This window comes from Maylandia zebra, linkage group LG8 (assembly GCF_041146795.1).
Source record: "Maylandia zebra isolate NMK-2024a linkage group LG8, Mzebra_GT3a, whole genome shotgun sequence".
NCBI classification, from domain to species: domain Eukaryota; kingdom Metazoa; phylum Chordata; class Actinopteri; order Cichliformes; family Cichlidae; genus Maylandia; species Maylandia zebra.
The window spans coordinates 30,259,866-30,395,877 of record NC_135174.1 but is presented as its reverse complement, the minus strand read 5'-3'; the positions used below and the strand labels follow the sequence as shown (position 1 = coordinate 30,395,877).

The window sequence follows — 136,012 nt, the reverse complement described above, 5'->3', positions numbered from 1 at the left end:
AACGGGTCCTGACTGTCATCTGTGCTTATGTGCCGAGTGGCAGTTCAGAGTACCTAGCCTTCTTAGAGTTCGGAAAGGCCATGGAAAAAGACTTTCAGACTGCCTCGAAGAGATTCTGGCAAACCGTCAGGCGTCTCAGGAGGGGAAAGCGGTGCTCTACCTGCACTGTGTATAGTGCTGGCGGAGCGCTGCTGACATCCTTAATCCCACTGACACGTCTTCCGAGGAGGAAGCAGAGTCTGGGGATGAGGGGAATGACCCGCCAATTTCCGGGGGCGAGGTCACTGAGGCAGTTAAACAACTCCTTGGTGGCAGAGCCCCTGGTGTTGATGAGGTCCGCCCTGAGTTCCTGAAGGCTCTGGACGTTGTAGGGCTGTCCTGGTTGACACACCTCTGCAATGTTGCGTGGAGTCTATGCCAGGGTGCTGGAAAGGAGAGTTCGTCCGTTAGTCGAACCTCGGATACAGGAGGAACAATGCGGTTTTCGTCCTGGCCGTGGAACACTGGACCAGCTCTTTATCCTCTCCAGGATACTTGAGGGTGCATGGGAGTTTGCCCAACCAGTCTACATGTGTTTTGTGGACTTGGAGAAGGCATTAGACCGTGTCCCTCAGGGTGTCCTGTGGGAGGTGTTGCGGGAGTATGAGGTGTCTGGCCCATTGCTACGGGCCATTCGATCCCTATATAACCGTTGCAAGAGCTTGGTTCGCATTGCCGGCAATAAGTCGGACTCGTTCCCGGTGGGTGATGGGCTCCGCCAGGGCTGCCCTTTGTCTCCGGTTCTGTTCATAATTTTTATGGACAGGATTTCTAGGCGCAGCCAAGTGGCGGAGGGCTTTCGCTTTGGTGGCCTCAGAATCTCATCTCTGATTTTTGCAGATGATGTGGTTCTGTTGGCTTCATCGGGTGAGGGCCTCCAGCTCGCACTGGAACGGTTCGCAGCCGAGTGTGAAGCAGCGGGAATGAGGATCAGCACCTCCAAATCTGAGGCCATGGTTCTCAGCCGGAAAAGGGTGGAGTGCCCACTCCGGGTCGGGGATGAGTTACTGCCCCAAGTGGAGGAGTTCAAGTATCTCGGGGTCTTGTTCGCGAGTGATGGGAGAAGGGAGCCGGAGATCGACAGACGGATTGGGGCTGCAGCTGCAGTAATGCGGACGCTGCACCGGTCCGTCGTGGTGAAGAGGGAGCTGAGTGTAAAAGCGAAGCTCTCAATTTACCGGTCGATCTACGTCCCTACCCTCACCTATGGCCACGAGCTGTGGGTAGTGACCGAAAGAACGAGATCGCGGATACAAGCGGCAGAAATGAGCTTCCTCCGAAGGGTGGCTGGCCTCTCCCTTAGAGATAGGGTGAGAAGTTCAGCCATCCGGGAGGGGCTCAGAGTAGAGCAGCTGCTGCTCCACATCGAAAGGAGCCAGCTGAGGTGGTTCGGACATCTGGCAAGGATGCCTCCTGGGTGAGGTGTTCCGGGCATGTCCCACCGGGACGAGGCCCCGGGGAAGACCCAGGACATGCTGGAGAGATTATATCTCTCGGCTGGCCTGGGAACGCCTTGGTGTTCCCCCGGATAAGCTGGAGGAGGTGGCTGGGGAGAGGGAGGTCTGGGCTTCTTTGCTTAGGCTGCTGCCCCCGCGACCCGGCCCCGGACAAAGCGGATGAAGATGGATGGATGGATGGATGGATAGTTTGTAGTATTCTCCTGAATTAGAAGAAGGTGATAACTATTACAGTTATTAAACTGATTTGTATTAAATTGCTGATTCAGTGTGAATGAATGATATTGTTTATGATGCATTATACTGCTGAGTTATAAGAAATACTGTTTGCAGAGAGTCAGGACTTTGCTTTTTCTGATAGTAGAGGAGACAGAGAGCACATCACCCCCACCATTGTTGAAGGCAGACAAAATAGGGAGCCAAGGCCATAAGTCAGGAGTTAGAAAGAATGTGAATGTTTAGGTTTTTACGACTAGGTGGGGGCCAATAGAGGCTATAAGAGTTTGAGTAACCCTCCACCAGTTTGAGATTTGCTGTGACCCTCTTCGTGCATGTCTCCCCACCCGGATGGTTTATGCTCATAAAGTGTTGTATTGTATGGAATAAAAGATTGTTGATTGAGCATTTATACACCGAGTATTGTCCTTCCTCCAGTCCAAAGATCGAAAGAATTGGGAGGATTTAACAATACCCAATCGATTTACTTTGCCAAATGGATCATCACAGCCTTGTCGTATTGTTCCATTTGATCGACCTTTGTTGTTATTATTTATTTTATTTTATTTTCAGTTGTTACAGACGGGACAGACATGACTGAGGGATAGGAAAGGGAGAAAGAAAGATGAAGGAAAAGAAAAACTGAAGGGGAGAGGGACAGTGAGAAAGGGCACTTAAAAAGAGAAAGAAGAGAAAAAAATCTCCTGGATCACCTGTTGAGAGAAAAAGAAGAGAAAACAAGCAAAAAACCAGAGCAACACACTAAACACAACACCATCACATTAATCTAGCTAAGTGTAAACAGCAGTAAATACTGAATATTGAATGTTGTTGTGTAGCACGCAGGACAGACAGCGCACAATGTGCTTGGAAATAGCACCAATAGAGGTGTAGTTTATGTCTATGAACAGTGAACACCCGTGTGCACACCTGTGTGGATCAGTGCACTTGTATTCAAAAGGTTTCCCCATGTAACGGTCTGCTAGAAGATGTAGAGAGCCATAGCCCCGTCCCCCAGGGCATGAAGCAGGCATAAAGGAGATCCAGGCTCCAGACATCCAGAGGCCCCAGAGGGTGAGAGCCCAAAGAGGAGCACTGGAGGGGCACCCGTGCCACCCTCCTGGGAAGAGCTGAGGAGAGCCCCAGATGAGGGACCCAGTAACCATCTGTGACGGAGGGCTCATCTCTCCTGCTGCAGGCAAACAATCAGATTTTTAGATAACCAACTTATTTCCTTCCTTAAACACATTTTTCAGCATTTACTATAGAACACACTCCAATTTAGACTCAGGCTCCCTCCCCACTGGAGAGGTGACTTTCAATGTCCCACTTGTCAGTGTGGATAGCCCTGACCACCACCCCACACACAATAATGTCATGAAAGCATACTTTTAAAAAGGGCTATGCAAACATGGACAATAACTTTCGCTCTGACGATCTGCAGAATAATGTGGGCACAAAACAAATTTCACTGACTTGCAGACTTCACTATATGCAGTGCAGACAGTGTGGACCCTCTAAGTCTGTGGGATGTGATTTTTGAATAAATGCAGACCAAACTGTCGTTGTTTGTATTTACTTACACAGCATGTCTTGTAGACTTAACTGGGGTCATCAGCAACAGCAGAAAGCAGTCACATCTCAGGTCTGATAACAGAAGACAGGAAAAGATCAGGAAAGAAACGACGGCTCAGGTGAGCTGCTCTGTGTTGGTATAGGGCACTGAAGATGATAACAGTGGGTGGTACAGAGTACAGCATGTCCAGAGAGACAGACTGACTCTTTTGGTGGTCTCTGTGTCCCACAGTGTCCCACAGTGTCCTACAGTCTCTGTAGGATGACGGGAGGAGGTGAGCTGCACGGAGGTGTGTGGGACTGCACTCTGATCTGCTCGTGCATGTGCACGGATCAGGATCATTACTGAGATATTTCCATGCAGCACTTTCTGGAAGTTTTCTGAAGAAATCAGATCTCTCAGCAATGATAACCACACAAGTCGACACACATTACAACACTCCTTCCTTAAACTGACTCTTTAGTTGCTCTGCCATGTTTGCTTTATGGTTTCATTCCTTCAAAGGTGAACAGACACAGAGGGAGTGATGTAATCAGAGCTGCAGGGCACTGTGGGAACGCCTGGGACCAAAACATCAAGTGCAAAGTTCCTGAGAAGTGATTACCGCTGATTTGCTTTCTGTGGCACAGCAGCCGTTATTCCAGGGAACACTGTAGGTGTTCTTACACTCACAACATAACCTGAAACGTTCAAGCTTGTTTACGCAGATGTTGTTTTTTTTTTTTGTTTGTTTGTTTTTGCCTGTCCCGTTTGGTTCTTTAGCCGTCAGAATTTATGTTTGAAGGTCAACAAAGATGACCAACGGATTTACTTTACCAAGTGGATCATCACGGCCTTGCCATATTGTTCCATTTGATCGACCTTTGTTGTTATTATTTATTTTATTTTATTTTCAGTCGTTACAGACGGGACAGACATGACTGGGGGATAAGAAAGGGAGGAAGAAAGATGAAGGAACAGAAAAACAGAGAGGAAGTGGGACAGTGAGAAAGGGCACTTAAAAAGAAAAAACATCTCCTGGATCACCTGTTGAGAGAGAAAAAAAGAGAAAAAAGAGAAAAAATAGAGAGCAGCATAATAAACATAGTACCATTGCATTAATCCAGCTAAGTGTAAATAACAGTAAATACTAAATAATGAATGTTATTGTGCAGCACGCAGGACCAACAGCGCACAGTGTGCTTTGAGGTCGCAGCCAGGAAAGGTGTAGTTTATGTCTATGAACAGTGTGTGGATGAGCTGAGGAGAGATCCAGATGACGAGTCACCCAGCAGCCAGAGGCAGTTGCAGTGGCGTGCCTGCGAGCTCTGCCAGCAGCCAGCAGCACCAGAGTGAACCGAGCCCCAGGCCCAGAGGCCGAGGGCCCCCCACCCCCCTGGAAGAGGTCCGAACAAGCCACGGGTGCCAGACCCCGCCAAGCAGCCACCGGGAGTGAACCGGTACATATATGAGCGGGCGGAGGGAGGTTTGGGGTCTTCACTCACCCCCATTCTGTTAACCGTCGGAGCTGGGGGGCTGGGAGGAGGTGCTGGCCGTCAGATTGGGGTCCGGGATGCGGGGCCTCCCTGCTACTGCAGATAAGGAGGTGGTCCGCTTGCCTCCACCCCAGAGAGAAGGGTTACATCTCCTGGGTCTAGGTGCGGCTTGCCCCTCTGAGGGCGGGGTTACCTGGACCTGGGATATAGAGTATGTTTGGGGAGTGCGACTGTCTGTGCAGTGTCTATTTGTGTCTGTCTACACGTTGGGTGAGTGCCGAGTATTTGGTTGTGTATATGGGGTGGGAATGCACGTCTGTGTCCGCGTGCGCCTGTTCGTCTGTGTCTATATGTCAGCTTGGGTCTTAGACTCCACCTCTCAAATTCAAATTTTATTCAAATTTTATTTGTCACGTACACAGTCATACACAGTACGATATGTAGTGAAATGCTTGGACAACTGCTCGTGACCTAAAGAAAACAAAAAAGGAAAAGGCTCTCTGGGAACATCTCAGGCCATCCAAAGTACGGAGGCCTATCTCCCCTCACCACACTCCCTGCCGGAGAACCACCAACACACCAACGACTGAGGGCACTCAGTCGTTGGTGTGTTGGTGGTTCTTGGTGTCTGGGGCTGGGTGCTCATGTATGTACCAACTCACTCCTGGTGGCCGATTGGCGGGGTCTGGCGCCTGGCGCCTGGGCCCCTTCCGGGGGGTGGGGAAGGGGCCCAGCCGGGGCTCGGTCCTCTCTGACACAGCTGGCTGCCGGCAGAGCCCGCGGGCACACCACTGCAACCCCCTCTGGCCTCTGCTCCGTGGCTGCGGGGTGACCTCTCATTTGGGGCTCTCCTCAGCTCTTCCCAGGAGGGTGGCGCGGTTCCCCCCTGGTGGTCCTTCTTGGGTCCTCGTACTCTGGGGCCTCTTGATGTCTGGGGCCTGGACCTCCTCCATACCTGCTTCATACCCTGGAGGACGGGGCTGTGGCTCCCCACACTCCCTAGCAGATCGTTACATGGAGAAACCTTTGGAATGCAAGCATGCTGATCCACACAGGTGTGCACACAGGTGTACACACGGGTATTCACAGACGCAGACTACAGCTTTCTTGGCTGCTGCCTCAAAGCACATTGTGCGCTGTCTATCTTGTGTGTTGCACAATATCGTTTATTATTTAGTATCTACTGATATCTACTGCTAGCTAGTTTATTGTGATGGTGCTGTTTTTTTTATTATGTTGCTCTTTGTTGTTTGCTTTCTCTTCTGTTTTTTTTCTCCATACAGGTGACCCAGGTGTTTGTTTGTTTTTTTGTTGTTTTTCTTTCTTCCCCTCCTTCTCACCGTCTCTTCTCCCCTTTGGTTTTCTTTCTCTCCCTCTCTTTCTTTCATTCTTTCTCCCTATCCCCCAGTCATGTCTGTCCCGTCTGTAAGAACCGAAAATCAAATCAAATAAATTCATAATTATAATAAAGGTCAATCAAATGGACCAATATGGCAAGGCCATGATGATCCACTTGGTAAAGTAAAGCCGCTTGGCATCTTTCTTGGCCTTAAGACAACAATTCTGATGCTAAAGATCCAAACGGGACACGAAAAAAAAGAAAAAGAAAAAAAAGGAAACACTTGTTATTACACCACTTATCATTATTGCATCACTAACAGACTCCAAACTGTGCGAAAATCACAAAGAAAAGGAGGCTTTCTCCAGAATACCACACCCTGCACAGGAACCTGTTGAATAAGAAACTGAAGATAAAAAAAGGTGGACGTGTTCAGGTAGGTCTGAGGAGGGAGGCGTTCGTTATCAGCTATAAAATAACCTGCAGGTGTGACGGGACTCTGCAGCTGCGAGCCAAGAAGACTGAGGACTGCACACCTACAGCAGGTAATCAGGGATGCTCTCCTCTCACTCGCTCTGTCTTCTGTACAATGAGACGATTTCATTTGACTCTGACATGCTCTTCACGTTCTAAATAGTTTCATCGTGTTTTAGTAAATCAGGTTGTGAAAATTGTTTCATCCCACTTTCTGCAAATTCTGACTCACTAACAAGTTTTTACTGCGATTCACTCGTGACACATGAATCAGAAACACAACTACAGGTGTAAGTCTTGAAACTCGGCGATGGCGTGATGATGGAAGTGATCCGAGAGGCAGAGAGGAAGAAAAAGGAATCTGCTAAAAATAACGAATAAAAAACTGAGAACAATTAAATTAAGCCTGAATATTGAGTTTTGTATTTCTTTCTCTCAACTCTAAACACAAAATTCAGTATTAAAAATAAATGTTCAAATCATAGTTTCCCATCAAAATAATAATAAGACAAAAGCAGGTGGAATGGATCAAGGAAACATTACTTTGTGTGTGCAGAAAGAGGAAGAGGACACTTTTCACATGAATAAATCATATTTTGAGACATGTAAGCATCTTATTGTCCATGTGATCTTCCTCCTCCTCCTTTATCTACCTGAGGAATCATCCTTGGAATTATATCAGGTTCATCATCAGTCTCGAGTGAGCAGTTTTGATGCACTGTGTTTAAGAACGACCTGGAGGACGTGCCGGAGATATGAATCAGTTTGGAAAATGTGTTTTGTAGTCACAAGAGATTCACTGAGATCTGCAAATTTTGTCTAATGAGATCAAAACCATTTAAAGATTTAAACACTGACTGATGCAGGAACCTGTTTCAGGACCATGGCTGCAACCATCGTGCTGTGATGTCACCAAGATCAGAACTTCGCCATTGTTTTTCAAAACATGAATGTGGATCAATGTGTGCTGCTCTAGATGGTTTTTAATTTGAAAAGAATGCGATGAACTGTGCTGCACGACCAGTTTGGAAATAAATAAAGAAATATTTGGTTTTGATGCATTTTGCTGGATTGTTTCTCTCAGGTTGGAGACATGGCCTCAGATCAGGTGACGGTCGCTGCTTTGAGTCGTCCCTTTGCTTTGGGGATGCTCTACGATGCAAGGAGAGATAAACTGAACACAGGTAAGTGTGAATATGAATGAATTACTCACTGGAATCACTTCTGCAGGAGCGTCTTTATACCTTGACTCTGAATAGTGGCACAGATGGCTTCCTTTAGCCTGTTGAATGAATAAATGAAGCAGTTGTTTTAATAGCTGCTGTGTCACAGAGTCTTTATCAAATGCAGCAGAGTGCAGGTCTGGGCAGGATCCAGACACACGGTCATAAATATAGCAGGATGGAAAATCAGCTCAAGGTTCTGGAAATCACGTCTTCTGTGGTACATTTCTTCATCAGTGTTGTCATACTGGAGCTGTTACTGGTATTAGTTGTGACAGCACCAGAGAAGGGCAGTACGGTAAATAAACGGTAATCCAATTATGTTTTTCAAATAACAAGTAAAGTAAGGGATTACTATTGCAAAAAAGTAATTAGATTACAGTTACTTGAGTCTTTGATTTTATTTATTTCCTGCTGTGTTTGACTTGCATCTATTTGAAAGAGTGCAAACTCAAAAGATCGTTCTCTTATTTTCTCTCCGAATATGCAGACAACAGGTTTAAATGTTAAAGAATTTCTTCAAGTCAAAGACAGTTGCATATAATTACATTTTTGCTTGATGCATAAAGTTAAAAGATTAAAACTAATGAAACAAGTTTTAAAAAGAGACTTTTTCATTTGATTACATTTTATATGATGGATTATGCACAAAAACCAGAATTGGGCTGAAAGGTCTGTAACTTGTGGGGATAGGTTAATTGGATAATACAAATTGCCACTAGGTATGAATGTGAGTGTGAATGGTTGTCTGTCCCTGTGTGTTGGCCCTGCGACAGACTGGCGACCTGTCCAGGGTGTACCCCGCCTTTCGCCCTATGACAGCTGGGATAGGCTCCAGCGCCCCTGAAAAGGATAAGCGGAAGTGAATGGATGGATGGATGGTCTGTAACTTTATTATGTATTCAGGTTGCATATAATGTTTTTAAAAAGTAACTAAGTCCCTAACTCCCAAGCTTGCAGATCTAACTAAATTAAACCATATCCCACTTTTAAAGAAGGTAGAAGATGATCTGGCTAGATGGAAATGTCTACCCATATCACTCATGGGAAGGGTTGCCGCTATAAAAATGATGGTCTTACCAAAAATAAATTATTTATTCTCAATGATCCCAACTAAACCGCCACAAGATTGGTTCAGATCTCTAGATTCATGTATGTCCAAATTCCTTTGGAAAAATAAACCCCCACGTATAAGCTTAAAAACACTACAAAAGACCAAGGATAAAGGAGGACTAGAACTGCCTAACTTTCAGCACTACTTCTTAGCCAACAGGCTTCAGTTTATCTCAGGATGGCTAAAACATACCCTCTTAGATGAACCTTGGCTAGATGTAGAACAAGCACTTTGCAATAATCCAGAGATCTCAGACCTACCATTTATCAGCTCAAACATCCAACGACATGAATGCTTCAAATGTGCCAACATCAGCTCTTCTCTGACAGCATGGTGGGAGTTTCTAAAATTGACGGAGTCTTCATTAATCCCATGCAAACGTACATCTATCTGGAACAACCCTGACATATTACAAAACAATAATATGATAAACTTTTCAGATTGGAGTGGTAAAGGAATCAAATATTTAGAACATATACTAGAAGGAACATAATTTATTTCATTTGACGGACTAGTTACACAATATGGGATCAACAAGAAAAGATTTTTAGAATATCAACAAATTAAATCCATAGTAAAAAAGAAATTTAAACCGGGTCAAGTTGAACTACAAACACCACCAAGTGTGGTTCAATTTCTTACTCTTAAACCCCCCAAATTACTATCCAAAATATACAGAATGCTTTCTAAAACAGATGAATCAATATCACTTCCTATTGCAAAATGGGAAGCGGATTTATCAGTTAACTTAGACCTAAACTTCTGGTCTCAGATTTGCTTAAAAACCTTTCATCTAATTAGAAATCCCAGTCTTCAATTAATTCAATACAAAATATTACATAGAGTGCACTATACAGGTCATCGGATGTTCAAGATGGGCTTTACGTCTACCAACAACTGCTCACACTGCCAAACCAATTCACCGGACAATTATATCCACGCTCTTTGGTTCTGTCCACCAGTTCAGAAGTTTTGGCGCGAGATATGTGAAGACTTATCGAAGTGTCTGAAATGTAACATTCCAACTTCCCCCTTAGTGTGTTTGTTGGGCAGCTTAGATAATGTCACTACAGAAAAGAATATCGCCCATATGGTTTTCACTGCACTATGCATAGCCAAGAAAACAGTCCTCATGAACTGGAAAAATAAAAATAATCTTAATTCTAACCAATATAGAAATTATCTATTAGATTACATTAGTCTTGATACAGCCTCTGCCACCACATCAGATCAATTGCTCTGGGCTCCTTTGATCAGCTCCATCACCTAGTGGGGGTGGGGGGTCATAGTTTGGTCCCGCCTTCACTGTTGTGATTGGTGTGGGGGTAGGGACAGGCTTGGGGCGTCAGGGGGTTCCCCATGAGCATCTTCCTTGGGGGGCTCAACCCGGGGTAGCGGTCATGGCCTATTAAGGGCTCTGTTGGCTCTCAGGTGACTGTTTCCTCGCGGCTGCGTGCAGCGGGGCTAGGGGAGGGTCTGTGCTGACGGACATGGGTTACTGACCTGGTAGCCTGGCTGCCCCTGGGTGGGTCCGGGATGGGCGTGAGGTTCTGGGGGCGCTCCGTCTCTGGGCTGGGGCCCTGGCCCTGGCGCAGGGTGCCGCCAGTGCATCGAGCCACCTGGGGGGTTCTTGGACCGGTGGGGGAGATTGTCACATCTTGCAGGAGCTTTCCTCTCCTCAGGAGCTCCCTCTGCAGGAGGGGGAGATACAGGAGAGGTGGAGGAAGATCTCAGCCTGGGTGTTTATTGTCTTATGTAGTCTGGAAGATGAGTGGATGGTGGGGTGGGTGCAGTTTTCTCTGTGGTGGGGTTGGGTGGACTGTCCCGGGCTCTGTGGGGCCGGGAGGCGCTGCTGCACTGGGCCCCGGTCTGGATGGGCCTGGGCCCCCTTTCCCTGGCGGGTCGCGGAGTGTGGGAGTGCCTACTGGGGTCAGCGGGGGAGCTGGCCCCAGGGAGGGGTCACTTGCCCCTCCCTTCCTTCCCTCCCCATCTCCAGCTGCCTCCCTCTTCCCGCTCCACCACAACCACCCACACATGCAGGGCCTTGGAGTAGGGGTATGTCACCAGGGTGCAGAGGAGGCTACCCCCCCTCTGTCCCCTTCTGGCTGCCTCTGCCTCAATTTTATCCCACAACTTAGACATTCACATTACTCACACTCTCATAACACATACATATAGGATCTTGGGGGTGGGCACGCTAAACGGACTCCAAAAGACCATCAGGGTGTACACCTCACCCCTGACGTCGTTGCCCACCTCTCAATGTTAAATACACGTAGACATTGAGGGCTAGCAGGAGGGACCATGCGCTTACCTGCTGCTCTCTGGCAGGTAGCTCCATGCCCTCCTGGGTTTTAATTGCACCTTAGAACACACATGCATCAACACTACAATGAGCGGGTGGAGGGAGGTTTGGAGTCTTCTCCCACCCCCGTTCTCTGCGACCTGCTGGAGCGGGGGGGCTAGTAGGAGGAGTTGGCCGTCCGACTGCGGTCTGGAGTGTGGGGCCTCCCTGCTGCTGCGGAGTCGGGGCGGTCTGCCTCTCCCCACCGCAGGGAAAAGGGTAACACCACCTGGGTCTGGGTGCAGTTCCCCCCTCCAGGGGCAAGGGTACCTAGACCCGGTTTGTAGAGTACGCTTGGGGAGTGTGATTGTGTGTACAGCGTCTCTTTATGTCTGTCTCCACGTTGGTTGAGTGTGGAGTGAGTGCATATGAGAGCATGAGGGTGGGAATGGATGTTTGTGTCTGTGTGTGCCTGTATGTCTGTGTCTATATGTCAGGTTGGGTATCAGACGCCACCTCTCTGGGGACATCTCAGGCCCTCCAAGTTTTGGAGGCCTATATCCCCCCACCACCACTCCCCCTGCCGGTGGCAGATGCCCTCAGACATCGGTGCGTTGGTGGTTCTTTGTGTCCGGGGATGGGCGTCCAGGTACACGCCGGCTCACTCCTTGGTGGCTGCTTATCGGGGCCTGGAGCCTGGGGCTCGCTCGGGCCCCTTTGGAGGTGGGGTGCCCCCGGCCTCTCGGCCTGGGGCTCAGTCACTCAGGCACGGCTGGCTGCCTGCGGAGCTCACGGGCGCGTCACTGCAACCCCCCTGGCTTCTGCTCCGCGGCTGCTGAGTGAGCCCTCATCTGGGACTCTCCTCAGCTCTTTCCGGGACAGTGGCGCGGCTGCCCCTCTGTTGGTCTTCCTTGGTCTCTTGTGTTCTGGGGGCCTCTGGATGTCTGGAGTTTTGATCTCCTCCACACCTGCTTCACGCCCTGGAGGACGGGGCTGTGGCCCCCCCACACCCTCTAGCAGATCATTACATGAAGGAACCTTTTAAAAAAACAAAAAACAAGCGCGTCCATGCTCACAGGTGTACACACGGGTGATCACACCCACAAACTACACCCTTTTTGGCTCCTACCTCAAAGCACACTGTGTTCTGTCGATCTCACGTGCTGCACAATAATGTTTAATATTTAGTATTTACTGTCATATTCCCATATATCATTGTGATGTTGTTTATTCTATTGCTGTAGTCTTCTTCTGCTAGTTTTCTTTTTTCGTTCTCAACAGGTGATCCAGGTGATCGATAGATGCATTTTTTGTCTGCTTATTTAGTTGGTTTTTGTTTTTTTGCCCTTTATCCCCGTCCCTCTTCCCCGCTGTTTTTCCCCGTCTTCCTTTCTCCCTTTTCTTTTCCTCATTCAAGTCTGTCCCGTATCTAGCAAGTGAAAATAAAAAAAGAAATAAAATAAACAATAAAAGGTGAATCAAATAGACCATTAAGGCAAGGCTGGGATGGTCCATTTGGTAAAGTAAATCCGTCGGGCATCTTTCTTTGCCTTTAGACAACAATTCTGATGCAAAAGAACCAAACGGGACAGGCAAAACAAAAAACAAAAAGTAACTAAGTAACTAATTACTTTTGAAAAAGGTAATCAGTAAAGTAATGGGATTACTCTCTTGGAGAAGTAATCGGTAATTAGTAACTAATTACTTTTTTCAAGTAACTTGACCAACACCGGACAGTACACACATTCAATTCAATTCAATTCAATTTCAACTCAGCTTTAATCATACAGTCCAAATCACACCAACAGTCGCCTGAAGGCGCTTTATGTGTAAGGGAGACCCTACAATAATACATACATGAATTTAGAATTTAGTGCTACATAAATCAAATTAAATTGAACAAAATATGACATGGCCAGAAAAATGCCCAGAACACCTCACCCAGGAGGCATCCTGGGCAGATGCCCGAAGTACCTCGACTGTCTCCTTTCAATGTGGAGGAGCAGCGGCTCTACTCGAATGACCAGCCACCCTTGGCAGAAAGCATATCTTCTAAACTTGTAATCACGATCTTGTTCTTTCAGTCACTACCCAAAAGTCCTGATTGTAGGTGAGGGGAAGGATGTGAATCACCTGGTAAATCGTCAGTTTCGCTTTAACGCTCAGCTCTCTCGGACCACTGACAGTGTAGCATCCTTATCACTCCAGCCGCAGCACCAATCCGTCTGTCCATTTCCCGCTCACCTTTCCCCTGACTTGAGAGCAAGACCCTGAGATATGTTCAAACTTAAAGATGTCCACAAGTACACCTGGCACCAGCTGTCCCGACTAGCAGGGCAAGCTGTGAGGAATTTAATGAAGGACCCAAGATGCAGGCAGCTTTCAGATGCAAGTGAGTTTTATTAGGGAGGTGAAATAAATAGAAACGCAGTAGGCATGAAACAGAACCCGAGGATAACCTAAACTGAAGTAAACTAACAGCAACAGCCCTGAAAAGGAGATGCAGGGAGACTCAGGGAAATACACAAACAAACCTGCAGAGCACACGAGAAAACACAGGGTTGAAATACACACAGGGCAATCAGGGAAGACAGGAGGGAGGCACGACTGGGATTAATTGGACATAACGAGACAAGGGGAAGCAAAACTACAAACACTGACAAGAGAAACGGACCTTCAAAATAAAACAGGAAACACACCAACAAAACTCTAAACACGCAAACTTAACACAGACTGGGGAGACAGAACATAGGAACACGAAACATGGAACAGGAGAGCACAGAGGACACAAAACACTAAGAATAATTACAAACAGCCCAAAATAAACAAAACCACAGAATATTAATAAATGTAAACAGGAACACGGAGTCCACAGACTCCAGACCATCACACCAGGACAGTTTGAATGTGGATATCCTGGAATGAAAGCTGCAGTACTGTGCTGTAAAACTGAGTGTCTGCACATTATGCCCATGTCCATTTTAAAGCTATAATTGGAATATGCTTCAGTAAACAGTTAAAAAACAAAACTTTTGTCAGTGTCGAGGGCCGGTGTCCTGCAGGGTTTAGATGTGTCTTTCATCCAACACAGCTGATTTAAACGGCTAAACGACTTCCTCAACATGTCTTTAAGTTCTCCAGAGGCCTGGTAATGAACGAATCATGTGATTCATGTGTGTTGACCCAGGGTGAGATCTAAAACCTGCAGGACACCGGCCCTCGAGGCCTGGAGTTCCCCACCCCTGGATTATAACATCACATCTAAACCTGTTTTTAAACCAGGCTTTTAAAAACTCCATACAAGCTTCCATTGGTACTGCAGTTCCTTTCTTGGCACCCTATCACAGGGCTGGCTATCGATTTCGATTTCTATAACTGATTCGAGTCAGATTCACAGAGTCGTGAGTTGATTTGGTTTTGACTCAGACAGAAATATCACATAGATATAAAAATGTGGATACGTATAAACCAAAGCTGACACTGTGAGACTTCATCAGAGGTGTGAGCATCACAGCAGAGGCCTCTGTGTCAAAGTAACTGAGGATAAAACACAGAAAAACATGAAGGAGATTCTCTTGTCCTCACTTTTTATAGCAGATAACCTTGAAAATATTCTGCAGTAGAACAAAAACTAAGAAAACCATGAATCAGCAGGTGAGCATTACCTGATGCTGCTGAGGTGACAGAGGTTTGATTAGAGACACAGCTAAGAGTTTTGCAGTTTGGCATCATTTTAAAAAGTTTACATTTCTTCAGTATTGAACAGCAGAAAGGAGAATTTCTTGTCAGAAGCTGTCAGCACTAAACACAAGAACTGTGAGATGACCCAAAAGCTTGATTCTGTTCATCTGGATATTTTCAGTGGGAGAAACGTATCATCATCATCAGGTGACGTCTTCAGTCTCAGCTGACTGCAGGTTTCAACCTTATAAACAGGACATTTGTATAATGACTGAAACCACTGAAGGAACAATGGGCTGGAAGGTCAGCTCCTTCATCATTAATATGCAAATTGTCAGGATCATTGATCAACAACCTCTAATCAAAGATCACTGATCAAAGACCATTGATCAAGGATAATGGTCGTTCTGTGGTGCATTATGGGTAATCTCGGCTTCTTACTGAGCATGCTCCTGTGATTGCCCAGCATGTCATGGTGTGGGTGGGAGGTATTGTCCAGTATTGTCTTTATCTTGGACAACATTCACCTCTCAGACCCTAATGGGGGTGATGAGGACTCTGACTCATCACCCTCACTGATGCATCCAACCACCGCAGAGTCATCAGAAACCCTACTGATGATGGAGGTCTGTGTGCAGTGGCTGAAGTCTGTGGTGTAGAGGGTGGAGGGGGAGAGGACGGTCCCCTGTGGTGCCGATCACCTTGTCAAACACGCTATGTGGAAGACGCACATATTGTGATCTTCCTGTAACAACAGGTAACAACAATCCAGGACACCAGAGCAGCATCCACCTGCATCACTGTTAGCTGATCACCCAGGAGGGTCGGCCTGATACTGTTGAAAGCACTGGAAACGTCAAACACGACCATCACAGTGCTCCAGATGGGTGTAGGCACGATTGAGCAGGTAGATGATGGTGGCCTCAGCGCAGAGTCGGGGCTGGTATGCAAACTGAAGGTGATCCTGATGTGGTCTGATGGGTCAGAGCTGGTGCAGGAGGAGTCTTTCCGGGGTACTGGTGCATGACTTGGGAAGTCAATGCCACAGGCCATCTGTAGCTCTTTTTCAGCATGAAGTCACAACGCTGCTCACTGAGCATCACTTCACTCCTTACCCTACCTCCAAAAACTCTTTCCCATATCTGCATGGTGTGGCTCATCGGCTTTATTCCTACTGAATCAACAGAAATGTTAATAATTTTTTCACAAAAACATTTCCTTTTTGTGTTTTCTGTAGATTTCACTCTGTGGGACAGAGAAACAATTAAAAGGTACAGCACTAGGCAGAATCAGGCCAGCACCACCTACGAAATTACTACATCAGACTCCATTGAGACCAAGTCTTCTCTGCTGGATGTAGATACATATTCTAAAACTAGTTGGTTGTGTGGACTGACTGAAAAGAGTGGGTCCTGCAGCTTTCTGAATGACAACAAGAAGTTCAAGAACCAGAGCAGAGTGACGCTTCAGTTCAAAGCTACGACTGCATTTGAACGGCTGGCAATGACTCACCTTGAAGCAAAAACCACACAAATACAAGACGTCATTAAGAAAAGCAACGCAACACATGTAGTCACAGGCATCCAATATGGGGCACATGCTTTCTTTGTGTTTGACAGCGAGAAGCTGGAGAGCAGCAGTGTTCAGGAGACGAAGGTCCACATGCAGGCAGCAGTTAAGATGATCATTGTATATAGTTCTGAGGCAAAGGTTGACGTCAAGCGGAGTAAAGAAGAAAAAGCTGTGACTGATAAATTCTCCTGCAAATTCTACGGAGACTTCATTCTCGACAGCAACCCTTCAACATTTGAAGATGCAGTGAAGACCTACTCACAGCTTCCAAAGCTCCTTGGAGGAAATGGAGAGAAAACAGTTCCTGTCAAAGTGTGGCTGACACCGCTGAAGAAACTGGACCCAACCGCTGAAGAGATGAAGGGAGAGATTTGTGTCGGGTTACTGAGGAAAGCTGAGAATGCGCTAGAAATCATCAAAGAAATGGAAATGAGATGCAATGACTCTCTGGATGAAGACGTGGTTCAGAGTTTTCCACAGATTCACATAAAGTTGAAGCGTTTCCAAAACCTCTGTGAAGATAGTGGAAAAAAGCTGAGACAGGCTATGATGGAGACATTCCCTTCCATTCTTGAGGGTAAAGAAGACAGTTCACTGGAGAAACTCTTAGACGACCAGGAGAAGTCACCATTCAGTCTGGAGAACTTAGACAAGTGGTTAGATAATACAGAGAGAGAAATCAACGTCATCAGGTCCTGTGTGGAAGCAATGAAGGGGATAAAAATCACTAAAGATGAGTCCGAGTTCGACAGAGCGGTTCTTGCTCAGGATGTAGACGATGTCCTGAGCTTTGTTTTCACCTCTGTGGAAACCGACGACCCCTACCTGGACCAGATGTACAAATACTTGCGTTGTCATGACAGTTTCACTCCACCAACAAAAGACCACTGGTTCTTCTCAGCTGAAGTGGTAGCCAACCTGAGACAGAAAGCTGAAGAGTTCTGCAGCATCGCCAAAGGCCTGAAGAGCAGCAGCAGGTTTAGCTTCATTGTGGCATCAGAAACAAATAAGAAATACAAAGGAGCAACCATCTACCACTACAGGAAGGGCCGTCGGGTCACTGAAGAGTTTTCAAAGCCTGCTGTCCCTGATGTGGAAAACATTAAAGACAGACAAAATCTAATCTGGTGTAAGTCCACTTTAATCCACTTGTGTCATCTTTCAGCAATAATATAATTTTTACTCCTAATTAGCATGCTGATTAGAATTATTAAAGGCTTAATGTGCATGCTGACATTATTGTATGTGAGTCTGGTGTTCTAAAGTGGATAATAATGATTAGTAAGTGACTCTTTTTCTGTCATTCAGACGCCTGTGATCTCACCTTGGACCCAAACACTGCAAACAACTACCTGATTCTGTCTGAGGGCAACAAGAAGGCAACGTGTGGAGCATGGCATACGTATTCTGATTGTCCTGAGAGGTTTGATACAAAGACTCAGGTTTTGTGCAGGGAGGGGCTGACTGGGTGCCATTACTGGGAAGTGGAGTGGAGTACTGGTTCTAGTAATAACGTTGGTGTAGCTGTTACGTACCAAAGCATTGTAAGGAAGGGGAAGAGTGACGATGCAGGGCTCGGTTGTAATACCAAATCCTGGTATTTTGGTGTGTCCGAGCAAGAGCTCAGTGCTTGGCATAATGGTAAAGTGTGGAGCGAAAGTCTTCCCAGTACCGGCTGCAGCAAAGTCGGAGTGTTTCTTGACTGGCCTGCTGGCACTCTGTCTTTCTACAAAGTCTCCCATAACACACTGAGTCACTTCTACACCTTCCGCACCACCTTCACAGAGGCTGTGTACCCAGGCCTCTATGTCTATTACAAAACCAACTCTGCTGCCCTACGCCCAGTTTAATTAGAGCAGCAGAGTCAGTCACACAGAGTTAGAAACATTTAGTATCATGCTTTCGAAAAATACCTTTAGCTTCATTCTATCAAGCAAACATTTACATCTTTGGTGCTGGGATATTATTTCACGCACCAGCGAGATAAACCCTGCCTACCATGCTGCCGGTCTGCCCAGTAACAGCAGCTTCCTCCCGTCCCTGAACTCTACCAGACCTCAGAAGGTCCTCTGTGGTACCCGGTGGCCTAACCTCAGCAGCTCCTTTCAGCCTGCTGATTGTCTTGTTCTCACAGGGCATCACTTACAGAAGAAAACCCCAAACATGTACCCTGCTGGCCACGTAATGAAAAAGAAATGTGGACTGTCATTAGTCTGAGTTTATCTCGCTGCTGCATATGTTATTTTTTCTAGAATGATAGTGAACTGTTATACTGTTCTTGGTCTTTATCACAGCTTTATGACTCACATAGCATGAAATCATTATTAAGGGCTTTTATGGATAATTCAGTGTAATCGCATTATAACAGGTGTTACTGAGGGAATCTTATATTTACTCTAATACGTCATAATTAAATACTTGTTTTCTCTTATTAAAACTGCTGTTATCGTTACGGGGACGCTGGGTATGAGTAACACACTTAGCACGAGCAGTCTTTTAAAAAAATGTTGCTGGGGGTGGATTCCTGATGTGATGGTTTCAGTTTCTCTTACTTTGTTCAGTGTTTGCTGGGTTCTTATTAACAGTAACATGTGTAATGTACATTTAGATGCTAACACTGGCAGATCGAGGTCGATGATGAGGCAATAGGAGTCTGAGTCCTTTCTGTGAGCCAAGAAAATATCTCGAATCAAGATGCTCCCTGAGTGCAGATGCCTTATTCAACCGTTGAACCAAATCACTGTCATAATCATTTAAGTGCATTATATTTTTCTGATTTCTTTGTCCTAAAATAATCAATATGTGCCGCTCGGGAAAGCTCTGGGTAGTGTGTCAGAACATCTTCCCACCATGACCCAGAATCCATCCCAGAGTCCCAACATGCTGTTAACGATTTCGATCCGCTCCTCACGTGTTAACCTCTTCGACATGTCAATGGTTGTGAACAAAGAGAAACTTGTAAATAACTCATGAAAGAATAAAGTTACGTTGAAACCAAGCACACCATTGTTTTTCTTGTGACATTACCAATAAGTGTGATGTGTCACATGGTCCTCTTCCTATTGAAAAACAAAAGTTGTATCCAAGATGGCCGACTTCTAAATGGCCACCATGGTCACCGCCCATCTTGAGGAGTTTGCCCCCTCACATATACTAATGTGCCACAAACAGGACTTTAATATCACCAACCATTCCCCTGTTATTACGCTGTATCCATAGAAATGGCCCACCCTGTAGATACACAAAAGACCCATGAATCTCAAATCTTTATAAATCTGTGTTAGTGAGAACTTTTCCTTTACCAAGATCATCCATCCCTCCTCACAGGTGTGTCAAGGTGCTGATTAGACAGCATGAATATTGCACAGGTGTGCCTTAGACTGCCCACAATAAAAGGCCACTCTGAAATATGCACAGTTTTGCTTTAAGGTGGGGGCAGAAAAGCATAACGCAGGAAATAAAAAGGCACTGCAGCAGTTTGAAGCTTGCACACACAAAATCAAGCAAAATGTCAGGGACACAGTAAGGCTGGACAATCAGGACAACAAACTGAAGACAAAAGCACAGAAACTTCAAGAAGCAGAACTGCAGACTGAGTCAGCACAGGGAGAACTGGCAGATTCATGTTTATCATAAAGCACCAAATGACAACAACAGTCACCTGGAGGGGCGTTATACTGCAAGATAAACTCTACAGGAGAAAACCCAACAATCACACGACCCCCAGAGCTGATCAGGGTGGGGCAGCCATCTGTGAAGGCGAGGGGAGGAGGGCAGGAGGCAGGTCAAAGGAATACATACGCCCCTTCCATTAGTACCTACTCGAATCGATTCGGCACGGTTTGCCACAGTTTTCAGTTTCCCATTAGGTCACAGTATCTGCTACTATTTTAGTACCTGCTCGGCCGGGTTCCAAGTGATCCGAGCAGGTACCAAAATGTGATGTCGTCAGACTGCATGCCACCGATTGGCTGGTCAGTGGCGTCACTCGATGAGTTGTGAGAGCTTCTCATTCACGAAAATGAAAACTGCCATATTTGGAACCCGACAACGAGGGAAATGTCTCTAAAGACAAAACTGTGGTCCCCGAGTGAGACGAAAAGCCACAGACTGAGCAGCAGGTACATCATCGCCTCAACGTCCACCTTTGTTGTTGTCGTGTTGCATACTAATGATGTCACTGGATTCTCTGAGTCGAGCAGAGTAGGTACTAATGGACACGGGGCTATAATGATGCACGGCTGTGGATCCATCCACAGAAGAGGGGCCTGAAAACTGAAGGCTCTGCCTCCCATTCTACTTTTAAATACTCTAGGAACAACAAGTAGGCCTGCAGAGCGAGAGCGAAGTGCTCTAATAGGGGGATATGGTACTACACGGTCATTAAGATAAGATGGGGCCTGATTATTTAAGACCTTGTATGTGAGGAGCAGGATTTTACAGCTGAGCTCTTCCTTCATGTGTCTGAGAAGCTGAAGTCGGTTGTAATGGCAGCGACCGGCCAGCAGAGGGCGCCGTGCGACAGACCTGTGGTGGACCAGCTGCTCCCTCAGCTCTTTATTGAAGAGTCAGGATGAATAATAAGAACTTGGATATAAAGCACAGAGATTTTACGACATTTTTCTCTTGACTGTTTTCACGGCTTTGGCCTGTAATTCGTCGTGCAGTTCTACCGGCAGGGCGTTTGGTGGGTGGAGTCATGCACCAGGTTTTACAATATCAGGCTACTGACAGCTGCACAGTCTCAATAATACAAACTTTAATCTTCAATACAATTTTAGTTGAGAACGTTGGACACTGATGATTGTCTCTGACCCCAGTTGCTCTGTTTATTATTATACAACACAAAGTAAAGTGAAATTTTATTTACTTTATTGTTCAGTTTATTATGTGATTCTGATCAAACGTGTCAACTTGTTCGTATTCTCAGTTTAAAAACACAGCAGCACTCGTTTTTCTTTCACTCAATAAAAAAGCAAAGACAGGGAAGCAGAAAAAAGCTGCGAGACGTCCTGGTTTGTTGGATCAGGTCCTCGGTGAGGAGATCAGAAGTATGGTGTGGGGTCGCTCCTGTCGCACATCTGGACGTGGACGTGTGAGGTGATTCCCGGATAAACGCTCTGCATGGGCTGCATGGTGCCGATCCTCTGCCCCTTCCTCACCGTTCCTGAGGTTCGGTCCGGCCTCACGTAGAACAGCTTGAAACAAAGACCTGCAGGACGCAAACGCAACGCCTCGATCAGTGAATCAGTACCAGGATCAGTAACTCTGTTAGTGCTGGCTGCGCGTGATGACCCACCCTGTCCTGACAGGTTGATGCCCTCGTTGATGGCTGCCTTACTGGGGTCGGTGTAGACGGTCAGTTTCCCGTTAAGAGTCACGTCAAACGGAGCGTAGACAGCGGCGCCGTCGCTGCACTTGATGTCCAGCCCTTGGTGGAGTCTGGTCCCCCTGTAACCAGCAGACATCCAGCTGTGAGCAGCTGTGCCACATCGTCCACACCAGCCTTACAACAAAAACGTGATCTCTGAGTACCGTCCGGCTCCGTACTGTCCCTGTCCCCATCTGTCCGACGTCCTCCGGCTGTTGCTCGGGTTACTGCTGCACAGCTGACCGAACTTAACGCCGTCACACACCCACAAAACAGCTGGACACACACAGATTTAGACTTCCAGCTTAAGTTTAACGTTAATTAAGATTTTTAAGTTAAATAATTTGTAACGGTTCATATCATTACGTTACTAAATTTAATCATTTTATTCCCTTATTATTCAAATGCAAAGTTAAAAAACTCAGATCTTCAAACAATTACAGATAAAAGTTTATGACATTTCTGAATAATCCCAAAACCTCGAGGAAAGTTTGATGTTTGCATTGTGGGGACCTGACGAGTCTCCCTGTCCTCAGTGAGTCCTTATGAGCCGGTCCCCGTAACACCACAAAGGTAAGTTTATGTTTGTAACGATGAAAATAGTTTTTAAACACCGTCATCATTATCAGGCATGCATGTGGAAAATCTAAAGATTGTTTTTAACAGGTTTATCATCAGTGCAGAGCAGAAAACTCACCCAGTAAAACTACGACGTGTCTCATCTTCAGGTCTTCAGATTTGATTCAGATCCTGAGTTTCTGCTGCTTTTCTCTGTTTTTATAGTCTGAATTGTGGAAACACCAGAAAACAAACACGATCAAATTATTTCACAGGAAAAACATCTTCTTCCTTCTGTGAAGCTGTAAAATCATAATCTGTATTGTCTGAACAAAGTTCAAAGGTCAGAGCTGCCAGTAAGACATTAAAGTCGTGTAAAGTGTGCGGGTGGATGTGCTGCAGGAGCCGATGTCCAACATGGAGGACAGTTTGGTGCTCGTTACTCAGACTAGACTGAGAACAGTTAACCCTCGAGATAAAACCTTGGCCGTGTAAAGCTACTGTGAGCAGGTACATGCTAGCTGGCTCACTCTCCTGTCACGCATCATTAGTTACTTACCTTTGCTTGTTACAGTCACCTGGATAACGTGAACTTTAAGGTAAACCAGCCAATTAACCCCTCCATCCATCCAGGTGTGATTTTATTAGCAACAGCATTCATGGCCGCTGCAGGGTAGCATCGCCGCGCTGGGTGAACCTGCCACAGACACGAATCATCACATTGTGATGAATCAGCTGATCTCAGACCAGCGGACTTTTGTTCATCCTTCTCAGGAGTCCCTTCATTTTATCAGTGGAGTCACAAAAGAAACCGGATCAGGACAAAACCACGGTCATGTCTGGTCATTCACCGGAGACACCGGGAACGTTTGCAGTGGTGGGACGAACCTGTCCTTAAACCCTTTGACCTTTAACCTCACTCAAACAGGATGCAGCAGCTTTTGGACACACACATTTATACACAACTAACAGTCAAAGGGCTCAAACTGCTCCAATAATATGTCTGCATACACGACACTGCACAACCCCGCAGCCCACGCGTTGTTAATCAGTCACTGAAATGTGGTTGTGCACGGTCCAAACAGCATGACAAAGTAAAAGGATAGCGATGATGGCTCTGGCTCTTTCACAGCAGGAGGCCTGACACTGTTAACATTAACTGAGGAGGAGCCACACGACCAGCAGTAAGGCGTCCAAAGGGCCGAGTCGCTGCAGTCGTAATCAGACACAGCCGGCACGTGTCTGTGGAAATGTCACGTTTTGAACTTGGCCCAGTTTTTCTAACTCGTGTTTATCCTTCAGCCTTATCGTGAGCTGACTGAATCACTGATCTAAGCCTGGAAAGCCGGATCACAACACCCTCGCTCGCATCCTCCAGCGAAGGTGGAGGCCGGTCCTCTTTATTTCTTTACAGCTCTGACTGAGAAACAGAAAGAGCAGCAGACACTGACGTTATCCAGGAAAACACGTTCCTATTGTGCGTACACAGTTTGCAGTAAAGTGCAGTCACACGTGTACAAATGCACACGGATCCAGATGTGAGCTGTCTTTGCAGTTTGCACACATCCAATCCAACTTTATTTATAAAATTGAAGCACAAAGTTCTTTCCAGTAAAACACAGTAACATACACCTCTGTGGAGTGCGCAGGTGCAGAAGGCCTGCCAGGTACGTAGGAGCTCGGCCATTCGAATCTTTAAAAGCAAACATAACATTTTTAGATGAACTCTAAGATAAACAAGCAACAAGTGTTTGTCCCTGTCAGCAGGCGAGCAGCAGCATCCTGGGCCATCTGTAAGCGTCACAGTGAGGCCTGATCACACCGACATAACCTGCATCATTACCTGCATCAGCTGTGTCAACTTTCACTCCAAGCTTGGTGACGCTGGTCTGATGGTGCACACATGGCTCATGCACCAGGTGTTTCACAGGTGATCACACTCAGCGTGCTAATTGGTGGAGGGCTCCACCTGCTGGCCATCTGTCTCGGAGTGATAACACTAAACGCACCAGAACATTTGCTGTTGTCTGAAATGTTATTTGTGTGGAAACCAGTGAATTAATGAACTTTGTACATTTGATTATCACGACACATTCAGTTTCTCATCAAACACATTTCGGTCCTTCTGTCTCAGATCTGCCGGTTTTTGAAGAGTTATATTATTTATAATAAATATTTATATTAAATTTATATTAAATATAAAAGCCTTTAAATTTGTTTGATCTTATTTATCATGAAAAAAGAAAGAATCTGAAATTTGAGACAGACAGAAATATCGGAGGACTTTAAAAAACCACACAGAGTCCAGCAGGCCATTGTTTTCATTTCAATGTGTTTAGTCACAAAAATGGTGAAAATACTGGTTTTATTCAACCTTCATGCTCTATTAAAGAACACCGCAGACGGTCGTGTCTGTCTCAGATCTCTACATATTCCTTTAAAGTTTGGACGTGGTCCCAGTCTTTGTTCTGGTCCTGATCCCAGTCTTTGTTCTGGTCCCAGTCTTTGTTCTGGTCCTGGTCCCAGTCTTTGTTCTGGTCCCAGTCTTTGTTCTGGTCCTGGTGTATAGCACACCCCTCGGGTGTGACACACACTGGTTGCTGTGGAACACACTGTGGTCTCTCTGGTCTGTCTGACTGGAAATGCTTGTTTGCGTCACCCGACACCTGAGACATCCTCCCTTCAGTCAGCCCCACCCACCCCTGGCCCTGGGGGGAGGTAGGGTGTGGAGAACTAAGCGCTCCCTTCGCAGCAGTACTCTTTGCTGACTCTGCCCTCATCAGGTCCGGGCTGGGGGCCTCAGCGTTCACACAGTGTGGTTAATGATTGAGGGGGGGTGGGGGTGGGGGGGTGTCACTCATTGACCGCAGGAACTTTTAGACCCACAGACAGAATTAGGGTGGCGGGACTTCACTGTCACTCCACTGTCACTCCACTGGGACTCTACTGGGTTCGACTCAGAGGAAGTTGAAGGAGACTTTTAATCTGCTGGAGACAATCTGAGCGTCTTCCTTTCCTTCTTCTGTCCTTCTGCCACCCAGCTTCACCTGGCCGATCTCCACCCCTCATTGGGGGAGGGCTGAGTGCCCCTGGATACCTGATCACCTGCGGTCCAAGCCACACTTTTACCTTTGTTTTGCTGTTGTGAAGCAGCTGACCAGCTTCAGGTTTGCACCAGAAGCTCCAGGGTCAGCCACCGTGGTGAAGCTGCAGCGATGGCTGCTGGAAAGCAGCGGGACAGCCGGGGGACGCCGCCGGATGGCGGGTGGGGGTGGGTGATTGTTGGATGCTGCTTCATGGTGACGGTGTGCACACGTGCAGTGACCAGGTAACGCACACACGCACATCCATATACTGGTCTTTATAGCTGTGTGAGGACCCTTACAGTCTTGGTGCACAGAGTGAGGGATCGTGGACGTCCACACCAACACTGCACACAGCCGTGTTAGTGTAGCTACAGATGATGGTGTCTGTTAGACTGGCTGTTATATCAGAGTTTACTGATTTGTGCAAACATAAAAGAGACGGGCAAGAATCGCTTCTGTTGTTTTGCATTTTGAGGTCACTTTGGGTTCATTATGGCCCTGATACACCTTTAAAGAGGCACCTGAGCGTGTATGTGGACATGTTTAAAGAGATCAAAACATTTTCAGAGACAAAATCTTCAGTGAAAGAAGAATCAAAGACATGCAGACAACATTCCTGTGACATGACTCAGTAACGAGGACTTCAGGCCAATTAGAGCGATTGCCAAACAGCCTTTAACCATTCAACAGAAGACGGTCCAGAGATCTGCCCTAAAATTAAAACCAGTCTTCTCACTGTGACACAGCAGCATGTTTCTCTTTGTTACACATGCAACAAAAAAGGAACATTGTGTACTACTTTTAAAAAAACCTGCTGGAGAAACATCTGCCAATTACTGAGGTTAATTATAGGGATGGGTCCCGGTATCATGGCACCGGTTCTGACATAAACGGTAGTAACCAGACCGAAAAGCAGCGCACATTTCTTTTTTTTCCGCCTGAGCTGTGATACACTTTGGATTCTAGCCAATCATTTTACGTTTCTGAGGATAGTAGGCGGGTCCAGGCACGTACGTTCTTTTAGAGCAGAGCTACAGATTAAAAATGCCCAAGGCAAAGTCTGGCTGTACTTCACAGCAAAATATGCAAACTCAGCAGCAACAAGTGCTTTAAGCTGATACTGTGATACTGTCAAAGGAGGTAACACCTCGAATCTGATGAAACACCTGGCGACGCATAGCGTTTTTTTTAAAAGCCGACAAATGCGCCGTATTTGATAGCTTGCTGCGAGACCTCACACCGAGCACATCTACTGCGGGTGGGTTGCCTGTTATCAGACCCGGAGTTAGCAACATCCCCAAAAACACGAAGAATAGAGTCCTGGCCCCTAGCCCTGCCAGTGTAGCAGAAATGATGAGGATGATGATGCAGCAGCAGCCGTTCTTCTCTGCGTGAGTAGCTTAATGTTGTTCGTGTGTAATTTACGTTGAGTAGGCTAACCACGTTATTACATTAATGCATGTAAGGTGAACTAGCAAACACCATCATAGCTACATGCGGCTGTCTTCTTGTTTGATGGCAGATACTCCCTTCACCCTGGCCAAAAAGGCTAAAATGACCAAAGAAAAAGTGGAAAACAGTTAAACATGAGAGGTTTTTGGACAAAGTTTGTGTTTTTCCATTGATTAAGCACTGCTTCCAGCCAAGAGTGATACCATATATGCCCCATAGCTGCAGAAAAGGCTAACATTGTTATCTTTTTTCAAAAAACAGCTGAACATGGGAGGTTTTTGGACAAAGTTTGTGTTCTCCATTCTTTAAGCACCGGTTTGAGCACCGTTTGAGCACCGGCAGCGTTTCAAAAGTACCGGTTTGATACTGGTATCGGATAAAACCTAAACGATACCCATCCCTAATTAATTAGTGACGTGGCTGCGTGTGAAAAAGCGTCTGAGGCCTGAAGCTGGGTGGCGTGAAGTAGGGGTTGGCGATATAAACAATATATGATAGAAACGATATAAATTTGGCCAACGACAGAGATTTTGACTATATCGTGATAGCGCATGTTGATGATGTCATCAAGCTGCGCCTGTTTTAGTCGAAAGCGTCGCAGCGGCTAAAACCATTATCATCTGCAAATTATGGCGGGTGACAGTCACAGCAAAGAGGCGAAGCACTTTTGAAATATGGGGAAAGCCAAAAACTGCGCTTCCGTAACATCGATTCATTAATGTTGAATTCTCTCGCAGCTGCTTTGTTCCCATGTTGTTGCCGTATATTAATAACTAACCTCGTATTGTGGATGAATGATCTCAGTTGTTCTCCTGACTGAACTTTGGCCCGTGAAGTTTGGCCCACTGCTGTTTAGTTTTCTGTCTTCATTTATGTTGGAAGTGACAGCAGAGCTGTACGTTTTAATTAGCTTCAGAAATCTCTCAGTCAGAACATGCTATGTCATGTTTAGGTGGAAACTAGTGAGCTAACTTCCTGCTAACTTCTAACTCCATTAAATTTAATAAATTCTGTTTTCATGGATGCCTGGATGTTAAACTTAATTGTTACACCTGGTAAAGCAGCAACGCTGATGATTTAATTAAAGATGAAAGAATTTAGACCGTTTTTAACTCTCAGTGTTCGTTTGACTTTGGGACGTGAAGCTGACGGAGTTTTGGACCCAGATTACTCCGTGAAGCTCCTCCCTACGGCAGCCGTAATGCTCTGACCATCCATCAAAACATTTTTAACAGATTTCTGCAGCCAAAATCGGTTCGAGATCAGTAAGCACAACCAGAAGTCATACATAAGGCACACTCTCGATTTTTGAGAACATTAAAGGATTTTAAGTGTGGAAAACACGTTATACAGAAGAAAAGAATATATCGCGATATATATCGTTACCACACGTGCTTCAAATTATACCGCGATATGGATTTTAGGTCATATCGCCCAGCCCTAGCGTGAAGCTGGGTGGAGTTCAGCACTTAGCCAGAGGATGTGTGGGCCAGAGTTCAACCGCCTCTCAGAATCACTGATTCACAATTCTGCACAGAAGTGAGAGCGCACAGAGAGCTGCTGCAGGTTTGTGGATGGTGTTTGTTGCTGGTACTTAGCATCCAAAGTTTTAAAGAGTATGAGCCTCAAACATGCCTGACGAGGTCTACAGAATTCATCCTTCTGCACAAAAAGATGCGACTTCTGCTCCGCCTCATTCACCATCACATCCATACCATCAGTCTGAACGCCCTGCATTAGGAGCATGCTCAGTAGAAGTAACTTATAATTATATTGGGCACCTGTGGCTTGTTTGTTAGAGTGGGTCATCGGTGGGACATCTCGTTTGAATGAAGTGTGTGAAAACAGACTGAGTAAAAAAGCACTATAAGTACCATCACACCAGCTAGTGCTACGTGTTTATGATGAAGTATTACACTCTGCAGGTCGGGGAATAATAACAGGAAAAACACCTCACAGGTATTTTCAGCACATACAGGGGTGTGTCTACAGGGGGGCATGGGGTGTGCACTATTTTACACTGTAGTTCCTCGTTATTCTGCAGATTAAGATTATTAATAAAATATTTAAGAATATGTTATGTAAGCATGCATGTAAGCATGTTTACCGCAGGCCTGCAGAGCACCAGTCAGACCAGGCAGAAACCAGAACACACAGATTCAAAAACACACCGTTTCTCAGCACGTGACACTGATCTGAGAGCAGTCAACATCTAATTATGTGTGTGCGTGTAGCTGGTCTCACTGGGAGATGGGGGGCTGTGTGTCGGGGTGAACTGGTTTTAATGGGTGGGGGAGGCTGAGCTGGCATTGGCTCCACAGTGCATGCAGGCTGCTTGTTTCAGGTTCAGTTAATCTTAGTACTCAGATTACTTTTTCCTCGTAAGGAGTAAGCTGCGTGACCGGTTTTCCCTCTGAGATCGTCTCCGAACAGCCTCGCCGGTGTTTGCTCACCTTCTACCCTCAGAACGTCGTTCCAAGCTAAAAGCAGAGCTCTCCAGCAGGAGAGCGTCTTTGTATGTGAAGGACACGTGCAGCTCAAAGACTCTGGAGCTCTGCTGCTCGCTCTGCGCTCGGGGGATTTACAGCCCCACACCCCCTACACCAAACACCTGCACCGTTGCACCACCAGCCGCATCTGTGATGTTGTCGTTAAAGACTCCGCCCCCTGAGGACGGCAGAGCGGTTGACATTTCAGAAACGCCCTGACACTGCTGTCAGCCAAAGGAAACCTGCTTCCATCCAGTAATTAGTGACACTCAGCTGTGCTTCCCGGGTGGACGCGTCTGACGGAGGAGTCCTCGGTGCCCGCAGTGACCGGATCGTCTATGCTATTCCTTTCTTCCAAACAGGAAGTTTACCGGAGGCGCCGGGTCCGCCCTGCTGCGGCCTGGCCCCCGGGGCTGAATGGGTTAAACACAGAGACACGCGGCCTCCTCCTGTGACCTTTGACCCACATTTCCTGCTCCGACCGGAGACCGGCGCGACTGCTGCTGCAGCTGGAAAACTTCTCAGAAACATAAGATAAGATAAGATAAGATAAGATAAGATAACCTTTATTAGTCCCACACGTGGGAAATTTGTTTTGTCACAGCAGGAAGTGGACAGTGCAAAAGTTATGAGGCAAAAATTAGAATACAATAAGAATAAATACAGTACACAGCTGTACAGAATAGAATAAAATAATATACTATATACAGTAGAATAAAATAGAATAAAAATATACAATAAGATAAAAATAGAATACGAATGCTATATACAACTGAGTAAAAATACAACGATGCCAGAAAAGATTATTGCACTTAGTGTTATTGCACATGTGTGGATGTGTGTGTTTGTTCAGTTAAAGTCTTTGTTGTGGAACATGAACATGTGTTCAAAGCTCCGCCTCCCCTCCATCAGCTCGCTGTGAAAGAGTGTGTTTGTGCGTCTGTGCGTGTGTTATGTCCTCACAGTGAGGCGAGAGAGCAGGCCCGTCCCCCATGTTTCTCACTGCAGTTATACAACGACACATTAATCCTGAAGTTATGTGTGACTGGCACACGTTACATAACACACACACACGCCTGCCCTGACTATGCTTTGTTTACAGGAAGTGCCGCCTTAAACCCTCCCTACTTCCTGTTCTGACTCTAATCAGCATTAGGGAGAATGCACGTTGAAGACTTAACTTTACGTCCATCTTTATGTACAGTCTGTTTTGGGGGGAGAACTACAATTCCCAAGATGCATTTAGGCAAGAAACATCCAATCAGTGAGCTACAAATCTTTGTGTGCAGCGCTTTGACTGCCTGTCTGTGAAAAGCGCTTAATAAATAAACTTACTTACTTACAAAGTCAGCTGACTGCAAAAGATGAAGAAATTCTATTTAAATCTGAGCAGCAGCAAAGAATGATGGGTACTGTAGTGCACTGAAACTTTTTTCAGGGACAGTCATGGTGTGTCTTTGCAGCCGAGCGTCAAAGGTGGGGGCAGTGTTAACCCTCTCTTGTGTCTGCAGGTGTGTCTCCATCTTCTTCGTGGAGTTCCAGGCTCACTTCGGGGCCGACTACGCCGCCACCGCCTGGATCCACAGCCTGCTGGACTGCAGCACCATGCTGTGTGGTGAGTACCGCCAATCAGACATCACAGAGTGGTTCTTGTGGTCACGTGAGGCTGAGCGTGTCTGTATGTGCAGCTCCCGTCGGCAGCCTGGTGGGGAGCCGCTACTCCGGCCGGGCGGCGGTGGTGGCGGGGGGCCTTCTGGCCTCCTGCGGCCTCCTACTCAGCTCCTTCGCCACCAGCCTGGAGATGCTTTACTTCAGCGCCGGGATCCTGACAGGTCAGACTCAGACATGTCCTCCCCATCTTACAGCGGCGTGCTCTTTATCATGCTGACACGTAAAATCTGTCCGCAGGTCTGGGCTTCGCCCTGTGCTACACCCCCGCCATCGCCCTGGTGGGCTGTTACTTCCAGCGGAGGAAGGCGCTGGCGTACGGTGTCGCCATGTCGGGCAGCGGGATCGGGACCTTCGTGCTGGCTCCGGTGGTGCAGATGCTCATCGAGTTGTACTCGTGGAGGGGGGCACTGCTCGTCCTCAGCGCCTTCGTTGCAAACCTGTGCGTCTGTGGAGCGCTGCTCCGACCAATAGCACTGCAGGAGGAGCAGTGTGGTAGGTGTTCTCATCAATCACATGTTCCCTCAGCGGGCCAATCAGAATCAGACTCACCTGTGCGTTCTGGTGCAGGTGACATCTCACAGCAGGACGTGGAGAAACCTCCCAAAGACTCTGTGGACCTCCTAGCTCCGCTTCCTCCACCTGAAAGCTCCGCCCCCAGGCTGAGGAGGATGTGGCGCCTCCTGTCCTGTGGGGAGTACCGCTTCCTGCTGCTGCCTGACTTTCTGGGTCTGGCCGTGTCCTTCCTGTTTCTGGCCAGCGGCTGCAGCCTCCCCTTCGTTTACCTGGTGCCCTACGCCCTGAGTGCCGGCATCAGCCACCAGCACGCCGCCTTCCTCATGTCCATCCTGGGGGTCATCGACATCGTGGGGAACATCACCTTCGGTTGGCTGACGGACAGAAGGTAAGGCGAGTGTGCGCGAGGACGAACACTGACACTGGCCTGTTCCACACGTTACAGCCTCGTTCCAGAGGGGAACATTCGACACCCACAGCGAGCGCGAGCACGTTTATTAGCCTTCCTGTGACTCTCGGGGCTCAGCGCAGGTGCTTCCTGCTTCCACTGCTGTGGACCTCAGACTAGGGTGAAGGTTCATCCTCCACCAGGTCATTGTCCTGGTGGAGGATGAACTCCGTCCACACGTGACGCTTAAAGACCTGAGGCTGTACCTGCTGCCAAAGGTGCTTCAACTAGGTGCTTTGGGGTTCCTGTAGCTCAGGAGGTAGAGCAGGTCACCGATCAGAAGGTCGGTGGTTCGATCCCTGGCATGCCAAGTATTCTTGGGCAAGATACTGACCCCAGGTTGCTCTCGGAGTGTGGATGTAGTTGGAAAGTGCTTGTGTGAATGGCAGTGATTGGGTGACTGAGCGCTCCGAGTACTCCGCGTGAGTAGAAAAGTGTTAAATGAGAATCAGTCCATTTACCTGACCCAAGCTGCGAGTCGTCTCCTCCATGTTCGATTTTACTTCATCTTTGATACGTTTGCGAGAATTCAAAGCACACGTCCGGCGTGTCGCTCTGTGTTTAGGATTTTGACCTTTATTGGTGCTGCTCGGCGCCTTCGAGCTCGTGCAGGCGTGACTTCAGCATCACAGCGAGCGTCACGATGTTTGCAGGTGATAGCGATGGAGACGCCCACTCGACTTTGCAGCAGAACGCTTTCTTTTTAAAGGGACAGTTCACACAAACATGGCTGACATTTGAGTGCTGATGCCGTCGGGCGTCCTGTTTGTCTCTCAGGTGTTTGAAGCCGCACCGCCTGGCCTGTTACGTCTTCTCGGTGGGGATGGAGGGTCTCTGCTGCCTCTTCACGCCATTACTTTGTTCGTTCCCGCTCCTCGTGCCCTTTGCCATGCTCTACGGCTACTTCGACGGCGCCTACGTGGCTCTGATCCCAGTGGTGACGTCTGATGTGGTCGGAACTACGTATCTGTCCTCAGCTCTGGGCGTTGTCTACTTCCTCCACGCCATACCTTACCTGGTCAGCCCGCCCATTGGAGGTGAGGGAAACAGCTCCACCCTCCTGCTTCATCCATCTTTAAAAGAGAAAAAACTTTAAATCCACCTAAATTTTAAATATGTGTTTAAAGACCGTGCGTCTAATTGTCCTCACAAACGTCATTGGATATTTGAAATCGGATGACATCACTCTGACATCGCCTGCTGATGATGTCACACCTGAAACTCTTCTTCTCTTTCTGCAGGCTGGCTGGTTGATGTTACAGGAAGTTACACAGCCACTTTCCTCCTCAGCGGCGCCGCTCTGCTGGCCAGCGCGGTCATTCTTTCCGCCGTCACTGGAATTCGCCATTGCCGCCATCGATCAGATTCGGTGCTGCTGCAATCTTCTGAAAACTGTCATCAGGGAACCCGAGCCCCTCCACCTCAGCCTGTCTGACCAATCAGGTGGTTTCGTCACCTTCAACAGGAAGGTGTTACCTCACAGCCCTCAGGCTGCGTTCGCTCTGCAGGTCTTGATGCTCAGTTCAGATTTTTTGATCAAATCTGATTGTTTTGTCTGCTCGTTCACACTACAAATAAAATGCGACAGCAAACGCGCTCTAGTGTGAACGCTCAGAGCGGCCGCGTGCGCAAAAGAAGACGCCACACACAACGCGCTCTGTTTACACCCAGACCAAACAGTATGTGTGACTGATGGCCTTAATGTAAAGACTTGTTTCCGACCTTACGTTTCCCAATTTTCCTTTAAGTTGTAAAGTTGTTTTGTTATTTACATTTGGCCAAACAATGATCCTTATTGCTGTTGTTTCTCCAACATTGTCTTCCCAGCAGTTTCACTGGATGGTCAGGAAGCGTTCGCCATGTCTTCTCCGGCGCTGATAATTGGCGTCTGTCTCGTGTCAGTGACGTAAAAGACGGATTTAATGCGACGTGACCATCAAACAGCAGCTTTCTAAAACATCAGATATGTATCGGACTCAGGACCACATACGAGAGTGACCCAGATCGGATGTGAAGATATCGGATTTGTGCCGTTCACACTGTCACACCATGATCGGATAGATGGTCGCACAGGGTCACAAAAGTCAGATTTGATGCTTTCGCCTGCAGCGTGAACGCAGCCTACCAATCAGATTCCTCGACACCAAAACCAAGCAGACGGCTAAACAGGCTGACAGGTGTCAATCAAACGATGACTTCACAGGAAGTGAAATCTTTTTAGTCTGCTGAAAATGAAAACGAATGATTTTGTTTTAATGTTGAAGAAACTCACAGCTTCCTGTCTGAGCTGCCTCATTATGTGTGAGAGAGTGTGTGAATGGACCAGAATCATCTTCAGGTGTAACTCAGGTTACCTGTACCTGAGACAGGTACTGGTAGATGTCAGCGTGTGAGCAGCGGGGCTGAAAACGCTGCTGATTGGTGGAGAGCGTGATGTCACAGTCTGAGTGATGCTGATGTTTGTAACGTGTTACAGGAAAATAAAAGCTTTGCCTCAGTTTGTGCCTCCTGCGTTTTCTTCATGGATCAGCTGGAGCTCTGCGGTCGTCCAGCTCACGTTAGCTTTACCCTGAAATAAACAGCGAGGACAACTTTGCTCCGCCCTCCTGCACCCAGCAGGTCAGCCAGCGCAAGGAGAAGCTGCTGGTGTCAGAGCTTGAGCTGAGGAATCAGCAGCTTCATCCTGATTCTGCGGCTCACCTCGAGTCCTCGCTGCCAGCAGAGGTTATGTCATTGAAGGAGCCCCAGGTGGCTCAGGTAAGACCTCTGAAGCCACTTTATCTGACACGCCCACCCCGACACGTCAGCGTGAACACGTCAGCAGCGACTCAGAGGTCAGCGTGTTGCCCAGGGACAGAGTGGAGCAACCTTCGGCTCCGTCTCCTGAGCTACAGCCGCCTCAGGTACTCCCTCAAACACTGGAGTCTGAACCTTCATGTGACATCTCCACATTTCAGCACCAGACAGGAAGTGAAGTCACACACTGAGGAAGCTACAGTAAAACTTTATTTACAGCATGAATCCCTTTGAGGCACTGCAGACAGACTCGGAGCTCGAGCACAAACGTACCGAGGAGGCGCCCCGGCCTCCGCCCGCTGCAGGGACTGACCGAACACCGCTCACCGAGACATTTACTTTGTCTTTATGTCGACGACCTCACGTGAGTGCGGCTGAAAGAAGCTTCACCTGGACATGATTCAGCTCACCTTTATTTACATCACAGCAGTCACAGAGATCCACCTTAAACAATTCCACCTTAAATTTAAAGCCTCACAAAGGTGAACTGGTGGGTTTCTGTTTTTTTTTAAAGGTCCAAACATTAAAAACAAACAAACCAACAAACTGATGACAGACGAAGAACGCCGCACATTAAAGATCGATCATGATGTCACTTCCTGCAGGTTTGAGAGCGTAGCTTCCTCTTCATGATGCTGTGGTCGCTCTCCCGATCCTCCGCCGCTGCTCCGGGCGTCTGACGGGACAAACAAAGACGCATTCATATTTAGAAACAAACAGCCGACTCCGCTTCGTGCCTCAGAGTCAGACTCCGTCTCACCGTGTGTGGCGAGTCCACCATCGGCGCCCACGGGTCCATATTGTAAAGCTTCCTGCGGCCTCGCCGGGGTTTGGTTGCCACGGTTACCGCCTCCTTCTCCACCGAGCTTATGTTTTTATCTGCAGAGAGGACGGGACGGTGAGTTCGCTCTGGAGCCGCAGGGCCTGACGAGCCTGTTAGAAACACTTCAGCTAAACTTTCTGTTGTAACATAAAATCAGACACGGTGGCAGCTCAGCGCTGCCCCCTGCTGGCGCTGGGTGGTCGAGGTGTGGCTGACCTTTGCTGCCCAGGACGCACGGTGAGGTGTGGATCGCCTCTTCAATCTTCTGCAGAGCGCATCCTCTCTCCTGCACCACAGAAGAAGAAGGAGGTTTAAGGTGAGGGCTCTGAGGACGCGTGAGTTCATCTACCTGTCGGCTGGGACGGCTCACCTGAACGCAACGGGCGTTTCCCCTCGGTTTGTTCCTCTTGTTTTCACTGTGCACCAAAACCTGAAACACAACAGCACACACATGTCAGAGCGCCTGAGACACACACAAACAAACACACTCTGGGAGGCGGCTCCACCCTCTGGTGATTTATACGAAAGGAAAGAAGAAGAACGGAGCGTCAGCTTGTCGAGGTGATGCTGGTGGCGGCACCTGTCGTTCAGGAGAATACTGTGGCGGCTTCCTGCTGTATAACGGATAGACTGAGTATACCGGCGCCCTTAGACTCCTCCGTGCTGAGAAGGCTGCTGGCGGCGAGAACCTGCCAGTCTGGCACAGTGAGGCGAGATGAGGCCGCGCTTCAGAAGACGATAAAAGTCTAACACGTGGTGATTTTAACCCGGGATGCAGTGACGGGTTAAAATCTTAATTATTCACACAACCACAGCGATAGGCTTAAATAGGCTCCGCCCTACCTCCAGCTCGCAGCTCTTCCTCTTCCTCCCCGTGGTTCTGGGAGTTTTCTTCCTGGCGGCCATGTTGGACCTAAGAGGAGAGTCTCGAAGGTCCTGAAAGAAAAGTAAAAACATAAAGCAGAACGCTCCTTCGTGAAAACCCGTCGGCATTTCTTCTTCTCTTGTACTTTTTGAGGCTGACTTACCTGAGTGTCTCTCTGCTTCATCACTGCCTCACACTCCCCACTCTTCATCCTCTTGCCCCCCCCATCCTCCTCCTCCTGTCTCCTCTCCTGCAGTTTCTGGATCTCCTTCTTCAGCTCTTCCACCAGAGGCAGCGTCTCCTCCTCCTCCCTCCTCTGCAGCTCTGACAGGAAAAACAGGTCGGAATCAAACCAAAGACTCACACACACACACAGACAGACACACACACACACACACACAGACACACACACACACACACACACACACACACACACACACACACACAGACACACACACACAGACACAGACACACACACACGCACACAGACACAGACACAGACACACACACACACACACACACACACACACACACACACACACACACACACACGCACACACACACACGCGCACAGTGTGCCCTGACGTGAGCGTTAACAGGAAACAGTTTTCAGGTAACCAATCAGAGCGCGTTACCTCGACTGAGCGTCTCCACCTGTTGGCGGCTTTCTTCCAGACCTTTCTCCTTCTCATCCAAGACTCGCTGCAGCTCTGACACACAAACAACATCATCAGCCAATCAGCTGAGAGCAGCAGCCAGCTGACCGTCCCCTTCGGCTCATCTGATTGGTTACTTACCTCCCACCTCCATCTCCCGCTGCCTCCTCCTCTCCTCGCTGTCCTGAAATGCTGCTTGTAGGGCGTCGCCTTCTGAATCGAGCTCCGCCCTCAGGCTCTCCAGCTGGTGGGAGAATTCTGCTCTCTGATTGGCCAGCTCCTCTCTGAGCTCAGCGCACCTGTTCTCACTGCAGGAGGAGAAGAAGAGTTTCAACCTCTGTTTATGGATCGATAAAACCTGATTGGTGGCAATATCGATCACCTGAGCGTAAGCTCCGCCTCCAGCCGCCGCTTGTCTGTCTGCAGCTCTTCGATCTGTTGGGATTTCTGAGCAGAGCGCTGGAGCGCCGCCTCGCTCTCCTTCTTCAGCTCCTCCATGGCGGCGTGGAAAACGCTGCTGCTCTGCCCCTCCTCCTCCTGAACACATCAGCCAGTGAGTCATCATGAACACGATCCAGGATCAACCAACCGGCTTTCACAAAAAAAGAGAACCTTCACTTCCTGTCGAAGGCGCTCCAGTTCCTGTGTCAGACTGCTGATGGAGTTGTTCTTCTCCTCTGACTGGTGCTCCAGGTCGTGGAGGCGGGTCTTTGTGGCTTTGAACTGCTCTGATAGGCTGTCGGATCTGTCAGTCTGCTGTTTGAGCTGCACCTGCAGGCTGGTCACCTGGAGGGATGCAAAGACCGTCAGCAGAAGAAGAAGCAGCAGAAAAAGAAGGAGGAGGAAAAGGAGAAGAAGAAGACCTCCGTCTGCAGCTGGAAGATCCCGTTCACCAGAGCTTTGTTCTCCTTCTGCAGTCTGGACGCCTCCCTCTGCTCCGCCTCCAGAGACACCAACACAGTGTCACAGTTTGGACACTCGTCCAGGTCTACAGCAGGACAGAAAGGGGAGGAGTCAGGAGAGGCGACAAAGTGAGATAAGTTCAGTGTTTCTCTGTGATGAACAAAAGTACGTGGACGTGTGTGCTGCATATGCTGATGTTCCCGTCTACATACTTTTGAGCGCCAGCAGCTGCTCCTCCAGCAGCACCTGCTCCTTTTTCAGCCCCTCCACCTCCGCCACCCGGCTCCTCAGCTCCTCCTCCAGCCTCGCCTTCTCTTGCTGCAGCTCCTCCTCCCTCCCTCTGAGCTCCACGATGGCCTCGTTCTTTCTGTCATTTTCCTCCTGCAGCCTCCAGATCTCCTCCTCCAGGACCACTGAGGAGGAACATGATGATAGGAGCATGAAGGTTCAGCACAAGCTCTCCATGTTCCCCCTCCTCCTCCTCTCCCCTCACCTCTCCTGTTTGCTCCTCGCTGCTTCTCATCCTCCACAGAGTCAGGCTGATGTTTCCTGCTCCCCTCCTCCTCCTGTCCTCTCCTCGTGCAGCTGCAGGTCTGCTGAAGCTCCAGCAGCTGCGACCGTATTGACTCCACCAGCTGCTTCTGCATGAAAGAACACCGCGTTAGGCCTCAGTGGGAATCAACCTGGAAACCATGAACAGAGCCCACTCACGTCTCGGGTGGCGTCCTCCACGGCATGGTCCATGGCTGCCCGGAGCCTGGAAAGGGCGCCGTCCTTCTGCCGACACAACTCCATCAGTTTCGACACCTCCTGCTGCTGCTGCTCCAGACGCTGGAGGAGAACACGAGGAGAAGAGTTAGTGGAGCAGAGCCGAGTGAGAGCAGGAGCCAGGACACCACAGGAGGAGGACGCTCGGGGTACCTTCTCGGCTTCTTGCAGTTGGTCACGTGACTGCTGGCTATCCAGTCGCAGCGCCTCCAGCTCTGCAGGGACAAGTCAGAGTGACCTCAGCGAGAAGTGTGCACGTGTGCGTGCACGTTACAGTCAAAGGGCCGCGACCCCTCGGCGACTCTTCAGACACTTAGACAAGTGTCTTTAACAAACAGCGAGGGCTGTTTTACACTGCACGGCGAACACGCTACAATAACCACATGACCGCCTATGAGCACGCGCTGTGGCGACAGTGGGACGGAACAAGTCCCGTTAAACAGGAAGAAAGCTGAAGCAGAACCAGGGAGGAAGACGGGACAAAGACGGGCTGAGAGCTAGAGACTAAGAACAACTAATGATTAAAGATGGAGGCCTGACGGCTCCACCCAACTTTAATCATTAAGTACTAATTTCACCTGCTCGCGTCCTCTTTAAACCCCGCCCCCTGGTCCTGTGCTGTGTGTGTGGTACCTGTGCTGTGTGTGTGCTCGGTCAGACAGCGGTGGACACTCTGAGCGTCCTCTCTGATCTTCTCCAGGTCTTGACTCATGGAGCTGATGATTCCCTCCAGCAGCACCACCTGCTCCTCCTAACAGTCGATCACGATCAATACTGAGTAATGGATCCTGCCTGTGTGTGTGTGTGTGTGTCTGTGTGTGTGTCTGTGTATGTCTGTGTGTGTGTGTGAGTGTGTGAGTGTGTGTGTGTGAGTGTGTGTGTGTGAGTGTGTCTGTGTGTCTGTGTGTGTGTCTGTGTGTGTGTCTGTGTGTGTGTCTGTGTGTGTGCCTGTGCGTCTGTGTCACCTTGTTGCTGTCCGTGCTAAGAGCAGACAGGTCGACCGTCTTACTGACGAGGTTCTTCAGGATCTCCACCCTCTTCTCCGCCCGCTCCTCCAGGATCTCCCGCTCCTTCTCCAGGCGGTCGCTGACAGACACGTGGACAAACCTGCTGTTAAAACGTCACATGATCGCAGCACCGGTCACATGACGGCAGGCCTGCACTCACCTGTAGTCCTTCTCCATCTTTTTAAAGAGCTCCATGAACTCAGCGCTGACTTCTTCTCTGACCTGAGCCTCGAGAACGAGACGCAGCGCCGCCTCCCTGCCCTCCTGCTGAAACACGCACATCAGCAAACAGCACACCTGTTTTAAGCCCCTCCTCCCTTGTAGGGGAGACATTACTGACTGAAGCGCAAAGACTCCTGGTGGCGTTATAAACATCAGGACGTGCACGCCGTCGTTGACGTTTTAATGTAAGCGGCTGAAAACTAACATCAGTGATGACATCAGCAGGTTCAGTAGCGTTACCTTCTCGTCCTCCTCCATCGTCACGTCCCACTCCTCCTCATTCTCGCCTCCTGCCTCCAGGACCGTTCCCTCCATCATGCTCTCCTCCTCCCCATCTTCCTCACCCTCTTCGCCATCTTCGTCCTCCAGCACGTCCTCCAGGCTCGTCTCCCAGGCGAGCAGCGAGCTCTTTCTGCCCCTCCCTGCCACGTTTCTGCGGCAGTCTGCCTCGTCGATGATCAGCGACAGCTCCATGGCCGACCTCTGGGAGGAGCCAGGACCGTCGGGGACCGTCGGCCTCGAGTTCAGCACCACCACCTGCGCCCAGGTGTCAACAGTCCTTAAGCACACGTTTCAAGCAGGTCTCACGATGAAAACAGGAAGTCTGACACGCTCACTGACCTTCTGAGCCAGCGCCGAGAACTTGAGCACGTTGAGCGTCTCGTCGAAGCACGACGAGTTCTGGTTGATGTTGACCACCATGGAGACCCGCCCGGCACCACAGAAGAAGAACTGCAGGAAGTGTGTGAGCTTGGACTCCCTGAAGGGAATGTGGTGCTGAAACCTGCAGCGAGGACACAGGTACACACTCAGCCACGCCCACATGCACGCACTCAGGTACCTGAGGCCTGAAGGCACAGGTGTCATAGTTCTGACGGGATGATGTCACAAACAACAACAATAAGTAAAGTTGCTTTGATGGGAGCGTGGCGAGGAGATAACAGTGGCGGGCTGATGGCGACCCTCCATCAGAGCCGTTCTTACAAACTCAAACGTGCTCTTTGCCGCCACGTTCCTCGTCTGCAATAATGAAATTATTTAGATCAGAGTAAAACGACGAGTTTAGTCAGGATGAGAAACATGACGTCATCACAGTAAATCGTTTCTTCCGATGAGGACGAGCGGGCTCGTCCCGCCCCTCCGTGCAATAACCAAACCTCAGCGTGACTCTTACTTGGCGTTCTGGTTGAGCCTCATGGCGTGGATGCACTTTCCAAGCGTGAGCAGCGAGCTGTTGATGTTCCCTGCCTCCTTCAGCCTCTCGCCGGTGTTGTGCGTCCGCGAGCACCTCTCCGACCCGGCCAGGTCGCACAGCGCGAGTCTGAACACACATACAGAAGTGTCACCTGCACGCCCCGCCTCCGCCGCACACTCATTGCAGAACTGTGAGCCCGACTTACTCGCTGATGCCGAGGACTCTGGGAACGCCGACGTCATCCACGCGCAGGATCCTGATGGAGAAGATGCTGTGGCTGCAGAACACAGAGTGGGCGTTACTGAAGCTAAACAACCGCAGGTGGAAACAGGACGACGGCGTCCGCTGCTGACCTCCTGCTGGACAGCTGGTTCAGGCGGGTGGAGGAGAAACTCTGGTTCCTCTTCCCGATCTTCATCACTCTGTACGCCTCCTCCGAACTGCTCACCTGGACCCAACGCAGGTCTGAGGGACATCGCAAACACAGTCATTAAACGGCGCGGCGAGCCTCAGCGCCTCGCAGCCGGCTGCTTTGATTTAGAAACACCATGACAACAAGCGCACTCGGCCACACGAGTATTCGTGATGGTGAATATCTCGTGTCGACCACGGCAGGTTATCATCGTCACGGTAACCTACAGTGTCCCAATCAACTTATTTATTTTCAGCTCCTAGCAGGAACTTTCAAAATAAAAGCACAGAGATGGTTTGGGAGGAACAGAGCAGCCGGTGTGAGAAACAGTGGATTCATCAAACACGTTTAATAATTAATATTAATGATCAGCGACTCAGCTTATCCGTGTAACAGGTTTGATTGCAATATAATAATCTGTCGTGCCCACCGACAGTCATGGATTTAAAGTACTTCCTGTGTGTGGCTCACATATTGCAGTGATTTCAGTGGGCGTGGCCATAGCTGGGCGGGACGTGACTGCGGACTAAACGAACTCCGACCCTCGGGCCGTCTGTGAGAGCGAGTGTTACCTTTGATGAACGAGTTTCCTTTCACGTCCTGAGACAGACGCAGGACCGTCCTCCTCTGCTGGCCGCCGGGAACCTGAACATCACACAGTCAGTCAGTCACATGGTCACAGGAGCCACAGCGCCCCCTGCAGCTGCACCGACACCACAGACAGCTGACACACATGCAGTAAAAGCAGCTGTAAACCGAGGGAATAAAGAGTAAAGCAGCCGTGCTCAGAGAAAACTGACACGTGTGTGTGTGTGACTGTGTGTGTGTGTGTGTGTGTGTGTGTGTGTGTGTGTGTGTGTGTGTGTGTGTGAGACTGTGTGTGTGAGACTGTGTGTGTGTGACTGCAGCACGTGCTCAGTCCTGTTATTGGTTGGTAGCGGGTCAGCTGATCCTTATAAAACCAGAGAACAAAAAGAGGTGCCGGCAGAATAAACCAGCCCTCGGGGACGAGAACCTACAGGTCAGAGGTCGTGACTGCTGAACACCGTTGATGCCCGGTGTCCATGTCAACACCTTCACTGAAGGGGACATCCCAACAAGAAAGAAGAAGGCTCCGGTTTCTTCTGCCTGCACTTCTTTTTGTCCTCTGGCTTTATAAGGATCAGCTGACCCGTTATCAACCAATAACAGGACTGAGCACGTGCTGCAGGCGCTCAGTAATTACAAGTTAAAGTCTCAGTGAGGCAGAGCTTCAGCTGTACAAAATAAAACTGAGGAAAAACAGTTAGTGACGGGTTCAGCCAATCACAGCCAAGATCATCAAGGCCGCCAGTGAGGTCACAGCAGCATGTCTGCAAGGATCCATGTTTTTCCTCTTTAATGTACCCTGGGTCATTTGTTGGTTTATTGTGTGTACATTTCGGACGTGTCCAGTCTGCAGTGTGTGTTTGGTTTTCATGGATTTACTGTTATTGTTGTTATTTCCTGTTTTAATGGTAAAATCTAAAATTTAAAATAATGTTTTAATGGTTAACTTAAAGAGGCTCAGGATGAAAATGTGCAAACAAAACATGAATGTGTTCGTGTACTGGGATCACACACACCCACTCTCACAGAGTGGGTGTGTGTGTGTGTCACCTGTTCGAGCAGGTCGTGGATGTTCTCGTTGTAAATCTCACAGAAGGAAACCCAGACGGAGAAACGGACGTTTGAGTCGACGTCCAAACAGAAGCTGTCGGCCTCTGAGACGCTGTTCACACTGCTGTCACTGCTCAGAGACGAGCCTGAACACACACACACACACACACGCACACACACACGCACACACACACACACGCACACACACACACACGCACACACACACACACGCACACACACACACGCACACACACGCACCTTGTTTTAAAGCTTACAGTTAATCAGACGTCAATTCTATTCATAGAAAAACTGTTTGAGGAAAGCGTCAAACATCTCAGCCAGGACCTGCAAATGAGTCCATCTGTTGCTGGACTGAGACGCTGTTTGTTTCATCAGAGCAAATCAGTGTGAGGTGACATTAATAACCCACACACTCAACTCCTGCAGTTTATCTTCACAGATCAGTGATCACGCCTAACACCACCTTCAAAGATCATAAGCTCGGCGTTTCTCCAGCTTTTAGTCCCATCCTGATTAAATCAGAGTCACTGACCTTCGAGGAACGCCGACCTTCCAGTTGTCGCGCTTCTGTCGCTCTGTGGAGAGGAAGCAGAGACAGCTCAGCTCACCGCACGCGCTCACACCATGCTGCGACGCTCCCCGTCGCCCGCCTCACCTCCTTTAGCATCCTCAGCAGGTTCCTCTTGCTGCTGCTCTCGGTCGCCTGCTGGTCTGGAGTCAGTCTGCTGAAGTCTCGGCAGCGCTGAGGCTTCAGGTCGCAGCGGCCGTACAGGCGGCCTTCGATGCTGTTGAAGATGACCGACAGGGACCTGGGCAGCAGACCCGAGTCGTGGTCCGGACCTGAGCGACAGACGGACAGTTAGTCAGAGTCGGGCAGAGAGGCGGGTGATGGCAGACAGGAGGGGGCGGCGCTCTGACCGAGGAAGGTGAAGGTCTTCCCGGCGTTGGTGACTCCGTACGTGAAAACCAGACAGTTTCCTCCCTGCAGAACGTCTCGGACCAAACCCCGAACGGAGCCCTCGAACACCTTCCTCTGACTCGCCTCCGGACCGAACACCTGAAATACAACCACGACAGAAACGACACACCTGAAGGCACCACGGCAACAACAGCGTGAAGCAAGTGGGACGGGTGTGCACAGCTCCGGTCAGGTGACACGTACCTGCGTGAAGGTGAACCTCTGGGCCGTTTGTGGGAGGGACTTGTCGCTCTGTCGGTTTGACTGGCAGCTCCTGGGAGGCTTGAGGACCACAGTGTCCGGCCCCTCGATGGTCACACAGTCCTACAGAGGAAAACACACCTGCGCTGCTCATTCAGGCCTACAGACTGTGAACAGTCCAGGTCTGTGAGCAGGTCACAAAGACGTGGCGGTGTGCGTGTGACAGATCTGATCCATAACAGATGATGGAATCAGGAATAAGAAAGTTTCCCTCTGCGTGTAAACGTTATGTGAGGAAGAAGTTCCTGTCTTATCCTCCTTAAAATTTGTGTTTAGTGAAGCTTTGCTGAGCGTGGACTGAATGGAAGTTTGGTTCCTGCCAGCTTCACCTGTGTCTCACATCAGTCCTCTGTTTTTAACTGAATGACATCCAGCATGCTCCTCGGTGAGGAATACAGAACTGGTACCATTGATCTCTGCTGTAGACACCCAGAGTAGGAGAAAGCTGGAATAGTGAATCCCTGTAAAACACTGCGGTGTGTGTGTGTGTGTGTGTGTGTGTGTGTGTGTGTGTGTGTCACCTGTGCCTCTCCGCTGCCGCTCTCGGCTGCAGTAAAGGGTCGAACCCTCAGGTAAACCTGCAGGTTCTCCGACTGCTCCTGAGCGTCGTCCTGCAGAGAGAGCAGCATCAGTTACATGACCTGCATCCAACTCTAGAACAGGTAACCATCAGACAGCGACGGCATGTTACAGGAAACAGCAGGTACAGATGTGCATGTGTGTGCATGGAGGATGAATACACTGGATGCTTTTAATGGAAAATTTCCTGGAAACCAATAAACAAAGAAAATGGTTCTGATTTCACAGCAAACTGGAAGAAAACATCACTGTTAATGGTGACTGTACTGATGCTTTGAATAATCCCTACACACATCAGTGGGCATCAAACATAAAAGGACCACAGAGATCTTCATTGTGTGGAAGACAGTTTGTGGTGTTTGTGGATCTCTCTGTGTATGTGGTTCAAAGGACGAGACTCTGATTTAAACATGTGCAGGAACAACAGCACAGTGTGACGTTGCTCTGCAAGTCCCATGGATGGGTCCGTGATGTACTACAGCCTGTCCGAGCAGTGTTGCCAACTTAGCGACTTTGTCGCTATATTTAGCGAGTTTTCAGACCCCTTAGTGACTTTATTTCTAAAAAAAAAGTCGCTAAAAAAAGACGTGAAAGCGCGTGTCGCTTTTACTCTCAACAAGCAGCGGGTGCTGTAACGCAGTGTTCTTCTTTTACTGGATCACAAGGTTTAAAACTACTTATAAACACACACAAAGTAACTCCACCAGAGCGCCTATTTCGGGTCACTTTTGCCGGTGTTGTGCCAAAAAGTGATTGTCTGCCAAAAACTGATTTCCAGTGTTTCTGTGTATTTTTTATGTGTAATATCTTTACGTATGTTCGTAAATAGACTTCGGTGAACAGGGTTTACAAAGGGGTTATATAGAGAATTAAAACAATATCTGTTTTTCAAGTATCTTTACAACTCTCTGCTATTGTACTTACATTATAACCAATCCGGTCCTTTATCCCCACTTAAAATATTTTTACAGAAATATTGTAATATTTGCTGCCATTTCTGCTGTCCTCTTGGCCAACTTACTCTTACAAAAGACATTTTTAATGTTAATGAGATTTTTTTAACTGCATAAATAAAGGTTATATAAAAGTCACTGCCAAAAACTGATTGCGGCTTCTACCTTGTTACACGAATGTTGTTTGTGGCTCAAGATGACTTTATGTCATCCATGAGGGATGCATTTGACATATGTTTCACATATTATAGCCCAACAAGTTACTTATAGCAGTTTAAATACGAGCAATCAGTTTTTGGCAAATACCGGAAATCAGTTTTTGGCAGACAATCACTTTTTGGCACAACACCGGTCCAAGCCCGGGGAAAGTAGCAGGGTTGGAATTGTGACATTAAAAAAACCATAATTGCTAAAAGAAATTTAATTTGTAGTTCTAAATAAACTCTAAATGCATTTAGGACGTTTTTTTTACTCACTTTATGTCTCTTCCACTAGGGCTGCTCAATTAATCGAATTTTAATCACGATTACGATCTGGGCTTTCAACGATCATTAAAAATGACTGAGCCGATTATTAGCCCCTCCCTCGTGCTTTACTCTCGCGCTGCTCCGTGTGGCAAATCAAGCGCACCTCTCTGCATTTCCAACACGTGTCACAACAATTAAGAGGACCCGAGGGAAGCTCGGAAAGCTCAGCAGAAGTTATTTGGGGAGGAGAGTGACTGCCGCTGGTTGAAAAGAGAGGTAAAAACCACTTCAGTGGTGTGGAAACATTATGGGTTCTACTTGACGTGGATCAAGTAGACAGTGTGTAAACTTTGCTACAGTGTCATAGCTGCGCCACAGAGCAACACTGCAAAGTTCACTAAACACAGATGTTTACATTTTTCATTTATTTTTTTATATTGCAAACATTTGCACTGTTATCAGTATTTGCACACTATTTTATTTTATTTTTTTTAAAGTCATTATTCAATACATTGTTATTGTTAACCCTTTAAATCCCTGTAGAACCAGAACAGCGTAAGCTAGCGCAATAATTTGTTTTGCATATGAAACCGGAGGAGTTGTACTTACATCTTATGCCATCAGCTTCCTTCCACATAAAGCTTTGCAAAAATTGCATAAAAAGCGCTTGCAGAAACAAAAACATAATATTCCAGAAACACGCTTTGCCGATCCGATCATTTTCATGGAAAATTAGTTTGTTTGTTTTTTTACTTGTAGGCCTTAAAAGCCTATACTGGTGTTTTTATAAGTCATGTTTGACTCTATACTTTTCTGAATAGTTGCTGGGATGCTTAGAACTCAAATTGCACTGCTGGAAATAGTCTATTTTGATGCACATGCTGTTTTCTTTGCAAATTTGCATCATAGGATTGTTTTTTGTTTTTCCTGCAGTATATAAAAATTGGTGCATCTCCAAAATAAAACTATGAAGACACTCAAAATAAATTTCCTGTTGTTGTAAACTATTTTTTGCAACTTTTTTGTATTTAAAGTTTTGAGGGATAAACCTCTTAAATTTCCCCAAGTAGAAATATATGTAAAAACAAAAACGATTTTCAATTTTTTTGTAGTTTTTTGCACTTTTTTGCAATTAATGTAGTTACTATGGACTTAATGCATACATATTATTAAAATATGGGCTATAACAGTTGTATTGATGTATAGCAACTTGAAATGCTCCCACAAATGGCACTACAACATGTAAAAAAATAAATAAATAAATAAAAATAATAATATAAGCTCTGGCGGACTTGGTTCTATAGTAGGTCTTAAAGGGTTAAATAAATATCGTCAAATAATCGAAATCTCAATTTCAGTGAAAATAATCGTGATTATCATTTTTGCCATAATCGAGCAGCCCTATCTTCCACGATGTTATTTCTCTCTCCAACAACATAGGTTACAATTACATTAGCATGACCAATTATGCAGATTAGGCGATGACGTCATTTAGCGACTTCTAGCGACTTTTAGGACAGCCAATAGCGATTTTCCTTACTGACGAGTTGGCAACACTGTGTCCGAGGTCAGGGCAGACCGTGGTGGACCTACCTGTGTTGGCATGGCAGAAAACTCAGCCAGCAGGTCCTTCTTTATGTCCCCCACCTCCACTGGTCCCACTCTCTCCGGCCTTCCAGCTAAACTGGAATCCATTCTCTCTGCAAACACATCAGTCCAATCAACCACCAGTCTCCCCGCGGGGAGTTTCACCTACAGCTCACAGGCAGCCTAGACGCCCGCTAAGCGCCTAATAGAGCTTTAATCTGCGCCGATTTTACCAGCTAAATGAGGTGCTGCCTTTAAACATTTCTCCCATGATCAGCCGGCTTCTGTGCGACTGAGATTCAAACGAGAGTTTTAATTTCCCAGAAATGATAATGGAGTTCGGCCTGACTCCAGCACTGCCCCAATACAAGCTACTGGAGTGTAAACAGCCTGACTAAAACTGGCCACCACAGTCACACAAACACAGCTCAGAGTAAATCACATCTTTGACCAATCACAGCAAACAAACACAAAGAAACAACAGCAAACAGAAGGTAAACAAAGACCGTTTTTACACTCCGCTAGCTTTGTTGTTAGCATTAGCCATCTCATCTACGCGTTTTTACGACTTCAGCAAAACGGAATTTCGTTTTAAATGACAGGATTACGAATTAAAGCGATATTGTATGAAACTCGAACTCACGTGTCGTATATTTTATTTCACACACACTCTATTTACTACCGCAAACATGAGAAACAATCACTGCCTATCGGCCTTGCTGCGCTGTCCTCTCCGCGGTTTACTTTTTAAACTAGAACAGTACGACCAATCACAGAACGTATACGAAGCAACGTCACAGAATCGTTGTTGCCTTCATATAGAATCTCGCGAGATCAATATAGTGTTTCTTTTTAACAAATAAAGTCACACGACGCTGCTTTTTGTTGTTGCTGGTTTTGTTTAGTGATTGTCGAGTTTGGAGTTTTCTATATTTCAGAAATATAGAAATAAGTTATCGAAGCCAGTAACAAATGAACAAGTGTGGTTAAAGAAATCAACCGTCATATTTGAAATTAAGAATAGCTGTCAGCCCTTTAAGAAAAAATGTAACATAAACTTTATTTAATTTTCTCTTCTATTCGACTGAATTTTCTTCTATGTATGAATTCTTGTTCGGTAAAAAAAAAAAAAAAACACCGCCGCATGAAATTGACGTCATCGTGTGGCGTCGGTAACGGGCAGGAGGATTGAAGGGGATTTGGGGATTAGATGCTGACTGCAGCGGATCCAGTTGGACTTACTCCTCTTTATCGGGACCAAAGTGACTCCGTGAGGCGAAGCTGCAGCGGCTCCACCGAAGAAACGCCGCGAAAAGAAGCAAACGGGCGGAGGACGAAGACGAAGCGACACGGTTGCCTTGACAACGGTGAGACAACCCGGGAGGAGGGGAATTATTTTTAGTGCCGCTATTGATTAACTCTTTGGGTCCATAGTGTGGCGATTCACCTCTAACAGGTGAGAGAGTTCTGGAAATCAGATCCATCAAACACGGTACGCGAGCTGAGAGGGGTCAATTAATAATACACATGACAGGAGGCAGAGGATACTGATAGAGACTAACATACAACGATTAAATATCGTTGCGTCTCGAGAGAGCAGCACGTGTGTGTAGGTAACAGCGCCCTCTCACATCACAAACTGTTATTAAACCAGGAGTGAAGTAAAAAGCAGATCTGTGGGGAGAGAAAGGAGCGAGTGGAGAAGAGCCTGGAGGGTGGAGGTATGAAAGGTGTTTGAATGAAAGGGAGACAGGTGGAAGGAGCAGAGGTTCAGGTATTGATAGAGAGTGGCTATATGGGCCAAAGGTGGATGAAGATGGAGCTGCAGGCAGGAGGAGACGAAGAAGACCTCAGAGGAGGTTCATGGATGTAGTGAAGGAGGCCGTGCTAACACATTTCATTTTTATTCAGCGTGACCAAAACGAGCCACTCAGCTACAACTGCCGTCACCTGGTAGCTTTCAGATAGAATACAGCGGTTTCCGACCAGAAAGCTGTTTCCATGTTTTTACGGTCTGTGCTCAGGCCTCTTCCTGTGACGACCCTGTGTGAATAAAGCTTCGCCTGCCCCTTCTGCTGTGATGTCCTCCGCTGAGTCGAGTGGTGATGGAGGGAAGTGGCTGGACGCTCACTACGACCCGGTGGCTGGCATCTACACCTTCTCGTCCTGCGTGGACCTGGCAGACCTGAGCGGGGACGGGGAGAACCGGCTGGTGGTCGGGGATCTGGGCTCCGGGTCGTCGGGGATGAAGCTGAAGGTGTACCGCGGCACGGCGCTGATGAGCGAGAGCACCCTGCTTGACCTGCCCGCTGGCCTCGTCGCCTTCTTCATGGACCTGCACGAGCCCCGCATCCCCGCTGTCGCTGTGGCCTCCGGACCCTGCATCTACGTCTACAAGAACCTGCGGCCATATTTCAAGTTCACCTTGCCTGGCCTGGAGATCAACACACTGGAGCAGGTCTGTCTGTGTGCGAGTGTGTGTGCTTATATTACCTACATCATGGGGACCCTGGTTCATTTAAGGACAAACAGTCCTTAAATGAACCAGGGGTCCAGTTATGTTTATCTCCAGGCACTTCATCCTCTGTTTGGCTGTAGCAGATGTGAAGATGACCACAGACCATTCTATCCGAGTTAAAATCCTGGGTTAGCTCTAATTTTCTAAAGCTCAAGGAGGATAAAACTGAGATCCTCCTTATTGGCACCAAATCCAACCTTTTGAAGGCAAACCATTTCTCACTCACCATCGATGACTCCTCAGTTTTCCCTTCTCCTCAGGTTAGGAGCCTTGGTGTCATCCTAGACAGTTCACTTTCCTATAAATCTCACATCAATAATCTCACCCGTTCCGCCTACTTCCATCTACGCAGCATTAAGAGATTACGTCCTTCACTTTCCACCCAGTCTACGTCCATTCTTGTCCACAGTCTCGTTACCTCCCATATGACTACTGCAATTCTCTTTTGCATGGTCTTCCCCAAAAATCCCTCCATAAGCTGCAACTGGTTCAGAACTCTGCTGCTCGCATTATCACCAGAGCCCCTCCTACCAGCACATCACCTGTTCTTCTGGAACTCCACTGGCTCACAGTGAAAATCCAGATAATATTCAAACTTCTTCTGCTCACCTTCAAGGCCCTTCATAACCTCGCTCCTCCTTACCTTTGTGACTTGTTAAGCACTATCTCTTCTACCCGCTCACTTCGATCTTCTCCTTCTATCCAGCTTCCTTCTGCCTCAGCACCATGGGAAGCAGAGCTTTCAGCTGCTCTGCTCCCAGGCTGTGGAGCTCTCTACCCCCAGAAATAAGAAACACTGGTTCTCTCCCCCAGTTTAAATCCCAGCTCAAAGTCCATCTGTTCAAATCTGCATATTCACTGTGAACCCACTGTTTGTTCATTTTATCTTGTGCTTTTGTTTTTATTGTTCTTCATTGTGTCATTGTTCCATTATGTTTTATCTTATTGCAAAGTGTCCTTGGGTGTCTTGAAAGGCGCTTTATAAATACAATTTATTATTATTATTACAGTTGGAGGATCCTCCTCTTTTCTGATGTCATGCAGGCTCCGGAGTGGTAGAGCGTTTAGATCAGTCTGAACAGGATGTTACTGTGCCCTGATGATGTGCTGTCTTATGTTGAGGAGCCATATCAGCTACTGTTCAGTGGATGTTAGTCGGAAATCACCACACTGAACCTAATGTCATTTAAAAGCAGTGAGCGTGTCCTTTTCACTGTAAACACACCTGAATGTACCTGTGACGTGCTGCTGCGCTTTGATTGGTCAGGATGTGTGGCAGCAGGTGAAGGAGGGGCAGATCAACCCTCTGACCCTGAAGGAGATGTTGGAGAGCATCAGGAAGAAGGCCGATGTGCCGCTGTCGGTCCGCTCGCTCAGCTTCCTGTCTCTGGAGCCCCACGAGATGGACGAGTTTGTTGAACTGCTCAAACACCAGCCGATCAAGCGCCAGGTAACTCCCAGGTCGCATCGTCCACAATGACATCACCGCAGTCCTTTTAAATCTGTCTTTATGATTCATGTGGTTTTCTTCTTCTACCTGTTTCACATGTCAGCTCCTGTTTGTGTTGATGGTTCACTGTATAAATCTGTACCTCATCACCAACAGTCCAAAACACTCTGTCATCATGTAAATCAAAGAATGATTTACAAGATGGCGCAGCCACGTCCAGACGCCTTCTGACCGCTCCGCACAGACTGTGCACCTTTTTAGCTGTTTACTTGTTCATTACCTTGTTATACATTCCAGGAACTTCTAGTTTTATAGTTGGACAGTAGCTCCCTTCTCAACATCGGTGATCTTGGACACTTTTAAACCAGACCCATCATGGCCGACCGAGATACTACGCGGTGCGGCCAACAACAATGGACAGGACGCTCACCCCAGGTGCCGAACAAAGAAACGCCGGAGAAATGCGCTGGCGTTCGGAACAGACTGAGACAGCAGGCGCACCGCGCACCACTGCCCAGCATCTTGCTGGCTAATGTACAGTCGTTGGAGAACAAACTAGATGATCTGAGGGCAAGAGTCACCTTCCAACGTGACATGAGGGACTGCAACATGCTGTGCTTCACGGAGACATGGCTGACCCCCACCGTGCCGGACCAGGCCGTAACTCCGTCGGATTCATTCTTCGTGCTCCGCGCAGACAGAACGGCAGAGTCGAACAAAACAAAGGTGGAGGAGTGTGTTTCATGGTAAACAGAAAGTTGTGTGACCCCAGGAGCATTTCTACTCTCTCCAGCGGCTGCTCGCCACATCTGGAATTCCTGATTCCTAATTTCTGAGCATTAAGTGCCGCCATTTCTACCTTCCCCGTGAGTTCACCTCGGTAATCGCTGCAGTGGTCTACATCCAACCCCAAGTGGACACAGGTATGGCTCTATCCGAACTACATGATGTGCTGAGTGCCTTTCAAAACAGGGATCTGGGCTCAGCCCTCATTGTAGTAGGAGACCTAATGAAGCGAACCTCAGACAAGTCATGCCGACCTTTCACCAACATATCACGTGTCCGACGAGGGGATAGGATACTGGACCATTGCTACACGCCATACAAGCAGGGCTACAAGGCTGTTTCACACCCGGCCTTTAGGAAGTCTGACCACAACGCCATCTTCCTCATCATCCCAGAGTATAAGCAACACATTCGGAGGGATGAAGTAGCTACGAGGGAGGTGAAATGCTGGTCTCCCCAATCAGAAGCTACGCTACAGGACGCGCTCAACGACGTCGACTGGGACATGTTCAGAGCATGCGCAGTCGAGTTTACGGATGTAGCAGTAAGCTTCGTAAACATGCTAGTGGATGAGATCATCCCCACTGCGACAGTCGTGACATTCCTGAACCAGAAACCGTGGGTGGACAGATCGATCCGCGCTGCAGTGAACACCAAGACCGCCACCTACAACGCGGGTCTCGCCACTGACAAAAGTGCCCTGCAGACTGTTCACAAAGCTGAGGGATCTGGGACTTAACAGCCGTCTGTGTGCATGGGTGTTGGACTTCCTCACTGGCAGAACTCAGGTGGTGAGGGTGGGCAGGTGCTTCTCCAACAGCATCACCATCAACACAGGAGCATCTCAGGGATGTGTCCTCTCGCCACTGCTCTACTCCCTCTACACTTCAGACTGTGTGGCCACCCATGGCTCCAACACCATTGTGAAGTTTGCTGACGACACAGTGGCGTTGGGTGCCATCTCCAACAACGATGAGGCGGCCTACATGGATGAAGTGAAGAATCTGGCATCGTGGTGCCAGGACAACCACCTCCAGCTGAACGTCAGCAAGATCAAGGAGCTGGTGGTGGACTTCAGAAGGGGTCAGCACAGAGACTACAAGCCCATCATCATCAATGGAGCTCCAGTGGAGAGGGTGCAGTCCTTCAAGTATCTTGGTGTCCACATCTCCTCAGACCTGACATGGGCTGCCCACATTCAGGTCCAGACCAAAAAGGCTAGGCAGCGCCTGTATCACCTACGACAACTGAGGAAGTTCAGGGTCTCTCCAAAGATCCTCAGGATCTTCTATACAGGCGCTGTGGAGAGCATCCTCACACAGAACATGACATCGTGGTTTGGGAGCAGCTGTGTGAAGGACCAAAAAGCTCTCCAGAGAGTGATCTGTACAGCAGAACGCTGCTCACTACAGCACAAGACACTTTAACACCCTCCTCACGCAACGTACACAAGCTGTAAATTTCCACATTGTTTTATTTAACTTTATTGGCCAATAGTTGCTGATCTATCGGCCGGGCCTGTGGACCGAGGGCTGGTGCTTCGTAGTTATCTAATGTATCACATACGTTTTTCAAAATGCTCAGGTTTTACAGCAGGTGATGTTTTACATTTCGTAAAGTGTAAGTCTGTTTCGTGGAAGGTCAGGTTTCAAAGTTCGTGACAATATCAGATTTCACAGTTTAGTTAGACTAGTTTAGGTTAGTTTGGTTAGTTTTCAACCATCTGACAGGTTAATTCACCTTTTCGTAGAAAAGTCAAACCAAAGAGGACCTACAAGCTATCCCTGTGGGACTCCATATGCAGCCTCTGTTGCAGACATAAAGCAGTTCTGACAGATGGCTCATCATCTGGTCTGTAAGTTCTCAGGAGCATAAAGACAAATGAACATAAGGAGGGAGCAGCGCCTCATCAAAGGTCTAAATATACAGACAGCAGTTTCTCAGTTTCTGTCCCCAGCTCATGTTCTCATTGGCTCATTCTTTCAGACGGTCATCACCTGCATCGGGACTCTGAAGAAGAACATGGCAGATGAGGACGGCGTGAGCTGCCTGGTGATCGGGACGGAGAGCGGCGAGGTCTTCGTTCTCGACCCCGAAGCTTTCATCATCCTCTCCAAGGTAAAGTCGCTCCACGGCCCACTGTGGGACCGACTGCATCTGTTTATTTACTTCTAAGCAGCTGAGGCCAGCCTGTGGAGCGCCACAGGGATCAGCAGTGGGCCGCTATCAGATGCACTCACTGAAAGATTTAGACACATTTCTGAGACGTCCTGCAAAATAACCCCCGTCCCGAACACCGGTCGTCTCCCTGTTTACCTGAGAGCAAACATAAAGAAAACAAAGGTCACTTTTTAACTGAACCCTTGTGTTGAAGATGACGCTGCCCGCCGTCCCCACCATCATGGATGTGACGGGTCAATTCGATGTGGAGTTTCGCATCACGGCGGTGTGTCGCAACGGCAACATCTACATCCTGCGCAGGTGAGGCACACCTGTAGATTCCTTTCACAATAAAGGCTGTAAAATGGGAGGAGTGGGCTGATGCTAACATCTCCAGATAGAAGTGGAAGCACATCGTTAACCTTTTAGCAAAAGGCCCGATCATTTCATGAACCCGAACAAACAGAACGTAAATATGAGTCTAAAAAGAAGTACAGGAACCCCTCGGGACAGGAACCCGGTCTGCTGCGTGAAAGTCCTGACCAACCTGTCCGAACATCTGACCCACGCTGGTCAATAGAGCAGAATGAAGCACAGCTGTCTGTGAAACGTTCGTGGAGCAGAGGCCGGTGTGACAGGGCCGACGTCATGTCCCTGTGCAGGGCAGGAAGCTCTATCCCTCGCTCTCGTCCTCTGAAAAACGACTGCAGAAGGAACGCAGGAACACTTATCTTCCATTTTCATGTTCCAAAGTGCAGTTTAAACTTGATTCCACTGCGACATCATCAGTGAGCAGAGACACACCTACAGAGCTCCGAGTTTCAGGGCCAGACGAGCGTAGCTCAGTGTTTTCTTTTTCCTTCAGCGGTGATGAAGCTGCAGCAGATACTCGAGAATATTCTTTAACATCTTACGGTCCAGTAATAACGACTTTGTGGTCGCGCTGCTGTGTTGATGTTGGACTGCTCGCCACTCTGTCGGTGTGTGGACAATAAGCTCCCTGACCCTGACACACGTTTCCTCGTTTGTGCGTCCTTCAGGGAGTCGGACAAACCCAAGTACTGCATCGAGCTGTCGTCTCACGCCGTCGGCCTGGTGAGAGTCGGGAAGAACGTGGTGGTCGGCTGCACTGACGAGACCCTGCAGGGCTTCACACAGAAGGTAAGCCCCGCCCCTGCAGCCACATGTTTGTGAATCTCAGAACTTGGGAGGGGGTGCAGTCGCGATAAACCATGTTTGTGTTTGATGTTCAGGGGAAGAAGCTTTGGAAGACCGTGCTCGCCGCGCCCATCGTCACCATGGCCTCCATGGACCTCCCTACCAGGGGCTTCCAGGCGGTTCTGGTGGGTTTGGCCAACTGTGAGGTGCAGCTGTACCGGGACAAGAACCTGCTGAGCACCATCAAGACCCCCGACGTGGTCACCAGCATCTGCTTCGGCCGCTACGGCCGCGAGGACGGGACCCTCATCATGACCACCAAGGGTGGCGGTCTGATGGTGAAGATCCTGAAGAGGACAGCGTCGTTCGATGACAGAGACAGCGCCCCCGGCCCGCCACTGGCCCAAAGCATTCGCCTCAACGTGCCCAAGAAGACGAAGCTGTACGTGGACCAGACGCTGAGAGAGCGGGAGAGCGGCCTGGCCATGCACCGCGCTTTCCAGATGGACCTGAGCCGCCTGCGGCTGGCCGCCGCCAAAGCCTACGTCAAAGCGCTGGAGTCCAGCCTGACGCCGATGTCCGCCAGCCTCGCTGAGCCGCTGAAGATGAACGCCGTGGTGCAGGGTCTGGGCCCGTCCTTCAAACTGACCCTGAATGTCCAGAACACGGCGGCGTGCCGGCCCGTCACGAACCTCGCCATCAGCTTCCTGTACGACGAGAGCCTGTACCGGATGAGGAACCCCTACATGAGGATCCCACTGCTCGTGCCCGGGCTCATCTACCCCGTGGAGACCTTCGTCGAGTGCACCAGCGACAAGGGCATCTCTGACGTCATCAAGGTGTTCGTCCTGCACGAGGGGAGGAGCTCGCCGCTGCTCACCGCCCACATCAACATGCCCGTGAGCGAGGGGCTGACGCTCAACTGACCGCACGACAGCACTCGTCATCCAGGCTGGACGTGCAGATGTGAGGTCGTCGCTACGTTTCCCAGTTTTTCATTCTTCGTTTGTTTTCATCGTTTTGTCCAGAAAGACTTTCACACGTTTACGCTAATGACGCAAATTTATGAGATTCAGAAACGCCAACCTTTGTCACGTGACCACGAAACTCGTCAGCCCGTCTCTGCCCCGTGTGACCAGGACATCGTGTGTGCGTGTGTGTGTGTGTGTGTTTTCATGTGTTGTGATTGTCACGTTTGTAAAGTTTGTATAGAAACAGTTTTAATGGAGAATAAAATCAAGTGTCAGAGTGTGAGGTGTGTTTTCCTTCAGAGATTTAACGTTTGTGTTGGTTTAGACTCCAGATGAGTTTTCTTCACTGTAACAGAAACAGCTGAAGCTCAGAGAACATCAGGGCGCTTCAGCACAGACTCTGGTGTAGTCCTGACCTCTGAGTTCGTTCACTCAGTCTGTGCTGTGGAGACGAGGTCACGTCAGGGAACGACAGAGGCCAACTCAAACACTCAGATTAACCGCTGACCTGTGGGCTCGAGGACCCCGCATGCGCGATGGTCACTGCGGCCGAGCCTTCGGACCCATCAGAACTGACACTCGGATGATTTTAACTCATTTTCACTCTGTGTGGACAGCTGCTGTCTCAGGGGTCAAAGGTCACACGTTTCCAGGGTTTCACGTTTCGTGGTCCTGCTCAGTTTGTCACATTCAGCTGATGAACTTGGAAAACACATCAGTGTAAGCAATCAGAATGTTTTCTAGGAACAACGGCTGAAGACAAAAGTGAGAAAACCAGTGAAAACAGTCACAGACTCACTGACAGCACGTAAACATTATAATTCGTCACGTCATTGTATCATTCATGTATAGATCTTGTATTACATGATCGTCATTTTATGTTAGTTTTCACACTGTGAGGAGCATCAGCTTAATGTCACGATGAAATCCTGAATCTGTATGATCCATGAGGCACAAGCAGGCCGTCAGGCAGGCTGAATATTACAATATTATTATAGTATAACAGTGATCTGAGCCGGAGCTGCTGACTGCAGAGAGCTGGATCATTGGTCTGCACAGCGACTGATGCAACACAAATACAAACACTGAGTTTCATCATTGCCCTTTTCTCTGCTGTGGCGAAATAACGAAAACTCCTGAAAGTGTTTGTTTGTTTTCAGCCTTTAAAGTCTGCGAGACGACGAGCAGGCGCTCAGCCTGAGGGTCGCAGCTGAAGATGAGACGCCTCCTCGTTTTACTGGGTGAGGAAACTTTCAAAGATTAAACCGTCACAGCTTAAAGCTGCCATTCTTTGAATTCGTATTATTTCTGAGAACAGCATGTAGCATGTGAAAGTTCACTGTGGATGACACAGAAGGACGAAATTTAAATGTAAACTGACCTTTGTGACATTATGGGGACCTCCATACATGGGCTCACCAACCACACAGGGACAGATTCAGTCCCTGCAGTGTAACAATGTAAATTTTGGGGTAAAAGCTTGATTTGCATGTTTTTAAATACACTTATTTAAAAACAGAACAAAATGTTTACCTTTTAAAGAAAGAATATATGAACAGATGAACCGATGTTGTTAACCAGGTGATGTTGTTTACCTTTGATCAGTCAGGTGTTATCACAGTGTTTACACCTAATCAGCTGATCACCCGAGTCACGCTGTTATTCTCTCAGCACGTTTAACAATTCAAAGATCATTTTTAAACATGAAGTTGTTTCTAGAAGACCAAATCCACTTTGTAACTTAATTTATTGACAAGGTTTGTAATAAAACCCAAGGCTGTGTCCATAAAAGTCTAAATCTGTGTGTGTCCAGCTGTTTTGTGGGTGTGTGACGGCGTTAAGTTCGGTCAGCTGTGCAGCAGTAACCCGAGCAACAGCCGGAGGACGTCGGACAGATGGGGACAGGGACAGTACGGAGCCGGACGGTACTCAGAGATCACGTTTTTGTTGTAAGGCTGGTGTGGACGATGTGGCACAGCTGCTCACAGCTGGATGTCTGCTGGTTACAGGGGGACCAGACTCCACCAAGGGCTGGACATCAAGTGCAGCGACGGCGCCGCTGTCTACGCTCCGTTTGACGTGACTCTTAACGGGAAACTGACCGTCTACACCGACCCCAGTAAGGCAGCCATCAACGAGGGCATCAACCTGTCAGGACAGGGTGGGTCATCACGCGCAGCCAGCACTAACAGAGTTACTGATCCTGGTACTGATTCACTGATCGAGGCGTTGCGTTTGCGTCCTGCAGGTCTTTGTTTCAAGCTGTTCTACGTGAGGCCGGACCGAACCTCAGGAACGGTGAGGAAGGGGCAGAGGATCGGCACCATGCTGCCCATGCAGAGCGTTTATCCGGGAATCACCTCACACATCCACGTCCAGATGTGCGACAAGCGCGACCCCACACCATACTTCTGATCCACCTTCAAACACCGTCGACAACCTTCATTACCAAAGAGGCTTTTCTCTGAATGTTGGTGGAAAACTTTAGCTCCTCATCCATATAAAAGGATTCTGATGGGCTACATTGGCTACAATAAAACACTTTGAAAACCGTTTATTTCTTTAGTGTCTGTTGTATACATGCTGCTTCGTAACAGCTATAGTTATAAGTCAGTCATTATTAGGGGCGTGGCCACTTTGACTGGCAGGTGGATGTTGACACAGGTGGCTCTAACTGCTAGCTTCAGCTTAAGTTCAAGTTCAAAGTTTATTCGCCACATGCATGTTGCCCTGCAGTGGAATGAACCCGCCCCCTGACCTTACACACACAACACAGACATCACATGGGGATACAAGTCAGAGAATGGATGCATTACAGAAAAAAACAGTGAAATGTACACTACAATGGGAAAAGTACAAGAGGAAAAAAAGAGACCTCTACTCATGCTGGGCTACAGGAGGACAGCATGAGAACAGGAAACAAAAAAACTCCTCTGCACAGAAAGCACATAAATGTCCACAGCACAACATTATAGAGCACGTGACCAGCAACAGGGTTGGGTAGGGGAAAGGAGTAATCCCAGGCAACACAGCAGCCATCCTGCCACTGTGCCGACTCTCCAGCGCGAGCCCAGACTCGCCTCGTGTTCCCAGGAGGCAACAAGCATCGAAGGCATTGGAAGGGGAGGGGGGATGTGTGAGTGCTTATCAGTGTAAGTGTGTGCGTGTCCATAGTTCACCTGAGACAGTGTCCTTCGCCCTATCAGGCTAAGTAAACAGTCTGCTAGCCAATCCAGGTGGCCTGGCATGGGATGGGAAGAATGGTCATCACACAGTTGTTATCAGGGAGTTTTTGTTCGTCTCCAGCTTTGGGCCCGTGCAGCTGGCGCCGTGTTGTCCGCATGTTGATATTGTTGATTTTTCTTTTATGCGAGCAGCTCATGAGAATTTCAAAGCTGTTCTTTAACACTCTGACGCTGGTCTCTCAATCTCCCGTTGGAGAGCCGCGAGCCTCCCCATGATGGTATCAAACTTCTGGTCCGTGGTGTTGTCATTCTTGTGATTTTGAGACCTCACAACTGCAGTGAGCCGTTCTGCGATGTGATCCAACTTTTGCACAAGGGTCTCATTTTGAGCAGGCCTCTCTCTGATGTATCCCACCATACGCTCAATGGTGTTGTTTTGAGTCTTCACGGCAGCTGTAAGCATCTCCAAGGTGTTACCCATGCTGCGTTCGTTGTGAGAGGTCGCGCCTCGTCCCATCGCTTCAGTTCCAGCGGGCAGCCTTGGGGGGGTTGAACAGCCGGTTCTGCTTTCTTAATTCTCCGATAAGCCAGGGCCAAGCCAACTCCGATCAGCATGAACCCTGTTATCATGGTTCCGAATAGGTAGATATCTTCAGCGTCCTCGATTGACAGTCCCGCCAGGCACACAATCCTCCATGTCTGCCACCCGTCCATTGTGTATCCGGCAGGGACAGTCCCTCCAGGGCACTCGGGGTCTCCTGAGCCCAGACTTCTCGTTGAGAAAAGGGTGTCAATAGCATTCAGAGACCAGTTGATCAAATCCATAATTTTCTTTAGGTTTTAGAGAACAGACTGTGAGAGACTGTTCCAGGGAAAAGTAATACACACGAGACAAGACAAGGACACAAGAGGCTAAGCAGGGAAGATAAGGGGAGGGAGGAGAGGAGAAAAGTGAGAGCCAAGAAAAGATCTCAACACCTTTATTTAAATGTAAAAAACAACATAAACCAGCGAAAGCCATCACAGTGGCTGCAGTAAGTGCTAAAACTCACTCACCTGAACTTACAGGTTCAGTTTACTTTTATTTAATTTTCAGTTTAATTCAGTTCAATTTTATTTACACAGCGTCAAATCACAACAATAGTTCCCTCAAGGCGCTTTGTATTGTACAGTAGACCCTACAATAATAGATACAGAGAAAAACCCAACAATCATATGACCCCCTATGAGCAGCACTTTGGCGACAGTGGGAAGGAAAAACTCCCTTTTAACAGGAAGAAACCTCCGGCAGAACCAGGCTCAGGGAGGGGCGGGGCCATCAGCTGTGATTGGTTGGGGTGAGAGAAGGAAGACAGGATAAAGACATGCTGTGGAAGAGAGACAGAGGTTAATAACAGATATGATTCAATGCAGAGAGGTCTGTTAACACATAGTGAGTGAGAAAGGTGACTGGAAAGGAAAAACTCAATGCATCATGGGAATCCCCGGCAGCCTACGTCTATCACAGCATAACTAAGGGAGGATTCAGGGTCACCTGGTCCAGCCCTAACTATATGCTTTAGCAAAAAGGAAAGTTTGAAGCCTAATCTTGAAAGTAGAGATAGTGTCTGTCTCCTGAATCCAAACTGGAAGCTGGTTCCACAGAAGAGGGGCCTGAAAACTGAAGGCTCTGCCTCCCATTCTACTTTTAAATACTCTAGGAACAACAAGTAGGCCTGCAGAGCGAGAGCGAAGTGCTCTAATAGGGTGATATGGTACTACAAGGTCATTAAGATAAGATGGGGCCTGATTATTTAAGACCTTGTATGTGAGGAGCAGGATTTTGAATCCTGGATTAAACAGGAAGCCAAAACAGGAGAAATCTGCTCTCTCTTTCTAGTCCCTGTCAGGACTCTTGCTGCAGCATTTTGGATCAGCTGAAGGCTTTTCAGTGAGTTTTTAGGACTTCCTGATAATAATGAATTACAGTCGTCCAGCCTGGAAGTAATAAATGCATGAACTAGTTTTTCAGCGTCACTCTGAGACAGGATATTTCTAACTTTAGAGATGTTGTACAAATGGAAGAAAGCAGTCTTACATATTTGTTTAATATGTGCGTTGAAGGACATGTCCTGGTCAAACATGACTCCAAGGTTCCTCACCGCGTTACTGGAGGCCAAGGTAATGCCATCCAGAGGAAGAATCTGCTTAGGTGGTGGTACATAGCTGATTAGCAGTGAAAATGTATGCTATGTCTTCTAATGATGCTGCCTAAGGGAAGCATGTATAATGTAAACAGAATTGGTCCTAGCACTGAACCCTGTGGAACTCCATAATTAACCTCAGTGTGTGAAGAGGACTCTCCATTTACATGCACAAACTGGAGTCTATTAGATAGATATGATACAAACCACTGCAGCGCAGTACCTGTAATACCTACAGCATGTTCTAATCGCTCTAATAGGATATTATGGTCGACAGTATCGAACGCTGCACTGAGGTCTAGCAGGACAAGCACAGAGATGAGTCCACTGTCAGAGGCCATAAGAAGATCATTTGTAACCTTCACTAAAGCTGTTTCTGTGCTGTGATGAGCTCTGAAACCTGACTGAAACTCTTCAAATAAACCTCTGCAGATGATCTGTTAGCTGTTTGACAACTACTCTTTCAAGGATGTTTGATATGAAAGGAGATTGGCCTATAATTAGCTAAGACTGCTGGGTCTAGAGATGCTTTTTGAGTAAAGGTTTAACTACTTTTTTCTATTTAGATGATTCAAATGTCCAAACCACACACTCACATCTACAACACACACTCATTTCCCTCACATGTACTCAAGCAGCTACAGTTCAAAACAAAGAGGTGTAGCATACTGAGCAACAGAAACGTCACCATTAGCAACACTATAATAGAGCCAGAAGGAAGATTTATAATATTTACGTATCCATTCAGTATAAATGGACCAAATGTTGGTGAGCCCTCCCTCTTCATGATTTTTCAGTGCCTTTTTTGACCACACTTAAAACCTAGCAAGAAACGCATCTTGGGACTTCCTGTTTACGTTGATGTGTGGATGTGGAACGGGATCATTGTGAAGAAGTTAAATTGTTGGTAAGGAATTGTTAAATATGCACATAAGTTGTTGAAACATATTGGTATAATTGTAATGCAGTGGTAACAAGTCAGTATTTTAACAAGATGATGTATTTCTGAAATGGTTGATGCAAAGGACCTGCATGTGCAGCGCAGGGCGGCCATTGTCTGCATTCAGTACAAGTCCATGTGGCTGCTGTCGTCATTGACAATAAAAACTGCACATTAAGAACCTGTCACGGTTTGGCATGTTAGACCGCGGGGATGTGGGGAAAGGAGGACCCAGTCGCGGTACTCTGCGATGCAAACAGTGCTCTTTATTTACAGTGAAAACTGTACACACAATAATACATCCCCGTGTGTTCCCGACTTCCACTCCGTGTCTTCTCCCAGTGTTTGTGCTCGTGTGTCTGCTGCCCTCTAGTTCCAGCAATCCTCCTGGGAAAAACAGAGGCAGCCGTTAGTACCCTCAACAACACAGGTAGGCTCACACAAACAGACCAGCTGGAGAACTGACAGGAAGTCTCACGAAATGATCCCGGGAGCTCCAAGACTCTCCTATGTAGCCCTGATCAGCGGCAGGTGTGTAGCTTTGGGTGTGGCCAGTCCCCTAGCAGGGCCACACCCACCAGGCCTGAAGGCGCCTGTAAACCAGTGTTCATACACACCTGCACCCATACACACACACTCACATCTACAAGCATGGAGAAGAGCAGCAGCAACACCAAAAATACATATAATATCACCAGTCCATGACTGCCCCGGGATCCTGACAGAACCCCAGTAATTGTGTACTGTGTGGCTACATTTATGTAGCACCTTTCAAGATAATCACAAAGTGCTTCACAACAAAATACCAAAGCGTTAAAAAAGGTTAATCAAACGTTGTTTCTTTGTTTGTTTCTTGAAAGAGAGTTCACAGATCTCAGGCTCAGCGGGACAGAGTTCCAGAGTCTGTGGTAAATGTTTTGTCTCTTAGTGTCCGTCCACGATTACAGGACGTCAGGTTCCTGATGTCGTTAGGTTGGAGAAAGTTGTCAACCATCCAACTTTTTATTGAGTTTAAGCACCTGTTTGGGATCTGCAGCTGAGAAACAACTTGGGGTTTAGTTGAATGTCATCTGCTCAAACGGTGGTAGTTATCAGTATCAAAGGAGCTTGCTACGATGACCTGGATGACTGAGAACCTTCACAGACAGTTATCAGTATCACTCACACACTCTGTGAGGGGCAGTTTCAGCAGAACAAGCTCTGTGAAGCAAAGAAAACTCAAACAAAGATGTATTCATGTAACATAAAACAGAACTTTGACCTTGCGGTGTTAATGTTAATATGTTAATATAAACATGGAAAGGCCGTTAGTAACGCTGTTATTCCATCACTGTCGGTTACACACGGGGACCCAGTGATAGCTACCCTTCACTTCAATTCATTTTTATTAATGTAGCACCAAATCACAAAAACAGAGAAAACCCCATCAACCAGATGACCCCCTATGAGCAGCACTTTGGCAACAGTGGGAAGGAAAAACTCCCTTTTTACAGGAAGAACCTCCAGCAGAACCAGGCTCAGGGAGGGGCGGGGCCATCTGAGATAGACATCCCATCATACTGTTCAAACAGCAGGAACATTAAACTTCCTGCTTCCTGTTCATCCAGGTGGAGTTTGTGCTGCTTTGTGTCCATCAGACCAGGTGGTGTGCAGAGCTGCAGGATTCAGCAGGAAGCTGAACCTGCTGCTTCTTTCTCCACAGCATGAGTCCGGTCTGTGCCGCCGTGCACTCAGAACACTCCCAGTATACCTGCTGACCAGTCTGACTGGGATTACTGGTAATGCTGGAATGGTTCAACGGTGATGGCCTGAATACTCACAACAAACACGTTCTGATGTTGATGATCTTTAGGCGCTGTCAAATTTACGGCCCACCACATAGTTATTAGCAATGTCCTTCTGTGCCGAGGCTTCGAAGCGTTTCAAATAATCCGGGAATCGAGGCTTTGTTGACGACGCGTGTGGTGATGTTTGAAGGCTCGGTTACCGACCGTGTCATGTGATGATTCTGGAAACAGTTCGCTGTGTGATTGGAAATATGAAGGGCAGCAGAACACTGCTGGTCCCCCGTCACCATTTTCCCTGCCTGGCAACGTTTCGATGTTATGACTCAAATAAGGTTCAACAACAACAGCTCCTCTGTGCTGAGCGTTGCAGAGCCCTGAATGGAAACACGGAGCTCAGGTAAGTCGATGCGATGATCAGAGCACACAAGCGTACAGCCACATGGTACATTTCATTTACACAAGGCAAGGCAAGGCAAGGCAAGGCAAATTTATTTGTATAGCACAATTCAACAACAAGGTGATTCAAAGTGCTTTACAGAGACATTAGAAACAAAAACAAATAAAAAGCATGATTTAAAATTGATTAAAACAAACAAACAAACTAACTAAACACACACATTTCACACCTGTTCGCGCGACCTGAACCCTTATCGTAAGGGGAGCTACCAGTCCTTCTGTGGACGAGCTACTTTCTATTTTAAATTCCCTGAATTTAAAATACTCTCTAGACCCAGTCTAGACCCAGCTGGGGAGCTACCCAGAGCTCTAAACCCACTTAACAAACAAACAAACAAACAAACAAACAAACAAACAAACAAACAAACAAACAAACAAACAAACAAACAAACAAACAAACAAACAAACAAACAAACAAACAAAACAGTATATAAAATCAAAACAGATAAAATCAGATAAAATCAGTAGTTAAAATGTAAGTTTTGAAATTTAAGCTTAAAAGTGTGGATTTGGTGCTTTATTCAAATGCAGCTGAGAACAGGTGAGTCTTCAACCTGGATTTAAATAAACTGAGTGTTTCAGCTGATCTGAGGCTTTCTGGGAGTTTGTTCCAGATATAAGGAGCATAAAAGCTGAATGCAGCTTCTCCGTGTCTGGTTCTGACTCTGGGAACTGATAAAAGACCGGATCCAGATGACCTGAGGGATCTGGAAGGTTCATACTGGGTCAGGAGGTCACTGATGTATTTTGGTCCTAAACCATTCAGAGCTTTATAGACCAGCATCAGAACTTTAAAGTCTATCCTCTGACGGACAGGCAGCCAGTGTAAAGACCTCAGAGCTGGACTGATGTGGTCCACTTTTTTGGTCTTAGTGAGGACTCGAGCAGCAGAGTTCTGAATGAGCTGTAGTTGTCTGACTGATTTTTTTAGGTAGACCTGTAAAGATGCTGTTACAGTAATCAAGCCTACTAAAGATGAATGCATGGACTAGTTTTTCCAGGTCCTGTTGAGACATCAGATCTTTCATCCTTGAAATATTCTTGAGGTGATAGTAAGCTGATTTTGTTATTGTCTTAATGTGTTTTTCTAAGTTTAGGTCTGCATCCATCACCACACCCAAATTTCTCGCCTGGTTTGTGGTTTTTAGATGTATAGATTGAAGTTCTCTGGTGACCTGTAATCGTTTTTCTTTGGCGCCAAAGACTATTACCTCAGTTTTGTTTTTGTTTAGTTGGAGAAAATTGTGGCACAACCAGTCATTGATTTCCTCAATGCATTTACCAAGAGCCTGTACAGGGCCTCGGTCTCCTGGTGACATTGTGATATATATTTGTGTGTCATCTGCATAGCTGTGATAGTTTATTTTGTTGTTGTTTATAATCTGTGCCAGTGGGAGCATGTAAATGTTAAACAGAGGGGGTCCCAAGATGGAACCTTGGGGAACTCCACATGTGATACTTGTCTGCTCAGATGTGAAGTTACCTATTGATACAAAGTATTTCCTGTTTTCTAAGTATGAAATTATATTGTGTTTCTACTTAGTGATGTCTGTAACTGAAAACCACATTTGTTATCATCAGGGGAGAGGAGCGATGTGGATGAGGCCTCAGTCGGTGTGGTCACTGAGGATTCCTGTCACTGTTGTGGAGGAAAACAGGTGTAGGAGTCTGTTAAAGCTTTAAACCCCACCTGTGTTCTCCTCACAGGACAGGTGTGTATCTGAGCAGTGTTCACACGAGTGAAAACGTAAAACAAGCAACATCTCTCTTCATTTCAGTGACACAGGACACTGAGCTAAGCTGAGAGCAGAGTTTATGAACTTAGCAGCTGGATAAAGTTTTTTGTTTTCATTGATTTTCCATCGTGGAGGACAAAAGGCTTCAAACTTGTCCTTAAACTTCATGTGTGTTCTCACTACTAAAGTAATAAATCCATCAAAATAAGACTTTTATCAAAACTCTGACTCAAAATTGTTTAAATAAAGTTCTTGTCCTGAAGTTCTCCAGAGGCCTTGTAATGAACTAATCATGTGATTCAGGTGTGCTGACCCAGGGTGAGATCTAAAACCTGCAGGACACCGGCTGTCAGATTTCGTTCTGTGTCACAGCAGCTTTTTCTTCAACATGCAGAAAAACAGTTAAATATTTAACTAATTTACAGTGACAGGAAGTTTTACTGGTCCGGCCCACTTTAGGTCAAAGCGGGCTGTCTGTGGCCCACCATTTAAAATGACCCCTGATTTAGGAACAAGGAGACATGACATCAGTGTGTCCATACAGAAAAATAACTATTTCCATAACTTCATCAGCTACAAATTCTGATTCTTTAAATTGTTTTATTATTATTTTATTAGTTAAAAAAAAAAGTTCATGTCGATTTTGAGTAAAATGCATTTCCTGTTGTCATTTAAGCTTTTACTTTGAAAGAGACAAACCGGTTAGGGCCTTTATTTTGGCTTCCGTTAAGCGGAAGCTGTATTGTGCCTCTCTATATTGATGTGTTGAATTTGAAGCTTCAGAGGGTAAAACCTTTTTCTTCTTCTTTTTTTAACCACTAAATTAGTTCCGGCAGTTTTTTTTTTACATAACTCAACTTTTCATCGAAGTTGAAGTTTAACGAAAAATGTTGAATTTTAAACCTCGCGGATGCTTTTTGGTCGGCCCGCACACCGGAAAAACAGGAGGTTAAAGGTCACACAAACCCGGAACATCAACAAAGCAAGAAAGGCGGAAGCAGGTGGACCCCGTCTGTCTCCCCGGCTCAGTTCTCCGGTCCCCGCCGACATGTTCTCCGTGTTTCACCCCGCTGGAGGTGTGCTGCTGGCCAGTCTGGGTCTGCTCGTGCCCCGCCTGTCCTTCGCCTCCCTGTCGGTCCCGGACATCCCGCACATCGCCGGGTACTTCGGCACCAAGACCCGGTACGAGGAGGTGAACCCGCACCTGCTGCGGGACCCTCTGTCCGCGGACCCTTCGGTCCTGAGACCGCCCCCGGCCGAGCAATGCTCCCCGGTCCACCTCACCGCCGTCATCCGACACGGCAGCCGCTACCCGACCCTTAAGAACATCCGCAGGATCCGGAAACTGAGCGAGCTGGTCCGGACCGAAGCTTCCAGGGCCTCCGGCGGATCTGAGAGCTGGCTGCAGGAGATCCGGAACCGCTGGGAGGCGTGGTACACCGAGGACATGGACGGTGAGCCCGCGACCGTCAGTACAGAACATGTATACATGAATATATTAACATGAATAAGTACTCGAATACTTAAATGCCTAAATAAATACTTGAATACATCATCCTAATCGTGTACTGTTAGTAACGTAATGCGTGAGGGGGACCATGTGACCTCAGAGCGTATGACCTACCCTGATAATGATGATGATGATGATGATGCTCCTCAGGTCAGCTGGTGATGAAGGGCCGGGATGACCTGCGTCAGCTGGCGAGCCGCCTGGCGTCTGTGTTCCCATCTCTGCTGTCCGAGGAGAGTGTGAGGAAGAGGAGGGTGCGCTTCCTGACCAGCTCGAAGCATCGCTGCGTGAGCAGCGTGGAGGCGTTTCAGGAGGGGCTGCAGCGCCGCTGGGGATGCCACGGTGAGTCTCGCCACCCCAGAGGCTTTCTCAATAACGTGAGTCCTTGAGCCTGACCTCTGACCTTTGTGTTTGGGCAGATGGCGAGCCGGAGTACAGCCACGAGGTGGACGATGAGTTGATGCGTTTCTTTGACCGTTGCCGTGGTTATGTGGAGGGCGTGGAGAACAACCGCACGGCGCTGCTGGAGGTGGAGAAGTTCAAACATGGCGAGGAGATGGAGGGAGTGAGGAGGAGGATGGCCGACAGGCTGGGCCTTCCTCACCACCGACTCACACCAGGTCTCTTATGCCCACACACACACACACACACACACACACACACACACACACACACACACACACACACACACACACACTACATCTCCCATGATGCAGTTAAGCTTTTTAAAATTTCTCCATATGCCGCTCTGTGGACTTCCTGTCCCACAGGGGGCGGTGTTTTTTGTGTGATGAAGATTGTCCCTCTGTGCCTCCTGTAGATCTGCTGGAGGCGGCGTTCTTCTTGTGCTCGTACGAGCTCTCCATCAAAAACGTGCACTCGCCGTGGTGCTTCCTGTTTGACGAGAGCGACGCAAAGGTAACGTTCCGCGTTATTCCGAGGCTGATCCGGGATCAGTAAGACAGCTGAGAGGACCTGATCTGCACTGATCTGCATGCACTGTACTGCACTGTAGCTGCCTCCACCAGTGTGTGAATGTGAGAGGGAGTGAATAGTGGCACTGTAAAGCGCATATAAATGCAATCCATTATCCATTATTGATTAGTGATGCTGCAGATGGCTCTCAGGTCAGGTTGTCGATGGTAAAGCGATCAAATGGCTCATAAGTTTTTACGGCTCTCTGATTGGTCCGTGGGTTTCCTCTCCCCACTCGCCGTCTGCAGGTGTTGGAGTACAAGTCGGACTTGAAGCAGTACTGGAAGCGTTCGCACGGCCACGAGATCAACAGCCTGTCCAGCTGCCCGCTCTTCCATCACGTCTTCAGGACGCTGGACAGAGCCGGTCGTCCTCGCAGGTGGGTGGGGCCCCTGCGATCGTTGTTTGTTTGTTGGCGTGTTTTTCAGCTCTGAAGGTGGTTTTCAACTAGCGAAGCTCATTTAGGTGATGCTTCGTAAAAACCACCCAAAGCCGCTTCAACATGGCTCCCGAGCGGCTGTGCTCGTTTCTGAGCTCCGATTGCCGTCACCAATCGTTTGGTTTGATCGATCACTGATTGAACCGATCGTGTCTCCGTCAGGTCCACTGACGCGTCCCCAGAGCCCGCCTCCATCTTGGTGGGTCATGCTGAGACGCTCCTCCCCCTCCTCTCTCTGCTGGGACTCTACAAGGACCAAACTCCACCCACTGCCACCAACTACGACTCACAGCATGGTAAGAAGCGCCACCTCTAACATAGCATCCAATCAGAGAGCAGAACAAGTTTTTCTTGTTTTTATTGACACAACACCCAAAAACGCCGTCGTTGTCATCCTCAGTCCTCCAGGAACTGCACTTGTATGTCCTGAGACGTGATTCTCCAGAAATATGAATGTATTCATGTCACATTAAAGTCCCAAATGTTCCCAAACGTTCACTCGTAAAGTCCTTAAATTTAAAACAAGATGTTCAGACTACAGAACATTCTGGAGAGTGGCGTGACATCATCATGACATCATCATGACATCATTGTCACAGCCACAATCTGCTGTTTCATGAGTCTCGCTCTAACAGGAAGTCTCCCTGTGGCGTCTTGCAGGTCGCCGTTTCCGGACCAGTCTCATCGTGCCATACGCCGCCAACCTGCTGTTCGTGCTGTACGACTGCCAGCGAGGCCCACGGCTGCAGCTACTTGTCAATGAGTCGCCAGTTCGATTCCCCGGGCTGGAGGCGGAGGATGCGCCGCTGTACCGTGACGTCCGGGCAACGTACCGCCACCTGCTGGACGGCTGCGACTTCCATAGAGAGTGCGAGGGGAGGGCGGTGGGCCGAGCGCCCAACACGGAGCTCTGAGAGGGACAGAGGACTGTAAGCCTAACGGTGTGTTCACACCGAACGCGATGGACGCGAATAAAACGCCCCAAACGCCCCTAATTTGACGCGTGTACATTCGCGTCTCAACGCGTGTCCAAGAAAAATCCATCGCGCGTCAAAATATGATATTTTGACGCGCGTGAACCGGGAATGTGGGAGGGAGTTGTGCCAGACCTGGTTTTGCAAGATGGCAGCTATCGAGCTAGCGCTTGAAGAGAGAGTCTCCCTTCTCTATGTACTGTGGAGAGCAGAGCAGCAGCGTAAAAGACGTCCTCGCTGTACCTGGGTCCATCAGGTCCTCCAGGCGCGTGAGCAGTTTGGTGAGTTTCACCATTTGCTCCAGGAGCTGCGCCTGGATGACGGCAGATTCCAGCGATATCATCGTCTGTCACCCGGCCAGTTTGAGGACCTGCTTTCCCGTGTCGGTCCCAGAATCGCCCGCCTAGACACCAATTACAGGCGCTCAATCCCACCTGCAGAGCGCCTGTCCGTCTGCCTGAGGTTAGTAAAAGTGGTCAATACGGTAGTCCTTTATTGATACCTGTGCTAATATATGCTAAACCAGCCATTTATACACTGCTAACATGGATGTGCTATGCTAACAGTGAATGCTGTCGGTGTTTACTGATGGCATAGCACATCCATGTTAGCAGTGTATCGTGTATACACTGCTAACATGGATGTGCTATAACAGTGAATGCTGTCGGCGTGTATAAACTATCGTTTATACACTGCTAACATGGATGTGCTATGCTAACAGTGAATGCTGTCGGCGTTTACTGATGGCATAGCACATCCATGTTAGCAGTGTATCGTGTATACACTGCTAACATGGATGTGCTATAACAGTGAATGCTGTCGGCGTGTATAAACTATCGTTTATACACTGCTAACATGGATGTGCTATGCTAACAGTGAATGCTGTCGGCGTTTACTGATGGCATAGCACATCCATGTTAGCAGTGTATCGTGTATACACTGCTAACATGGATGTGCTATAACAGTGAATGCTGTCGGCGTGTATAAACTATCGTTTATACACTGCTAACATGGATGTGCTATGCTAACAGTGAATGCTGTCGGCGTTTACTGATGGCATAGCACATCCATGTTAGCAGTGTATCGTTTATACACTGCTAACATGGATGTGCTATGCTAACAGTGAATGCTCTCGGTGTTTACCGATAGCAAACTGGTACTGTTTATAATATTTCTAGTGATACTCAGATGGTCTCATCAAGTCCCGATTTAATTTAATTCGATTTATGCTGTTATCAGTGGTTGAATGATAGCATGGCTGTGGTGTCATAGGTATGGTGAGCCAGATCATCCCCCAGGTAGCGACGGCCATCTGGGACTGTCTAGTGGACGATTTCACGGCTGTGCCTTCAACTGAAGACTGGCGGTCCATCGCAGAGGGATTCCAGGAGCGCTGGAACTTCCCCCTCTGTTGTGGAGCTCTGGATGGGAAGCACGTCCAGACGAAGGCACCCCCCAACTCAGGATCCATGTTCCACAACTACAAGGGAACTTTCTCCTTTTTAAAATTTTCTTAATAAATGGATCTCTACTCCAAAATAACCTAACCTCTCTTTATTCTCTTAAGTAACTTGTCTTCACTATGTTCCTATAACCAGTGTGATGCAAAAGTTTGAGCAACCTTATTAATAGTCATTATTTTCCTGTATGAATCGGTTACAGTAAAAAATGTCAATTACATATATCATATAGGAGACACACACATTGATATACACTACATATTTATGTTATTTCTCTTTTTATGTGTTGCCAATATATGCACCTGCTTTATTTAGTGTAAAGTTATTGCACACTTTCTGTAAATCCAGTGAACTGCATTTCACTTCTCAAATATCACTGTGTGTGTCTCCTATATGATGTATTTAACTGACAATTTAAATTGTGACAAATAACGATTTGTACAGGACAATGATGGCTATTAACAAGGTTGCCCAAACTTTTGCATCCCACTGTATCAGTATATTTTGTCATTAGTATAATATGAAATAAATTCTACTTGTGTCAAGTCGGGTGCCAATATTTGCTGTGTAGTAGAACAGAGACATTTGTCATTATAAATGTTTATTTGATAAAATATATAAATTCAGTAATAAAAAGATTCAACATAAATATATAAAATTTAACTATTTACAGAGAGACAGGAATAAAAAGGACCCAGCTTGGAGTGGAAGAGCCTCAGGGGAGAAGGAGGAGAAGAATAAGAACATTGTTTCTGCCCTGGAGAGCTGCTGCCTCATCAGAAAACTACTGATCATTAGGGTCCAATGTTTCCAAATTTAGCACAGCTGTGCTGTTGTCAAAAACTAATTTATGAATTTGGAATTTCACGAATTCTCGTGTCTGAGGCGGCATGCTCTCCAGAGCAGGAACAAGGCCGAGGAGGAAATACTCTGTTGCAGACGGGCGTGGCCTCTTTAGGGACTCCAGGATAGCCAGCTCCACCGCCGATGGACCATCCTGGGACCCTTCCCTCGACCGCCTTCGAGCTCTCCTCCTCTGTGGGCCTGTAAAAAACAGAACAAAACACCACAAAGAAATGAGAAGGCTGCTACTAGATTGTCATTTTCAAAATTGAAAAAAACCAGGATATGAACAGATTGGTTGTAGATATTTAGTAAAGGTGATCACAAGGGAATCCAAGCAAGTAAAAAGCTATCAGTGCTTGATGTTCATACCTGTGGGTGCAGCAGCAGGAGTGGAGGGACCAGGGACTGGGGAGTCAGGAGAAGCAACAGGGGAGGACTCTGCTGCATGATAACTTGACTCTATCAAGACAATATTAAATGTTAACAGGTTGAAGACAATAGTCATAGAGAATATTATATTATTATATACTTATTATTATATACAGTGGTCTCCCATTTATTGCAGCACATGAACAGTAGTCACAGTTCTCACAAGTTGATTCTCAAAGTGCAAACCTTTGTCGATTTTAAAACGTAAAAGTATTATGCCGCGCTTTTTCTCCGTCTGCGGCGCCACTTTTGTGCGCCTTTTTTGCTCCCGGTGCAGGTGTCTATTTCCGAATGAGGGTCATAGTTATGAGTGTTTTTGTGCTGTTTTTTTCTATTTGAAGTGATGGTTATCAAAACCAAACATGATAAGTTTGGCAAGCGCAGGAGACACGACACGGAGGAGATTTGTCATTTGGGCTGCAGAATGCAATGCGCATCGTTGAAAGCTGTACGGTGCAATAAAAAAAATCAGCGAAAAGGCGAAGCGGTGACGGATGAACAGCGGGACTACTTTATACTGTTTATTAATAAACAAAATATATTCCTGTATGACAACACGCATAAATTAACTGCCTACATTAATTAATTGTAAACATACCTTCTGACTGACACTCCCCTGCTGCCTCTTCGGGCTGTCCCTGGTCCTCGGGGGAGAAGTTCTCCACGGTCCGCACCATATTTCCGCTGGTCTCCCGCGGGGTGAGGAAGGGGTCCAGAAACCCCATGACCGCGAAGAACTTCCATCTCCTCCCCGATCCTGCTGCAGACCCACTCCTCTTCTCCTTCTCTGACCTCTTCTCCTTATTATATGTGTCCCTGAGGCTCTTCCACTTTCTCCTGCAGATGTCCTCTGAATAAACGCATTATCTGGTTAGCGGAAAGGTATTTGTACAACAGTGGGAAAATCGCGGGACAGTAGGCGCGCTTGCTAGCTTTTGCACGGCTTCATCGGGTCAGTCTGAAAATTAAAAAGAAGAAGGAATGAACTTACCAGGTTGCCCGATCTCCTCACTTATGTGTCTCCAAGCTAGGTCCTTTTTATTCCTGTCTCGGTAGAAATAGGAGCTGGCATCATATAGCTCGGGGTGGTTAGCCACGGCGCTGATCAGCTTTTCCTCCATACTGAATGAAGAATGAAGGGCTTTGGCTGGATCTGCCCCTTTGACCTAGGTCAGAGCCACGTCACCAGGCTCCTGATTGGTTGTCGCGGCGCGATTTGACGCTGGAGTTCAGATTTTTCCAACTCGAGCGGTAGACGCGAAACGCGCGTATGCACAAAGTGCAACACAAAAACTCACGCGCGTGGTTTTATTCGCGCGTCAAACGCGCCTGACGCGCTACACTGACGCGCGTTTCACGCGTTTTGGCGTTTTCGCGACGCAAATCTGCTTCCGAATTTTCGCGGGACCCGCAATCGCGCGTCATCGCGCCTTTCCATTGACTTTACATGTAAACCTGACGCTCTATTCGCGTCCATCGCGTTCGGTGTGAACACAGCGTAACACACCTGCTAACCTGGGGGCATGGAGCCCCACCCCCTGACAACAAGCGTCCAGTCACGCACTAGAATTTTTCCCAGTTCAGACGTTTGAAGCAGGAGAAAGACGTCATGTAACTCATGAAGATGTCTGGACCTGAGCTCTGATTGGCCAGCTTCTTCCTTTCGTTCGCTCAAAGTCTGACTTAGGGAGTCTGACACAGACTGTAGATAAACGATGGACACGGTTCCGTCAGCCTGCAGTCCTTCCAATGACCAGCAGGGGGCGGCTCCTCTGTTTGTACAGAAGTGTAAACGAGCCTGAGGTTTTCAGGGGCCTGAGGTCTGAGTGTTTCTGGGTAAAAGTTAAACGTGAAATGTGCTTTGATGTTCTCGGGTCAGCAGGAAGTGTGAAGGTTAAACTGCAGGTAAACGTGACGGAGGTCGGGTGCCCTCCTTCCCCTGCCTCCACCTTTAGTCTCAGTTATGCCAGAGAAGCTTCAGCTTTAATTTATTTTTTCGGTGGTTGATTTTCTTTCTACCAGGATTTTCACAATAAAAGTCTTTTACAAATTGTGAGTCCAGGTCAGGGTGTCGGGCTGAGATCTGAATCATTTTGACTTTATTTATTTTAATCTTTGATTTGTTCAGGGTGAAAAATGTTTCAACTTTGTGCCAAAAACTTTTTGGGTATTTTTTTTTAATTTTTATTTATTTTCTGAATCTTCATCCAAAGGTTTTTCATTTAAAGCTTTAATAAAAAAAAAGTTCACCATCAAAACAGAACAAAGTGTCTTATTTAAAGTCAAAGTTCACTGTTACACTTCCAAACAGCAGCTCGAACCAAAGAAACTGTAGAAAACTGTTTTACTTCTTTATTACTCAAAACAAATTCTTTATTTTCAAATGTTCCTCTAAAAATTCACTTTGTGTAATTTTATGTGAAATATTAATGAAAACAAATTGTTCAGATTACAAAGGAGAGCTTTGAACTGTTGACGTGAGAATCGTGTCCTGATGTCCGAGCTGGTCAAACGTCGTCTCTTGGTAACAGCGGCTTTAATGGTTTTATTGCAAACGTACAAAATTCAGCGGATCTGTTGTCGTCCATAAAGTTTTCCTCTTTTCGAAGCGTGGCTTCTGCAGTTATAACGTGGGTCATTTATTTTTTCAATAAAAAGCTTTATTATTTAACGTTTAAAGAAACTCCTCCATCGTAACTACACTTTAATGTTTGACAAATTTATTTTTGATAAAATAAAGAAATAGACTTCATAACATTTTTCCTCAGAACCGCATGAATGAAAAAGTCACATGTTGTTGTTTTGGCCACTTTATTACATGATAACTTAAACAGGCAACAACACACTGAGTAAAAAATCCTGCGTCTGATGAAACGATGATTCAGTGTTATCAGGAAGTTCATCGGTCTTTTAATGTGAAAATCTGACGCCTTCCTGTTTCTGTTACGACTGCGAGCTCTGAGGATTAACAGAAACCAGCTCAGCTTAAAAACTACAAATAAAAAAAACAAACAAATAAAGTACACTTGATGAAAAGAGAAGCGTTCCCCTGAAACGCCATCAGCGCCACGTTTGTTTATTTACACTGTAAACGGATCAAAGCGTCCGCGTCGTGTTTCGGAGTCAAAGTTTCAATAACGACGTCATTTCATCAAAGCAGCTTGAATCGTGTTTAAGCGGCTGAAGCTCGCCGTTTGTGCTTCACACCTGTAAACTTATTGTTCATCAGATTGATTATTGGTGGGTTTCTTATACTCTATTTGGGAGGATTTTCACAATAAAAGCCTGCTGTAGAAGCCCTCTGTGTGACAGGCGTCGAGTTTAAACGCCTCGCTGCAACGGCTTGTTTGAACCCAACCGCCATCTTTCCTCACAATTTCACACCCAACAAACGGCGAGGAGACGCAGAACGCTGTCATATGCCTGAAAAACTTAACGTGCCTCACCGCCATCTCATCCCTCCCCCCATAGTCAGACGCTATTCCTGCCATCTGGCGTCAGACATTTTGTCACGACGAGGCCTGATGGCCGCCGCGTGTGTCCGTGATGTCAGCAGCTTCAGGCGCCGGGATGAGAGCGTTTTGTAAAGGGGGAAGCTTGGGAGCCGGCGGCGCGGACGCGTGACAGCGAGCTCTGACAAACAGCTTTTATTTTGGATTTCGGGATTCTTAAAAAAAAAAGAAGAAAAAAAAGAAAAGCCCGCCACCGTCAGCCAATCAGCTGACTGAAGGACAAGCAGGAAGCAGTGGCATGTCAGCGTGAGGGGCGGCGGCTGCAGGCTGAGCTGAGGTCATCGTGTGATCCAGGCGTGTTCAGTCCAGAGCGGCGTGCAGCAGGGCGCCGGCTCCACCCGCGGTCTTGGACTTCCTCATTTTGACAATGGCGCGCCGCAGGTCGTCCTGATGGATCGGGCGGATGATGTCATCTGGAAGGCTGCGAGAGAGAAACCCGACACTGAAACCTCACCTGAGCGAACCGTCACTGTTATTGATCACCTCAACAGAAACACCTGGACGCCCACCTGTCGTTCTCAGCGTGGACGAAGTCGCGGACACACAGCAGCGCCGCATCACGACACATCTCTCTGAGGTCACTTCCTGAGAAACCCTCTGTTTCCTTGGCGATGTCGCTGAGGCTAATCGATGAGTCTACCTGTGAAGAGAAAACAGATCGGTCGCTGCGAGCTCGAGTCCGTCGACCCGCCCTCCTTCCCATCGGCTTCTTTTCCTTCCTTGTTTCCTTCCTTCTCCCCCTCCTTGCCAACCTTCCTTCAATCTTTATCCGTTTTTCCCTTTCCTCCTTTCCTTTGTTCCTACCTTCCTTATTCCATCCTTTTGTGTCCTTCCCCATTTCCAGTCCATTTCCTACAACCCCATCCTCCTTCCTTCCATCATTTCCTTGCTTCCTTTCCCCTACATGTCTTCCCTTTGCCAAACTTGTTTTGTGTGTTTGTTCTTTTCCTTTTCTCTCATTTCCTGTGCTGACGTCCATTAAACGAGTAAAAGAAGAAGGACTGTCGTAAAGCGCTGCAGAATGATGACAAGGTCACGTGACTCGTGCGCTCACCCTCTCGTTCTCCAGGATCAGCCCGAGGATCTGCTCGCGCTGCCTCACGCTCTGCGGGGACAAACACACCATCAGCACGCCCCCTGCTTTTAAGACTTCTGAGGCTTTTATTTTGAAAGTCACGTACAGGCTGGTTGATGTGGAACCTGGTGGGCATCCTCCGCAGGATGGCAGAGTCCAGGTCCTGGGGGCGATTGGTGGCGCCCATAATGACCACCTGACACAGACACGCACAGTGGCCCCGCCCTCCTCAGGTCATTGTGACACAAACATGTGGAAACATCTTTACTAAAAGGAAACACCCCGTCACCGCTGAGGTCATGTGACAGACAGGTGTGCATACCTGGCAGTGGTGGTCCGTGTCCAGTCCGTCCCACAGACTCATGAACTGGGCCTTCATCATGGCGGTGGCTTCATGATCCGAGCTGGAGCGGCTCCGCAGGAACGAGTCTGCAAACACGCGGGCGGCGAGGTCTTTACTCTCGTTTCTACTTTTTCTATTCTCCGGCTCAGCTTTCACTCTTTGTGTGTGTGTGTGCGTTCGTGTGTGTGTGTGTGCGCGTGTGTGCGTGTGCGCGTGTGTGCGTGCGCGCGCGCGTGTGTGCGCGCGCGTGTGTGTGCGTGCGTGTGCGTGTGCGTGCGTGTGCGTGTGCGTGCGTGTGTGCGTGCGTGTGCGTGTGTGCGTGTGTGTGTGTGTGTGCGCGCGTGTGTGCGTGCGTGCGTGTGTGTGCGCGCGTGTGTGCGTGCGTGCGTGTGTGCGCGCGTGCGTGTGTGTGTGTGTGCGTGTGTGTGCGTGCGCGTGTGTGTGTGCGTGTGTGCGTGTGTGTGTGCGTGCGCGTGTGTGCGTGCGTGTGTGTGTGCGTGCGCGTGTGTGTGCGTGTGCGTGCGCGCGTTCGTCACCTATCTCGTCGATGAAGATGATCGCTGGCTGCAGTTTGACAGCCAATGAGAACACAGCGGCAGCGAGTTTCTGGGACTCTCCGTACCATTTGTCCGTCAGTGTGCTCGGCTGCAGGTTGATGAAACGAAACCCCGCCTCTTTTGCCGTTGCCTTAGCGATCAGTGTTTTCCCACATCCCGGAGGTCCGTACAGCAGTACGCCTGTTACAAAGACCATGTTCAGATTTTACCTTCACGTTTCCTTATTTCCTTTCCTTCCTTGCTCCCTTCTGTATAAAGCTTTATTGACGACTCTAAAACAGGACGCAGGTGAATGACCTCTGACCTTTGGGGGGCTGCAGCAGCCTGGATCCCAGGAACAGGTGTCTCTTCTGAACAGGTAGGATGACCGTCTCCTTTAACTCGGTGATGACCTCGTCCAGACCTGCGATGTCCCTCCAGGTGATCTGCATGCAGGGAGAAGGTGTATGTGACATGCAGGTACAGAAACCACACGCGCTTCCCGTTTCCTCGTGGCGCCGCCGTCGGCGGGCAAGCTTTTAGGAGTTTCTAACAGCTTCAGTTTAACAACACGAGGCGTTACCTGCATGCTCAGCGGGTCCACCAGGTGAGCGGCGATGCTCATCTCGTACTCCGACAGCTTCACGTTTTTAACGCCAATCTGACGCATCAGCTTCTCGGCCTGAAAGACACCAAACCAGGAACCAATCAGAGACCGAGCCACCTGTGAAGATCAAACATGCAGCTGCTCGCTTGCTCTTACCTGTTTCTGAGCCTCCACCTTCTGCTTCCTAGTGGGGTCAATGGCGTCCACCATCCACTTGATGGTGAAGTAGGTGACAGCGCCGAATATGGTGAGGCGGAAAAGGAGGCCGATGACCTCGTTCCTGCCCAGAGGACGGGCGATGTTCTCGGCCGGGACCTCCCTCAGGACCATCGTCGCGCTCAGCAGCTCCTGCCACACAAACGAAGAAGTCATCAGCAGGTATGACACCTGAGCGCCAGGTGAACACAAAGACCTCCTGAACTAACGGAGTTTCTCTGAGGAGGAGCAGGAGGAGCTTAAAGTGGCAGGTTTTTAAAGGGGGTTTGGTCCAAACAGCTGCTGGCCTTCAGTCATGATGTGATGTTTGAGGAAAGAATGTTACAGAAATGCTAAACAGCCCAAATTTGAAATGGAGTCTGGTGGATGTGGCCTCCCATCACTCAGGTGGAATAAATGCTCAGGGCTGAGGTTTCGGTGCAGGGACCGTCACTGCCGGCTGGATCATCTTCTCCCGCTGACTCTGTGAGTAGTTAAACTGAAAACCGCTGGATTTTCAGCCTGGTGATCGACCCTGATTAAAGGTCCTGGAAATCAGCCATTTTTCAGAGTCTGGCGGCTCAGAAATACAATTCTCTTAATCAATGATGAAATGTGAACGTTGTTACATCAGGTCACGTCTTGGTTTCTGGCAGCTACAATGGTTTATGAGGTCTGTCTGGTTTTTACGCAGAGGTTACAGAGCAAGCAGCTGCAAAACGGTTTAAAGATGGCGGTGCACATAAATGTTTGCCAGAGTTGTATGACAGCACTGTATTTTTGCTCATGTTGCTGGACTGTTTGTCCAGGACAAACGTCCCTGTGGGACAACAAAGCTCTTTTATCCTTCGTATGGTTTCAATCACGTGGTTGCAAACGGAGGCATAACTGCGCATGACAACAGCTATTCTGTAGTGGACTTTATGGGAAAATAAGCTATAACTAACAGCATCGCTGACGTACAGGTGATGCGGTTTAGCTGAGGTTGAACACAGTTCATCCTTCTCTCAGCGCGAGGCTGAAAGCTGACCTCAGGTCATACATATTCATACGTGAGTTATAATCGTCTACACCTGAGCTCAGAGTCAGACCTGCTGCTCTGGAAAACAAACACCTGACGGTCCGGAACTTCCAACTTATCTTTAAAAACCGGACACAGTCTGGACCCCGCGGTGCTCACACGGTAAAACCGAAAGGACTAGCTTTAGCATTAGCTTGACCTTCGAAGCTGCAGGGCCTCACGGAGCGGTTCCGAGCGGATAAAGACACGCGAGTCTCCGTCGAAGAGCACCGGCAGCACCGGCACCTGTAGCAGAGGAGCCGGGCGGAACTGGCTCATCTGTCAGGTAGAATCACGCTCACCTGTCCAGATATTCCTTTGGCTCTTCCTTTGCGGCACGGCAGTGACAGCCGGATGTGGATTCTCGTCGTCTTCTACGTTTTATTTAACTCACGACTCTGCTGCGCCCCCTGCAGGCAAAATCGAAACACGTAGTGACCTAGAATAGAATAAAATAGAATAGAATAATCCTTTAATTGTCCCACAGGGGGAAATGTGGTTGTAAAAGCAGCAAGAAAACACATATACAAACAGAACAGGATATAGAACAGAAACACAAACTTTTTACATATTTCCATCATGGACAAGAGTTATCAATCAATCAATCAATCAATCAATCAATCAATCAATCAATCAATCAATCAAAGCTTTATTCGCCACGTGCAGGTTGCCCTGCAGTAAAATAGGAAATAGTTACCGAAACAGAGTACTGTACAGTTATTAAAGTTAGAGTACAGATAAGTGGCAAACCAAGGCTGGAGTGTGCAAAATGAGCAGGATACCGAAAGATGCTTAAATAGTTAAGAATATTTAGAATAATTAGAAAAGTACAGATTATGTATTGTACCTATTCATTGACAAGTAGACATGTAACATGTAAGTTAGTATATATAAACTGAGAAAAGTAATGTGCAAGTTATAACAGTAGTGTTCGGTTGATTAGTGCAAATTACAGCGCTGATGTAAACATCTATGTTTGTCGTGCGCAGTTTTGATTGTAATAATTGTATTGTAAATAATGAATATGAATTTTTCACATTTTGATTAATAAAAGTTACGCAAACGTGATTAATTCGCAAACAACAAACATAGACAAGAGTTTACAGAAAAAATGTGAATGTGAGAACGCATCTCCGCGCCGACGTCTGTCCACCAGGGGCCGCTGTGGCTCCGCCGAAGCTCTGCTGCCTCCACGAGACGCTTCTGTGGAAAAACGCAACTTTTCAGTTTCAGCAGCATGTTCACGTCGTTTCAGCTCCTTAAAACTGCTGAAACGGACTGAAACTCTGCTGGAACCGGACTCCATCCTCTGCTGGGACGGCATGCTGCATTATGTAACTTCCGGTGGTTGCCAGGTTTCCCGGTCATTACGTATTCCTAGAGTTTTTCTGAATGGGAGGATGGCGGCGTCACAACATGGCAACCAACCATTGCAGCGCAGCTAGCCGCTAACAAGTTAGCATCATCGAGTCAGGAAAAGTGACCCACCGAAATAAAGTGAGCAGCTTTACAAAATAAAAGCAAAGTTCGCGATCTACAGTGAATTATGTAACCCGCACACGTCATTTAATGACGTCTTTTATCAATTTTCTTTTTTTAATACATACATTAAGGTAAACATGACTAAATTATATACGTATAAATGAAATAATTAATTCAAACTACATAAAATGAAAATTAAAGAAAAAACAGTAATCTAATTAAGGATAGAATTAAAAAAAATGTATGTATTGATAACATAAAACAAACTGAAATAGCTGTTGATAAATTCTGTACAATAGCAATAATACTAACAACGTTAAATATGTATGAGTATGTTTCAGGAATTTATATTATTATTATTATGATTATTATCACCATAGGTAAATTTGGCAGCATCTCTGTCCCTCTGATGATAAATACATCAGTAAATCTGCTGTTCTGCTGCTGTTTGGTGAAAAATTTAATATTTTTTTGAAAGATTCAAAAGTGTTTTAACTATTAACCCACCACTGGGATCGATTCATTAAAAAAAACATACTTAAATAACTTGAATAAATGGAACACACAAGTCCTTAAAGTCTTTAGGTTGTACTGTGGACGTAAAATGTGTTTTTTCCATGATAGTGTTTAAATTCATTTGCGGAAACGCTTAAGAATAAGAAAAAAAAACAAGTCCTTTGAGGTACGTCATTTATTTTGAAGGCGGGCGGATGTGGACGTCTCTCCTGCTGTAGACTTGACGCATGCGTAACTGTCGTCTAGTCGCTCTGCTCAAAGGCACCGAGGCGGAGAGGGTTTCTCTCCACTCACCTGCATTCAGGCACGGCGGCTCTCCTGCGCTCATAGGCCGGGAACAGCTCTGCTGGATACGTCCGGAGGACCGGCTCCGCACCGGCCGTCCTTCCGCAGATGGTCTTTGTCTGCAGGCAGGGGATCTGGAAACCCGGGCCCGCTGCGGGAGCGGGGAGGAGGCCTCGGAGCTCCCCTGTTCTGATCCATAAAAGAGCAGCGACAGCCCGGATGCATCTCTACTAGCAGGTCGGCTAGCATCCATCCAGAGCGGGGCTCGGGAGGCAGCGAGCAGGCCGGATAAAGGGACCGATTCGTGCTGCTTCGGGTCGAGGTTTCTACTGGATTTTATTTGGGCTTTATTTTTCTGCGGGTTATTCTTTAAATCTGGAAATCGCGGGACTGGAGGCCGGCTAGCTGCGAGCTAGCTGCCCAGGATTACCAGGGTAACCAGACAGCTGAGGCTCCGCAGTAAAACAGACCGTCTCCCGGTGATCTCTGACCCGCTGACAGACCTCACCGGAGGCCGGGGCGCAGCGATGGCTGCCTTAATCAGAATCCGGGGGATTGTGAGCAGGAACAAAAGGCGGTACCAGGAGGACGGCTTCGACCTGGACCTGACCTGTATCCTTTACCTTTGTGTGTGTGTGTGTGTGTGTGTGTGTGTGTGTGTGTGTGTGTGTGTGTGTGTGTGTGTGTGTGTGTGTGTGAGATAGCGCCGTGCAGAAGCCTGTTCAGAAAAGCTGTGATTTAAGGAGGCGGCTCGGTGTGGGGCGTATTGCTGATGAGCAGCCGGACTCAAAAATTCGCACATTTAGAGGCGGGCTCGTGTCTGCTGGCTCGTGCCTGAAGGCTGTTCTCGGTCGGTCTTCATGGTCCAGATGTTCCGCTGGTTTTTTCTGCAGCGACCGTCTTCATGCTGTCCCCTTACACTGACACGTCTGCTAATTAGTCTTAATTTAGCAGATTTTTCAATGCAGTTCGGCGTGAGGTCTGTTGGAGCATCTCCAGGCTGCTCTGATGCATCTGCTGTAGGTCAGAATATCGATTATCGACCAACCTGTGTGTTATTGGTAAAATAACAAACCCAGCACTGAATTAATGAAATCTATCGATCACTACTGATGATTGATTATTCTGTTTGGTCATATTTAGTGGTGTTCGCTTCTCTCCTGTGTTAATAAAGTTTGATTCAGAGGACCTCCTGCAGGGCTGAAGGCACCAATCCACATGCAGCTGATTGAACAGGACTGATTGATCAGAAAGCAAATAGCCACTTATGGTGGAGGGACTGAGGATGATCAGCACAGTGAAAGTCCCGATCAGTTTGATTATTGATCAGAGTAGGGGTGCTTTGTGCCTTTACAGACGCCTGACGTTACATTTTATTCTCTTAGCTGTTTTTATGTCGTTGACCTCTTCAGGTTTCTGACAGTTGATTCATCGCTTTGGCAAACTTCCTGTCAGCTGACTCTGATACCTGACCTGTTACCACCTTCTGAGGTAAACTGATCGATTAGGGAAACTCGACTCGTTTCCGATGATGTGATGGTTTATTCATTTTTAAAGAGGAACTGTTGTGTTTTCGGTCGTATGCGCCGGCCACCTGCTGTTAGACCTTCTGTTTATGAGGGGCAGCCAAACCCAACCCAAAGGTTGTCTTAAAGGGGGAGGAGTCCAGGAGAGAGATCTGACTAATCATGTGATGGTATGAAGCTCTGTGATTGGATGTTTGAGTGCTAGTTTTTGGGGTCCAGCTGTGTTCAGACGTTTGGTCCTGAGCGGCGCTCCATCAGACATTTATCCAAACATCATCGCGATGGGTTTCCCCGCCGAGCGGCTGGAGGGCGTTTACAGGAACAACATCGACGACGTGGTTCGGTAAGATGACCTTTGACCTTCTCTGACCCATGTTTTTAGTGCTCAGCAGCGCCTCCTGTAAACATCGCTGTGAAATCTGATCCCGTACTGAAAAAATGCACAACCCAGTTTTTAAGGTTATTGGGTCACTTCCTGTTAACGGATTAATGATCGCTGCTGCTAGCGAAGGTGGAAATCTTAAAAATTGGATGGACACACAAACGAAAACCACCGAAAGTTTGAAACTGGAGATTTTCTTTGATCCACGCTCAGAAAGAACACAGACTCAGTGATTCCCATATGGAAAAGAAATAGTAAAAACTTATATGATTTACTCATGAACGTGGCCACTTTCTCGTTACTTTCATATATTGTTTTAGGAAGTATCCAAAACATACAAGTTTCATTATATAATTTTTCAAGGGATCTTATATTTGTTTTCACTCTTGTATGCTTTTCATACAAGTTTCACACAAGACAGATACAAACTTTATAAGATTTATATGTATCTTTTCCATATGGGATATTGCTCCACTGAAAACTGATCTCCAGTGAGTCCAGAGCAGGAGCTCCTCAGTAGGCTTCCTGAACCTGGCAAATCAGAAGGAAGTTTGCTTTAAGGTGGGCCACAAAAATGTGAAGTGTACAAGTGAGCGAGCTTCAATCAGCTGAGCAATAATAGAAGATTATTTTATTGATTACAGACGTGCTCGAAATGTGACGTCAGCCTCGTTAAAGCCGCGTCGTGTTCAGACACCAGCAGGGGGCGCTGCGGAGACCACGTGTTGGTTTTTAAAGCTGGTTTGCTCGGCGTAGGATTTCTGGATGAAAGACTTTCACCTCAGCCTCACAGCAAACTCTGCAATAACACTGTAGTGTGATAACGCTGTAATAACACTCCACATGTCATCGTGGAGCTGCCGTGTGAGTAAAGTCGGTCTTTTTTAAAGCTTCCCTAACGGTTTGCCCCGCCTCTCCTCTCAGGTTTTTAGACTCGAAGCACAAGAATCACTATAAGATCTACAACCTGTGAGTACTCAGTCTGCTTTCCTCTGTAATGATGTCTTGAAATGAAAACTTCCTGTTCAGGTCATAAAGCTGAGTTTAGACCAGACTGTTAGGACCGGGGCCCTCAGGAGTCGAGCCTGACGGGCCTTCAGTTCTAAAGTTTTCATTCGCTCACTGATGTGGGAAATGTTCATGTGAGGAGCCCCGCCCACAGGCGTGCCGACTCAGCTCAGCAGGTCCAGGTGTACTGACAGCAGCGCAGGTTTAACAAACAGGATAATACTGTGACGTCAAGCACAGAGAAGTGGGTGAGGGGTTCATTTTAACGTACTCAGGTGAGCGTCTGTCAGGTGGACTCCGCCTCTCACCGCAGCTCCTTACGTCAGCGAGCTAAACATTCCTTCAGAGGTGCCGACAGCTGCCGGCGAGGCGGCCAGTCCTAACATCTGTGTGCCTTTCCACAGATGTGCGGAGCGACATTACGACTCATCAAAGTTCAACTGCCAAGGTGAGCCTGTCCTCTTGTGACCTCTGACCTTTGAGAGGCAGTGTGTTTGTCTGGTGTTGGGTAACGAGCCGTCGCTCTGCTCCTCCTCTCCCAGTCGCTCAGTACCCGTTCGAGGACCACAACCCGCCCCAGCTGGAGCTGATAAAGCCGTTCTGCGAGGACCTGGACAAGTGGCTGAGCGAGGACGAGCAGCACGTCGCCGCCATCCACTGCAAGGCGGGAAAGGGCCGCACCGGCGTGATGATCTGCGCCTACCTGCTGCACCGGGGCAAGTTCCAGGAAGCTCAGGAGGCCCTCGACTTCTACGGGGAGGTCCGCACCCACGACAAGAAGGTAACCTTTTTGTGTTCATGTGGAGCCTTTGCCTCGTGATACGAGGCGCCTTGAGCAGCTGTTGTGATGAATAAGGTTGTAACTGGGCGGTAAACCCTGAGCATGTTCTCCCCGTGTCTGCAGGGGTTCTCTCCGGGTACTCCCACAGTCCAAACACATGCAGCTAGTGGGGTTAGGTTACCTGGCGATTCTAAACGGTCCACAGGTGTGAGTGTGAGTGATTGTCTGTCTCTGTTAGCCCTGCCACAGCCTGGCGGCCCGTCCGGGTGTTCCCAGGGTGCCCCTGCAACCCTGACAGCGTGACAGAATGAATGGATGAATTCTAACTCTGCAGAGGCGGCTGATGAGGATGCTGAAAGACTCTGATATAACCTGACCTCACGATTGATCTGTTGATGTTCAGGGTGTGACCATCCCGAGCCAGCGGCGCTACGTTGTCTACTACAACTTCCTGCTGAAGAACCAGCTGCAGTACAAACCGGTGGCTCTGCTCTTCCACAAGATGCTGTTTGAAACCATCCCCATGTTCACCGGAGGCACCTGCAGTGAGTCTCGAGCAGTAAGTCTGCTGTCGCTTCGAGCGACTTCAGTTGAATTAACGGGTGTCCCTGTGCTCCCCGCAGACCCCCAGTTTGTCGTGTACCAGCTGAAGGTGAAGATCCACACCTCTAACCCCGGCCACACCCGCAGGGAAGACAAACTGATGCTGTTTGAGTTCCCGCAGCCACTTCCTGTCTGTGGAGACATCAAGGTGGAGTTCTTCCACAAGCAGAACAAGGTGCTGAAGAAGGTGAGGAGGTGATGGAGTCCTCTTTGTTGTCCTGAGTGGGGTTCACATGTGGCCTGGTGTAGTTTGTCTGGGCTCACCTCGAAGGGCCGTCTGTGGTCAGTGCTGAGTCTTGTGCAGACCCTGTGTCTGAGCAGGACTGAATATTTCCTCACAGTCAAAGGTCAAAGGTCAGCCTTGGTTATTCAGTGCCAAACTCAAACTAGTCTTTACTGTAGATGTTCAGCATCAGTTTTAGGAGCACAGGTTTTTCTCCGGGGACCAGAGGAGGTGGAACACGGACACGTGTCCACGATGGCAGAGCGCACGGCCGGCCTGGTTTCCTCACTGCTTTTTCTCATTGTAGGAGAAGATGTTCCATTTCTGGATCAACACCTTCTTCATCCCGGGTCCGGAGGAAGTCCCAGAGAGGATGGAGAACGGCAGCGCGGGGACACCCAGAGAGCTGTTTGACAGGACGCCGCAGACCCCGATGACGCCGGGAAGCGAAACCAACGACAGAGACTACCTGGTCCTCACGCTGACCAAGAACGACCTGGACAAGGCCAACAAGGACAAGGCCAACAGGAACTTCTCCCCGAACTTCAAGGTAAGCTGCTGAGCAGCGACGCCGTTGACGGCGATGGCGCTGAGTAAATATCCTGCTTGTTTTGTTCTTTAAGAAAAAGACTCGTTAAGTTGACGAGCCGCACAAACCCAGCTGTAATGACCAGGAAGATGATTTCTGCTGTGCTAGCGTGTAAACTCGTTAGAAGCACAGAGAGCGATGAGCGGCAGAGCGCCGCTGCCCGCCATCTGTAGTTTAAAAGCGTTAGCAGCAGGCAGGTGACCTCCAGACTGACGGTCTGCTTCTTCTTCTGCTTCAGGTGAAACTGTTCTTCACCAAGACGGTAGAAGAAGGAGCCAACTGTGACGCGAGCAGCACGTCCTCGATGACGCCAGACGCCAGCGACAACGAACCGGATCACTACCGCTACTCGGACACGACGGACTCGGACCCTGAGAACGAGGGGTTTGAAGACGAAGACCACAATCAGATCACAAAAGTCTGACACACACGCACTCTCTCTAATACGCAAACATACAGTTATATACGTGTATATATATCTCCAGTATGTATGTATGTATGTATACACTCGTGAACCCAGACGAAGACTAGCGGGCGGTTAGCTAACGGGGAGTATCGCCGGCGGACCGCAGCTGATCAGTGGGACTCTGATCAGAAAACTTTCGCCATCCCCACCCCCCAAACTTCTACACAGCTGGACAATCACATGACATGGATTTGTAAGCATGTGGGCGGGGCCAGGCGAGTGGACAGTGTGACGCAGGAAATCACAGTTTAAAGGAGTAAAACTTGAATCTAGACAAACGGAAAGACGAGTAGACTTCTTTAGTGACCACACCGCGGCGTCTGTGGGACGAAGCCCCTCCCGACCAGCTTTGTTTCGTGCTGAGTGGTCTGGACTCTGTCTTCATCTCTGCTCTCTTCAGGCTTTCTCAGTGTTGACGCTTCTCTCTGTGTGCTGAAAACTCAAATTCAGGTCGAGCGTGGACCCACGTGGAGCTTTGAAGGCCAGTTCCTGTGCTTCACCTGAATCTGAGACGTGGATCACTGCGGGACAACCAAAATAATTTACCTGACTCAAAATGTGAAACCACGATGCTGATGATGGCAGACGGTCATGTGATGAACCTGGCAAAATATCAGCATTGGGTGAGGTGAATCTGTTCTTGTAAAAAGAGATGCTGATTTAAAAAGGTCGAACCCCCGGGTCACCGTGACCGCATTTATTTATTCTCCCAAATACTTCAAACACCTTCAACTGGAAACTCCTGATCCAGTTTGCAGCAGCCTGTTTAATCCAGTCTAAATTGGGTTGGGCTGTAGGTCTGAACTTTTCTCCCCGAGCCTTGTTTGGACTGGCCGGACGGGTCCCGTCGCTGATCTGGACCCAGTTTGGGACCAAGCACAAAGAGAAGCGACAACCTGCTGTTGAATGTCACAGTGAAGATGAGAAACGTTATTATTCACAATCCTCTGCAGCTCCGTCAATCATCTGCTGAAGGATGCTCTGAGTGCGTGAACACCTGCTTCACTGCTTCTCTGTCTGTCCTCAGTTTTGCACAGAAGGACTGTTCAGTCTTTCAATCAGCTCCTACACTTCAAAGAACCTTGTTTTTGTTGTACTCTGAAATATATCAATCATTAAGCTAAACGACAAATGAGCTACTGCACAGTATAACCATTCCTGCAGCGATCTGCTTTAAGCTACACACCTATATAGGCTAGCCCCCAGCACAGACTGAAGCAGAAATCTTTGACTCCAGAGCGCTGGCTTTCGCTGTGTCTGGCATGCACTTTATGAAGGACACTCGAGTGAATCTTGACGGCCTTGTAAATATTTCCAGGCGCGCTCCGTCTGTGCAGGAGATCTGATTCGGCTCGTGTTGCGCTGTAGTCCTCATGAAGCTGCCGTTTGTGAGCTTTGGCTTTCTGCAGCCGGAGTCCGCAGCGTGGCAGTGCCATCATTACAACGTCGTGGATTTCTTTTTAGTAAAACTACTCTAAGCTAAAGGTCTGCCAGGTCCATTTGGAGCATCTTTTGAATGGACACTGGGACCTCGTCGGGGTCATGAGGATTTTGGGATCACTGCCCAAAAAACAGGTGGAACGCTGTGCTGACCGAGCGGCGCCATCACGATGGTCAGCCTCTGTGTGTCTCTGGTTTCTGATCTTTCAGAATGGTAACGCTCTAGAATTATTACTCTGTCCATAGACTATTAATCGTTTTTACTCACTACTACTTCTTGGAGATGTTTAAGCACTTATATTCTTGCAAATTGTACCTTTAACACCAGGGACGATGGCTGGAGAGTCACGTTGGCATCACAGCAGGTTTGAGACTTGTTTCAAACTGACAGAATGAGTATTAGAGATGTTTCAGCTACTGGAGGTTTGGCTTTGCCATGCAACATATGTAAAGTTAAAGCGGGCTCTTGGACGACTGTTTTGACCATTAAGCTTCTTCTTGCACATCCACCGTTCTGCATAAAGATATTACATGTACAGTATAATAAGGCCTAATGCAGTGACCATAAACACCGTCTGACTTCAGCCAGTCACACCGTATAAAAGTCTGTCCGATGGTCCGGAGCATCTACAGGGTCATCTGCGTCCTGGTCGGGCACAGGTAGAAGTTTTAGTCCTGATGCCTGATTTCCGTCCTCACATTTGGTGCTAAAAGCTATCGTGGACCCTGCTATGACTGATAGTTCATCGTGGGTGTGGTATCTGGGTCTCTGTTGTTGAACCTGTGGGTCTTGGCAGGTCTGGTCACACAGGATGCACCATGAGGATCTAAAACACAAACTCCAAAGTTGTAGTGCCGATGCCTTCAGTAAAAAAACCTCCCATCTTGATCTCCAGATGTGTTTAACGTCAAAGAGCTGGTGACCTGTAATGAAGGCAGAGGCATCAGTAATGATGATTTCACTCATGTTCAGTTGCAATCAGGATAAATAAGATGCTGAACCTTGAGCTTGACCCCAAAAGGAGAAGATCTGAAGGTGTGTTTGACCCTCAGATCTTTGGGAGCTCGCCCGTTCTTGCCATCCAAGGTTGAACATGTTTGCAGAGCTCTTGGTGATGGTGATGATGATGCTGAAGCAACTGCCAACTGTTCCTTTGTGCTCTCTCTTATGACCGATCTAATGCCTCCTCATCAGTGCCAAGGGTTTTTAGGTTAGATTGACATTTAGCCAAACAAACGGCATCCTGTGTGAGCACGTCTAACGCCGTGGCCTGGTGCTACTGACAGCCAGTGCATGCAGCTTGTTGAGCGAGCCCAGGACTGGTCGTCCATCTGTGGTGCTCTCTACCAGCAGCGTGCGTGTTCGTCCACTCCTGATCTCTAATGCCCAGCAGCTGTGTCGTCAGCGTGGCCATACAGCCACTGGGATTTTTACAGCAGCATTTCCTGTCTCGAGTCCTGTTAGGTGCTATCAGACCTGGCCTCACGTCCTGTCACTGACCCGTTCAGCAGTGACCAGGGTGTAGTGTAGACCTGTACCAGAGTCCAAGGTTTGACTCCATTCAGGTGGATTTGTTCTTAACACCCACAGTTTTACTGAAGCGCAGTCACTCGATGAGGTTTGGGGCAGGTCGTGGTCGAGTCCAGAACGATGGGTAGAAGCTGCGTTTTGACTCTTTGTGGTTCTCCAAATGATTTTCCAGCAGACCTCACCGCTTTACCCAAAGGGAAGCTTGCAGAGATCCAGAGATGGGTCCGAACGTGGAAGACTGAGTGCTGTAGTATTTCATGTTGGTAATATTCTCCACTGCTGAGCAGGTTCAGGTGTTTGAGGCCAGGCAGGTGCTGTCCACGTCTCTGACTGTTCAAGGTGCTCAGTGTCTTTTCATTGTTGGTTGTATACAAACCTCCGTTCAGCTCTTCTCCTCACCTGGAGTTTCATAGAAAGTGGTCACCTGTTAACAGAGCTGGGGTCAAACTCCTCCCCGATTCTGACATCATCAGGGATTCTGCGGCAACTCTGTGTGAAGGAACCTCGAATTTTGCCTTTTAATGCACCGCGCCTGCCTCTTTCCCACTGCTGTGGTGCTGAAACAGCGGCCCCACCAGAGAGCCTGCTGCTCCTGAAGTTAGGACCCGTGCCGTCAAACGCTACGGGAGGGCCTACCGCAAGAAATTCATCCAGTGATTGGCAGACTCTGGGTGGGGTGCTTTTCGCGCAGACATTAGCCCAACATCTGCTAACAATTCTCAGATCTGTGTGCTGGGTCTGGCACCAGTGGAAAAGCGGTCATTGTGACAAGCTCCGGTACTTCCTGCTTCCTCAGACGTCCTGTTTCTGTCCCCGACCACACAGTGCTTCAGCTCTGCTGTTTGCGTCTCTTCACCAAACCTGCCACGATGAAGCTCGGACGCCTTTGTGTTCCTAATTGTTGAGTTTGGGTCCGTTTGTAATTACAGTCTGTGTTCACACTCTGTTTGTTTTTCGCCGTAAGGTTAAGGTGTCACCGTTTCTCTGTGCAACAGTCTGTAGATAGATGCTCTATTGATCCCACAAGGGAACTGGGACCCATCAAGACATGTGGCATAGTCTGCTCGTGTTATCCTCACGGAGAACCTCGTTAGAATAACGGATTCTGCATTTCACAAACCAGCGTCAGTGTTTCAGCCTCCTTTCATTCAAGTAAATCGGATGGATGTCATATGACCACACCTTCAGTAGTTTCAGACGTTTCCTCTGAGTTGTGTACCCAAACCATGTCTGTTGGTCCAGTCAGAGAAAGAACAACAGAAACTCGTCCAGATCAGGCTGTTTAGCCATCTGTTCTGCTTTTGTCTTATTACTCTGCTTTCCTGATGAGCTGATGTCAGCTGTTCCCCAGATCTGAGTCCTGAACATAAAACAACACATCATTGGCGTAGAGTGTATCTCCTCTCGCTCCTGTTCAGTCTAAACATGGCCAAAGCTTCAAACGTTAACCTGCAGGCCAACTACAGAAACTAGAGCCCCGGGTGCTGCCCCTCAGCAGGCTTCCAGAAGACGGCGAGCGTGATTTCAGGCCAGGCTTTAGTGGACCAAGCTTTGACTGGTCAGTCCACCGGGTGTGGTGAAATACGTTTTAACTGAGGTTTAATAACTAAATAAATGTGGGCCCGTGTCTTCCTGGCCTCCTGTTAACACTTGATGGCTGTTTCAACACATCCAGAATTATTTGCTGTCATTAACGGGCAGCTCCCTCTTTGCCTTTAAATCTATATTTCACAGATGTGTGGTGTCATCACTAAGCCCCACCTCCTGCTGTTGAGTAACTCGGTAACAAAATAAACTCGAGCACCTTAAATCCGTTAAAGCTGACGACGTGTCTTGGCGCATTTGACCAGTGAAAACTAAAAGGAACGCGGGACGCTACGCAGCTGCTCAGCTTGTTTTCACGGCGACAAAAACAGCCATTAACGTTAGCTTAAACGAGGTCGCTAGCACAATGCTAACAATAACTTTCCTTCTGCTTTGCTGTTTAAGGACGGCCCCTTTTTGGGGCGGGGTTTGTGGTCTCGATCAGATGTGGTTTTGTACCCGACTCCGAGCCTCGTGTCACACGTCAGCTGCACACAGGTGTTCATTTTAGTTTCCAATCAACAAACAAAAAATGCCACCTGACTACAAACTATATCACCATGGCAACATGTTAATCTGACCCCCCCTCTTTTATTCCTCCTCTCTTTGTTTTATAAAGAAATAAAAACACTGTAAAGGTGAATAAACTATTTATAAACAGCTGCTCATTGTTTGATTTTTGTTTGCTTGGTTTTAGAACTACGACTCCCATAATGCTTCAGGTGTCTGTCAGTACGAAAAAGAATTTCTCTTAAGGTCCATTTGCTCTGTTATCAAGTGCTCAGTGCGCTGCTTTAAGGGAAGAAAATGGCTTTGGGGCATTTTGTTGAATAAACTCTTGGTGAACTCATGTTTTAAATGGCCTGTATTTGTATAGCGCTTTACTTAGTCCCAAAGCACTTTATACTACACCCACACATTCACACACTGGTGATGGCAGCTACGTTGTAGCCACGGCCGCCCTGGGGCGACCTGACAGAGGCGAGGCTGCCGGGCCCTCTGACCACCACCGGTAGGTAACAGGTGAAGTGTCTTGCCCAAGGACACAACGACCGAGACTGTCGGAGCCGGGGCTCGAACTGCCAACTCTTGAGCCACGATCGATCAGTTCTAAAGCTGCGTTGGGTGTTTCAGGAGGCTGAGGCAGACGTGACTGACCGCACTGTTTAACTCGTCACCAGCCACAGCTGCCACACCCACAGCTGTGGTAGTGCTCTTTATTGTTCCTGAGTTTGACAATGTAATGTGATTACTTACAGACATTCAGCTGGATGTTCTGATTAACTCTGACTCGGCTCAGAGTTAAAAATAAGAATTCACTTTTTGTCCAGTAAATAATTAATGGGCTGATTCTGATACAGTGTTTCAACACGCCTCATTCATAGAAACGCCCACGGTTCACACTGATGGATGGAGGACACTGCAGACAGGAATCGAACCACCAACTCCCACCTTAGTAGACGACGCGCTGTGCCAGCCGTGAACAACCATCATCGTCTTCTTCTCTGACAAACTCGTTTATGCTCCGCTGCTGCACAGACTCGCGCACACAGGAGCGCCTCAGCTCAATCCTGCGTGTGCGCGCACGTGCACGATCGACCGGTGACTTGGCAGAAATGATAATGGCTCGCTTGCCCCACCGTGCAGTGCAGCAGGGAGCGGGGAGGAGAAATGAGGTCACACGCGCTCAGTGTGCCTCGTGGGCAGCGAGCCATCACTGATTCTGTCTCATCTGCTGCTATAAAAAGATCAAAGGAGGCACAGAGCAGCGGAGACGCTCAGGCAGCAGCTCCACCAGCTGGACTGCACCCACCACGCCTCCACCTCAGACAACCGGCCGGTCACCTGACGCCTTAAGGTGTGGCAGATTTCACATCAGACACTTCAACCCTCATTCCACGGAGGGTGCAAGCTTCCACCCACGCTCAGCTCCACCCACACTCGCTTTGTTTTGACCCAAACAGCTCAGCTCATAAAACAGCTTCAGCTGTCAGTCACCTCCACACCACACGGCCAAAACCCACAGAAGGTCTGAGGCGTTCAAAGACCTGCACAAACCGGAGGTGGGCCCAAACACACCCGCCCTCCTCGACTCGTTCTGACCCAACAGGAGACTAAATATCAACAGCGTTTCCATGAGCGTATCTCAGTGCTGCTTTTAAACACCTGCCACTGATAAACTGGTCCAATCCCAGTTACAGGACAGGGGTAACTGGGAGTTCTCCAAGGCTCCATCCGGGGGCACCTGTTATTTCCCAGTGGAGGTCAGTGATTAACGAGTGTAATGTAAGAAAAAAGAATTTGAAGCTGAAAATGGTTTTAACAAACTTTTTACTAACGTTAGTGAACGCAGCACAAGCTCACACATCTGCAGTTCATTGATCGACAAAAGAAACATTGTGATTGATCAGGCAAATTTGGCCTTCAGCACTCTGAGCATGCTCAGTGCGGACTCCACGCAGCCATCAAAGTTGGAGTGGGTGAAGGCGTCGCCGCCGCAGACAAGCAGCGGCTCGTCCAGGATGGTCATGTGACCCGGACAGTCAGGCACTGAGGTCTGGACCTGCAAGAGAGAGGGGGAGGGGCCATGAGTCAATCGCCGCATTGGGGGAGGAGTTCAGGTTACAACAAACAGATGACTCACCTGTGAGTACCGCCACTTCTGACACTTGATGCTGATTGGTTGAGGCAGGCCAGGAAGCAGCCTGTGCAGCTCCCGCAAGATGACTGGCTGGACATCCTCCTTGTCTCGCTCCAGGTGTTCCAGGCCAAACGGGACGCCGGTATGTACGACGAGGGAGGGGCCGCGGCCCGGAGCGTCTGAGCAGGTGGACAAAAGCAGTGAGCGAGATACAGGTGAGAGGAACATACAGGGGAGCAGACAGACGACGGACACACCTGCGCCGCGCTTCTTGGAGTCCACAGCGACGTAGCGGATGCAGCTGCTGTTCGTGACGTACTTCGCGCCCCAGGGAACTTTCACGACGGCGTCGGGGGAGAAGAAGAGTGCGAGGGCGAAGCGGGACGAGTAGACAACGCCCTCCAGCTGCTGCCTCTGCTGGACAGACAGCACTGACAGACAAGGAGACATGGGCCAATCAGCAGGAAGCCCCACCCCCGAATCACCACAGAAGAACTCACCTGTGTGTGTGTGTGTGTGTGTGTGCGCGCGTGTGTGTGTGCGTGTGTGTGTGTGCGTGTGTGTGTGTGTGTGTGTGTGTGTGCGTCACTCCAGACAAACATGAAAAGTCTGCTGCTGTTTCATTCTTGGCTTAGAGCTCAGAGACAGAAACAGGCGGCTGCCTCTCTCTCACACACACACACACACACACACACACACACACACACACACACACACACACACACACACACACAGGTTATTATTAGATGTATGTGTGTGTGTCAGCGCAGAGGAAATGGGCGCTGTCTGCTCTCAGCCAATCAGAGAAGCTGAAGGTGACATCACCATCTAGAAAGCCACATGTGGAGCTGCTGCTGTTCTGCAGCAAGTGCGCGCACACACATGCTTGTATTTCTGTCTTTGTGAGGACAGTAGTCACTACCAAGGACCACACACACACACACCCACACACAGCGGTGTAGTGTTGTGAAGAATCTATCAGCCAATCAGAGCTCTGGAAAATTACTTAACATCAGAGTGTGCTGATCGTGTGTGTGTGTGTGTGTAAACTGTGGGAGCAGGAAGCAGTCAGCACCTCTTCAAAATAAGAGTCCAGTGTTTGCGCTGCTCTGAGGTCAGCGGCTGGACTGGAAGGATCGTCCCGTCTGCCCAGGTCGACCTTTGTGATCAGAACCTCAGAGTTATTGATCACAGCGATGAACATGGGTCGTGTCTAACAGCTGGATCTTCTCCCTGCAGCTGTTGCTGCCCCCGTGTGGCGGAATGGTGTTACTGACTGAGACGCCACACCTCAGATCTCACATTCGTGTCAGTGTCGATGAAGTCTGAGACCCGTGTTTCACAAGACGTCATTTTTTTACCTCATAAAACATACACCGAGTGTGTGTGTTTCCTTGTGTGTTCTGGCCGTCTTACATTGTCCCAGGTCTCCCTGCAGCTGCAGGATCTGAGGGACCGGCATCGTCAGGACGACGGCGTCAAACGTCTCACTGGCTCCTGCCTTCCTCTCGACCTCCCACGATGCACCACGGCGATACAGGCCGGTCACGTGATGCTCAAGGAACAAATCGGCTCCTGACACACAGACGAAGACTCAATAAAGTTTAATTCCAACTGAATCAGAGTCAGCCTGTGCGTTTCAGGTGAATCTGATTGGACAGTTGACCAACAGGTGGACGTTTACCTGACTGTGACAGGAAGTGCTTGACGATGCTGCTCGTGCCCAGTGGCGTCACGTAGTTCTCGGTGCCCTCGTGGTCCTTCAGACCTTCGATGGGACAGTCGAGGGGCTGCAGGAGGCCCACAGAGAGGAGCTCCGAGTAAAACCTGCACACGCACACGCACGGTCAGCCTGCCTGAAGCCCCAGCTACAGAGGCGTACTGGCCCTTTAAGGCAACAGGTGTGCGTTACCTGTGGTGGGTGCGAGCGTAGGCGGGCGTGGCTGAGATGTACTGCGCTCCCAGATCAGCCGATTGAGACGAGGCGTCGGGAGCGTGGCTGGTGGACATCCTGCCGCCTGCACACAGACTCCCACTGTTCCACACATTTTACTCTCTCAAACCAACCAACCACTTTATTAACTGCTCGTTAACACAAATGACTAATCAGCCAATCACGTGGTAGCAGCTCAGTGCACGCAGACAAAGCTTTTATTGAACATAAAAAAGTGTAGGTGTAACTATCTGCTATATTAAAGATGAATATATAAAGAACAAAAATACGCAAAACAGAAGGAGAAAGAAAAGGAAATGAATTCATAGGCTGATCCATTCTGAACATTATCCCGTCACACCTGTGTTCTATAGTGGCTGCAGACAGCTTTACTCACCTGTGACTCTGGAGCTCTGAGAAAGTGTTTACGGTTTGTAAAGCAGTTGGAATTTAGTGTTTTTTAAAGTAAAGCGGGGTCATCAGCCAGTGTGTTTATTATTCAGGGATACCCCGTGACATGAATCCCGTCTGTAGGCGAATATGATGGCAGACAGTTCACGACTGAAGCTGAGCATCAGGAAACGTCTCCAAACCAAAGTCAGTCGCAGGTGGGTTTATGATGTTCAACACAATCAAATTACACAAAACCTGATTATGGGGGACAGCCCTCTTTTTAATCTGGCAGCTGGAATTTCATCATCTGTTCAAACTGAGCCTCAGGATGATGAAGATGATGTACAGGAAGAATCACAGGGGGTCTGACCTGGCACCAGTGTACCTAATGAAATGTCAGGTGAGTGTAAACAGATGCTGGTGGAAGCTCCTGTCTCTGTTACAGGTGAGGGTGTCTGTGGGAATGACAGCTACCTGCTCACCAGAACCTCTCGCCATAAGAACAGTTTCTTCCCCTCTGCTGTTGGACTCATGAACATAACCATATGACTGTTCCCACCACTAACACATGACCCTACGCTGTGTTCACATGTTTGCACTGATCACCACCTGCACTCATGTATATATTTATCTACTTAGCACTTTTAATTCTTATTTTTATGTCTATTTAAGCGTTATATGACGGTATGTTTGCACTAAGTACCGCAGCAATTTCCTAATGTTGTAAACCTGCTCAACATTTGGCAATAAAACCTTTCTGATTCTGCTATATACACTGACGTCATTCGCCCTCAGCAGGTGATCACAGCCGAGCCGAGTTACAGAGGAGGCTCCTCTGGTACACAAACGCGTCACTAGTGTTCTGCGGCGTGTCCGTGTTCCCATCACGGCACCGGAAACGGAAACTGTGCAGTTTTATGAACGGACTTCTGTCTGTCTCACCTGCGCCCCTCGCTTTGTCCCACACCACAATCCGAACCGTGCTCTGCAGCTCTCTCCTCAGCAGACATGCGCACAAGCTGCCCGTCAGGCCCGCACCCACGATCAGAACCCGGGACATGTTAGCGCGGGAACCGAGCCAGGCTAAACCTGCAGAGACCGGGTCCGAACGAGTTACGAAACCGACACACAGAAGGACGAACAAAAACTTTCCCGGGGTCAAACGGAAACAACTGCTGCACATCCGGATAGAATTTCAAAATAATCACAGAAAACGTTTAAAGCGTTTCTGCATCTACGTGACATAAAATACGACAAACGGTGTATTAAAGGTTCACATGAAATAAAATCCTTACAGTCCATAACACTGTTCATGGTTTAATTAAAATAATACATGTAATACATAGTTACCACATATTAAAACTCTTTAACGCTGAAGAAAAATGTATTTTAATATGACTGAAAACAACATTATCATTATTGTGATTTAAAATGTAGAGTAAAATATAAATGAATTAATATATGGAATTTTAAACAGCCCAGCTTCAAACAACACAGGTTACTATTTCCGGTCTGATCGTCGGAGCCCAAACGGTTAACACCTGAGTCCTGTTTCTGGCCAGCAAATCACAGAGAGCCTCTCTCATGACGTCACGGGGGCAGATAAAAGGGAAAAGCAGAAGAAGGCGCAGTCCGCTGATGATCGGACGCCTCAGAGAGAGATCGGCGCGAGGACAGGTGAGTGTAACCGCTTCTTAGCGTCGTTACCTGATTATTAGAACAACCGTCAGGACCGAGAGGTTTATGGGGACCAGAAAGTGAGTTCCGGTGTTTAAACTGCTGTAAATGCCAAACTGATCGCTAACATTACGTCATGATTTTGGCTGCAGCTGCTCCATTCTGCACCTGCGTAACGACCTAGTAGAAAAGCGCTGTATAAGAAGCAGTCGTATGACGTCATTCTGAGCCAGCGGTCCAGTCAGAAAATGCCGTTTATGCAGGCAGCAGCTCAGACTCTCTGATCACATGCTTCTGTGATTATTGATTATCACAGATCAGCACACAGTCATCAGACTGAATCTGACCACGTGATCCTCACAGCAGAGTCTTCTTCTTCTTCCTTTTCAAATCAAACAGGACTCAGTTTTATTTGAACCAAAGAAGAAGGAAAAATTCTTTCTTTTCAGTGACCCACGAACGCACCATCCTGACACTGTGTGTGTGTGTGTGTGTGTGTGTGTGTGTGTGTGTGTGTGTGTGTGTGTGTCAGACCATGCTGTGTGTGTTGGTGTGTGTGTTGTTTCTCTCGGCTCTCGTCCACAGCGGGCCAGCCGTCAGCAGAGCGTGGCGCTCCGATGACCTGCAGCAGGAGCTGGACCCTGAAGTGGACATGAACATTGTGAGTTTCCATCACCTTTGGAACATTTGGTCGTGTCCAAATTCATGGGCTGCATCCTCCTGAGGCCGCGTCTGTAGGCTGATTACGTCACAGCGACGCGCTGTGTAAATCGGTTTGGCTGAGAATAAAGTCACAGTTTTGACACAGCTGAATAAACATCAAACAGAAAACTATTTAAACAGAAGGTGAGACGGTCGAAGATTTACGCCAGTGTCCTGTTATATTTTAGATAGCAAGGAGCAGACGGCCGAGTTTATTAAACTCCACCGAGACAGCGGTGACGCTAAGCAGAAGGCTAGACCGTCCTATTTCACAGCTGCTCACTTCCGGCCTACCCGACCTTCTGAGGACCCGGCCCACGTAGACCGCGAAGGCCGGGTCCTCAGGAGGATGCCGCCTATAAATTTGGACATGTCTTTTGAGTGAACCTCTGACACAGGAAGCTCTAAACCTGCAGTTCCTCCAGCGTGCACCGAGGCTCCAGTAGTCAGTCTCATAGACTCCCATGTTAAAACTTTACTTCCTGTCTGTGACGTCCGTGCTGGGCGGAAGCATTTCAGTCGCCATGCTGCGATGTGTTCGGGTTCTCTGCTCCTGCTCGCTGCTGTTTGTCTCAGAAACTTCATTGAAACAGTGTAATTGTTAGAGCAGCGTGCACTCTGACCTCACTCTGACCTCGTCGTTACAAACCATGTTTAATATGAACGCCAACAACAGGAACGGGAGCTTCATGGCAGGAAGTGAGGAAAGGGTCTGCGGGTGTTTCCAGGATGTCACTGTCATCTCTCTGTCCTTTCACAATAAGAGCCCTGACTCTTCGCACAGTGGCCTCAGTTGATGGACTCTGAACGATGAGCTCAGACTGTTTGTTCACTGCAGTCGCTGAACTCTGACCGTCTGACTCATCAGGCTGTAGGAAGACATCAGCTGTAACTGTTGACCCGTGACCCTAGGTTACCATAGCGATATGGATATGAAAATCTCCTCGTGATGTCCTGACAGAAATGAGTCGGTGTGAGCGCCGTCTCAGATTCATGTCAGAGTCAGTTTGTAATGCTGACTTTGATAAACGCTCGCAGCATTTCTGTGTAGCTTGGACACTCGGGACCTGGCGTCATCACGTTGTCATACAGGTGAGCTGTTTGTACTGAAGCCTGCCTTCACCTGAGCTGTCAGACACACCTGTAACTCTGGAAAGAATCAGAGAGATGCAGCTGATGGAGCTGAGAGCAGCGTGGAGGACCTGACGAAGACTCCCTGACCTTTGATTGGTTAAAGGTGAATGAGCTGGTCTCTGTGCTGCAACAGAAACACGCCTTCATCAGGTAACCTGTAACTTTGCACCTGCAAACCGCCACGCTGGTCTGCAGTAAGTGGAACGTAACCAACCAATCACTGATAATCACTGCGACTGTGCATTGATTGGTCAGTCACATGACTGCAGCTCTTGCATTTTAGACAAAGTAAACTTTGCAGGTCACGGGCATTGAGATTGCACAGGGTCTTTTATTTTGAAATTTCACAGGGCTCTCAGCTGTTTCTGACTTTAATTTCACATTCAGCGGATACACTGCAGTGTCATCACATCGTTTAAAAGAAGCAGCGTCCTGCGGTGCACTTGTGTTAACGGTCAAATAACCTGAGAAACGAGGCGAGCGCCAGTGATCTGAGAGACAGGCGACGGCTGGTATCCAAGGAGACGGCTGATATCCAGTGAACATCTCGGCTCACGTTACTAAGCCCCGCCTCCCCACACAGGGAGGAGAAGTTTTTCAGAGACCGCACTTGGACCCAGGTCCCAGTTGCGGGTCTTTGATTCCCACATCATGGTCTTGCAGGCACAGCGTCAGGTCATGTGATATGTCGTGTTTATTTCGATTTTTCTTGTCTCTGCTCTGTAGTTTTACACACTGACCTCACTGTTTGAAACGTCCACATTAACGTGTGTGTGTGTGTGTGTGCGTGTGTGTGTGTGCGTGTGTGTGTGTGCGTGTGTGTGTGTGCGTGTGTGTGTGTGTGTGTGTGTGTTCAGACAGAGATCATCCGGAGGTGGGGTTACCCAGCAGAGGAGCACCAGGTGCTGACGGAGGACGGGTACATCCTGGGCGTGAACAGGATCCCGCGGGGACTGAAACCCTCCAAAGGTCAGGCGGAGGCTCTTCCTTCTCTGTGAGCACATTTGGTTACGGTGCAAACAGGAAGTTTTGCCATGTCATCGAGCTTCACTTCCTTTTTACAGCAGTCCTGATGAACTTTGTCCTGAAGTGATTCACGTGATCTTTCGCCTACATTCACTTGACCTTCCTCTTCTCCCTTTAACGTCATGCTGGGTCTGAATCCAGATGTGGCTCTGTAGAAACCTGGCGTCTGTTCCTGGCAGGTTTGATTTGACGGTTTGTGGTGTCCTGCAGGTGTGAGGCCGGCGGTCTTCCTCCAGCACGGTCTCCTGGCTGCAGGCAGTAACTGGATCACCAACCCACCGACCTCCAGCCTGGGCTACGTGCTGGCGGACGCGGGCTACGACGTGTGGATAGGAAACAGCCGCGGAAACACGTGGTCCAGGAAACACCGCACGCTGAGCCCGTACGAGGACGAGTTCTGGAGGTTCAGGTACCCGCCCCGCTGTCCTTTCACCTGCGCAGGTGTCAGCGAGCATTAACATGACAGAGCTCTGGTGTTTGTCTGTGCAGCCACGATGAGCTGGCTCTGAAGGATCTTCCAGCTGTGGTCGACCACATCCTGAAGGTGACTGGCCAGGAGCAGATCTTCTACATTGGACACTCTCAGGGAACCACCATAGGTGCTTTTACTTTGAACTGCGGAGGTCCTGATTTCTGTCCCCAACAGGCTTCCGTACATGGAATTAATCTTCTCTTCGTTTCCAGCATTCATGGCGTTCTCCACGCTGCCAAAGCTCGCCAGCAAGATCAGGCTGTTCTTCGGATTGGCTCCTGTGGCCACTGTCGCCTTCACGGGCAGCCCCATGGCCAAACTGTCCTTCCTGCCCGACGCCGTCATCTGGGTACGAACCAGTCACGTGACCACCAGCTAGTCGTGTTCTCGTCGTTTGTCTGATCGCCGTCACATTTACAGAGTCAATAAGCTTTGTCTTGTTGTTTCTTGTTGGCCCCACAGGACCTGTTTGGGAGGCGGGACTTCCTGCCCCAGAGCGCGATGATTAAATGGTTGGCCGAACACGTGTGTGCGAAGCATCTTCTCAGCGAACTGTGCGGGAACATCTTCTTCGTCCTCTGCGGCTTCGATGAGAAAAACCTCAACATGGTTCGTGTCTCGCTGGGAAGCAGGTGGTGACCGAACGGGCACACCTGGACGTTAATCAGAAACATCTGAAGTTTTCTGAAGATAATTAGAGTCAGAGCTGTTTGTGATGAAGGCCACATGGCTGTGTTTCAGACTCGGACTCCGGTCTACACCACTCACTGCCCGGCTGGGACCTCAGTCCAGAACATGATCCACTGGTCCCAGGTAACACACACACTCATACCTGCCTGTGAGTACATGTGGGGACCTTGATGTTGCTCTGCAAATACAGCCCACAGTGTGTGTCCACAGTGTGTGTCCACAGTGTGTGTCCACAGTGTGTGTCCACAGTGTGTGTCCACATGCCACCTCTTGGTTTGTGTTTAATGTTTTTGGTTCAGTAAACGAGAGCTCATTTGAATATTTCATTTTGTTCTTTGAGAAATGCTCACACGGATTATTATTCATTGCTTTTAATATTGATTGGCTGAACCTGGGTCACATGACCCTGTTCTATATTTAGTACACTATTATTGGTACTTCTGCAGCACAGTGGTTAACACTGTTGCCGCACAGCAAGAACGTCCTGAGTTCAATTCCACCTTCAGGCCGGGGTCTTTCTGTGTGGAGTTTGCGTGTTCTCCCCGTGTTTGCGTGTTCTCCCCGTGTTTGCGTGTTCTCCCCGTGTTTGCGTGTTCTCCCCGTGTTTGCGTGTTCTCCCCGTGTTTGCGTGTTCTCCCCGTGTTTGCGTGTTCTCCCCGTGTACTCTTGGCTTCCTCCCACAGTCCAAAGACACGCAGTTAGTGGGGATAGGTTAACTGATGAATCCAAATTGCCCATAGGAGTGAATGTGAGAGCGATTGTGTGTTGGCCCTGCGACAGACTGGCGACCTGTCCAGGGTGGACCCCGCCTCTCGCCCTATGACAGCTGGGATAGGCTCCAGCGACCCTGAAAAGGATAAGTGGAAGCGAATGGATGGATTATTGGTACTAATTTTTGTAGCTTTCATTCTGCTCTGGTGTGCCTGTACATGGGGCAGGTGTTAATAAAGTTTCCTGTATTCAGGCCGTCCACACAGGAAGACTGGTGGCGTTTGACTTCGGAGCAGCAGGAAACATGAAACACTACAACCAGGTGAGTCCACAGCACAGCAGGGACTCCTACAGACTCTGAAATATCACCTGGTCCCTCGCTTACGGTCTCCGTGTCCTCCTTGTGTCCCCTCTGCAGTCCACTCCCCCCGAGTACCGTGTCCAGGACATGAAGGTTCCCACCGCTCTGTTTTCAGGGGGACAGGATACGCTGGCGGACCCAAAAGATGTGGCAGTCCTCCTCACTCAGGTGAGCATTACCTACGAGATTTATTCACATTAGGCGATGATGGAGTACGGTGGGGGCGTGTCCTCGAATCTGATCATTAATGAAACAGGTGGAGGGGCCAGCCCGGATAACAGCTGTGTGTCTGCAGGTCCCTAACCTGGTGTACCATCAGCACATTGAGCACTGGGAACATCTGGATTTCATCTGGGGGCTGGATGCTCCGGAGCAGATGTTTCCTGCTGTGCTGAAGCTGCTGCAGGAGTACCGATAGAGGGCGAGAGCAGCGGACGCCGCCCGCTGCAGCGTGGTTTATGGTTTTATGGAGACTGAGTTTTGACACTTCTTCCTGCAGCAGGATGTTTCTGTCCCGCCCTCCCTGCCTGGACCTGTCATATCACCTGCAGCTTTAAAGGCGATCGAAGCACGCTGCTGCATGTTTAAATGAACAGTCACTCTGAAGCGTTTTCATGGACCGCGTTCTCCTGCAGTTTGACTCACTTCTGCCGGGAACCAATGAGAGAGCAGCGTTGTCACGCTTCAGGTAACTATTTGTGTCACAATCTAACATTCAGCGTGTGAACAGGTCGCACGGCGAGCCCCGGGGTGCTCTGCTCAGAAGCAGCACGTCGGGTTGAATGTGTAGGACCAGAGCTGTGTGTTGGTCAGTGCAGCTTCTTTTTGCTACTTCCTGTTTTTAGCATGGAGACACTCGTCCTGAGGACAAACTGTGAAAATGTGGATGTGAGAATAAGAAGTGAATCTGCAGTTTCAGTCACCTGTGTGCGTTTTTTTAACTTGCTGTGTAACCATTTTTACTCATTATGATGGTGTTTCCTAAATAAAACCATTTTACAACCACAGCTTGTTTTCATTCCTCCTTTTTTGTCTGACAGCTCTTAATTTGAAAGTTTTAGTAGTCGTGACCTTTACCATGGAAATCTGAAAGGTAAAGTAAAACAAACAGCTGGAGAGTTTCAATGTAGTTTACAAGTTTATTCAGAAATAAAAATGTTACTTTGAAATGTTTCATCACCCGCTTCATTTCATGTTGACACTTTAATTATTATTATACCTGTTCGTGTAACAGTCCCAAAGCACACCTCTGCTGACAGTATAAGAACTACAGATAAACGGCGAGCTCTCAAATACTGTTGCCTAGCTTAGCACAAAGATTAAAAAATGAGGCAAAGCTATTAGCAAAATGTAACGTAAAGATGGGGCGAGAATTTCTAAAGTTTGTTTTTTCTTTTTAGTTGATAAATTGCAACATTCAGTTAATTTTATGTCTTACAAAACAAGAAAAATGACTGTTAGCCTAGCTCGGTACAAAACCTGGAAGTGGAAACTAGCTTGTAGCCCGACAGGTGAGTGGTTAGCAAAGAAAACGCTGCATGCTAGGAGGTCTCTCTGAGATGCTAGCATCGTCAGCATAGAAGGCGGAGGAATCGGGTGTTGGCGCCCCCTGCTGTCCGCATGAATGAAAACTTCATTCCGTCTTCCTCAGCATGTTGATGATCTTTTGGAACTTGAGTCTGGTGGCAATGTCCAGCGGGGTTTCTCCGTTCTGTAAAAGCAGACACACGTGTTATCGGGTCACGGAAAGCGTCTTGTCACGGCGTGCTGCGCGTCTGTACGCACGTTATTCTTGATGTTGGGTTTGGCGTTTCGTTGCAGCAGCAGAGGAACCAGGCGATGACTTTTTCTCTCACAGACGTAATGAAGAGCCGTGTTCCCCTTCTGCACACAAAACACCTTTTTACTGTCAGGAAGTGGCCTGAGATTTTCAAATTAAACCGCGTTAAGCTCCTGTTCACGCACGTAGTCGACAGCGTCGACGCTGACGTCAGTGCTCAGCACGGCCTCCATCAGAGCCACGTTCTTCCTCTGTTTCTGCAGCTGCAACACAGAAACACCGGTGAGCAGATCAGACTGTGGTTTACCTGTATGATGTCACACTGAGAGAGACTGCTGATTGGCCGTACCATGATGAAGTATCCGAGCAGCAGGATGGGCATCAGGATGGTGATCATCAGATAATCCAGCAGTGAGAACGTCCTCTTGGAGGCGTAGTGGAGACACGTCCTCTGTTTCTGATGTGTGACACACACACACACACACACACACACACACACACAGATCAGTAACACAGCTCGCTAACCAACATGATGACATCATCAGGGAAAGGCACCTTATTGGTCAGCTGGCTGTTGGCCTTGTTGTCCAGCAGGTATGTGACCGCATTCAGGTGACCGTGGCGGCAGGCAGCAATGAGGGGTGTGTCCCCGGTGTGCACCTCCTGAACATTCAGGTGGGCGGGGTCATTTTTCAGGAGGAAGTACAACTTACGGACGTCGCCCTCGTACGCTGCCTGGCAGGCCGGCTGAGGAGGAATTACATGAGTTAAGCTCCTTATCAGCTGATCAGGAACAGCCCGGTCCGTCCAGTTTTCCGCTCCTATCTCACTCACTCAAGCTCCTCCCCTTTTAAGACCGCTTTCTTCTGATTGGCTGATTCTCAACATGTAAAAAATTAGATCCCACCAGTTTCTCATTATTATTATTGTTATTATTATTTCAATAAAACGATTGTGTAACATTTGCTATCTTGATTTCTTCTCATTTTCCTGTTTTTGGTAGTTTTCTGAATATTTGCAGTCATTTTCTCGCAGTGTGTTGCAGTACTTGTGTTGCTGTGATATCCTTGCAGTACTGCAGTCATTTTCGTGTCTGTCTTCATATTTGTTGTCGGAGTGACGCCAGGTCATTAAACTTCTACCTGTCTGTTTGTTTCAAGTGAAGCTTTACCTGAAACTCAAGTGTGTGTGCACGAGAAATCAGCCCGAACCGGAAGAGCGCGCATGAGCCTTTCGGAGTAAAGAGTTAAAACCAGGATTAAACGTGTTTGTTTAGCAGAGAAAAGAGGGAAACAAAGCGCGCTCTTACCTCCGAGTAAACCATCCCCATGACGGCACGAACACACCTGAGCACGTCATGGTCCGACACGTCAGCAATAACACATCCGGATCCATTTTCAGAATAAGAGTCTCTTGCTGTTTCACTTCATTCAGTTTATTACTAAACACACCAGAAAACGTAGCTGAGTCTGGACGGCTTCCCGTTTCCACGTGACACTCGGAGGGCGCGCACGTGATCTCATGTGGTCTTTTCTTCCCAACAGAAGAACTTTTGCTTCATTGTCAGACCCGGTGCTTTTATTTTGTAGGCTGCAAAGAGAACTTTGTGTACTTTACCTGCTGATGTTGAGACATCAGAAAGAGCCCGAGGCACAAAGGAGGAGGAGCAGGAGGAGGAGCCGGAAGAACAGACAGGCAGGTAAACTCAGAGCATCACCAGGCGGTTTGAATGTTTTCATATGAAATCAAACTTGAAAACATCAGCAGTGATTATCAGAGTCCAGAAGAGGGCGATAAACATCCGCACACACCTGATCACAGGTGCTCTCGGACCCTCGCTCTGCACCGCTCCACTTCCGGTGAGACCCGCTGTGATAAAGGCAACATGTCGAGCTTTAAAGCAGCTCTGCTCAGAAACATTTGAAACGGTGTCCTTTATTCTGAAAGAGTCTCACCTGCTGTGCTGAAGGTGTTTCGGATGGTTTCTGTTGCTGAGGCCCCGGATGTTCTGTGATGGATGTCTGTCACAACCAATCTGTTCGCGTCATTATTATTGATGACATCATTTGATTATGTTTGCCGGGTCTCTGTCTGAGTGAGACCTCCCGCTGTTCTCCTGCTCTCTGTGGGGGCTTTCTGCGCATGTGCACAGAGGTCACACCCGCCGCGGTGACACCGTAAAGTGCGAGTGAGTCATCTCGATCTCAGAGACGATCTCTGCGGCTACCATCTCCGCGGGTAGTTGGTGTGGAGCGGCGGCATCCTCCGGAGCTTTCATCCGTTTCTCACATCTGTCCCGCAGCTGGACCGGTCCGCACCGCCCTGGATCCGGTTCATCCTCCGCCGCCGGGCTCCATGTGTGATCGCGGGATGCAGCCGGACTGCGGGCTGAACGCCGACACCGAGCCGGTAAATCAATCATTTTCTTTATCGAGCTGATCAGGACCTGTAGACGTCATCATCAGGTGAAAGCAGCTGTTTCCAGATGTTTTCATGCTAAAGTTAAAACAGGGCTGTCTATTGGTTCCCCAGCAGCTCATTTTTAAACCAATCACTAATCAGTGAACCTGCTGATCAGCCTTTGGTTTATCGATAAATCTTGTAATGACATGTTGAAGCCTTCAAACTTTAGTTTGAAAGTCTGTGACGTAGCAGATAAAGACTGTCAACTTTTATTTTGAAAATAGAGACTCAATGAACCCAAAACAAAGAAATAAAAGTTTAATTTTTAATTTCAGTCACTGAGCTTTTTTAAAACAAGCTTTTATTTTGAAAAATAAATCAATTAATTGATCTGCTAATTGAGGTGTGTCCAGCTGTGACATCACAGCAGCCTGAAAGCAAACCTGTGTTTAGGTTTACATCTAGATTTAAGGCGCTCACAGACATGTCCACCTTAAATCACATGTTTCAGGGGACTCCATGCAGGTGTTCACCTTTAAACACCTGCATGGCATCATCATCATCGTCGTTGCTGTCAGGTTACCTCAGGTCGTCTGCAGGTGTCGATGTGTCGCCGCTGGCTCGTCAGCACCTGAACGATCTGAATGAGGCCGAGCTGGTTCAACTCGTCACACCTGCGTTACAAGCACTGAGTTCTGATTGGCTGACGGAAACGACGCCGACAGGTCTGATGTGTATCAGCTGATGTGAGCGGAGTCAGGAGCAGTTCAGTTTGATCCTCAGACACAGAGACGAGTTTAACTGGCCCAGGTGGAGGTGAGTCCCTCGTAACCTGCGACAGGCTCTCTATACCTGCCCATGAGGATCCCCTGGATCAGGGCCTCCTCTCCTCCAGGTGTTCACCTGCTGCAGGTGAGCCTCCAGAACTGATCCAGGACTGCCGTCAGACCAATATGGAGGACTTTGAGCTTCTGCTGAGCGTAATGGTAGGATGGACAGTTGGTGGGGCTGGAGTCTCACCTGTGAATGGTTATAAATGAAAATTGGGGCGAGTTTGTTCTTTCGAAGCACTTCCAGCCAGGTGCAACTGTTGCCACGGTGACAGTGGCGTGATCAGAGCTGTTTGTTTGGACACAGAAGCTTGTGAGGAGTGGGAGCTCGCCTTGTCTTCATCGGTTTAAGAGCGGCTGAGTCACCTCATGGTTAGTCGCTGGTTGCCACGGTAACTGTGGACCAAGCTGAAGGACAGGCAGGCATGATGATGATGATGATGGTGATGAGGGGCTGATGGGAAATAAAACAGCTTTAAAGGAACATTCCCCCCATATGTGGCGTTTCAAAGCTGCTCATCTTGTTTTTCTGTCTCCCCCGCAGTGAAGCATCATGGGAGGTGGCAGATGGACGAGCCGGCCGTGGGCCGACCAGTGACACGCACACGCTGAGACACACACACACACACACACACACACACACACACACACACACACACACACACACACACACACACACACACAATGGAACAAGGCTTCAGCTTAAACACATTGGTAAGTACTGAGTGTGTGTGTGTGTGTGTGTTTTACTGATGCTGTGGGGACCCACACGTGTTCTTGTTACTCACAATGTGGGGACAGAAAAACACGCATCATAACAGCTTTACAACACAACAGTGACACGACTGCCAGCACGTGCTGAGGTCTACAACGACTGCATCATTTTACCTGGATGCTGAAAATCACGTCTCTTACTTTATTTTTGTCATTTAATTATTTAACTAAAAATGAAATAAAATGAAACGAGTGTGATTAAAAAAGTGAAAGAAAAAAAAGAGTTGTAATAAAATAAAATTACATATAAAATCAGAATCAGATTAGAATAAAATTAGAAGTAAAAGACAAAATGCTTCCTGATCAGTAAGAACAAAGTTTTATATAAAACATCAGATCAAAGGTGAGACAGAGTGGGGTTGTTTCTGTGTCGGCTCGGTGCACAGAGGTCTTCTTATTCTCGGCGCTCCGACTGGCGCCGTCATCTTAATGAGCTGAGCAACAAACGCTGCATTCAGGCTCCCAGCGGGGACGGGAAATCTCAGTTTCCTGCCTGAAAAACACATCAGCTCAGCTGTGACGCCATTCAGAGTTTTTAATGTCGGCTCCTTAAATGAGTTTCGTGTCCTTAAGCTCGTCACCTGCTATTAAACAGAACACACTTTTAAAATCTTTCACTGAGATATTTTATTTTACTTAGTGGTCGAGCCGTAGAGAAAGCCTCCTCAAACCCGGGTCTCTGAAGGGTCGTTCTGAGCATCGATGACCGTTCCAAACTGAAATCATTAGTGCTCATGTTGATGTTTTTAGAGGCTGCTGCCATCTTTGCTCTTCTCTGACAAACACTTTCTTCCACAGAAGAAGCTGGCAGCAGAGCCCGACTACACAGACGTGTCGCTGACGGCGGCGGAACGCGTCCGAGCGCTGGGGAAGATGGGATGCTGCGTGGAGATCAACGAGGACATCGCGCCCAGACGCTACTTCCGCTCGGGCGTGGAGATGGAGCGCATGGCGGCGGTTTACCTGGAGGAGGGCAGCCTGGAGAACGCCTACGTCCTCTACACCAAGTTTATCACGTGAGGCTCAGTGGCGTTGGGGGCAGGGCTGCTTGGTGTTTCGCACAGCATGTGATGTGACGGCCGCTGTCTTTCAGTCTATTTGTAGAGAAGCTGCCCGCTCACAGAGACTACCAGCAGTGCACTGCCATCCCCGAGAAACACTTCATCATGAAGGTAACAATCGTTATGAACTTCCTGTTTTATTTTGAAGACGCTCACCTGCCTGCTCTTGAGCCACTTCTACTTCCTGTCTTTGTTTGTTTCCCCACCAGCTGCAGACAATCACCCAATCAGCCTGTGTGTTATCACTCCCAGCTTCCTGTTGCTCAGGTTGTTGCTCGCTGTGCTGCAGCTTTCCCCTCACCTCCTCCTGTAAGTGTTTTAGGTCGCTCCAGCTAGCAGCTGTTAGCTTCCTTTGGCCTCTGATGGCTCCAGGTAGCTCCAGCTACATCCAGCTAGCTCCTGCTGCCATGCTGGTTTAAAATCTGGCTCGATGGTTGTAACTCATCATTTGAGATGTGGTGGTTTGTCCTCAGATGTCGGTAGATATTCTCCAGGCTGCTTGTCGTTAGCAGTTTGTGGACAACACAGTGGCAGTTAGCTTCTGTTAGCGCTATGATGCTCGTCTTTCTCAGAGCAGCCTTCAGTCTGTCGCTCTTGTCTGAGTTGTTTTCCACGCTAGCAAATCTCCAGATCTGTGGGCCTGTTTCTTGTTGGTACTTAACAACCTTTGGTGCATCGATTCTGCCCATGAAGAGGCTTCAGCTGAGGCTTCAGGCCAGACTAACCATGCACTGTTTATTTTTTTAATCTTGGGATGTGGTGGAGTTTTAAAAAGTCAGGCTCAGAGTTGAACCAGGATTAAACGCTGTGCACTGCTGACACAGATCTGGCTCATACATCGAGTCTGTGGTTTGTTAGCAGGATGATGGAGATGTCACTCCACATGTTTAACACATGAACAAGTTTCCAGATCTCCTGCTCGATTTGTGCTCGGGGATGTTTCGACTGAGATCCTGTTGGCTGAAGCTGGTGGGCGGGGTGTTAGTGTTCAGGTGAGAGTGTCTGGTGGGTTGGAGCTGAGACAGATACTTGTTCGTTAATCAGCTGGCTTAAAAGTGCCGTGTTAGTCGCTGCGAGCAGGCTCGCCGCCGTCGTGTAGAAACATCTGTCCTGATGCTGAGCTCACGCTTTCACGGCTGCGTCAGAAAAGTCACGACCGTTTTTATCATGGTAGAAACACGAAAGTTTTCATCCCTGGAAGATTCTAGAAAACTGATCGTGCAGCAGAAACATCAGGAAACATCTGGAACTCGTGCAGTTGCCACAGCTGGAGCTTAAAGAGCAGAAACATAACAGCTGGATTTCACTGAACTTTAAAAGTTGAATTTCTGGGTATCGGTCTGTGAGATGGCGGGCGAGGGCGACCATTTCCGCCCGTCTCGTCGTATTTGTTCCTTCCTGTTTTTGTTTTGAGCGCGTGTGTCAGCGTTTCCTTGGTTTATTCTTAAATGTGATGTTTCTAAGTAGGCGACACAATGGTGGCTGACGTAGTTAAACTCGTTCATCGGTGTAAAGTTGGCTCGGCTGGTGGAAGACGTTTTTATAAGTGGTCGCTGGACGTCGCTGGAAACGTGTCCAGTCCTTAAACCAGACTTCAAATCTTTGTCTTGTTGTTGTGGCTGTGAAGGACTGCCTCCATCTGGCCCCTCCCCCTCATCACGCCAGCCCTACATCATGAATCCTCCTGAGTCCAGGTGGACCCAGAGTGACCTCTGTAAAGTCACACTCGTACATTTATGCTGTTTTTGGTGCTCCAGCTGCGGTTCCTCAGGTGTTCCTGCTGCAGAACCACACCTGGTTCTGGTCCTGGTGTCTTTGCTGTGACCTGTTCTGTCTATGCAGAAACTTCAGGAGGTGGCGTTTCCCCGTAAAGACGAGCTGAAGAAGCGCCTGGAGGAGAAATACAGCAGGGAACACAGCGAATACCTCAGAGCCCAGGTGAGTGAGTTTTCACAGTATTGATAATTGATCAGAGGAGCGCTCGGTATGGGAACGATCCAGGGGAACGGCCTCTGCGCGGTGAGTCCATCCCACCTGTCTTTCAGGTGAAGGTTAGGGTGTGACACGCCTGTCAGAGGTGACCTCCTACAGTGATGTTCAGACTAGTAGTCGTTTATTTTAGGTGAACTCGCCGCAGCCACCTGTACGAGCTCATCTTTGTTTCCTCAGAGCCAGGCGGCGGTCGTGGTGCACGGGTGTGGCCAGCAGCTGCAGCAGCTGTCCCTATTGGACGAGGACAGGAGAAGGTTCCTGCTGCTGGAGGAGGAGAGGCAGCGCGTCGCCGCTCTGCGACGCATGCAGATTGAATCGGAACAGTTTCGCTACTTCGAGGACCAGCTGAGACGCCAGGAGCTGGCCAATAAGAGAGGAGTGGAGGCGGAGCAAAAGGTAGCGTATTCTTCATAGTACAGGCTTAAGGAATTTCTCACTGGCTTAATCTTCTCGATGCGGAAGCTGCGTCGATGTTTTGTTTCATACTGCAGTGCCTTTGGCAGCAGGACAACCTTCATGTACGGACCTGCCTCGTCCACAGGGAGCAACACTAGCTAACGTTAGCCAGCATTAGCTTACAAAGAGAGTCCAGTAAATGACCGGCTCAACACAAACTAACACTCGTGTCTCATTTTGACGTTAGAACTAGCTAAAGCTAACCAGCTAGCTGGTGTTAGCAGGGAAGCTAAGGTCGACCAGCTTTACACTCAGGATTAAACTCTAACCTGACTCTGAGCTAACGTTAGCCTGCCTACTAACAGATTAGCTTGTGAAGTACTGGTGTACTGTAATACTGGCTCAGACTACCGAGTACTGTGAGTACTGTGTAGTTTGACTGTGTCTTTCATGTTTGTGTTGCAGGTTCAGACCAAAGTGCCTGAGGTGACAGACGGCTCCCGTCTGTCCCAGCAGCCAATCAAAAACAGCATACGATCCCTGGGGGCAGACCCTAACAGAAACAGACTGCCTGCCCCTGTGAGCCAACCCGCCGCCACGCTGGCTGGAGTACAGAGTCAGTACACAGTCACTCCGTTTACCTGCGTTTACTGCGTACCTGTCGTATGCGGTGCAAAAGGTTCAATCAGACCTCCACACAGACGTTACGCCCTCTTAAACCAGGTGTGTTTGTGTACAGGTGAGAGGGTGGAGGGCCTGAGGCGAGTCCTGATTCCCAAAGGGCTGACTCAGAGTTTCCTCTCGCTGGCCCGGTCAAACACGGCCAGAGGAATCGAGACCTGCGGCGTCCTCTGCGGACAGCTGGTGAGCGAAACGCACGTCCTGTCCCGCCCTCACCCATTTTCAGTCATATACCACCAGCCAAGCCCCGCCTCTCTCTCATTCTCAGACGCACAACGAGTTCACGCTGACTCACGTCGTAGTCCCCAAACAGACCGCCGGCCCGGATTTCTGCGACATGGAGAACGTGGAGGAGCTGTTCAGCTTCCAGGATGAGCATCACCTGCTGACGCTGGGCTGGATCCACGTAAGCATGCAAGCTGGGGGGAGGGGCTTGGAGGAGGTCCTGGAGCTCCATGATTGGCTCTTGTAGAGATGCAGTTAACCTTCTTCGTAGCAACAGCAGTTTGTGAGAACAGAAACAGTGCGACACTAAAATAAACTGTAAGGTTACCCGTCTGGTTAATGTCCTCACAAATGCCTCACTCGGGGCCTCTTTTGGTGAGTGGTTTGGTATCAAGTCCCCACAAGTGCTGTAAGCGAGCACACGTTCCTGAGAAAACCAGCGTTTCTCCTTCATTTACATGATCATATATCACCATGGAAACGGTGCCTGCGGTTGAGCAACAGATGAGCAGAGCGAGGGAGAGGTCTCACTCTGCACTCTCTCACCCTCCACGCGTCACTTCAGTCTAGGGCTGCCACGATTTGTCGACTATCAAAATTGAACGACGACTGATTTAATAGTCGACGCGTCGTTTGAAGCTTTGTAAGATCCCAAAAGACGCAGGAATAAGTAGCAGGATTTAAGAGTGTAATAACGGACTGAAACAGAAGATGGCAGCACTGCATGTACAAGGATGTCAGCTGCCGTTAAACCCCGAAGAAGAAGAAGCTGTGTCCCAGAATTCATAGCGCAGCCCAGCGCAGTTTCCAACAATGGCGGCAGCTAGTTAGTTTTAATGTTACTCTTATTATTCTTTCTGGGTCACAAAATAAACGTTTAACATATTTTCAGGCGAGAATGTAGCTGTGTAAACCTCAAATATCTGCTCAGTTTATCAAGACACCACATATTTTCAAAAGCGCTCCGACGTTTTCGGAGACGTCTGTTACCCACTAGCTCGATAGCTAGCCGGGGGCTAGGCTCACTAGCGCCGTGAGAACACCGGACTCCCGGCAAATCGTTTTCAAACCCACCGCCGTCTTTCGCTCCTCAGGTTAAATATATATGAGTCACTTAGATAACTTAAAATGTTGTTGTTTGGCTTTTTTAGTATTTTATTTGTTCCTGAGTAAATCGGTTTGGCTGAGATTAAAGTTATAGTTTTTACACAGCTGAATAAACGTCAAGCAGACAGCTGATCATCAGAAGTGTGAGATGCTCCAGAATCTACTCCGGTGTCCTGTTATATTTTAGATAGCAAGGAGTTTATTAAACTTTACCGAAACAATCTGCAAATTTCATTAAAATTATAATATAATAAATAATTTAATAAACTATCATCTTGTCTTTATTTTTAGTTAGCACCTTACACACTTAAAGCTGTAAGCTAATGATAGTTATATAAGAGCAGATGCTGCTGGTGCAATAAGCTGTACGTTTTACGTCCAGTGGATGATGATCTGATTAGTCGACTAATCGCAAAAATAATCGGTGACTAGTCGACTATCAAAATAATCGTTTGTGGCAGCCCTACTTCAGTCAGGGTTGTAGTTCAGTGTGTGTGACCTCTGACCTCTGTGTTCAGACTCATCCCACTCAGACGGCCTTCCTGTCCAGCGTCGACCTCCACACTCACTGCTCATATCAACTGATGCTGCCGGAAGCCGTCGCCATCGTCTGCGCGCCAAAACACAACGAGTAAGTCTGTCACTGGAGCACGCATGTATGCCGATTTCCCACGAGGCCTTTCAGCCCGCTAATGTCGCTCCGCCTGTCTCCCCCCCAGCACAGGTGTGTTCAGGCTGACCAACCTGGGGATGTCCGAAGTTTCTGCCTGCAAGCTGAAAGGTTTCCATCCTCACTCAAAGGAGCCGCCGCTCTTCACGGTGAGACCCTCGCCGAGGTCGACCTCATCGTCAGGATACTGCGTCCTGTGTTCAGCCCCGACTCTGAATCACCTGTAACCCGTCCTCTTTTGTCCCCTCAGGTGTGCAGACACGTCGTGTTCAGGGACTTGCGGCTTAACCTGCTGGACTTAAGGGTTTAGACAGGAAGCACTGGCAGGCTTTTATTCTGAAGAGGAAACTGTGAACGCACCGCCGGTGTTTGCTGACACGTTGTGATGTCAAATTTACAGGAAACTTTTAACACTTTTAATTTTTGGTGTTTTTGTTGTTGTTTGTTTTGTTTTTTTGCTGCTGAGCCACTGCAGATGGGGGGGGTGATCTCAGGCCAGTGAGCTGCTCTGATTGGGCAGTTAATAAAAAGCTTACTGAGACCTAACCTCAGCTGATGCTGCCGTCACAGCAGCGCTGTGAAAATGGCGTCTGCAGAGACCCAGATTGTGCCAAGTTCCAGCGTGGGCCAAGCTCCCGTCGAGGCGACTGCCAGCGAGCCGTTTGAGACGCAGTTTGATGTTTTTAAATGAAAGATGGACTGGGAGCAGACATGAGCGAGTGCCTCGCCTGGAAAACGTGAACGTTGAAGCGTTGGCGCTCTCAAGGACGAAGTCTCTCCACGCTTCACTCAGACTAAAAATGACCTTTAACCGCCACAGCTTAGTTTCAGTGCTGAAATCCTGCTGCCATCTCTGACCCTGAATGCCTTGCGCGTCCACCTCTGAGCTTAAAGACAGGAAATCCTGATGTGGATTTCAGAATAAAACCTGAAGCTGCGCTGTCACCTGTGCAGTGTTTGCCCCGAGTCCTGCCTGTCAGGCCGCACCCGTCCTGCTGGGCCGCTGATCGCAGCGCTAAGGCGCCCCCGGTAGTCACCTGATATCCACCAAGCTTGGCTGTGACCTTACTTCCTGTTAGGCAGCTTCCCTGACACTCTGATTGGCTGTGGCGGTTCAGTCTTGTGAGGTTTGGTCAGAGGTGAAAGTCATTCTTTGAGCTCTTCGCTGCTGCAGATGTGAAACTGTGAGGAGACTCTTAACACTCTGTCATTTTAGGCGAGACCGTTCACGCCATAAGCTACTCTGACCTTTGACCTCGAGTGGGGTGCCATGTAAGGGGTGGCAGACAGCAGGGGGCGCTGCAGGCTCACCGGTGTGTGTCGTGTAACGCTGGCTGGCGTGGCGCTCACAGCGGGCCCTTTTAAACTTCTTGCAGATGAAATTATTTTCTGATGTTTCTCTCGTGGTGCGTTCAAAGCGCCCTGCAGCTGGAGGACTTCTCAGTGTGTGCGCCAGCAGATGTTTTCTTGTTGAGCTGTTGTGTGACTGTTTTTTGCTGATGACGTTTTGACAAACTGTGACCTGACTGCTGTTTTTAACTTTTTGGTAATAAAACACTCTGCTGCTCTAGCACCTGTATGTGTCTGTTTTTTGATTAAAAGTGTCTGAAACTGATCGCTCCACCCACCCACTCTGATCGCTCCACCCACCCACTCTGATCGCTCCACCCACTCAAACCCAGACTGCTCAGATCTTTAACTTCTCACACAAACTTGCTTTGAGAGGAAAAAGAAAGACGCAGTACCATCTTCAGGCTGACGCTTCACTTTGTTTGGAGGATTTCTGCACTCTAACTGCGGCTCTGTGGGACAGAAACTAAACGGTGGCGATGGTTGGAGCCCTCCTGCTACGAAGTATTCGAGCATTTGGTGTGTGACTGAGGGGTGTGATGGCAGCAACCTGACACTAATACTCAAAGACACGAGCCCGTTTGTGAGCAGCGTCGGTTGCACTTGTTTAAAAACACTGTTCTTAGCGCTGCAGCAGCGAGTACAGACGCTCTCGTACAAACTCATCTCCCTCTGCAGGACCTGTGGAAGTCCTGCAGAGGGAGATGAGTTTGTACGAGAGCGTCTGTGTTAGGATCATCATCATTTGGTGATTCTGTTCTCAGACATGGTTAATGGACTGATTCTTATATAGCGCTTTTCTACTCTCCCGGAGTACTCAAAGCGCTCTATACAACATGCCTCATTCACACCCACTCATATACACGAGTGCAACCTAACCTGTATTCGCACGCATTCACACTCCGATGAACCTGGAGGGCAAGGCTACTTGGCATGCAGACTGGGGAAGCCAAGGATCGAACCACCGACCTTCCGATCAGCTGATCTGCTCTACCATCTGAGCCACAGCCGCCCCGACATGTGAAGCTAGAGACACCGGCAACCATGGTCAACTGTCTTCCAGGGGCCAGAGCTAAAACAATGTGGGACTCTGTAGTTTTCTCTGGTCCCCTCCCCAATCAGACCAGCAGTGACATGTTTAGCCGCATGTTCTCCTTAAACTGCTGGCTGTCTGAGTGGTGTCCCAGAAACGATGTGGGCTTCATAGATAACTGGCAAACCTTCTGGAGGAAACCTGGTCTTGTTAGGAGTCAAGTCATCTTTATTTATACAGCACATTTAAAAGACATCAAGTGTCGGCCAAAATGCTGAACTGAGGGATGATATAATAAAAGAATTAAAGTAGAAAGAAAACATTTTAAAAAGGAATTGTAAGACACGTAAGAGTATATAGCATATAATGTACATGCAAATATGCACATACATATACAAAACTGTACACATTCACACACAAGCACACATATGTGAACATAACGTATATACACATGCAACATCATCCAATAAAAAGAGAGACCAAATAGACAGAATAAAAAAGATATCAAAGAGATCCGAAAGCCATGGAAAATAAGTAGGTCTTGAGATTCGATTTAAAGACTTCCAAGGATGAAGAGGATTTTATGAAGGGGGAAGACTATTCCAGAGTCTCGGGGCGGCAATGGAGAAAGCCCTGTCACCTCTAGATTTGAGCTGGGAGCGTGGAACGGATAAAACCATCTGACTGGAGGAGCGCAGAGATCGAGTGGGTCGGTGCAGGCTAAGATCTGAAATGTAACCTGGAGCCAAACCATGGAGAGCTTTAAAAAGAAATAGTAAAACCTTAAAATCGATTCTATGTTTAAGTGGTAGCCAATGTAGAGATGCGAGTACCGGGGTAACATTCTCTCTCTTTCTAGTGCCCGTCAGGAGCCTTGCGGCTGCATTTTGAACAAGTTGCAGGCGTGACAGGCTCGAGTGACAGATGCCTAAATAGAGAGAGTTACAATAGTCAAGACGTGACGATATGAAAGCATGGATAACAGTTTCCAGGTCTTTAGATGACAGGATATTTTTTAGTTTAGAAACGCTCCTGAGTTGGAAAAAACTGCCACGAACGACTGGATTTATTTGCTTGTCCAGCTTGAGAGTGGAATCAAAAATGAAACCAAGATTTTTTACACGGGGATGTACACGAGCTGATAATGGGCCCAAATTGTTTCTTTTGAGACTAATAGAGTCTTGCTTACCGAAGATTATAATGTCGGAGCTGAATGAGGTCTCGTCTCTACAGTGGGTCTCAGGCTCCGCCCACCCTGGTTGCACTCTAGGATGAACACCTGTCTCGGGTGGGTCTGCAGGAAGGGGTTATGCAGTCTGCTGGTCGTTAATGTTTACACTAATAAAGCTTTTTTGTTCATGCCTGTCGCGTCCGGAACTGTAGAAATCACAATTATTGTCTGAAGGCCGATAAAAATGCCCAACTGATTTTATTTTGCCAAACGGATCATTACGGCTTTGCCACACTGGTCCACTTGATTTATCTTTATTATTTAATAAAGCTGTATTGAAATGTTTAAGTCTTTACTGTCAGCAGCTGCAGTTCCAGCACGGACCACCAGGTGGCAGTACATCCCCCAGGACTTGTTCCCACTGCTGAGTTCAGTAAAGTTCACTTATTTTCAGTTTTACTGTTTATCTGCTTCACTCTTAATCAGCTTTGGTTGCTATGACAACAAAGTTCAGCTCAGGTGAAATAAAAGAGCGACGCCGTTCAGGTATGAGAGCGCTTTATTGTCTTCCTGGGTTCATTCAACCGCCACTTCCACGTTCACATCACCACCTTGTCAAATGTTACTAATACAGACAGCACCACGAGGTCACACCTACCCACAGGTCAACAGCAGTGACATCATCATACACCGTGTGACATCATCAGAGCGCCGCGTGAATGTGATCGATAGAAGACGACACCAGCGGGCAACATTCAAGCTTTATTCATCAAAAATAAAAACGCACTTTCTGACAGGAAACAGCACCAACATGGAGCTCAGAGGGGGCGGGGCCACAGGTGGAATGTGGGGTGGTGGGGTTGCAGAGGGCAAGCGGCACATTCACAGTTTGAAGGTGAGCAGAGAGGGAGGATGTTTGACTTTCTGGAAGTTCTTCAAAAACAAACATGACATCACTTTCTGTCCTCTGAAGTTAACGCTGTTGAGCGCTCTGACTTCCTGTCGTCCCTGCGGGCCTGATTTCTGTGTCTGATCTGGGGTCTGTTAGCAGGTGCTCAGTGCAGGCTAAAATAACGTTGTGCTAAAGGCGAAGGGGGCGGGGCTTGAAGGCCCGGGCGCAGCCTTTAGAAGCACTTGCGGTGGACAATGGAGGGTCCGGCCTCGTCGTACTCCTGCTTGCTGATCCACATCTGCTGGAAGGTGGAGAGCGAGGCCAGGATGGAACCGCCGATCCACACCGAGTACTTCCTCTCCGGGGGAGCGATGATCTGAGAGAGGGGTCAAAAGTTAACTAATTTTCTGCTGAATGTGAGTGAGCCTCAGTGAGGTCGTCAAGCCTCACCTTGATCTTCATGGTGCTGGGGGCCAGAGCGGTGATCTCCTTCTGCATGCGGTCTGCGATTCCCGGGTACATGGTGGTTCCCCCAGACAGCACGTTGTTGGCGTACAGGTCTTTACGGATGTCGATGTCACACTTCATGATGCTGTTGTAGGTGGTCTCGTGGATACCGGCCGACTCCATACCTGCAGGAGGACCGAGGACCAGATGCTGGGTTAGAGAGGTTCAATCAGCCATCAGTGTTACAAAAGACGGAGCGAACAGTCGAATCTGAGCTTTTCTCGATCGTCAGCATTGGAGAATCTGCTGATTGTCTTTGTTTTTTGGGTCTGAAGATGTTCGGACACATCAGATCAAGTATTCAGGAGTGCAAACTCAACAGATTAATAAAACAAAAAAAGTGTTTTATTAAGTAGCAGAGTTCTACTCTAACCAGGTACAGGGACAGACAGGCAGGAGGCACCGACCGATGAAGGAGGGCTGGAATAGCGTCTCAGGGCAGCGGAACCTCTCATTGCCAATGGTGATGACCTGCCCGTCAGGAAGCTCGTAGCTCTTCTCCAGCGAGGACGAGGTGGCGGCTGTCCCCATCTCATTCTCAAAGTCCAGAGCCACGTAGCACAGCTTTTCCTTGATGTCCCGCACGATCTCTCTCTCCGCTGCAGGCACACAGACAGACAGACCGGGTCAGAAACATCATCACAGGTGACTCTGACATTACCTGGAAGTGGGCGTGACCTACCGGTGGTGACAAAGCTGTAGCCTCGCTCGGTCAGGATCTTCATGAGGTAGTCGGTGAGGTCGCGGCCCGCCAGGTCCAACCTCATGATGGCATGAGGTAGGGCGTAGCCCTCGTAGATCGGCACATTGTGGGTGACGCCATCACCTGAGTCCAGGACGATACCTTGAGGGTAGAGAAACAGGACAACTTTGATTAATAACCTTTAACTTTAACCTTTAAACCCACAGTTTTCAATCCGTCACCGTGACAACAAATATAATTAGAAACAGTGCAGCCATTCTCGCTGCTATGCAGATTCAGATCAAACTGAGGTTATTGTACTCGGCCCTGAAAATCATAGAAATATGGTCTCTAACCAGATTCTTACTCTGGATGGCATTAAGTTGGCCTCCAGTAACACTGTGAGGAACCTTGGAGTCATTTTTGACCAGGAGTAAAGCACCAAAACTAAGATGAGATTGTGATTAAGGAGAAAGTAGGAGGTGTGGTCCAACCTGTGGTACGTCCTGAGGCGTACAGTGATAGGACGGCCTGGATGGCCACATACATGGCAGGAACGTTGAAGGTCTCGAACATGATCTGAAAACAAAAAAATCGTGGAAATATTTAGTGTTAACCATCAATCTGTGTTCCTCCAGGAACAGACAGAAGAATCCAAAACCTGCAGTTCCTTTAGCATCCAGCAGAGGCAGCAGTGCGTCAGCCCCCCACAGACTTCCACGTTGAAACTTTACACCAAAAATAAACATTTTTAAAGCCTGATGCACAAACTGTTTGGTCTCTGTAGATAATTTGCCCTTCTTAACATCTGTTTTTAAATCATATTAAGTTTGCATTATTAGGGGCGTGGTTACTTTGGCTGACAGGTGGATAGTGACACAGGTGGCTGTAGCTGCTAGCTGCCTGCTAGGCTTTGCCTCAGCTAATTGGAGTCCATGAACTGGGCCTCTGGACCCAGTGTTGTGCTGGTGGAGCTTTTTGGAGCATTTTAAATGATGTAATGTGACCAGTAACATGGCTGCTGTAAGGTCACTGTGCTAACAGATAATCCCAGGAGGCTTAGATCCAGTTTGCTGAGTGTATGTTACTGATTAGCAGGTATCTGCGTCTGCGTGATAAACCTGTACAGTGTGTGGATACAGACTGATAGCCAAGAAAACTAGCATTAGCTTATAACTTTCAGCATTCCACCCACTGACCAAATATGTTCACTTCCTGAAGCAAAAACCCACTACGGCAGTACCCATAAACTTAAGATTTAAAATCTGACTTTGAAAAAATTAATGGGTGATGTCATGATGTCCATTTTTTATCTACAGTCTGTGGGATACCTGCTTCATCTTGTTGTTTGTTGTACTGTAGTGTACTTTCATACTGCAATACATTATATATATATATATATATATATATATATATATATATATATATATTATCAGTACATGTAGAGCACTATACTATAGTACTGCATTACTGTGGTACATGTAGTACCTGTGTCATCTTCTCCCTGTTAGCTTTGGGGTTGAGTGGCGCCTCAGTCAGCAGGGTGGGATGTTCCTCTGGAGCCACTCGCAGCTCGTTGTAGAACGAGTGGTGCCAGATCTGACCAATCAGAGAGCAGAGCAGCAGTCACACAGGTGTGTGTGTGTGTGTGTGTGTGTTTGCGCGCGTCCATGTGTGTGTGTGTGTGTGTGAGACACACCTTCTCCATGTCGTCCCAGTTAGTGATGATGCCGTGTTCGATGGGGTACTTCAGGGTCAGGATTCCTCTCTTACTCTGAGCCTCGTCACCCACGTAGCTGTCCTTCTGCCCCATGCCCACCATCACTCCCTGCACCACACAGAGCACGCTCAGTTTACTGTCTGGTACTCACCTGTGCCCACTAACCTCGCTGTCCCCTGATTCTTCAATAATATATTACTGTCATAATCCCGACATTTGTAACTGGATGTGCGTGTGTATGTGTGTGTCCCTGTGTATCTGTATATGCATGTGTGTGTGTTTGTTTCTGTGCGTGTGTATGTGTGTGTCTGTCTATCTGTATATGCATGTGTGTGTGTCTGTTTCTGTGTGTGTGTGTTTGTTTCTGTGCATTTGTATGCATATGTCCCTGTGTGTGTGTGTGTTTGTACCTGGTGCCGAGGCCGGCCCACGATGGAGGGAAAGACGGCTCTGGGAGCGTCGTCTCCGGCAAATCCGGCTTTGCAGAGACCGGATCCGTTATCGCAGACCAGAGCGGTGCTCTCCTCGTCATCACACATGACTGCAGGGGGCGCTGTAGACGAGCAACGACACTACGACACCGAGTCACACTGCAGGCAGAAGAAGACGCAGGTTCAATTACTTATCATCGGCAGGCGTGTGTGAGCGCTCGCCACTCAAACCATCCACATGTGTCACATCCCAACATTATTCTGTTTGAGCCCTCAGCGCCGCGGCGGCCTGTGAGGGCTCACGGCTCTGACGGAGATCCAACCACTCGACATTTTTGTTCATTTGTGCTTTTGGAGACAGTTTAAAGCTTCAGCAGGAAGTGAGCAGGGAAAGGCAACTTCGACACATCGCATTGAAGGTCACACCGAGCCGGGCTGAAGGTCCCTGCAGTACCGCACTCCACCACAAGATGGCGCAGTGAGCTGACATGACCTTCAGCAGGTAAGAAGACGCTCCTGTTGAAGCAGTGAGGTTAAAATAGATCGTCCGCACAGAGGGAAACCTGCCCGAGGACCTCACATCATCCAGCTGCAGCACCCCCCCAAACATGAGGCACTCTGGGAAAACTTCCTAATTAGGACATGAAGCAGAGTCCTGCCTGTGTTTGGTATGCTCGCTCGCCCTCTCTCCCTCCCTGTGCTCTCTCTGCCTCCCTCCCCTCCCCATGTGTCCCTCATCGTCTCCTCGCCTCCTCACCTCACATCTGTCCATATTTAGTCATGAATCTGGGAATCGAATATTTCTGATTTTCCCTCCAGCAGAGCTCATGGGCTCAGTTTGCCCTCAGTCCTGCCTGCCAGCTTCGCTCGACATCTGTGGCATAAACTCCAAACTAAACCTGCAGCATCAGCTGATTTCATCTAACTGTCATCCAGATGTTTAATGCAGAGGCGAGCACAGCTGCATGAAACACAAACCTTTCAAATTTACCTTTTAAACCATGAAACATTTTTTCTGCAGATTTCAAACTGGCTGTGAGCAGCAGGGGGCGCTGCTGCACCGCCCTGACAGGTTTTACAGCTACAACTACATGTGTGTGTTTCACGTCTTTCCCTTTCTTCAATTTGTAGAAAAAGTTTTAAGGAAAAAAAATCTGCTTTGATCTTTAGCTAAAATCATAAAAACTGTTTTCACGTCTCTGTGCTGCCGCAGGTGTGCTGTAAACACACGAGGCCGTGTGTGTTCAAACTTTAAACACACACGGCTGAGAGGCAAAAGTAAAGACATCACTCGTCCTCACACGAGGCTACGGAGGCCTGTTTGTGCCAAAAAACTAAATTCAGAAATGATATGGAAAACACAGACACACTCCCCATACCTGTGTTCAAGTACAAGTTAATATTTGATTTTCTTTTTGTATTTAATCAATATTTCAGTTTTTAAATATATATTTTTCAGCCTACATTTGATTTTTTTTCTTTATGTTCTTCAAATTTCTCTGGGACATCAGATGCTCCAGAAGCATGAGAAATGTTTCATGTATTTTTAGTTTTCACCAATTTCACTCTGTGGGGGGAGTCACTGCCCCCTGCTGGCTGGAATGGTCCACAGGTTTCTCTTATTCATTTAAAGCTGATCGGCGAGCTTTGCAGAGCTCAATGAGGATTTAATCTGATCAATGTTCAATTAAAGTTTCAGTTTGAACCAAACTTCAGTCAGAAAAAGTCCAATTTTAAACACACGAGAAACACCAAAGTTTCAACGACCTGAAACATGGAAAAACACGCGAGGAGCAACAGGAGGAGGAGAGAGGAGGTGAAAGGTGCCACTTTCTCACTGTTCACTACAACCACGAGGAGCACAGCAGAGAAGGACACAGAGGAGGTGGAGGAGAGGCTTAATGAACGGAGAGGAGGTGAAAAAGGTTCCATAGCTTTTACACAGTTTTACATGAGAAAGAGCAGAAAGGAGGAGAGCGAGGAGGTGCTGGAGGAGGTGAGCTGTGAGAAGAAACTGGGAGGTGATGGAGGAGGTGAAATCATGGAACTGTAGAGAAAATAAAAGAGGTAGACGAGGCGAAGTAAAGACAGAGAAGGAGCTGCAACATTTTTAAAGTGTCAGAGCAGAGGAGCAGAGAGGAGGAACGGCAGCTTCATCACACTTACGCACAGGCAGCCAGGTGAGGAAGAAGAGGTGGTGGAGGTCTTACCGTGGTGGTGCAGGGCCTGCTGGGATGTGGGGGCGGGGGCAGGACAGAAGTGAGAGTCTGCAGAGCTGCGACTGAGTTTATCAAGCCTCCACCTCCTCCATCCATCCCTCCATCCCAAACAAGGCTCTGAGCCCCCTCCCGTCTCCTCTCTCCCCCCGCGCCTCCCCCACTCTCCCCTGCTTCAGTCCTTATAGGGCAGGCCTCGAGGGAAGCAGCCAATCACACGGCTGGTGGTGCCCCCGGACTTTCTCCCATCATTCACTGCATTCCTCAGAGAGAGAGGAGCGCCGAGGGCTCCTGGAGATCACACGGCCAGAGTAATCAGGTTACACAGCCAGAGTAATCAGATTACACAGCCAGAGTAATCAGATTACTCAGTGAAAGTCCTACTTTCACTGTGATTGGGGTTGAAGAGCAACTCCTCTGGCAGTTACAATGATGAATGAATGAAACGTGCATCGCCCCCTGCAGGCTGCTGGCGGTATGCCTCATAAGCCCTGCCCCCTCCACGTTAACAGCTGGGATATAAACCAAAATTAAAATAATAATTAACCCTTTAAAGCCGGTCAGAGCGGGCATGCTCCGTTTTGCGTAACTATTTTTAAATCCCGGTAGCTCTGCAACCACGTAAGCTAGCGCAATAATTTTTTTTGCATATGAAACCGGAGGAGTTGTACTTACATCTTATGCCATCAGCTTGTCCTCGGTCACGGTTTCCTTCCAGATATAGCTTTGCAAAAACTGCATAAAAAGCACTTGCAGGAACTAAAACATAATATTCCAGAAACAGCTTTGCCGATCTGATCAGCTGTTCAAAACACTTCCTACGTCCATCAACATGAACTATCGCATATCCGCCATGACCTGTCCGAAACCGGAAGTGACATCATTTTCGCGGAAATGTAGTTTTTTACCATCAGGGCCTCATGAGTCTATGCTGGTGTTTTTAAAAGTTATCTTTGACTTTATGACTTTGTGTCGTTTCTGGGATGCTGAGGACTCATATTGAACTGCTGGAAATAGTTAATTTTGATGCACATGCTGCTTTTTGCAAATTTGCACTATAATATTTATTTTCGTTTTTCCTGTAGTGTATAGAAATTGGATTTCAAATAGAATAGAATTTCAAAAATAAAACTATGAAGACACTCAAAATAAATTTCCTGTGGTGGGAAACTATTTTGTGCAACTTTTTTGTATTTACAGTTTTGAGGGATAAGCCTCTTAAATTTCTCTAACTAGAAATATATGTTAAAAAAACAAAAACGATTTTCAATTTTTTTGTACTTTATTGCACTTTTTTGCAATTTATGTAATTTCTATGCACTTAATGCATGCATATTATTAAAATCTGGGCTGTAATGGTTGTATTGATGTATAGCAACTTGAAATGCTCCCAAAAATGGCTCCACAGCAGGTAAACATATAATATAAGCTCTGGCGGGCTTGGTTCTCTGGTAGGTCTTAAAGGGTTAAATAATAAATAATTTCTGCCAGATAAGGCTGAAGCATTTTCTTTTTCATGACTTCAGTTTGCATTATTAGGGGCGTGGCCTGTCCGACTGAAGGGTGGATGCTAGACCACGCAGGTCCATGCACACCTGCAGAGAAGAGGCAAGACCTGTGTTTGAGCGATGGCCGAGCGCAGCGGTCACCTGGATTGTGATGCGCCGGAGTTGATTGGCAGCACGCCGTACTCACAGTGAGCTCTGTTACTGCGAGTCCTGCGTTCAGGTGGGCCTCGGCACCTGCAAGCCGCTGTGCAACCCGCCTTGTCCTCAGTGTTTCTTCTCTCCTTTTAATATTGAGCTGAGCGACGCAGACATATTGATGGTACTTGATGTTTGATGTGGCGGACTGGTGACTGCGTGTTTGTTCCAGCTGTTCCAGCTATTCAGCCACATGTCTCCAGGGTGTTCCTGGGCCTCTGAGTGGATGGACCAGGGTCGTGCTGTAAAGGTCAGACGCTGTTTGCTGACAGTGTCTCACACCTCAGCCCTCCCCGACACCCTGCTTGTCCTCACCCTCCGTCTCCAAGGAAACTCGACACGGTGGGCACGCGTTTCTGTTAGCGCTGCAACAGACTTCAGCTCAAACTCTTTTTGCTGTTTTCACCACGTTAACAAACTACATGTGACCCCGTTGAGACCCAGTCCTGGTCCTGGTCCTGGTTCAGCAGGTGCTGAAGTGCAGCTGTGTTTACTGTCAGCAGCTGGTCTTTAAAGAGACCGAGAGAATGACCTCCTTTCAGCTGCTGACACACACACACACACACACACACACACACACACACACACACACACACACACACACACACACACACACACACACAGCAGTCTGAAGTGTATTTCTATTAGTTTCTACTTTTATAGAGTGATGTGTGTTTCTGTGCACTGTGGTCGTGGTCCTCGGGGTTCCTGTCTGAAGGATTCAGGATCTCTCGGCATGCTCGGACTCCAGCTGACTCTCAGATGAACTTTGACCCCTCCCCTGGCCTGTTTCCATTCTCAGCTGTGCTGCTGCCAACAGATTTACATTCTCGGTGAGCTGAGCGCAAACACAAACGACTCTGAGGGTGTGACTGATGCACGACGGCTCAGGGAGGGCCTCAGAGGCGACACCTGGAAAGGTACATCAGACTTCAAAACAGAGCCGAGTGCTGGGGGCCAAAGGTCACTCTAAAACTGTAAACAGTGACACGGTTGGCCCTGGATACTGAGCGCCTCCTTTTTGAAGAGCTGAACCTTTCTCTGATGCGCGTCACTCTTCATCTCCAGGTACTTTCTCCTCACCGCCATACTGTCCATGTAACCCCCCCCTTTCACTGGCGCTCGCAGCTCCTCATATGGCTGTGTATCGTGTTCATTCATACACAGACTGTACACGCCTCAGCAGCACGCCAAGGAGGTGACATCATCTGTTTACGCTACAGCGCGTCCTGAATGCAGCACGCACTCCACTTGTCTTCAACGTGGGACCCTGAGTCCAGCATTCCCAGCATTAAAGCTCCTTTGGCTGGATGCTGAACCATAAATTTCCCCCACTGCAGTGTGAGAGTGTGAAACTGTGCATGCAGATGATAATCAACGTGTGGAAATATAAGAAGTAAACGTCCCTCTGATTTCTGTTCAATATCAGCTCTGACTCAGACGTCATCAGCTCCTCACGTCACTGTCCGCCTTTAAACTGTCTCTGCAGTCATGCTGAGGAGCTGTCAGCTGCTCGTCCAGCTCAGCAGCAGCTGACAGACCCACACACTGAGCTCCTGCTGTGAGGCTCTCGTACCAACACGTCCCAGAAGGCTGCGCTACAGAATAAAAGCCAGCCCTTGTTTATATACAGTCTGTGTATTTGATCCTCTGTTTGCAGTTGTCTCTCTCTCTCTGTGCATGCTTTAAGTCTCTTTCTGGGGTATTTAGCAGGTGACCTCTGACCTCTGACCTCTGCTCGGTGGAGCTAAAGAGGAGGAAATGCTGTGGTGATGCATGAAGCAGTGAAGGATGTGTTGGATGAACGCTGCACAGCTAAACAAGGACAGCAGCGGGATGCCACCGCCACACCCACTGTGCTTCCTCCCTTTACACGAGGAGGAGGAGGAGGAGGGCTGGGGCCAAGTCTCCTTTATTTACTGACCTCCTTCCTTATTTGGAGCCACAGACAGACACTTCCCCTGGTGTCTGTGGTTTTAGGTTGAATTTCTCCTCATTTTTTCCCCTGGCCTTTCTGTTCCTGAGGAGTTGTAAGGAGGGCGGAGCCTCTGTTGTAGGAAGTTTTGATTTGGTCGTAGTAAAGTTTCCTTTTAAGGAGAAGCAGAGACCCGGACACATTCCTCCCTCTGCCCGGCGCCTCGTCTCCAAACACTACGATACCCATCAGCCTCAGCAACCGTCTCCATGGAGAAGAGGCTCGTTACCAAGAATGATGAACTGCTCAGGATTCACACAGGAGGTCACCTGTTCAGTGCTCAGTGTCAGTGATGTATTTCCTGATGAACCCTCGACTCGCTCGAATCTCTCAGCTAATAGGAGAGCTTCTTTGCTCCAAACTACAACCGATCAGTGACCTAACTCCACCCTCACCGCTCCCTCAGGAATCCGCAGCAGCCAGGTGCGGATAATCAGCTGATAATCAATCCTCTGATTATTGATCATCAGCTGTGAGAGTACGGCGACTTTCTGCAGCGTTCAGGTGTATTGATACAATCTCCTCCCCACCAACTCCACCCCAAAGACAGACCCTGAGCTCAGACTCTACAGGCCTCAGTGAGCAGGTTAAAGGTCACAGGTCATGGCTGGTTTCAGAGGCACGGTTAGCAAAGATGCGTTAGAACGAAGCACCAAGTGCGCCAAAGTGTATCAGCGCGAGGCCGTCCATCCCAAACCGGGTCATGAGCAGGACAAAGATCTGAGCACGGCAGCAAATCTCTAGAATGACTGAAAAAGGAAAGAATTGAGCTGCTGCAGCGGTCCAATCGGGGTGCAGAGCTCAGAGAGCTGTGCACGAACAAATGCTGCAAGCCTCGAGTGCACCAGAAGTCCTGATGAAGCCACACAGGAACCATCGTCACTGTTTCCAGTGCTGCTGACCACAGGAAGCTGAAACTGGCTCTAATGAGTCTTGCTTCGTGTTTCAGGACTCAGTGAGATCTTCATGTTTCACTCCTTCCTGTTTCTCACCTCCTACATTTCCCAGAATTCCTCTGTCCATAACACCATAAAAGGGTTGGTCTTTGCTGCCTGATGTCCGGACACAACAGTCCAAACATTCTTCTTCCTGTTTTCAGCAGCCGGTCCCCCCGCCCTGCTGCGTTTGCCTTTTTAAGGAGATGGAGCGCTGTCTCCTCCTCCTCACACCGCTCTGCTCAGACCTTCATCAGTCTAAACGCCTTTCCCATAAACAACCACTGCCATAGAATCAGCAGACACGCCTGTGTGAGTTCAGACGTTAGCACAGGTTCCTACTGAGAGACCAAAAAATGCTATTTCCTGTGTGGAGTGCGGGCGTTAAACCTGAAATCTGCGTCTGCAGGACAGGAAGTGAAGTTGAACACAAACACCTGTTCGTGTTGATGCTCATGCAGGAAGTGGCTTCTGCCAGCACAGCTTCACTGTCAGTGCAGGAGCAGAGCTCATGGCACATTTAGAGCATTAGGCTTTTATTGTGAAAAGGTCTGCTGATGGTGGAGGTGAACCCTGCAGCGGTCCACAGGAAGCTGTCGAATGAGATCATCGTCACAATAAAAGAAAAGTGCACGGGGACCAAGCGACTGCTGGAGCCTCTGCTGGACGCCGGAGGGACTGCAGGTGAACGTGACCTTCAACCTTCATCCCATCTCAGCACGACGGCGACCTTTGACCTCAGTGTGGAAGCTTAAGTGCTCCTTTATCATCATCATCATCAATATCATTATTTCTGATTGTGTCAGACTGAAGTGATCAACACACACACAACCACACTAACACGCACAGACACACACACACACACTAGCACACACACACAGACACACACACACTAACAAACACACACACACACACACTAACAAACACACACACACTAACAGACACACACACACACACACTAGCACACACACACAGACACACACACACTAACAAACACACACACACACACACACACTAACAGACACACACACACACACACACACTAACAGACACACACACACACACACACACACACACACACACAGACACACACAGACACACACACACACTAACAGACACACACACACACACACACTAACAGACACACACACACACACACACACACACACAGACACACACAGACACACACACACACACACAGACACACTAACAGACACACACACACACACACACACACACACACACTAACAGACACACACACACACACACACACACACACACTAACAGACACACACACACACACACACACACACACTAACAGACACACACACACACACTAACAGACACACACACACACACACACACACACACTAACACACACACACACACACACACACAGACACACACACCCTGCCTGGACTTTGACCGAAAATGGGAAAACCGCTGGACTCCTCACAGGGACTGAAGCTGCTTCTTATTGGTCGGCTAACATCAACACACAACCAGCTCAGGAATGTGTCTGTGTGTGAGTGTGTGTGTGAGAGTGTGTGTGTGTGAGTGTGTGTGTGAGAGTGTGTGTGTGTGAGTGTGTGTGTGAGAGTGTGTGTGTGTGTCTGTGTGTGTGTGTGTGTGTGTGAGTGTCTGTTAGTGTGTGTGTGTGAGAGTGTGTGTGTGTGTGTGTGTGTCTGTGTGTGTGTGTGTGTGTGTGAGTGTCTGTTAGTGTGTGTGTGTGTGTGTGTGTGTGTGAGTGTCTGTTAGTGTGTGTGTGTGTGTGTGAGTGTCTGTTAGTGTGTGTGTGTGTGTGTGTGTGAGAGTGTGTGTGTGTGTGTGAGTCTGTGTGTGTGTGTGTCTGTGTGTGTGTGTGTGTGTGAGTGTCTGTTAGTGTGTGTGTGTGTGTGTGAGAGTGTGTGTGTGTGTGTGAGTGTCTGTTAGTGTGTGTGTGTGTGTGTGAGAGTGTGTGTGTGTGTGTGAGTGTGTGTGTGTGAGTGTGTGTGTGTGTGAGTGTGAGTGTGTGTGTGTGTGTCTGTTAGTGTGTGTGTGTGTGTGTGTGTGTGTGTCTGTTAGTGTGTGTGTCTGTGTGTGTGTCTGTGTGTGTGTGTCTGTTAGTGTGTGTGTGTGTGTGTGTGTGTCTGTTAGTGTGTGTGTGTGTGTGTGAGTGTTTTCTGCCTCCTATGTGTTTATGGCAGCCTGACTGAGAGCTGCTGTTTTCTACACATCTGTCTCAGTGTCTGTTCCTTGAACATCTGTATCAGCATCTGTTCTGCACACCACTGAACCTTTACCCCCCCCCCCCTGTTGCTTGTCATGTGATTCTTTGGTGTATTAAGAGTTTTTTTCATGTGCTATGTGCAGAGGTGTTGTTTTTCTGTTCTCATTGTTATACTTCTCTGACCTGTCTTCCCCATGTGATGTTTTGTGTAATGTATGTATGGTCGGAGGGTAAGATGGCGCTGCCATTGCGTGCAATAGGTCGGCAGCCTTATGAAATTTCCCCTTGTGGGACTAATAAAGGTATATCAAATCAATTCTGTATCAGCATCTGTTCCTTGAACATCTGTATCAGTGTCTCTTCTGTACACATGCAACTGCAACATGTGGTTTACCAGCTTGGGATTATTTTCCTTTTTTTCCTTTAGCAAACGTTTAACTTAACAAGAAGCTAATATACATTTCTACAACACAATGTTGTCAAAGTCTTTCTTTAAAAGTTGTAGTTGAAACCAAGTGTGTGATCATATAGTGGCAGTGTTTTTTATTTATTATTTTTCCTCCTTTTGGTAACTGAGAGATGAGGGCTATTATTTCTACCTTTTTCTTAACCACCAACAACAATAAAATGTAAAAACTAGAGATGGCACGATACCACTTTTTTATGTCCGATACCGATATCATAAATTTGGATATCTGCCGATACCGATATGAATCCGATATAGTGTGTTTTAATCAACAAAACTGTTTTTTAAATATCTTGCTGCATTTTGTATAAGTTCATACTCAAGTTTAAAACAACAACTACACTAAAGCTATTCTGTTATACCTGTGTGCAAAAAAAAATTTCATAGTTCAGCAATACTGATCAATCTAATAAACTTAGACCTACACCATCCTCCCTATTCTGGTATTTTAAAGAGTACTTAGCATAAATATTAAGCAACCTAACTAATAGGGTTCCAACTCCCAGCAACAACAAAAATAAATAAATAAAAAATAGGGAACCACCCCTCACGCTCCACCTCATGATGCTTAATCGACGTAATCAACCTTAATTTGATGCAGTGTGAAAAAAAATGCACAGAAATCAATTATTTTTCAAGAAATATTAAATAGATTCAACATCTTTCTTCAACAAAATTGCAGACTGCACAGATGGTACCTTCCCAAAGGAAAAAGTACTATAGCTTACTAGGGTATATTAGACTTAATAGTTACTATATACAGTAATGGACTTCTATTCATTTTACATCAAATTAAAACTTTGGGTGTCAGATAATTATTTATTAAAAGCTTGACATTTTAAATGAGAATAAGAAAGAAAAGTATGTCTTTGTGCCCCCTTTTCCCAGTTAATGCCCTATCGGCCCCCCTGGCTAAACTTTGCTAGATCCGCCCCTGCACAGTTACCAGCGTCAGCTACGTAGAAAAAGATCCTGGTGTAGAAAGTAATATTAAATACATTCTAACAACAGCTGATCAAGCTTAAACGTGCTGCTGTTGTTCGGCCGCTGGTTTCCTCTTTCTGGTGCAAAGTGGGCCAAAAACAAGCAAGAGAGACGGACTCGAGACAGAAAAGCCGATCAGCTGATTGTTAAGCAGTTTCATGATTGAAGTAGCAGCAAGAAGAGGCAGTCGCTTGTTAAGCTTAACGCAGGAATGCTTTACAAA

General features: G+C 48.0%; 15 protein-coding genes and 1 long non-coding RNA gene across 23 annotated transcripts; 8 read left to right on the top strand and 8 right to left on the bottom strand.

The window, feature by feature from the left end:
• The first annotated feature begins 7,669 nt into the window (after window positions 1-7,669).
• LOC101472284 (stonustoxin subunit beta-like) lies at window positions 7,670-19,429 on the top strand. The gene is made up of 3 exons (XM_004565295.3): window positions 7,670-7,760; window positions 16,116-17,579; window positions 17,759-19,429. Exons 1-3 carry the CDS (start codon window positions 7,670-7,672, stop codon window positions 18,298-18,300), a joined length of 2,097 nt encoding a protein of 698 aa, XP_004565352.3. The 3' UTR covers window positions 18,301-19,429.
• Window positions 19,430-21,480: 2,051 nt separating this feature from the next.
• Window positions 21,481-22,107, bottom strand: LOC101482072 (leukocyte cell-derived chemotaxin-2; the record flags this gene model as incomplete). Its single annotated transcript, XM_004565238.3, has 3 exons — window positions 21,481-21,662; window positions 21,750-21,901; window positions 21,986-22,107. Coding segments are annotated over 3 exons (441 nt in total), but the record flags the coding sequence as incomplete, so codon positions are not given.
• Window positions 22,108-22,538: 431 nt separating this feature from the next.
• On the bottom strand, window positions 22,539-24,350 carry LOC112433010 (uncharacterized). Its single transcript, XR_003023323.2, has 3 exons — window positions 24,223-24,350; window positions 22,939-23,076; window positions 22,539-22,605 (listed from the first exon to the last, which is right to left on the bottom strand). It is a non-coding gene; the product is annotated as an uncharacterized LOC112433010 (long non-coding RNA).
• An 801-nt stretch (window positions 24,351-25,151) lies between these two features.
• slc16a12b (solute carrier family 16 member 12b) lies at window positions 25,152-34,535 on the top strand. Its single transcript, XM_004565239.3, has 7 exons — window positions 25,152-25,707; window positions 30,918-31,021; window positions 31,095-31,238; window positions 31,315-31,569; window positions 31,645-31,978; window positions 32,816-33,075; window positions 33,280-34,535. The coding sequence occupies exons 1-7, from the start codon at window positions 25,595-25,597 to the stop codon at window positions 33,471-33,473; spliced, it is 1,404 nt and encodes a 467-aa protein (XP_004565296.3). The 5' UTR covers window positions 25,152-25,594; the 3' UTR covers window positions 33,474-34,535.
• Window positions 34,536-35,229: 694 nt separating this feature from the next.
• LOC101472005 (kinesin-like protein KIF20B) lies at window positions 35,230-48,936 on the bottom strand. 3 transcript variants are annotated; one of them, XM_023152652.3, is made up of 32 exons: window positions 48,793-48,936; window positions 48,156-48,262; window positions 45,085-45,174; window positions 44,507-44,626; window positions 44,263-44,401; window positions 44,000-44,184; window positions 43,877-43,919; window positions 43,324-43,469; window positions 42,258-42,330; window positions 41,627-41,738; window positions 41,479-41,550; window positions 41,253-41,399; window positions 40,700-40,862; window positions 40,319-40,615; window positions 40,017-40,123; window positions 39,815-39,935; window positions 39,483-39,600; window positions 39,003-39,064; window positions 38,793-38,912; window positions 38,575-38,722; window positions 38,294-38,494; window positions 38,042-38,166; window positions 37,791-37,964; window positions 37,561-37,715; window positions 37,320-37,486; window positions 37,158-37,232; window positions 36,686-36,846; window positions 36,501-36,593; window positions 36,028-36,087; window positions 35,874-35,943; window positions 35,595-35,767; window positions 35,230-35,510 (listed from the first exon to the last, which is right to left on the bottom strand). In XM_023152652.3, exons 2-32 carry the CDS (start codon window positions 48,255-48,257, stop codon window positions 35,427-35,429), a joined length of 3,903 nt encoding a protein of 1,300 aa, XP_023008420.3. In that variant the 5' UTR covers window positions 48,258-48,262; window positions 48,793-48,936; the 3' UTR covers window positions 35,230-35,426. The 3 variants fall into 3 exon arrangements, with proteins under 3 accessions (XP_023008420.3, XP_014263803.3, XP_014263802.3); XM_014408317.3 differs by having other exon boundaries at window positions 35,595-35,713; XM_014408316.3 differs by having other exon boundaries at window positions 40,017-40,120.
• A 130-nt stretch (window positions 48,937-49,066) lies between these two features.
• bbs1 (Bardet-Biedl syndrome 1) lies at window positions 49,067-57,472 on the top strand. The gene is made up of 7 exons (XM_004565237.4): window positions 49,067-49,516; window positions 50,174-50,607; window positions 51,935-52,117; window positions 54,890-55,021; window positions 55,278-55,384; window positions 56,104-56,224; window positions 56,317-57,472. The coding sequence occupies exons 2-7, from the start codon at window positions 50,230-50,232 to the stop codon at window positions 57,145-57,147; spliced, it is 1,752 nt and encodes a 583-aa protein (XP_004565294.2). The 5' UTR covers window positions 49,067-49,516; window positions 50,174-50,229; the 3' UTR covers window positions 57,148-57,472.
• An 861-nt stretch (window positions 57,473-58,333) lies between these two features.
• LOC101481107 (leukocyte cell-derived chemotaxin-2) lies at window positions 58,334-59,747 on the top strand. The gene is made up of 4 exons (XM_004565235.3): window positions 58,334-58,433; window positions 59,006-59,117; window positions 59,202-59,353; window positions 59,441-59,747. The coding sequence occupies exons 1-4, from the start codon at window positions 58,409-58,411 to the stop codon at window positions 59,605-59,607; spliced, it is 456 nt and encodes a 151-aa protein (XP_004565292.1). The 5' UTR covers window positions 58,334-58,408; the 3' UTR covers window positions 59,608-59,747.
• An 8,468-nt stretch (window positions 59,748-68,215) lies between these two features.
• Window positions 68,216-72,919, top strand: minpp1b (multiple inositol-polyphosphate phosphatase 1b). The gene is made up of 8 exons (XM_076887793.1): window positions 68,216-68,933; window positions 69,140-69,331; window positions 69,409-69,609; window positions 69,810-69,907; window positions 70,213-70,343; window positions 70,566-70,699; window positions 71,064-71,839; window positions 72,650-72,919. The coding sequence occupies exons 1-7, from the start codon at window positions 68,390-68,392 to the stop codon at window positions 71,315-71,317; spliced, it is 1,554 nt and encodes a 517-aa protein (XP_076743908.1). The 5' UTR covers window positions 68,216-68,389; the 3' UTR covers window positions 71,318-71,839; window positions 72,650-72,919.
• A 385-nt stretch (window positions 72,920-73,304) lies between these two features.
• LOC112436229 (uncharacterized) lies at window positions 73,305-76,658 on the bottom strand. The gene is made up of 4 exons (XM_024805600.2): window positions 75,104-76,658; window positions 74,711-74,962; window positions 74,053-74,142; window positions 73,305-73,881 (listed from the first exon to the last, which is right to left on the bottom strand). The coding sequence occupies exons 1-4, from the start codon at window positions 75,231-75,233 to the stop codon at window positions 73,622-73,624; spliced, it is 732 nt and encodes a 243-aa protein (XP_024661368.1). The 5' UTR covers window positions 75,234-76,658; the 3' UTR covers window positions 73,305-73,621.
• A 248-nt stretch (window positions 76,659-76,906) lies between these two features.
• On the bottom strand, window positions 76,907-81,877 carry atad1b (ATPase family AAA domain containing 1b). 2 transcript variants are annotated; one of them, XM_004565231.5, is made up of 10 exons: window positions 81,743-81,877; window positions 80,342-80,533; window positions 80,162-80,260; window positions 79,904-80,024; window positions 79,579-79,779; window positions 79,022-79,128; window positions 78,806-78,895; window positions 78,679-78,729; window positions 78,134-78,264; window positions 76,907-78,045 (listed from the first exon to the last, which is right to left on the bottom strand). In XM_004565231.5, exons 2-10 carry the CDS (start codon window positions 80,513-80,515, stop codon window positions 77,925-77,927), a joined length of 1,095 nt encoding a protein of 364 aa, XP_004565288.1. In that variant the 5' UTR covers window positions 80,516-80,533; window positions 81,743-81,877; the 3' UTR covers window positions 76,907-77,924. The 2 variants fall into 2 exon arrangements, with proteins under 2 accessions (XP_004565288.1, XP_076743909.1); XM_076887794.1 differs by lacking the exon at window positions 81,743-81,877 and adding an exon at window positions 81,601-81,729.
• Window positions 81,878-83,639: 1,762 nt separating this feature from the next.
• ptenb (phosphatase and tensin homolog B) lies at window positions 83,640-94,519 on the top strand. 2 transcript variants are annotated; one of them, XM_004565233.5, is made up of 9 exons: window positions 83,645-84,335; window positions 85,508-85,592; window positions 86,556-86,600; window positions 87,044-87,087; window positions 87,182-87,420; window positions 87,824-87,965; window positions 88,044-88,210; window positions 88,554-88,796; window positions 89,074-94,519. In XM_004565233.5, the coding sequence occupies exons 1-9, from the start codon at window positions 84,251-84,253 to the stop codon at window positions 89,257-89,259; spliced, it is 1,236 nt and encodes a 411-aa protein (XP_004565290.3). In that variant the 5' UTR covers window positions 83,645-84,250; the 3' UTR covers window positions 89,260-94,519. The 2 variants fall into 2 exon arrangements, with proteins under 2 accessions (XP_004565289.3, XP_004565290.3); XM_004565232.5 differs by having other exon boundaries at window positions 83,640-84,335; window positions 87,824-88,210.
• Window positions 94,520-96,170: 1,651 nt separating this feature from the next.
• Window positions 96,171-99,992, bottom strand: rnls (renalase, FAD-dependent amine oxidase). Of its 2 annotated transcripts, none has more exons than XM_004565230.4 (7): window positions 99,766-99,992; window positions 98,410-98,532; window positions 98,182-98,324; window positions 97,914-98,072; window positions 96,755-96,928; window positions 96,501-96,676; window positions 96,171-96,419 (listed from the first exon to the last, which is right to left on the bottom strand). In XM_004565230.4, exons 1-7 carry the CDS (start codon window positions 99,831-99,833, stop codon window positions 96,264-96,266), a joined length of 999 nt encoding a protein of 332 aa, XP_004565287.1. In that variant the 5' UTR covers window positions 99,834-99,992; the 3' UTR covers window positions 96,171-96,263. The 2 variants fall into 2 exon arrangements, with proteins under 2 accessions (XP_004565287.1, XP_004565286.1); XM_004565229.2 differs by having other exon boundaries at window positions 98,410-98,515; window positions 99,766-99,987.
• Window positions 98,529-106,603, top strand: lipf (lipase, gastric). Its single transcript, XM_004565228.3, has 12 exons — window positions 98,529-99,223; window positions 100,301-100,500; window positions 101,033-101,161; window positions 103,194-103,305; window positions 103,573-103,771; window positions 103,852-103,961; window positions 104,047-104,183; window positions 104,297-104,443; window positions 104,576-104,647; window positions 105,489-105,557; window positions 105,654-105,764; window positions 105,892-106,603. Exons 2-12 carry the CDS (start codon window positions 100,408-100,410, stop codon window positions 106,012-106,014), a joined length of 1,302 nt encoding a protein of 433 aa, XP_004565285.2. The 5' UTR covers window positions 98,529-99,223; window positions 100,301-100,407; the 3' UTR covers window positions 106,015-106,603.
• Window positions 106,604-106,721: 118 nt separating this feature from the next.
• Window positions 106,722-108,735, bottom strand: ankrd22 (ankyrin repeat domain 22). The gene is made up of 6 exons (XM_004565227.3): window positions 108,686-108,735; window positions 107,932-108,123; window positions 107,726-107,833; window positions 107,562-107,639; window positions 107,382-107,480; window positions 106,722-107,307 (listed from the first exon to the last, which is right to left on the bottom strand). The coding sequence occupies exons 1-6, from the start codon at window positions 108,704-108,706 to the stop codon at window positions 107,230-107,232; spliced, it is 576 nt and encodes a 191-aa protein (XP_004565284.1). The 5' UTR covers window positions 108,707-108,735; the 3' UTR covers window positions 106,722-107,229.
• An 891-nt stretch (window positions 108,736-109,626) lies between these two features.
• stambpl1 (STAM binding protein-like 1) lies at window positions 109,627-119,085 on the top strand. 2 transcript variants are annotated; one of them, XM_014408306.4, is made up of 12 exons: window positions 109,627-109,785; window positions 111,154-111,323; window positions 112,182-112,399; window positions 112,477-112,555; window positions 114,287-114,382; window positions 114,614-114,832; window positions 115,298-115,448; window positions 115,572-115,696; window positions 115,782-115,919; window positions 117,364-117,476; window positions 117,570-117,664; window positions 117,766-119,085. In XM_014408306.4, the coding sequence occupies exons 2-12, from the start codon at window positions 111,294-111,296 to the stop codon at window positions 117,801-117,803; spliced, it is 1,302 nt and encodes a 433-aa protein (XP_014263792.1). In that variant the 5' UTR covers window positions 109,627-109,785; window positions 111,154-111,293; the 3' UTR covers window positions 117,804-119,085. The 2 variants fall into 2 exon arrangements, with proteins under 2 accessions (XP_014263792.1, XP_014263791.1); XM_014408305.4 differs by having other exon boundaries at window positions 109,631-109,785; window positions 117,565-117,664.
• A 2,525-nt stretch (window positions 119,086-121,610) lies between these two features.
• Window positions 121,611-127,638, bottom strand: acta2 (actin alpha 2, smooth muscle). Of its 2 annotated transcripts, none has more exons than XM_014408321.3 (9): window positions 127,512-127,638; window positions 125,281-125,460; window positions 124,850-124,978; window positions 124,639-124,749; window positions 123,645-123,729; window positions 123,151-123,312; window positions 122,876-123,067; window positions 122,412-122,593; window positions 121,611-122,337 (listed from the first exon to the last, which is right to left on the bottom strand). In XM_014408321.3, the coding sequence occupies exons 2-9, from the start codon at window positions 125,407-125,409 to the stop codon at window positions 122,194-122,196; spliced, it is 1,134 nt and encodes a 377-aa protein (XP_014263807.1). In that variant the 5' UTR covers window positions 125,410-125,460; window positions 127,512-127,638; the 3' UTR covers window positions 121,611-122,193. The 2 variants fall into 2 exon arrangements, with proteins under 2 accessions (XP_014263807.1, XP_076743907.1); XM_076887792.1 differs by having other exon boundaries at window positions 127,468-127,539.
• Window positions 127,639-136,012: the final 8,374 nt, after the last annotated feature.

Coding starts and splice junctions, on each gene's coding strand:
- LOC101472284 (XM_004565295.3), top strand. CDS start 7,670: ATGGCCTCAGATCAGGTGACGGTCGCTGCTTTGAGTCGTCCCTTTGCT. Junction 7,761..16,115: donor GAGAGATAAACTGAACACAG/GTAAGTGTGAAT, acceptor TGTTTTCTGTAG/ATTTCACTCTGTGGGACAGA. Junction 17,580..17,758: donor CAGACAAAATCTAATCTGGT/GTAAGTCCACTT, acceptor TCTGTCATTCAG/ACGCCTGTGATCTCACCTTG.
- slc16a12b (XM_004565239.3), top strand. CDS start 25,595: ATGGCTGCTGGAAAGCAGCGGGACAGCCGGGGGACGCCGCCGGATGGC. Junction 31,022..31,094: donor CTGCAGCACCATGCTGTGTG/GTGAGTACCGCC, acceptor CTGTATGTGCAG/CTCCCGTCGGCAGCCTGGTG. Junction 31,979..32,815: donor GGTTGGCTGACGGACAGAAG/GTAAGGCGAGTG, acceptor TTTGTCTCTCAG/GTGTTTGAAGCCGCACCGCC.
- LOC101472005 (XM_023152652.3), bottom strand. CDS start 48,257: ATGGATTCCAGTTTAGCTGGAAGGCCGGAGAGAGTGGGACCAGTGGAG. Junction 40,616..40,699: donor TCTCGGCGCTGGCTCAGAAG/GTCAGTGAGCGT, acceptor ACCTGGGCGCAG/GTGGTGGTGCTGAACTCGAG. Junction 38,495..38,574: donor GCGAGGAGCAAACAGGAGAG/GTGAGGGGAGAG, acceptor GTTCCTCCTCAG/TGGTCCTGGAGGAGGAGATC.
- bbs1 (XM_004565237.4), top strand. CDS start 50,230: ATGTCCTCCGCTGAGTCGAGTGGTGATGGAGGGAAGTGGCTGGACGCT. Junction 55,385..56,103: donor AACATCTACATCCTGCGCAG/GTGAGGCACACC, acceptor TGCGTCCTTCAG/GGAGTCGGACAAACCCAAGT. Junction 56,225..56,316: donor TGCAGGGCTTCACACAGAAG/GTAAGCCCCGCC, acceptor TTTGATGTTCAG/GGGAAGAAGCTTTGGAAGAC.
- LOC101481107 (XM_004565235.3), top strand. CDS start 58,409: ATGAGACGCCTCCTCGTTTTACTGG. Junction 59,118..59,201: donor GGACAGTACGGAGCCGGACG/GTACTCAGAGAT, acceptor TGCTGGTTACAG/GGGGACCAGACTCCACCAAG. Junction 59,354..59,440: donor CATCAACCTGTCAGGACAGG/GTGGGTCATCAC, acceptor TGCGTCCTGCAG/GTCTTTGTTTCAAGCTGTTC.
- minpp1b (XM_076887793.1), top strand. CDS start 68,390: ATGCTTTTTGGTCGGCCCGCACACCGGAAAAACAGGAGGTTAAAGGTC. Junction 68,934..69,139: donor GTACACCGAGGACATGGACG/GTGAGCCCGCGA, acceptor GATGCTCCTCAG/GTCAGCTGGTGATGAAGGGC. Junction 70,700..71,063: donor CAACTACGACTCACAGCATG/GTAAGAAGCGCC, acceptor GGCGTCTTGCAG/GTCGCCGTTTCCGGACCAGT.
- LOC112436229 (XM_024805600.2), bottom strand. CDS start 75,233: ATGGAGGAAAAGCTGATCAGCGCCGTGGCTAACCACCCCGAGCTATAT. Junction 74,963..75,103: donor TGAGGAGATCGGGCAACCTG/GTAAGTTCATTC, acceptor GCGTTTATTCAG/AGGACATCTGCAGGAGAAAG. Junction 73,882..74,052: donor TCCTGCTGCTGCACCCACAG/GTATGAACATCA, acceptor TGTTTTTTACAG/GCCCACAGAGGAGGAGAGCT.
- atad1b (XM_004565231.5), bottom strand. CDS start 80,515: ATGGTCCTGAGGGAGGTCCCGGCCGAGAACATCGCCCGTCCTCTGGGC. Junction 80,025..80,161: donor TGGACCCGCTGAGCATGCAG/GTAACGCCTCGT, acceptor CCCTGCATGCAG/ATCACCTGGAGGGACATCGC. Junction 79,780..79,903: donor GCTGCTGCAGCCCCCCAAAG/GTCAGAGGTCAT, acceptor TCTTTGTAACAG/GCGTACTGCTGTACGGACCT.
- ptenb (XM_004565232.5), top strand. CDS start 84,251: ATGGCTGCCTTAATCAGAATCCGGGGGATTGTGAGCAGGAACAAAAGG. Junction 86,601..87,043: donor CACTATAAGATCTACAACCT/GTGAGTACTCAG, acceptor GCCTTTCCACAG/ATGTGCGGAGCGACATTACG. Junction 88,797..89,073: donor ACTTCTCCCCGAACTTCAAG/GTAAGCTGCTGA, acceptor CTTCTGCTTCAG/GTGAAACTGTTCTTCACCAA.
- rnls (XM_004565229.2), bottom strand. CDS start 99,883: ATGTCCCGGGTTCTGATCGTGGGTGCGGGCCTGACGGGCAGCTTGTGC. Junction 98,325..98,409: donor TACGCTCGCACCCACCACAG/GTAACGCACACC, acceptor GTGCGTGTGCAG/GTTTTACTCGGAGCTCCTCT. Junction 96,677..96,754: donor CTCCAAGAAGCGCGGCGCAG/GTGTGTCCGTCG, acceptor CCACCTGCTCAG/ACGCTCCGGGCCGCGGCCCC.
- lipf (XM_004565228.3), top strand. CDS start 100,408: ATGACGTCACGGGGGCAGATAAAAGGGAAAAGCAGAAGAAGGCGCAGT. Junction 103,306..103,572: donor GGGACTGAAACCCTCCAAAG/GTCAGGCGGAGG, acceptor GGTGTCCTGCAG/GTGTGAGGCCGGCGGTCTTC. Junction 104,184..104,296: donor TGCCCGACGCCGTCATCTGG/GTACGAACCAGT, acceptor TTGGCCCCACAG/GACCTGTTTGGGAGGCGGGA.
- ankrd22 (XM_004565227.3), bottom strand. CDS start 108,706: ATGGGGATGGTTTACTCGGAG. Junction 107,834..107,931: donor ACAGCCAGCTGACCAATAAG/GTGCCTTTCCCT, acceptor GTCACACATCAG/AAACAGAGGACGTGTCTCCA. Junction 107,640..107,725: donor TGCTCGGATACTTCATCATG/GTACGGCCAATC, acceptor TCTGTGTTGCAG/CTGCAGAAACAGAGGAAGAA.
- stambpl1 (XM_014408305.4), top strand. CDS start 111,294: ATGGAACAAGGCTTCAGCTTAAACACATTG. Junction 115,697..115,781: donor GCGTCCTCTGCGGACAGCTG/GTGAGCGAAACG, acceptor TCTCATTCTCAG/ACGCACAACGAGTTCACGCT. Junction 115,920..117,363: donor TGACGCTGGGCTGGATCCAC/GTAAGCATGCAA, acceptor CTCTGTGTTCAG/ACTCATCCCACTCAGACGGC.
- acta2 (XM_014408321.3), bottom strand. CDS start 125,409: ATGTGTGATGACGAGGAGAGCACCGCTCTGGTCTGCGATAACGGATCC. Junction 123,313..123,644: donor CGCCTCAGGACGTACCACAG/GTTGGACCACAC, acceptor TCTACCCTCAAG/GTATCGTCCTGGACTCAGGT. Junction 122,594..122,875: donor ATTCCAGCCCTCCTTCATCG/GTCGGTGCCTCC, acceptor GTCCTCCTGCAG/GTATGGAGTCGGCCGGTATC.